The sequence below is a fragment of the Prionailurus viverrinus genome, chromosome B3, assembly GCF_022837055.1.
Source record: "Prionailurus viverrinus isolate Anna chromosome B3, UM_Priviv_1.0, whole genome shotgun sequence".
Classification (NCBI taxonomy): domain Eukaryota; kingdom Metazoa; phylum Chordata; class Mammalia; order Carnivora; family Felidae; genus Prionailurus; species Prionailurus viverrinus.
The window spans coordinates 48,551,879-48,688,205 of record NC_062566.1 but is presented as its reverse complement, the minus strand read 5'-3'; the positions used below and the strand labels follow the sequence as shown (position 1 = coordinate 48,688,205).

Genomic DNA, 136,327 nt, shown 5'->3' with positions numbered 1-136,327 from the left:
CTACCCGGGTGCCCCCCCCTTTTTTTTTTTTGAATTTTTTTTTTCAAAATAAAAGTTTTTAAAAAGGAAGCTGAAGAAATGCAGAAGAAAAATTTTTATTACCCCTTCAAAAAACAAAAAACCACCACATTTATTACTCTTTCACACATCTCCATATATTTCCAGGTGAGATAGTCCTGCTTGGAAAGTTTGTGGTGGGGCTGCTGATATTCTTGTGAGGCATAAGCTAGTTTGCCCCACTGCAGTCTTAGGACCACTGTACCTCCTTAAAATGTACTGAGTCACCCACCTCTCGGCCCTATTTTCAGCTCAATGACAGCCACCTTCCTCCCTGACTAAAAGGAGAGACAGAGGAAATCCAGTTCTAGAGGGTTTAATTTAACAGGTTCGGTCCCTGTCATTCTGAGTGAAATTACCTGGGACAGAGGTAGAGATAGGAAAAGGAGAAAGAGCCCATATTTACAGAAAAAATGGACAGTCTAAAATTACATGTTTAAAAGAGAACATCCATACCCCTTTCATTTCATGGCAGGACTTGGAGCCAGGGTCTCAGAGTAGGAAGCCACAGGCGACCTCTTCACTGTGAATGCCATGAAAGTATGGGGAACATGCTCCAAGCTCAAAGTCCGTATTTAGGGCTGCAATTTCAGTTCTACCTCTAGGGTTGTGTGACTTTGGCCAAGTGGCTTCCACAGCCTAAGTATCAGTATCCTTTTCTGTAATATTAGGTGATTGGATGTGTGGATGACATCCAAAGTTTCTTCCAATTCCCACATCATATAATTCTAAATCTTAAGTCCTGCTATATACTTCTACAGCTTTTCCTAACAGGAATTCCACTTCCAGGCTTTTGATGTTTGTTTCTCACCTCTGTTGTAAATTTTTAGCTTTTCAAGGTGGAACCTAGAGAAGGAATGGTAGGAATTGGTGGGGATTCAATGATCTTTGTGCCTGGGTCACACACTGGGTAGAAAGCTCTGGAAGTTGCTCCAGCAACGTTTCCTTCAGAATCCGGTCAGTAGGAGATAATTTTGCCTTTTTATCAAATTTTTCTCTTTTCTAAGGATTCTTCTGTCTTCTTCTCTTACAATCATTCATCCTACCCCTAAACTCTTTTGCTGTTCATTGGCCTACACTCCTATATCAATTGATGTGACTGAATAATAAATATAATAATTACTTCAGAATAATTGAGTACCTACTGTGTACTAGGGAGTTTTCAAAATTTTTTATCTTAGGACCTCTTAACATGCTTGAAAGTTGTCAAGGACCTCCAAAGGCTTTTGTTTATATGGGTTATATCTATAGATATTTACCAAATTAAAAGGTAAAACAAAATTTTAAGCTATTAGTTTTAGCAAAAAATGGACCCATTATATGTTAAAAACATTTTTTAAGAATGACAAACATCTATATATTCAAAACAACAACAACAACAACAACAAAAATTAGTGACAGGAGTGGCACTGTTTCACAGTTTTGCAAATCTGTTTACTGTCAGGCTTAACATAAAACAGCTGGATTCTCATGCCGGGCTCTTTATTTAATCTGTTGTTTCAGGGTTTGTATTCATTTCCTGGGGCTGTTCTAATAAATTACCACAAATCCAGCTGCTCAAAACAACAGAAATGTAATTCTTTTACAGTTCTGGAGCCAGAAGTTCAACATCAGTTTCACTGGACCGAAATCAAGGTGTGGGCAGGGAAGTGCTCCCTCTGGAGGCTCTAGAGGAAAATTCTCTCCTTGCCTCTGGCAGATGCTGGTGGTTGCTAGCATTCCTTAATTTAAGGCTGCTTCTTTCCAATCTCTTCCCCTATCTTTGCTTCAACTGCTCTTTTGTATGTGCTGGAATTATAATCTCCCTGTGCTCCTCTCTGATAAGACATTTGTGAAGGCATTTAGGCCTCACTGGGATAATCCAGGGTAATCTCTTTATCTCAAGATCTTTAACCTAATCATGCCTGCACACGTTTCACTATATAACATTTACCAGTTCTGAGGATTAGGATGTGGATGTATTCTTGGGAGCGACTGTCAGCCTACAACAGGCTGTTATTTTGTTTGATGTTTATGAAGAAAATCTGGTCTCACACAAATATGCGGCTTGGGGAAAAAAGAGTATTAAATTTGTTTTTTAATTTTAATTTTATTTTAGACAGAGTACATGAGAGGGGGAGAGAAACAAAAGGGGGGGGAGAGAGAAAGGGAGAGAGAGAGAGAGAGGGAGAGAGAAAGAGAGAGAGAGAGAGAGAGAGAGAGAGAGAGACTCTCAAGTAGGCTCCACGCTCAGTGTGGAGCCCAACACAGGGCTTGATCCTACAACTCTGTCATTGTGACCTGAGCCGAAATCAAGAGCCAGATGCTCAACCGACTGAGCCACCCAGGTGCCCCAAAAGAGAGTTTTTAAATAGCCTTTTCAAATAATTGTGGATATTATTCTTTAGCACAACACCGAAACTCAACAAGAAGTAGTTTCTTAAAGGTTTGTTACAATTGTGGAATTTGAAAACATATCAGTGAACTTTTCTCACTGGGCTACATTAAAATCATTGGGATATATGCACTTTAAATAGATTCATAATTTTATAACATCACGCATTGATCATTTGGAAGATATTGGTTAAGTTAAACAGATCTTCCAAATCTTAACACATTTAATTATACATGATCAAAAAATAACATTCATTAATATCACCACCAATCTTATCAGAACAGTTCTTGCATATTGGGAAATTAACAAACTCCTGGTACAGAAACACAGTTTTCAAAATTCTAATTTTCAGGTGAAAGCTTGAATTTTATCAGTGGCAACAAATTCTGTTATTTTCTTTGAACTTACAGACTTGCTGTTCATTTGCAAGAAAACCATTGTCAGTACGTGAGGAAAAGTGGCTGGTTCAGCTTTCAAGTCAAATAAGTGCGCAAGTGCTTTTCCTTGAGAAACTGTGGCTGTGCATCAGAACTGTTTTATGTGCACTTCTAATTTTGTCACACACACTACACACACACACACACACACACACACATATATTTTAGAGAGAGAGAGAGAGAGGATGCAAGTGAGTGAGGGGCAGAGAGGGAAGGAGAGAGAGAATTGGGACTCCCCCGAGGCTCCTGTTTTTACCTGAAGCGGGGCTGGAGCTCACGAGAAGTGGGGCATGAGCTCACCCAAATGTCACATACAATATTTAAAAGAAATGTACTAAAAGGTCGAGCTTTAATAAAATAAGAACTCTTAGTCTGAGGTAAACCGGCTGCCCCTCGTCCCCCATTGTGAGCATGTGGTGGTGAAGAGGACAGTTTGGAGCCTCTGCCTTGATTTGCACCAAGGCGCCAGCAGTTTTGCCCAGTACTATTTTTATACTATTAGTGTAAATATCAGCACAGTTGTTCCAGGATAAACTATGAGATTTTAAAAATGAGTCAATGCTCTATTTTAGCACCACTTCTGTTTGCTGCTAAGCATTCATATAAAAGATCTTCAAGTGTTAGTTGGTGCTGACACTGGATATATACACGCAAAGCAACAAGTCTAGCTACATCTATAATTCTATAATTTTTGCTCATCTGAAAGGCACTACAGTTCTGCAGATGAGATGTTACCTCAGTCTTGATGTTTGCAGCTCAAGTTCTAATTTGGTGAGCTACTGCATTTTTGGAAAGTAGCTTGGCCATGATTTCTTTGACTGATTTTTCACCTAGCAGGCATTTCCTCAGTAATGTACAGGCTTTCTTAGTTTCTCAGTTCCTACATGCACCTTTTCAGCCAATGCAATACAATAATTTAACCTGTAAGATGCGTCAGGGGGTTTTTCATTTCTGGTTTGAAAAGTGGTAACAAAAACTCCTGGGCTTTTAAAGAACCTACCATGTTTGAAATATTCAATTTTGCCTTTTCTTATTTACAGTTTCACCCAGATTCTTCCCTTTACCTGAGTCAGAGAATGCTTTGATATTGATGTCAGTATCATCTTTTTCAGCATCTTTAGGTGTGGGAAGGTTGAAAAAGCAAGTCTTCTAATCTCCCTTTTGTAAGCCAATGAGAGAACCTAAAGTAAAAAAAGGGTATAAACAAAATTTTAATTTAGAATATTAAATTCTCAAAGAATAAGTTTTAAATAAAATTTAAACATTTATTTTTTTTATTTTTATTTTTTTTTTCAACGTTTATTTATTTTTGGGACAGAGAGAGACAGAGCATGAACAGGGGAGGGGCGGAGAGAGAGGGAGACACAGAATCGGAAACAGGCTCCAGGCTCTGAGCCATCAGCCCAGAGCCCGACGCGGGGCTCGAACTCACGGACCGCGAGATCGTGACCTGGCTGAAGTCGGACGCTTAACCGACTGTGCCACCCAGGCGCCCCATAAACATTTATTTTTAAATAAATTAAAAACTATTGCAAAAAAAGTCTCCAAAATGAACTTTTTTTTTTTTGAGATAGAGAGCAGGGAAGAGGGGCAGTGGGAGAGAATCTTAATTAGGCGCCCCACTCAGAGCAGAGCCTGACATGGGGTTTCAACCCACTACCCTGGGATCATGACCTGAGCCAAAAATCAAGAGTCTGGTGCTTAACCAACTGAGCCACCCAGGCTCCCTGACAAAATAAACTTTTTTTCTTGTGTTTCCACATAGGTACAAGGACAATTTAGGGTTTTCAAAAAGCCATTTATAGGACGATTGATGAGGTTACAGAAATTAAGTATAAAGGACGATAGCTTGTAAGAACACACTAGATGCACTAAGGACAAACTGAGTTAATTTCTGAAAACGCACGTATTTATACCCTACACCTTAGAAGATTCTAGAAAACAGAGGAGTACCCAAGCACACATTTCACCAGTCAACAGAGCTTTTAAGTCAACTATCCTCTTGAAAACTTCTCTGTATATCCCTAGAGGATGAGAGCTAAAACAGCAAACAACTTTTAAATAATATTAGGCATACAGTTTGACTTCGTGGATCTCTTGGAAGGGGGTCAGAGACCCTCAGAAGACACCAGAGCACATATTGAGAACCACCGTACTAGATTGTGCTCTAGGTAGAAACTGGGGTAACGTCAATAGCTAAAATACCCGCTCCATGCGGAGATATTTATGTAGTAAGAACCGTGATGAGTTGTCAAATGAAAATGAACGGAAGGTTGTGACAGGGTAGGGCAGGAACACTCATCCTTGTCTGTCCGGCCAGGGGAAGCCGCTCCAGGAGAGAGACCTTCCAGCTGGGACTGCGGAGTCGGACTCGGTCGGAGGCGGGGGTGGCCGCGCGACCACCTGCCCTCCCCGGCTGTCTTCCCACATCCGCGGTGAAGAGGGGTGAAAGGGAAGCGGCAGTGACCGCGAGACCCCGGCGCCGCGGGCGCCCACCCCGGCGGAAGGAATGCGCGGGACAGTGGCCTGTCATTCGACACCACCAGCACTGTCAGGGCCGGGGCCCGCGCCGTCCCGGCGCTCGGGCTGCGGTGCAGGGAGGTGGGCCTACTGCCGGCGGTCCCGCAGAGGGGGACCGCGGGCCGAATGGGGGAAAGGAATGTGCACCTCCCGACGCGGTCTCGCGCGGCGGGGAGGCAGCGAAAGGGAAAAGGGAGACCTTGCAGGATGAAGCGTGAGGGGGACCAGCCCCAGCGGCTACCTCAAGAGGACCCAAGGGTGAGACCCCGGGGTTGCCATCGAAACCGGACCATCCGGTCCTTCAATTCCTCTCCAGGACGTCACCCTCCTCGAGCAAGTTGGGAGAGCCGCTTCTCCCAGCGGACTGTTGCGCCCTCCGGCGGCCTCAGTCGGGAACGACACTGTACTTGTCCATTCTGGACGCGAATAAAGATTTCTTTTTCAAACAAACAGGAAGTGTCTACGGAGGCCGGGCCGGAGGCTGGGCAGGGGCCGGGCATGAAGCCGGGCGGCAACCAGATCGCGGCTGGTGGCGGCGGCGGCGGCGATGAGCGACATAGTGGAGAAGACGCTGACGGCGCTGCCGGGACTCTTCTTGCAGAACCAGTCGGTTGGCGGGCCAGCGGGAGTCAAGGCGTCCTTCTCCTCGCGGCTGGGCAACCTCGTCCGCGGCATCACCGCGCTAACCTCCAAGCACGTACGTACTTGCCGGGCCGGGAGGTCAGGGGAGCCGGGGGAGGCCCCGGCACTGGGAGGCCCTAGTCGGGCGGGAGCCCTCAGGGCTGGCCCTCCGGCGGGGCTTATGGACTGCTTGTATCAGTCCGTCCCTGCGTCTGTCTAGAAGCGTGATTTTCCTTCCGGGACTGACAGCGGGGAGGCCGAGTTTCCACAGTGGATCCTCACACTGAGTCATTATTACCTGGAGCAGATCTTTTTAATCTTTGAGACTCCATGTGTTTCCCGAACGTTGAAGTGGAAAAGTACCAATACGTATTTCATAGGCTGTTTCGAGAATTAAATGAGACATCAAGCGAGTGAAAATACCAAGTACGATGGAAGTGTCAACATTATTTACCTTCTACAAAGTTTCTTTACAGGTTCTTTCCTCCAGTTATTTCAACTGCTGGACGTCACACTCGGGAACAGCCCCTGCCATCTGAACTGGTCGTTGAATATTTTGGGGGAGCTTGAGGTTCTTAGATTAGACCTACGGGGTGGGCAGAGAAAAAGCATAATTCTCTCTCAGTGTCAAATTTATTGTCTCAGCCTCAGTTGGGCTTTGAAAATGAGCAGTTATAATAGAAGGTATTAAGTTTCCACAGACTTTTGGTAGTCGAACGGATTGTGTTAGATACGGATTGCAAGTTTCAAGGAATTTATATATTTAAAAAAGATTGTGTATTATGCCGTAATTTGTTCAAAAGATATTTGTGGGAGAGGTTATGTGTTAGACATTGAGGAAAAAGAATAAAACAGATTTTCTTTTCCCCAAGGAATTGATCATTCATTTGGGGCTTAAGATAAATAGAAATAAGGGGTGCCTGGGTGGCTCAGTTGGTTAAGCATCAGACAGCCTGGAGCCTGCTTGGGATTCTCTCTCTCCCTCTCTCTCTGCCCCTCCCTCACCCTTGCGCACCCTTGTGTGCTTGCGTGTGCGTGGTCTCGCTCTCTCAAAATAAATTTAAAAAATTAAAAAAAAGACAAGTATAAGCAATATACAATGACATATAAGTGCTGGGGGAGAGGAAATGACGAAGACAGACAGAAAGATTTTCTTCAAAGCGCTCTGAGGATTTAAAACATTCTGTTTAAACCGAACTAGATGATACTCTACTGGATGCTGTATTTCTGCTTCACATTCAGAAATCATTATTTATGGACTTATTATTGTTTTAACATTTTGTCTTTTACTAATTTCTGTGAGATTCTAAGTGAAATCTAAAAAAATATTTTTGGTCTTTTAAAAAATATTTTATTTTCTAAAGTTTATTTATTTATTTTGAAAGAGAGAGAGCACACGGGTGGGAGAGGGGAGAGAGAGAGAGAGGGAGAAAGAGAATCCCAAGCAGGCTCTGTGCTTTGCATGGAGCCTGACGTGGGGCTTGATTTCATGAACTAACTGAGATCATGACCTGAGGCAAAATCAAGAGTTGGACGCTTAACCAGCTGAGCCACCCAAGCGCCCCTATTTTAGGTCTTAAATTGCAGTTTGAAACTGTTCATAAGCACTAAGGGCAAACTGAGTTAATCTCAAGCTTAAATTAATCTCTTAATGTGGCAGTACTTCACTAGTAGTTCTTGATTAACCATCTAATGGATATCTACTAATTCATTGTGTGATTTAAAGATAGTGGTATATTAGCCAAAAATGGGGCTGATACTCAAGTGTGCTAAGGAGATGAAATACAGTGCAGACAGTAGAAATGATCACATTGGTGCATTTATTGTGTGTGAGAGAGAGATGGGAAGTGAGGGAAAGGATGTGAGGAATAAGGAGAAAAGAATAGGGAAGGATATTTTAGGAGAAAAAGACCAATTTCTGTTTCTGCCTTCTTACCCTATTTCTCGATTCTATGAAGACTGACTTTTATTTATTTACTAAGAGTATTTATTTATTTATTTTAAGCATATAATTTTTTCTTATTTTAGACAGAGAGTGAGTGAGCAGGGGAAAGGGGTAGAGGGAGAGAGAGAGAATCTTAAGCAGGCTCCAAGCTCAGCATGGAGCCTGACATGGGGCTTGATCCCATGACCCTGAGACCATGACCTGAGCTGAAATCAAGAGTTGGACACTCAACTGACTGAGTCACCCAGGTGCCCCAAGATTTTTAATTTTTTTTTTTTAATTTTTTTTTTTCAACGTTTATTTATTTTTGGGACAGAGAGAGACAAAGCATGAATGGGGGAGGGGCAGAGAGGGAGGGAGACACAGAATTGGAAACAGGCTCCAGGCTCTGAGCCATCAGCCCAGAGCCTGATGCGGGGCTCGAACTCACGGACCACGAGATCATGACCTGGCTGAAGTCGGACGCTTAACCGACTGCGCCACCCAGGCGCCCTTCAAGATTTTTAATTTTTAAGTTATCTCTACACTCAGCGTGGGGCTCGAACTCAGAACTCCAAGATCAAGAGTCGCATGCTCCACCGACTGAGCCACCCAGGCACCCCAAGACTTTTTACTTTTAAAGGGAAGGCGTGAGAACCTTATCCTGGGCCAGTACATGAAAATTTTCTTTTATTCTTTCTCTCTAACTTTAATTAAAATCAAACCAAACCAAACTTTTTTTGCTAAACTGTCCTTAAGGAGACAGTAATTAAGTGAAGGAAAGAGAGATGGTGGATTATTCTTTCTAGGAATGATTCCAAGGTTTGGAGAAATGCCTGTAGGCAAATTTTAAGCACATGTAATTGTACTTTAACATAATGTTTATTTTTTATTGCAAGTATTATAAATTATATTTTTCCTTTAAAAAAATATTGTTACAGTTTAAAAAGCCAGTTATTCATGTGTTTAAATACTTTCACTTTTTCAGGAGGAAGAGAAACTAATCCAGCAGGAACTGAGTAATCTGAAAGCAACTGTTTCTGCTCCTACTACAACACTGGTAAGTTTGCATAGTCGGTACCAGCACATTTTATATTTGAAACCTGGTCCACTGTGGACCCTATCGTGGCATCTCATTGGTAAGTTGCTAAAATGTAATTTATCATAGTCACAATCGGTTATGGGATGGTAGCAAGTCAGACATTAGCTTGAACTTTTTATTATTGACTGTCTGCACCTGAGTAAGACTTGCTTGACGGATGCCAGTTCAATGCCAACATGATGGTAATTACATAAATGTGGCAATACTCATGGACCCCAGTGCTGATCTTAATGTGTTAATATTGTACACTGAGAAAAGGTTACCATATATCATTTAAAGTAATATTTTCAGTCCTTAGTTGGTATATTATAGATCTCTCATTTTACTATTATACATCTTGGAATATAGGTGAACAAAGTAGAAAAATGGCTTTCTTGCTATGAAACAGTATATTGCATGACAGCTAAATCAGATTCCAGTCTTTTTTAAAACTTCAGTTCCATATGCTTTGATTTTTCAAACAGCATTCATTCAGCAGCTAGTAATGAGTAGCCCCTATATTCAGGTCTCTGTCCCTACATAGTTAGATTAAGACCTAATAGATTTTGTTTTGTTTTTTTTTCTTTTAACTTTCATGCAGTTTCATATAATGAGAGTTTTTCCAGGTAACATTATTCAGCAAATATTTAGTGAGTGCTTTCTGTGTGTAAGTCACTGTGGGAGTACCCTTCTCTTCTAATAAAAATATTGGGGTGATATTTTTCATGAACACATGATCACGTACATGAATAACACTTTAAAGTGTAAGAGAATGTATGTATTTCCTTTTATGATCATGGTAATATGTGGACAAATGAAACTCAAAGCACATTAATTTGATGTATTTATGTGTGTAAATGTATATATGTGGGTGTATAGATCTTTATGTGTATATATGTAAGAAGTCATTGTGATTTTTATTCGTGATACTTGATAGAAATGTTAAGCAGGAACGGTTTCTCTCCTTTTACTTTGTTTGATTTCCATTTTCTGTAATTGGCACACCTGGTATGCACAGAAATAAGATAAATAGGTAGAAGTTAGGGAGCCAAACTTTTGAAGGAAGATTTTATAGTAATTATGGCCGTCCAGCTCTGGGCATGTTTTGTAGTCTGTCCCTGAGATGCTCTGTGTAGAGAAATTGTAAAAAAAAAAAAAAAAAAAAAAAAAAAAAAATTCTGTATTGAGGAATGGATTTTCTTCTCCAAAACTAAGAGAATAAGAAGGTATGCAATACAATTTTAATTAAATAGAGCTCATGATGACCTTTGAAAGACTGAAATAAAATGTTACAAAACCAGGGATGATACTTAATGGATTAGATGAACACTTCCGCTCCTAATTGATGTGGAAGCCTTTGAAAGGAACTTACAGTATCTTTTAAGCTTATTTTTTCAGTGTTTAGTAGTCTTAATACACTAATAAATTTGACTTTTATTACTTAAACACAAGTGACCTGAATTAAATCTTATTCTCCAAGGATTTTCCCATGGTTTCTTTTAAAACTCTTCATTAGGGGCACCTGGGTGGTCGGTTAAGCGGCCGACTTCGGCTCAAGTCATGATCTCATGGTCCGTGAGTTCGAGCCCCGCGTCGGGCTCTGTGCTGACAGCTCAGAGCCTGGAGCCTGTTTCAGATTCTGTGTCTCCCTCTCTCTGACCCTCCCCTGTTCATGCTCTGTCTCTCTCTGTCTCAAAAATAAATAAACGTTAAAAAAAAAAATTTAAAAACAAAACAAAACAAAACAAAAAAACTAAAACTCTTCATTAAAAATAAAATAAAATAAAATAAAGTAAAATAAAATAAGATAAATAAAGCTCTTCATATTTAAATATATAAATACGATATTCATATATAAAATATGAATGAAATATTGAATATTAATGTCCTTACCTTAAAATATGTTACTGTTTTCTAAGTATTTTGTGATTTAATAACCTTGTAATATACCAACCCTAATAAGATAAATGGGTATTTACCTAATAAGATTTTTAGGTATTAAAATAGTCTGTGAGCTTATTTTGAAACACATTTTATTTCTATTTTTTATTTATGATTAAAATTTGCTATAAATATTGAGAATGCAAAAATTATTATATTATAAAACAGCTTTTTAGCTTGTGTTGTAAATATTGAAAGACCCAGTTAAAAAATTAAATAATTAGAAATGCTATACCATTAATGATATCATACCCTTCAGTTCCTAGTTGAGAATTGTTTAGAAAGAATGCCTTTACGGGCACCTGGGTGACTCAGTTGGTTGAGCGGCTGACTTCAGCTCAGGTCATGATCTCATGGTCCATGGGTTTGAGCCCCACATCGGACTCTGCTGACAGCTGGGAGTCTGGAGCCTGCTTCGGATTCTGTGTCTCCCTCTCTGTCTGTGCTTATCCCGCTTGCTCTCTCTCTCTCTCTCTCTCTCTCTCCCCCTCTCTCAAAAAGTAAACAAACATTAAAAAAAGAAGAAGAAAACAATGCCTATAAAACAAACTGTTGCATATTATGTACAGCAAAACAATTCTGAAAAAGTTCAGGTGCAATTTGGTTTTCAAATATGAAAATTATTTTCTTTATAAATTATTACCAACTTATGGGAATTTTATGGATGTCTTCATTTGACAAAGTGTATTAAAATGATGTGCTCTGTTCTAGAAGCCAAGTCATATTACTATGGGTGAAATTTTGTCTGAGGACCAGGTGTCTCCCATTATAACTAAATTTTTCACAGGTACACCTAGAATTAGAAATAGATACAGTTGATTTATTGTTTGATGTTGCCACTAATAAAATGTTGAAATAATTTTACTAAAATCAGTACTGTTGGTAAGCTAAGTTTTGGAGCAACTTTTATTTATAAAGTTTGACTTCAGGTTATTAATTTATTATATATGTGTATGTTATTTCTTCAGTGCTAGGATTAAAGGATTCCTCTGTGAAATGATTGCAACATAATGAAAAAAACCCAAAACATTCTATTTGTTTATGCGGTTACTGGATATTTGCTTTTCAGAGAATGATGAAGGAGTGTATGGTGAGACTTATATATTGTGAAATGCTTGGATATGATGCTTCCTTTGGCTACATACATGCGATCAAGTTGGCACAACAAGGAAACCTTTTAGAAAAAAGAGTAGGTATGTATGTGTTTAAGATTTTAATACTAAATGTTCTTAAAGTTCCAGCTACTGTGTAAAATGAGTAACGGCAGGTACATAGTGTGTTTTTAGAACATTGCCTTGTAATTTCCAAAACTTTAAAAGGGAACACTTCAAAAACTTAAAGCCTGTAAGTGAAATCAGTCTTACTGATTCTATCCTGTTTTTGTGATAGATGAGCTTCTATACTTGTCAAATTCATTAAACTGTACACTTAAAATGGGCGAATTTTCTTCTGTGTAAATTATACCTCCACAAAGCTGATTTTAAAGTCTAACATCATCAGTTTAATGATCAGAAATGTTTCTTTATAGAATAAAAACTGAAATTGACTTGAATAATTTAAAATATCCTGTTCTCAGTTTCACAAATGTTAGCTGTGAGGATTAGAGGTATCTTTTAAAAATGTTTGTCTCCTTAATCAACCTTTAGGGCTCTTAGGAAATATCCTTTAAATCTTTTATTCATGTAGGTTCAGCTGTGTATCAAAATTCAAGAAGGAAGCACTTTAGAGTCATATAGGAGTATAACATGTTCTGTATTCAAAGGAGTTGATGGTGTCATGTTGTCAAGGACCAGCATTCTTCACAAATATCTGTGCTATCAGATAATGGGATAGGAAAGGGAGATAGTTTGCTAAAGATTCTGAGACTGGCTGTACCCATTATTCTACTTACTGAAACTCACTTCACTCTCCTAGATTTATTGTATTCTTCCCTCCAAGGGAATGTCCTCTGTTGTCTCTCCCTTCTCATATTCCAAATCAAGTTTTAACTCTTCTTTTATCACTCTGGTGGCTTTTACCGTCATCTTTGGGTGGTATCTTTTCATATATTAATGTCTTAGCTCTTGAACTAATTCTAAGATCCCCAAAGGCAGGGAAATTTTGAAAACAATAGTCAATATTAGGTGGTTGGTGCTGTAATTTTGTACGACTGTTGCTATATTGTGCTTCTTAGACTGGCATACCATTTTTTTCATTTTCAATTTAATTTTATTATTAAAAATATATAAAGTTCAAAAGTTAAGACCTTATAAAAAGATATAATCAAACAAGTCTCACTTTTAATTTCTAGTCTCTCTTACCCAGTTTGCTCCTTACTGCCATAAGTAACCATTTTCATTAGTTTGTAATTAATCTTTCCATTGTTTCTTCTTGCAAAACAAGCAAATGCATGGGAACATACTCATAAACTCTCTCTTACACAAATGATAACATGCTATATAGATTATTATACACCTTGTTTTGACATCTTCATACTCTTATACAGTTGCATAATTTTCATTGGATGGATGGATAGGCCATTATTTTTTTCAATCAGGTCCCTATTGGTGGACATGTGGGTTATTATTTTTTTTTCTCTTGTAAATAATGTTGCAGTGAATAACCTTGTACCTGTGTTATTCATAGTTCTGGAGGCTTATTTTAATAGAGACCTCAGAGTCATTTTTATTGAGATTCATGATCTTAGGGAAATATTTTATTGCCAAGTAGAGGAACTTATTCCTGCAGGTATCAGACATTTTTTATGTGTGCTAGTGAGTATAAGTTTTTTTTAAGATATCATTTAAACCTTCTATATGTCTTCACTGTGTTAGTATTGCCTTTTCAACTCTCCTGAGATTTCTAAGATTAGCTTTGGTGCTTTCTCTGATGGAGATGCCTTCTTCTTTTTATTTACTTACTATTTTTTAATTTTTTTAATGTTTATTTTTGAGAGAGAGGGAGAGAGAGAGAGACAGAGCATTGAGTGGGGGAGGGGCAGAGAGAGAGGGAGACATAGAATCCAAAGCAGACTCCAGACTCTGAGCTGTCAGCACAGAGCCTGATGCAGGACTCAAACCCACAGACCACGAGATCATGACCTGAGCTGAAGTCAGATGCTTTAGCTGATTGAGCCACCCAGGTGCCCCTATTATTATTTTTTAAGGTTTGTTTATTTATTTATTTATTTAATTTACTTTTAAATTTTATTTTATTTTTTAATTTACATCCAAGTTAGTTAGCATATAGTGCAACAATGGTTTCAGGAGTAGATTCTTTAATGCCCCTTACCCATTTAGCCCATCCCCCCTCCCACAACCCCACCAGTAACCCTCTGTTTGTTCTCCATAAGAGTCTCTTATATTTTGTCCCCCGCCCCGTTTTTATATTATTTTTGCTTCCCTTCCCTTCTGTTCATCTGTTTTGTATCTTAAAGTCCTCATATGAGTGAAGTCATACGATATTTGTCTTTCTCTGACTAATTTCACTTAGCATAATAGCCTCTACTTCCATCCACGTAGTTGTGAAATGTTTACTTATTTTTGAGGGAAAGAGAGAGGGAGGGGCAGAGAGAGAGAGAGGGAGAGAATCCTAAGCAGGCTTCACGCTGTCAGTGCAGAGCCTGACTCTGAGCTCGGACTCACAAACCATGAGAACATGACCTGAGCCAGAATCAAATGTTGGATGCTTAACTGAGAGAACCACTCAGGTGCCCCCACCTTATTATTTTTATATGTTGTTGAATATATAAATTTCAGCACCCATTAAGTTAGGCATTATGTTAGGTGTTTTATCTTATGAGATAGGTGAAAACTGAAGCTCAGAAAGGTTAAGTCACTTGTCCAAGGTCATATAGCTAGTAGATAGTGGAGCCAGAATGTAAACCCCAAGTTTCTATGAATCAAAGCCTGTATTCTTACTCTATCTGTCACTCTTTCATATCAAGCATGCTCCATAATCTAGTCATTATTCTTTGCTTTCTGGAACCTTTTCATTTTTTGAGTTTACTGAATATTTTTTTCCCTGTTTCCTGACTGTCAACAATAGTTAGGATATTCTTTGTAACAGAATTAAGGTTTCCTTGATATGGTCTTTGAAATTACTCATCTTCTTATACCTTGATTTTGGTGACTTGGGTGTGGGTGATACCTTGGCTGATCATGAGTTTTCAGCAATCAGATAAGAACTTTTTTCTTTAAATGCTTTCTAGGGTTTTCTCCTTTCTTGCCCCTGCTTAGTTGTTTTTTCTCTCTTGCCCTGCTCCTCTGACCTTTAGTGAAGATGTTGCTGTGGGTCATACCCTTTCTTCTTGGTTGTGAAAATAGGTAATTTCTTACAGTTTCCCATGATTCCCAGTAGACACAGACATGATGGGGACAGTTAGCATTAGAATCCCTGGGGCGCCTGGGTGGCGCAGTCGGTTAAGCGTCCGACTTCAGCCAGGTCACGATCTTGCGGTCCGGGAGTTCGAGCCCCGCGTCAGGCTCTGGGCTGATGGCTCAGAGCCTGGAGCCTGTTTCCGATTCTGTGTCTCCCTCTCTCTCCGCCCCTCCCCTGTTCATGCTCTGTCTCTCTCTGTCCCAAAAATAAATAAACGTTGAAAAAAAAAAAAAAATTTAAAAAAAAAAAAAAAAAAAAAAAAAAAAGAATCCCTAATGAAAGAGCCGAAAGAATTGAGAAGAATGAAACACAGTGAGGATGGGTGTCAGGGAATAGGGCCTCAGGATAGACCATGGAGAGACAGGACAGCATAGGGATTAAAATATGAACTAACTCCTGGCTGGGTTTGAGTGCTGGCTTCACCATGTAATAGCTATAGACTGTGGTCATTTACCCTTTTTTGTCCTTATTCTTTTTGGGATAATTATACCTACTTCATACAGTTGTGAGGATTGAATGAGGTAAGGCTTGTAATATACTGATCCACAGTAACTGTCTAACAAATGTTCTCAATCTGAAGAGTGACAAGAAAATGACATGGAGTAGCTAGATTCCATATACATGGCATTTGTCATAGTATTAATGGATTTCCTCAACCCTAAGATGTACTTTTTTATGTTTTAATATTATTGAAATAAAAATGCTTATTTAAATCAAGTACACTTAATGTGGTAGACAGTGTTTCTTTCCTCAACAACTGTTATTCCTTCAATAGTGTATCTCCAAATGAGAAAATAGATATTGTGTATGGCTTAATATGTGATTTACATCATACGGGTTGGTATTAGGTAGCTCATTCAATAATAAGAAATAGCCAGTAACTCACTAGTAACTATAGTAACTATTTTTATATAGTTATCTTTGGCTGTAAGATAGAAAATGTAGTGTTTTAATTGATTGTGTAGAGATATGCACAGAAGATAGAAGGCATATATTTCTAATGTCATTTATAAGACTTTAAGTTGGTACCTATAGCCTCTTTTCCATTTTGGTGACAATCCTGTGAAATACAGAATTCTGAAAGATTTCAGGATAAAGAACATCTGAAATCTTCCTGAAGTTTTTGAACTTCATATTTTCCAATCTGTTTTTATAGTTACCTGTAGTTGTTATCTTTGACACTTAAATTTTGGAATATATTATTGCTTTGTTTAACTTTTCCTGGGAAAAGTCATTTTTGGCAGGTAATAATGAGACTTTTCCCCTCAAATTTTATAGGTTATTTGGCTGTTTCTTTATTTCTACATGAAAGTCATGAGCTGTTGCTTCTCCTTGTGAATACAGTTGTAAAGGTACTGTACTATATGTTGGTTAGTATGAAGTCTTAAGTTAGTCCTGCGGGCTTCTGACATTTCACCTCTATCATATTGAGTTAGATATTTTTGGAAGAAGCCAGGCTTACAGAATGGGCTTAGAAAGATCTTTTAGATCAGTTTCTGAGTTTGTAAAATGAAGTTTATAATAGAACTTAGCCAAGTTGTAAGGGTTAAATGGAACACTGTGTTAAAGTAGGAAGTAGTTGCTCCTGCCGCTCGCTCTTATTGTTTCATTTAAAAGCAGATCTCCAGGGGCACCTGGGTGGCTCAGTGGATTAAGCATCTGACTCTTGATCTCAACTCAGGTCTTGATCTCAGGATTGTGAGTTGAAGCCCTGTGTTGGGCTCCACACTAGGCGTGGCGCCTAGTTAAAAAAAAAAGCAAGACAGCAATCATACAGCTCTGCAGACCTTTAGTCAGATCCACTTTTCTGACTGTCTTTTTCTTCAGGATCTCTTCTAAAAGGATATAGATATAAACTGAATAATTGAAGTCTTTCAAATTCTAAAAGTCATTTTTAAGGAGAATAGAGTATAATTGGGTAACTGAAATTTATAGATAATAAAAATATAGTGTAATCCACACAGTGTTTTTTCCTGTTAAACTTTGGATCAAAATTAGTAATGAAACGTAATCAAACTGTTGAGCTCTTCCATGTTTTTCTGGATGTATGACTCTGTGTATGTGAATGTGTATAGGGTACTTTCTGAATTTTAAGTTACATACTCTTTTAAGGTTACTAGTAGCTTAAATTTTTCAGGATTTTCCAAAATAAATTTATGTTTCCAAAATAAATCTGTTTGAATGATTTATAAACTTTGTGCATATAGAAGTATATAAACACACGCATTGTATACAATCTAGAATTACTTCCTTTTAAACATCTACTCAATTAACAAGAAAAAAATTCAAAGATTGGTTTTGTTATTAGTTTAGAAAAGTTTTAAACGCTGTAGTAAAGGAGACTACTATGGGTCAGTGTCAGAACAGAAATACAGTTTCCTTTTGGATCAGTTGCTTTTTGGCTATATGTATCTTAATTAACTCTATTAAGGGAAATGAAACAGTAGGATATTCCTACACAATATGAGGTAAACCTGAATGTACAAATTGATTATAAAGTTAGTAGAAAACCATAAAGTATGTAGGGCCATTGCAGTATTGAACTCAACCTAGTTTCAGAATGTGCACTGAATGTTTGTTTGCTCACTGATTATGTCAGGACTTGCAGAGCACTAACCTGGTAGAAGTATGCATGGCACTTACTGTCGTCAGCCAGATATTCCCTCGAGAAATGATTCCAGCTGTTCTTCCATTAATTGAAGATAAACTTCAACATTCTAAGTAAGTAAATTCTTTTTGGGTATGTGTCTATACTATATATTTCAAAATAAAAATTTATACTAAAAAACTTACTCTAACTTTAACTTAATGCTGCTAGGGTAGAGGATAGACTTAGACTGCCTGATACAATGCAGAAATCTCTGATAGCATTGTCCCTTATTTTATGTGGGTTTGGGAAAATGTTAGGCAGCTTTCTAAAGTTAAACCAAGAGGCAGTGAGGTTTGGTGTCAGGAATCTGTGGCTTTCCTCCCAGTTCTACCACTAACCAGTAGTGGTCCTGTTTTTCCTTTGACTGTGGGATTGGTTGAAACATGTTAGTTTTCACAAAGTTGTTTTGAGGATAAAGTGGAATAATGGAAAAAAATTGGCAGTGAGTGGTTCAAGTGCTGTGAATGCAGAGCTTCAGTGTACGGGGGATGCTTTGATGGCAAAACTGTAACATTCAGATTCTGTTTTATAGCAAAATATATCCAAATAAACCTTAACTTGTAGTATTTTGCTAATCTTACCTTGTAAGATTCCTTAACTTGTTCCTTATCAGCTTAAATTTTTTTTTCCTTCAAAGATTTTATTTTAATTCAAGTTAGTTAACATATAGTGTAGTATTGGTTTCAGAAGTAGAACTCAGTGATTAATCACTTACGTATAACACCCGGTGCTCATCACAAGTGCCCTCCTTAGTACCCGTTACCCATTTAATGCCCAGCACCCTTTAGCCCATCTCCCTACCGACCTTCCTTCCAGCATCCCTCAGTTTGAGCTTGACTTACCTTTTCACTAATTATTTTGTTTTATTGTTGTTTTTTTTTTTTTTTTTTTTGACAAGCCCCTTAACTTTATAACCTTTAGAACTAGGAACAGTTTGCAATCATTTTCTTTTTTCTTTTTTCTTTCTTTTCTTTTGTTTTCTTTTCTTTTGTTTTCTTCTTCTATTTCTTTCTGTTTTTTTTGTATTACAATATTTTAGTTATACTTATATTCTTTTTTTTTTAATTAAAAATTTTTTAGTGTTTATTTTTGAGAGGGTGGGGTGGAGCTGAGAGAGAGGGAGACAGAATCCAAAGCAGTCTCTGCACTGTCAGCACAAAGCCTGACATGGGGCTCAAACCCACGAACCGTGAGATCATGACCTGTGCCAAAGTTGGATGCTCAACCAACTGAGCTACCCAGGTACCCCAATATACATACATTCTTAATAAAAATATTTTGTTGCTCATAACAAGATTTCTTTATTTTGTATGTTTTTTTAAGCTAGTAATTTTAGTGTTCTAAGATTAAAAAATGTTGTCTTATGGTTTGTATTCTTTAAGAAATTTTGGACCATGAAACTTCTGGCTAAAATGATAGCTTTTACTAAGAATTATGGAATAACTTCATAAGTTTTTCATACTTGTTTTAATGCTTTGTTTATGTCAAATCTGTCTTCAGAACAAATGATGGATGTAAACGATTAATTATTGGAAATAAAATACTAGTTTTTCTTAGATAATTAGAGGTTGATCTGATGATAGCAGAGCATCATTTTTGTGTAATTTTTCCATACCCACACTGTTTTGTGATAATGGTACTTACTGATCCTTTGTTTGAAATCCTTCTGAGAACTGAATTTTTTCCTTATTGCTTTCCATGTGCTCTAATTTCAAATATTGGTATCTCCTGTCTTCTACCAGTTAGACTTTTTGAAATTCTGCTTCTGTAGTTATGGCCATAACTAACTCCATGCAGAAAAATATGGGTCAGAGCTATAGGTATGCTAGTGGATGTCACAAAGAAGATGTGGCTTGGACTTGACTTTTGAGTTTCACTAAGCCAGACCTAGAGCCCCAATCTAGGTCTCTTGATGTCTTTTGTTAGTACCACCACATAGGGCCAGGCCTAGGGATTCCTGAGCCTGTTCAGTATTTGTATTCTTTTATCTCACCTCATTTACCTACTCTCTCAGAACTGATATTGGTTAACACTCAATAGCAATATATTGAGATGTAGTTTACAGTCACCATAGTATTAATACTACTGGCAAATCTGTTGTTAACCTACTTTTTCTTTCCATATCAAAATAATTTTCCATCATGGCATAGTTTGCCTAGGAAAGTAGTGAGTTGCTTGTTAATGGAATTTAGCAGAAGCTGGAGGACATTTTTTAGGAATCTTATAAAAGATACTCTTTTTTTTTTTTTTTAACGTTTATTTATTTATTCTGAGAAAGCCAGAGAGAACAGAAGTCAGGGAGGGGCAGAGAGAGAGGGAGACAGAGTCCCAAGCAGTCTCTGTATTGTCAGCATGGAGCCTGATGCGGGGCTCAAATTCACAAAACCATATCATGACCTGAGCCAAAACCAAGAGTCGGATGCTTAACCGACTAAGCCACCCAGGCGTCCTATAGAAAGTATTCTTGATTGGAACACAGAAGATTGCATTGAGTAATCTCAGTTTGGAGATTCTGTGATTTTAGGTAAAAGAAATATGTATTAAGGAACCCTAATAGTAAATACTTTAGTTTTGTGACATTTGCTGCTGTTATGAACACTGCCAGCATAGCCTGCCTGCAAATATATTTAGAAATAGGCGTGAGTGAGAATTAACAAGGAAATGTACTAACTTGGAAATTACATTATGAACATAAGATAGTGACTTGTTATTTTGCTTCTTGTGTGCTAGACATTATCTGTTAAAATTAAGTGTAAGACTAGCATATACTTTCCTCTTTGTTGTAATGACATTTCTGAAACATGAGCTGGAAAAGGGGAGGAGTGACATTTTTAATGTGAGTCTTCCTATTGCCCTGGCTCCCTAAAGTATTTCAAGTATGCTTGCCCATGGTACAAAAGAAGAAATCTTTAAAGGTATAATGTTAATGAGATTTTATTAATTTTTAAATAAAATAATAAATATTAATAAAATAATAAAATAATGTTATAATAAAATATAATACATATTAATTTATTGATATCAACATTGATAAATATACTGTGTAATATTACTAGCCAGAGTTACTTCTTACAGATTTGAACTGTTGATTCTTTTCCCAATTTCTAGAGAGATGGCTTTCAAAAATGGAATTAGGGAATTAAGGAATTTATTTATCTTTCTTGTTTGTTCTGGTTTCAAAACTAATATTTGCTTGTTACCAAAAATTCTGAACCTAAAGAAATATATAATATGAGCAGTTAAAATCTTTTGAGGTCTTACCTCCGAGAGATAACTACTTTTTATAGTTTGATGGATTAGAATATAGAAATTAACAATAAGTGTGTAATTCTTTCTTTCTTTTTGTATTAAGGTAATAGTTGATATTGTGAAATCATCTTGTGTACAGTATTTTCAAACTAAATGCCTGTGGATTCAGACAGTTTGTTTAGATTTTATTTTTTCTCTTTAGGGAGATTATACGAAGAAAAGCTGTTCTGGCATTATATAAATTCCATCTCATTGCTCCTAATCAAGTACAGCATATCCATATTAAGTTTCGGAAAGCACTTTGTGACAGAGATGTTGGGGTCATGGCTGCTTCTTTGCACATATACTTTAGGATGATTAAGGTAAGTTGGAAATTTCAGGAAGTACTGAGTAGTTGCCATTAGGAAAATGTAATTATGGAATAAAAAGAACTCACATTTTTCAGTAAAATTCTTAATGAACATGTTAAGTTTTTATTATTGACTTTTTGATAGTAATTTTTATAAGTTGTTGATAGCATGAGTTGTAGGCACATTACAGAATTAGTCTTTTTTTTAAATGCCTAAGTTTTTTGTGTTACTAAAGATGCATGGAAAAATGGTAGCTATGGAAGGTGATTGAAATTTGCAGATTTGTGGTTTTTAAAAAAAAATTTTTTTTATTAGTTTTCTTTATTTTTGAGAGGCAGAGTGAGACAGAGCACGCGTGAGGGAGGGGCAGAGAGGGAGGAAGACACAGAATTGGAGGCAGGCTCCAGGCTCTGAGCTGTCAGCATAGAGCCCGATGTGGGGCCTGAACTCATGAACCATGAGATCATGACTTGAGCCGAAGTCGGACGCTCAACCGACTGAGCCACCCAGGTGCCCCCAGATTTGTGGTTTTTTAAGCAGTGACTTTTATACGACTTCATAAGATGCATTAGAGCTTATTGAAATGAGGAGAGCTGGTGGAGGGTATGTAAACTATAGATTATGCTGCTGACTCCTTAAATTGATACTGTGTCAGATGAAGAAGGAAGGTCGAATGGTATGGTAACATTTTCTAAATGGTGATATGAGTTTATACTAATTCAGCCCCAGTGCATTGCCTGAAACCCTTTGTATTCCATGTGAGATATTCCATGATGAGTACTGTAAAACAAAATGGAATATGTCACTGAATTAAATTTACAGTTACAGAACTGAAAGTTGTGTTCATTTTTATTCATTATGCTCCAAAATAGATTTGGTATAAATAGATACTTGATATTAAATCTTGTTTTTCCTCTAACGTTTACTAAACTTTGAAAGAGCTATTATTTCCCTTCCAAAAATGTGTCGTTGATAGTGAAATAAAAATTATGATGAGGAATCTAATGTTTATTCTGAGGAATATGTATTTAAATTCCCCAGTCCAAGAGATTAGTCAGATAGATAATCAAAACACACTCATTCGGAACACAGGTATGTTTAAATACAATAGGGTTAATTAATTTTTAAAAGGCAGATGCACTGATTTTGGGAGGTTTGAGTAGACTTGACTGTGCCCTGTGCTCTTCCACCCAGAACACATTTATTTATTATTGTTATTATTTAATGTTTGTTTATTTGAGAGAGACAGAGAAAGTGCATGTGGGAGAGGGGCAGAGAGAGAGAGAGGGAGAGAAAGAATCCCTCTGCACTGACAGTGCAGCGTGACACAGGACTCGATCTCACAAACCATGAGATCATGACCTGAACCAAAATCAGGAGTCCCACACTTAACCAATGGCGCCACCCAGGCGCCCCTATTTTTGGTCTTAAATTGCAGTTTGAAACTGTTCATAAGCACTAAGGGCAAACTGAGTTAATCTCAAACTTAAGTTAATCTCTTAATGTGGCAGTACTTCACTAGTAGTTCTTGATTAACCACCTAATGGACATCTGCTAATTCAATGTGTGACTTAAAGATAGTGTTATATTAGCCAAAAATGGGGTCAATGTTCAAGTGTGCTAAGGAGATGAAATACAGTGGAGACAGTATAAATGATCACATTGATGTATTTATTGTGTGTATGAGAGAGAGAGAGAGAGAGAGAGAGAGAGAGAGAGAGAGAGAGATGGGAAGTGAGGGAAAGGATGTGAGAAATAAGGAGAATAGAATAGGAAAGAATATAGTTTAAGGGAAAAAAACTGATTTCTGTTTTTGCCTTCTTACCCTATTTCTCTATATTATGAAGACTTTTTAAAAACTATTTTATTTATTTATTAAGACTTTTATTTATTTTTTAAAAAAGATACCTTTTTATATTTTAAAAAAAGATATATATTTTTTCTTTTAGAGAGAGAGAGAGAGAGTGAGTGAGCAGGGAAGAGGGGCAGAGGGAGAGAGAGAGAATCCCCAGCAGGCTCCATCCCCAGCAGTCCATCCCCAGGCTGACATGGGGCTTGATCCCACGACCCTGAGATCATGACCTGAGCTGAAATCAAGAGTTGGATGCTTAACTGACTGAGCCACCCAGGCGCCCTTTTTTTCACTTTTTGATTTAATTGCTGGTATTGGCTAACAAAAGTTCAATATAAGATATAATTATAAGAACTTATGAAATGTGATTAAGACTCTGTGTGGAGACAAGTAGTGAATGGTGGAAGCCTTTTGGGGGATGATTCAGCTCTGGATCAGGTAGTCAGAGTAGTTTCATCATGGAAGACATTAAACACATTAGAGTATGGTTTTATTTTTATTAAAAAAATTTTTTTTAATGTTTTTATTTATTTTGAGAGAGAGAGACTGAGCGCGAGCTGGGGAAGGGCAGAGAGAGTGGGAGACACAGAATCCAACGCAGGCCCCAGGCTCTGAGCTGTCAGCACAGAGCCTGACGTGGGACTTGAACTCGTGAACCACGAGATCATGACCTGAGCTGAAGTTGGATGCTTAACCATTGAGCCACCCAGGTGCCCCTAGAGTACTGTTTTATTAAATGTGAACATGCAGCTTCTAAATTAACATACCCTAAGTTAGATTTTGTATGGCATTTAAACCAGGTCTATTTTATATTTGATAAGAGATTATTATTAATAGAAAGTTTTTTGTTTTGTTTTTTGGGTATAGGAGAATTCATCTGGATATAAAGACTTGACGGGGAGTTTTGTAACAATTTTGAAGCAAGTAGTTGGAGGAAAGCTCCCAGTAGATTTCAATTACCATAGTGTACCAGCACCATGGTTACAAATCCAGCTCTTGAGAATACTAGGACTTCTAGGAAAAGACGATCAAAGGTAAACTATTCTAAGCAAACTTGATACCCTGATAGCCTGTCACCTAGAAGTTTCATAAGTCAGATTCTCCCAATGTTTAATTGGCTTAATAATGATAAATAAATCACTGTAAGAAGTATATAATAGGTTGCTGGGATAATCCTGGCTCTCTGCTTATCTAATCCTGCTCATAGGGAAAGGTACCTCTGAAGCTCCATATCTTTCCTGAAGCCTTCTTAAACATTCTAGTTTAGGGATTTGGAAACTTTCTTTACTGTAAAGGGCCAGATAATAAATATTTGATGCTTTGTGGGCTGTATGTTGTCTGTTGAAGCCCGCTGTTGTATAACTTAAAAACAATCATAGATAATACGTAAGGAATGAGCACTACTGTATTCCAGAAAAACTTTTTATGGACATTAAAACTTGAATTTCGTATAATCTTTATGTATCATGAGATATTATTCTTTTTATTTTTTTCCTCATTTAAAAATGTAAGAACCATTCTTAGCCTGTAGCCATACAAATACAAACATCCAGCCAGGATAGTCCTGGAGACAGTAGTTTGCTGACTCTTCCTCTGGTTGGATGTGAGTGTTTCATTTAATTCATTTGTCTGAATTACTCTTTTAGCCAATACTTTATATTAAAATTTTTACGGTGTCTTTTCAATTATGCATATTGTTTGTAACTTTTTATTTTCTCATAGTTTTTCTTTTTTTTTTTTAATGTTTATTTTTTGAAAGAGAGAGAGAGTACGAGTGGGGGAGAGGCAGAGAGAGAGAGGGAGACACAGAACCCAAAGAAGGCTCCAGGTCTGAGCTGTCAGCACAGAACCTGACACAGGGCTTGAACTTATGAACAATGAGATCATGACCTGAGCTGAAGTCAGATGCTTAACTGACTGAGTCACCCAGGTGCCCTTATTTTGTCATAGTTTTTCAGACTTACCAGAAAGTTCCAACAACAGATCAAGAAGCTTCCTTATACCTTTTACCTAGAGTCATCAATTATTTTCATATGTCTTATCATTCTTTCTCTTTCTATATATATGTGCATGTGTGCACACATATTAAATTTTTTTTTCCTGAACCATTCAAGGACAAGTCTTTTAGTTCCCTTGAAAGCAAGTACCATGGCTGGAGTCCTTGATGTGTTTCTGTCTTAAGAAAATATTTGCTAGTCAGTGTTCTGACTTTATAAGATCTGGTTTTCCTTTATGCAGTACAGTACCTTCTAATTCTTTAGCCTAGCTTTACAAAGGGATTGTATTCTAGGCTGTTGCTCCTAGTAATGCCTTGTCAGTGTCATGCCAGTGTCCATCTGCCTATGAGCTCCTGGTGAGAGCTAGCTGGACTGTATCACTCTTGATATTGCTATGTCATTTTTTCTGTGTTTCTGACTCTAAATTCCTAGGTAAAAAACTGGAGGTGATGGGAGTAGATACACACGTTAGAAATGTTTGCTGTAATTTTATTTTATGTAATCCAGCCTATCCTACGGCATAGCTCTAGTTGGGAGTCCACTGGAATTCTGTTTTAAAATCACGAATTTCATAGTAGTGCATTCAGACTTCACTAGTCTAAAAAGGTCTGTTGACAATATATTGTCATAAAGTAACTTTGGAGGCTTTTAGTGTATTTACTAAATTCATTAACTCATTATCTTCCTTCTTTCCTTTATAAATGAATTTGGGGAATACATACAAAGTTACAAAGAACGTACAAAGAGAGAGGTTACCTCCAGAGAGCTCAGTTGAATAGAATTAGGCTCAAGAAAATGAACAAAGAGTTAAACTCTTTTATGATGTTATGGAACATTAGAATATTTTTTCCTTTGTTGTCCCAACTCTGAGATTTTATGTTAACACAAATCTTGTAGTTCTTAAGACATGATTAGTCCAGTGTGGCAAAGTAAAAATGGTATTTTATAGTAGGATTCTAATGTATTTAATTGAAAGAGTTAATTTAGTGGAAAAGTCTTCTTATATTTATGTTCTTTTATATCGCTTGTTTAGATAGTTTCTTTTGTTTTATAGCAGTCTTCTTCTTAGGTTATTCCTGTTTGGCTTGATCATGTCTGCACATGTTTCTATATTTCTATGTGGTTAATTATGACTCTTATGCCAGACATCAGCTTTTAAAATTGAGAAACTAGACTGTAATCTAGCTGTCGTATTACCAAATTTGGGGGGTGAATTGTAATGTCTGCTATGTGGTATTGTCTGGAAAAAGTGCTTACACAATAAAATGAGGGATTTTAGAATATGGTTCTGGATTTCACAGAATAGTTACACTTCAGTCAAGACAGAATAAAAGTCCATCCACTTCAAATTAAATTTTTATAGCTGCGTATTTAGAAAAACATTTTCTGAAAAAGATGTAACATACATCATATGTCATTTGTATGGCCCCAGGTTATTTTGATCTTTTTGTTTAATTTACAGTGTAGTTTCTCTGCAAGACTACTGTGTGTATTCTGTGTTGATGGTAGTTTTTTTTCTATTGGTGCTTTTTGAATTTGTAAAACAGAGACAAATGCCGGTTGAGAAGTCATCGTTTCACACTAGCCTCTTGCAGAGAACTTTTCTAGATTTTGAGATAGAGTGCTCTACAAAGCACTATATTTTCTCTTTCTTTCTTTTCTTCTTTTCTTCTTTCTTTCTTTCTTTCTTTATTTCTTTCTTTCTTCACTGCGTTTTCTTACAGTATCTACCTCAACCCAGTTACCAGAACTGTAATCAGTGACCATAAAGACATAGGAGTGGTATAAACCTGTTTCACAAAATACAATTTCTTTATAGTTAACATAAATGAAAGTTAAACTTTTTCCCCAGAAAACCTAGTGCTGCTCAAAGAAAGACTAGTATTTGAATACTTTAAAAAAACTATTTGGTTAAAATACTGTCTGGAATAATCTGGATGTGGGAGATATTACTATAATAACTTGAAACAGGCAGAAATATTTTATTGCAAATAAAATTATGAAAGGTAGTATGTTCAAACAAAAACCTGATTTGTACACTAAGTACAGGTAAAGAGCTGGTTGACTTACGTATATCTCTCCATTGACTAGTCATCTTTGATAAAACAGGAAATTAAACTCATGAAAAAGAGCAAATGGAATCTTGAAGAAGTGAAATTTCCATAACTTCATAAAATAAATTTTTTTCACTTCTTTTCTGTAGATCCTCAGTTTTAAAGAGAGAGAAGTTTGAAAAACTGTTTTATTGAGTTATAATACTATAATTCTACTGCAAATAAAATATCTTTTAAACAGGACAAGTGAATTAATGTATGATGTTCTTGATGAATCCTTACGAAGAGCCGAGTTAAATCACAATGTCACATATGGTAGGTAACATATATAAATGCTATTTGAAAAAATTACAGTGTTTTTCAGCATCATAGCAAAATGTGTGTTAGAATCTATAAATTCCAATAGAATCTTATATGTTAAATTTTAAGGTGGTTCTCTGGGTTATTCTTTTTCAGTGCAGGCATTAGATAACTAATAGAAATAATGGCAGTATTTTAAATGTTGATCTAAATTCATTATTAAAATTATCTCTCTTTTTAAAATATTCTTTAAGAGAAATTATCTTTATATTGAAAATATTCATTAAGCATCTAATTGACTGTGAAGATAACCTGTATAAGTAATACAGCTGTGAATAAAATAGTTATAATTGATTATATTATCATTGATCTCACAGATAGATAGATCATACATGGAAAGGGACAGGTGGAGTAAATGTTACAAAGGAGAGTTACTCCTTTGTATGGGAAAATATAGCAGCTAGTCTTAGATGAGAGGGAGAACAAGGAAGGTTTTATTGACATTTAAGAAGAGAACTGAAGGAAGGATAAGATATAGACAAAAACATATAGGATATATATATGGAATAACAGTATACTGTTCTGTGAGGAGACAGTAGTCATATGTTACATACAATTTAAAAAAGTAATTTAGTGATAGGAGATGAGTAATTTGGGGGAGAGGGTAGAGGACTGAGAAAAGTAACCAAAAAACTTTCAATCTTAATAGAGGGAGGAACTATTGGTTCTTTATTGATTAGTTTGAAAAAGCTCAGTAAAGAAATTGAGGTATTTGGAAATATTCAGAAGCAAAGTAAAACAGTTTGAATTTTGCATGCTATAGAGAAAAATAGAAGAAGCATTGAGAGATTAACTCAAATGAGAAGTTATTTCTTTTTCTGGTAAAATACTGTGAAGTAGGGTTTGAAGACCATCCTGTTTTTTCAGACAGTGGTAAATGGTGAATCTTTAAGAACAATGATTGTAGAAATGTGGGATGGACTAGAGGGCAGAAATTATACTAGTTTAACTGTAAGAAAAGTGTTTGACAAAGATGGAGTTAGGAATAAGGAGAAGGAATTGCATGTATGAGACTCATACAGGATTGATAATGCACATGACAGTGAATTGAGATGGTAAATTTTGGAAGATAGATTTATGTTTTGCATGGAAAAATGGTAATTAAGACATTGAAAGTGGTTTATTCATTTGTTCAACCAGTATTTATTGAAGGGTTACAAAACAAAAACTTGATTTGTAAACTAGGTACAGATTGAGAGAAGAGTTGATTGATTTATGTATTTCTCCATGATAAGTACAGGAGATTAAAGGGAGAGTAAGATAGACACAGTCCCTGCCCTTATGAGGGTATAGTGTAATGAACGGTTGATATTATGTAGGATCTTGCTGTGTAATGAGAAGAGTCAGGCCAGTGATAAGGATCATCCTTATTGACATGGGTGGTTTGTTTAGGAGCTGTCAGAAGATCCAGACAAGTGTCAGAGTCTTTGCAGGCAGCGAAGCTAAAAAGTTTTGCTTGAGATATAATTAGTGTGTAGGATAAGAGTTTGAAAGACTCTCAAGAAGTCTGTTTAGAATCAGTTAAGGATCTGATTTTCTTTTTCTTGCACAATTTTTTTTTTTTTTTGGTAATTGACATTTCAGCTTTAATTTTTTTATTTTTTTGAATAGGTAATATATGCACATGGTTCAAAATTCAAAAGGTACAAAAAGGTATACAGTGAACAGTAAGTGTCCCTTTGACCCTTACCACCCACCACCCAGTTCCCCTTCTTGGAGATAACCACTGTTATCTGTTCCTTTTGATTTGGAGAGTACTGTATACCTGAGGAAATACTTTTTTTAATGTTCTCCCCTAGGGTACCTTTCCCTTATTAACATTTCTGGGACCAACACCGATAATTCATTTCTTTGTAGGCTGTCAGTGCAATGTTTTACCTTGCCATGGAAACCTTATAGTCTCTGTTGTTTTATTTATTTCTTTTATTAGTCTTTCCATTGTTAGGCTTCCCCTCCATATTTGTATTGATACAGTTTATAACTTTGAGTGATTTTATCAATGATAGAATGTTCTCTAGTAACGCTGACACGAATATTTTATTGCTTAAGAATGTGAATTTTAAATCATGAACTTCATAAGGGAAGAGACTGTGTCTATCCCACTGTCTGGCACTAGGCTAATCAATGAGTAACACGTTTTAGTTGAATTAAAGGAAGAGAAAAACTACTTTACTTTTATCAGTTATCTATATATAACTGATAACTTTTATCAGTTACCTGATTGGGTTTTAGCTTTTATACTTGCTAAATCATATTTTTTTGAAAATTCCATTATTTTAACCTACCTAAGTGTTAAGTCAAGACATAAATCCCATCAGAGATGTTTATTGAGTACTGTTATGTGCCAGGCATTGTGCAAAGTGATATAGAGGATGTGAAGGAGTGTAAAATGTAATCTTTGCCTTCAAGAAATTTACTATATAATGGTAGAACTAGCTTATTTATGAAAGAATAATATCAGTATAAGGCAGAATGCTAAGGGGTGATACAGAGAATAAATATTACAGGAGTCCAGTGGTAGAGATCACTGTGGGCCTGAGGACACACATAAGAGTTCATTGATATAATGGGGCCCTGACAGATAGTAAGGATACAGATAGCCAGAAGAGAGATCAGGGGGGTCTAGGTGAAGGGAACATGAGAAAAGGTACAGAAGTGGGGATATTTAAAACAGTTTCAGAGAATATCAACTTATCAGTCTACATGGACAGTTCATATTGGGAGCAGTGGAAAGGCCTTGGTGCAGAGGTTCTCTTGTGGCAGTCAAAGGAGTTTGGGCTTTATACCGTATAAATCCAGAGATATGGAAGACTTCTGGGCAAGGTACTGATAAGATGAGAGTAACATTTTTTAGTAAATTGGGAGAATTATAGAAAAGGGAGTACAAGGCACAGAACCATCAAAAGTAGACAGAAGTGCATTTCCCTGTTTTTCCCACTTAATAGACATTATATATAAAATTAACATAAGACTCTGTAAGGTAGAGAAATGAAGGTGGACTGGTTAGGAACCTTGGGATGCAAGGAACAATATCACGGTGAGTGCCGTGGGTTTTCTTTTTGCCTCATATTTCTCAGACTGGGTACTGGAGAGCCAGCAACATGGAAACACCAACTGTTCCAAACAAAAATGCCTTAAGAAAAGCCTGCTGTCTAGCCAAAGGACCAACAAGAAAAGGGCAAACTAGCAAGGTAGAAAACTTTTAGATGGTAGCCTCTTTTCCAGCCAAGCATCACACAGAATAAATTATGGACCCACCCATGTCAGAAAAGACTGAGTGGAGAGCCAAGATTTCCACCCTCACCAGGTGTAAGCAGATTCCCAATGCTTCTACTGGGCTCATTGTGGAGAAGCCCAAGAGGAGAGCCAGAATTTCATCCCTGCCAGGTGTCGGGAGTGGGGCGTATCTCGCTTGCAACTGTCAGTGGAGATGATGTGGGAAGCCTGGATTTCACATATCTAGGAATAGGGAGTTAATGAAGCACCTCTCCCCTCTTTGCTGAGGTGGTGTTAGGGGAAGCCTAGAAAGAGTTGGAGCTTTCACCACTGGTCAGGGATATTCAGGCCATCCCATCAATGTCAGTGGAGGCCATTGGAGTGGTAATGAGGTGCCCCTTCCTTTCTGAGGCAGGATAGTATCAGTAGACACTCCCATCCCCCACCCAGAAGGAATAAGTGTCCCCTCCTTCTCCAGGTGTCAAAGCAGGCAGAGTGGAGAACCCGGACTTTCATCCCCATAGGGTGGTACCCGCGTCTCCCTGTCAGAGTAGCATCAATAGATACTTTCCTTATTTAATATGAAAGTAAAGTCTAGTCTGAAGGATAAGGTGTCAGTGGAATGTCTTCAAATTTTGTGCATAATCCAACTCCAAAAACCTATGATAAAACCACAGTATCACAAATGTTAGGATATTACTAATTTTTTATTTGCTAATTTTTACTTGATATTTTGGTTAGGACCTGGCTTGCTCTTGAGGAGAAAACAAAACTTCACATTGTGTTTTTATGTTTAGAATCCTCAGAAGCACTTTTTTTTAACTGCTGCAGAGGGGAGACAGCAGAGCAGGGTGGCTGCTGTTTCATTTATGGACTTATACTCAGATTTTTGTAGAGTTGGGGAATAAAGGGATTTAGCTATAGTGGAAAAGTGATTTAGAAATCTATTAAATTCATTTTTAGCTCATTTGTGCACTAAGTTCATAAGTATAATTTTTGAACTATTAATTTTACCTATACTAGCTTTCCAGAAATCTTATGAGCATCTAAATAAAAGTTTGGATTTTGGATGGGTAATGAGAAGCTTTTGTAGTAACACAGTTTGATAGCAGGAGAGTTCCGAATGGCAGCAATCTGTAAAGGAAACCGTGTCAGTTATAACAGAAAATGGGTCATCATTATTTTTAATGTTACTTAGGACTGGCCTAATAGTTCAGGGTTTGGCAAACTTTTTCTGAAAAGGGGGCCAGGTAGTAAATATTTTAAGCTTTGTAGGTAACATAGGTTTCTGTCATAAATTCTCCTGTGTTTATTTTGTTTTTCCACGACCTTTGAAACATGTAATTGTACACCTGAGACTCATATAATGTTATATGTCAATTGTATCTCAAAAAGTATGTAAAAATTGTTCTTAGTTTACAGGCTTGCAAAAGTAGGCCAAGGGCTAGATTTAGTGGTAGTTCATCTATTCCTGCCTTAGTTGGTCACTCACTTGACCAAGCCTCTCTTTGTTTAGTTCATAAAGTCATAAAGTTTACTTTTTCCATGGCACAGAATGAGGACATTTTACAGCACAACATCTGAATATACAGAGGAGTATCTTGTTAGGTTCAGTTAACTCACTTTGTAGATTTTCCTTTAAAGTCAGTCCCCTTCTTAAAGAGAAATTTGTATTTCTGATTTATTTTCTCTTTCTCCTTCTATAGAAAGGGTTTGTATAAAGCTTTTTATACAAAGTTTATGTGTGAATCAGTCGATAGGCAACCTAACAGTGGAAAATATAGCTGGTTGAATACTCAAGTTTTATGTTGTATACAACAGAGTATCAGATTGTTTTGTTTAAAGCTTTTAGAAATAGAGAAGAAAGGATTCTATCAAGGACACTTGATATGCTTCAACTTGTGGTAGAACTGTTAAGTCGACTGAGTCTGTGTCTCACTTACACTGTGATTCCATAGCACATGCAGGACTTGATACCACGCTGGTTCTTCTTTATTTACCATGACAAAGCTCAGGCTCCTTGACTTAGGCTCTTCAAAAGAGTTTGAAAAAGATTTTAGTGTACACTTTGATCATTATCGTAGTTATCCAATCTTTGACTGTATTAGAAAATCAAATTTGAACACTATCAAGATGTTCAATAGATAGTTCTATGTTCTTCGAGGTTTGTTTTAAAGAACTGACTTGAGGATTTTTATGAAATGGCCCTACTTTGAAATGAATGCTAGAGTATCCTAAAATGATTACATTGAAATAAACTACATATATAGTTTTTGTGTATAAATGGTAGAAACTGCCAGAGAACAAATTATTTTAAAGCATGCAAGCAGTGTTGGAAATACCTGTTTATATAGGAACAGTGAATATGTTACTTATGTGCCCTTTAGAATGTGAGCTCCTTAAGGGCAGGGGTTTTTGTCTTTTTTGTTCACTGCTGTATCCATGCTATTAGAACAATGCCTGGCACATAGGAGGTGTTCAGTAAATACTTGTTGCATGTGTGAATGCATCATTTCTATCTATTAATATACATAATATATTATATTGTGGTAATATAATCCTAATAGTTGTGTAAGCCTGAAAACAGCAAAGTTCCTATCTTTGAAAATTTTCCATAAATAAGTTTTTACTAAAACTGACCTTCTACTTAGTTTGTTTTGTTCTGAGTTCTACACATGTTCTTTTATTATGCCTTAACATGATCCCTGACATTTTTATATTTTCTTTCTCTAGCTATTCTGTTTGAATGTGTACATACAGTTTATTCTATTTATCCTAAATCAGAATTACTTGAGAAGGCTGCCAAGTGCATTGGAAGATTTGTTCTGTCACCTAAAATAAATCTCAAGTATTTAGGTAAGATGATTAGATAATTTTGACAGAAATTACAAAGACAGCTCTTGAAATTTGCTGGATATTTGTTTCCAGTCACTTTGTATAACGTAATCTTTGTTTCTAGGGCTGAAGGCTCTTACCTATGTTATCCAGCAGGATCCCACTCTGGCTCTTCAGCACCAGATGACAATAATTGAATGCTTAGACCATCCTGATCCCATTATTAAAAGAGAGGTAAACTGGTACTTTGAATAGTGTACGTGAAGTGTTATAACTTTTAAACTTCTTTTTTGGTATTATGGAGAGAGGAAAGTAGTAGTGTGTGTGTGTGTGTGTGTGTGTACACACATGTGTATTTTAACTTCTGAGTGTATTTTATTCTTTCTAGTAAAGTTTAAGGAACTTTTCTAAAAAGTCCTTGTGTCAGTATCTTCACAAATGTTTTTAAACTATGAGTTAGAGGAGTTAGGTTCAATTACCTGTATGGATTCATTAATATCTTTTTTGGTCTAAGAAGAGACCTGAATTCTATTTCAAGTTCTTTCTGTTAATGTAATTTAAGATGTAATTTATGATGATTAATATTTTTTTCATATTCTTAACATCTGTGAAGTGGGCTAATGCATTCCTTATTAAATATGTAGGAATATTGAAAGAATTAATAAAGATAACCCCTAAACGATTTGAACTTCTTGGAAGGAATTGCTTCAGTGTCCATTTGGGTGCCTATATAAGTGTTTCTGTTAATTTTCATGTAAACAAATCACTCTGTGCCCTCATATTAAAATGGTATATGGGACCTAGTTAAGAAGAATGGATATTTTTATTTTTTATTTTAAAAATAAAGATAATTTATTGAACATCTAAATTACTTAATAGCAATGAGTTAAAAGTAGTTTATGCAAAGAATACTATTTCATTAAACAATTGTAATTTTAAAAGATAAGATTATAAATTTTCAATTTTAAAAGGTACTGTTTTTGAAATAAGTGTTTTTGAGAAATTGTCATCTACATATATATTTTTTCTTTTTGCATTTATATTTTTAATCTTCTGAAAATTGTTACTTGCCTCAAATCTGGGAAGTTTGTAGATGGACTAATTTCTCTGTGTAGGCATGATAGAAGAGTGAGAAGGCACCAAAGGACAATAACAATAATTATTTGGCTCTTCCACTTTGAACAAATACAGAGCATGTGTTTTCTTTGTGTGGTTGGCTACTCAATTGAACAGAGTTGACTTAGGTACAGTTTTCTTAGTGCTATATTTAATTATTGGGCCCCAATTTAAAAATGAGAGTCAAAGAGAAAATAAATTTCTTTTAAAATTATCGAGTCTGATCTGTTTTGTCTATTACCTGCTGTGAGAAAAGTAGTTTGAATTCTTTTAGTATCAATAGTGCTCCAAGAAGGCACCTCAGGACTATCTGTTCGAATGCCACTATCATGTATAACCTCTGTAAGTAATTACATAGAAGAACTTTGGTCCTTGGGAATGGAGTGACCTGTTGTTTAAGACTGGGCTTCCCATTTGTCTGGTTTTATTACCTTTCTTTCTCATAGGGAGAAAGAAGGCAAGAAGGAACAAACATAAAAGACCTCTCTTGAGCAATGCAATTCCTAACGCCCTGTCTCATGCAATCCTGGAAATGCTAAATTGCATAGTCTTAGAGTAGGAAATAAATTTGGTATAATTATCTAAAAATATGTAATGATGTAGTTTAAAATCTACAGGGAGCATGTCTGAGACAGCTATATAAGTTGAACGCTATTAATGGAGGACCTGTGTATTTATGGATTTTAAAATGGAGTTAAGAATTAACTTAAACAGTTATCTTTTGTACTTGATATCCTGGCAATGAAGATTGAAAAATTACAAAGAACCCTTAAGATATTTTGAACAAGTTTGACAAGTAGAATATATGGAAATCTCTTGCAGCTAATGTTGTTGATCCTAAAATACCAGTAAATGATAATTTCTCAGTACTGCCCTTGGTCTCATATTGATTTCTGGGAGTTAACGATATTTTTAGAACCTTAATGTAGGGCCTCAGAAAGTGTAGCCAAATGGGAGCTTACTCTCGTACTGGTCTTCCTTTAAGAGGAAGCAAGAGGTATATTCCTGAGCATTGAGAAAGTGACTATAACGTGGTTTTTCCTTGCCTGAGATTCTGAACAGAGGCCTTGCTAAGGCTTTGAAGCACTTGAGCCCCCAGCCTTTGTCCATCTGTTGGAGGCCATTTGCTCTCAGCTGATGAACCCACTCAAGGTCTATTTTCTATTGTTTACGTAGTGTGGAAAATATAGTTTGTAAGACTGGATTTTCATGTGTGTATATATACATGCACAGACAGGCATAAATGATATAGGTTTAAGAAGCTGTTATATTTTTAGAAAACAGATTATAAACCTTTTAAGTTTTTAGACTTTACATGGCCTCTCATTTAGAAGTAGTCAGATTATAATTTTTATCGGTATCAAAAAGCTTTTAGACTTTGGAATTGATCATAATTCATTTTTTTTGACAGTAAATTCTACCTTTCTTAATTAAGTTCTGTTTTAGCAAAAATGTGCATTTCTTCAGCACCTATTAACTGCCCAGTTGGTCTATGTAAAAATGGCAGAATCAACTGTATTATAAACCTATAAATTGCTGTATTTACTGGAATTACCATGTATAGTTTTATAATGCTGTTTTTATTTCTTTCTTAAATAGACTCTGGAACTTCTTTACAGAATTACTAATGCACAGAATATAACAGTGATTGTCCAGAAAATGCTTGAATATTTACAACAGAGCAAAGAAGAGTATATTATCGTCAATTTGGTTGGCAAAATAGCTGAACTCGCTGAGAAATATCCTTTGTTTGGACCATAAGTCATAAAATACCTGTAGTTACATAGTGACTCAAAAAAATTTTTTTACTGTTTATTCATTTTTGAGAGACAGAGTGCAAGTGGAGAAAGTTCAGAGAGAGGGAGACACAGAATCTGAAGTAGGTTCCAGGCTCTGATCTGTCAGCACAGAGCCCGGTGCAGGGCTCGAACTCATGAGCTGTGAGATCATGACCTGAGCCAAAGTTGGGCACTTAACCTAAGACTGAGCCACCCAAGCACCCCAGTTACATAGTGACTTTAGAATGATTGGTTTAGTTGTGGTCACTTGCAAATTGAGTTCAGAGACACACAATAACTTTTCCCATACCTGATATACAGGCCTTTTTTGTCAAAAACAGGAATATTTGTAGGCTTCTTAGTGGATGGCTTTTTTTTCCCTGATTCTTTCATTCAGTTGATCAGTATTATGAGCAGAAAGATACAGGAACCTCTGCCTGATTCCTCTTTCATTGCCTTCTTATCTTTGACTTTATTTCATAATTAGTTTCTTTTCTGGTAAATGTTCTTGTTGTTTTGCAGGGTCCTTGGGAGTAGGGATCAGCATGCTAAAATTTATCCTTTACGCTATTGTTTATACTGGAAATTGTCCCAGTAAGGTACTTGGGAACGCCATTCACATGTCACTTTTCTTCATATTTGCTTTTTTTTTTATTATTTTTTTTAACATTTATTTAGTTTTGAGAGAGAGAGAGAGAGCACACAAGCAGGGGAGACACAGAGAGAGGGAGACGCAGAATCCCAAGCAGGCTCCAGGCTCTGAGCTGGCAGCACAGAGCCTGACGTGGGGCTCGAACTCACAAATCACAAGATCATGACCTGAACTGAAGTTGAACACTCAACCAACCAAGCCACCCAGGTGCCCCCACATTTGCTTTTTAAAAGTCAGAGAAACTTTACAGGTGACAAAGATATTTCATTCTTTTTAAGATGTCTGTTATTTAAATCAAAGGAAGAATAAATGTACAATGTTACTGCAGTCAGTCATCTTGGAAATTGCTTAAATATAGTTTTCTGTGCCACGTATCTAGTGCCATACGTAACTCCAGGCAGCAGAATGATGGAATTTTAGAACTGAAGAAGAACAGGTTAGAAAAGAGATTAAATAGCTTGAGTAGACATACCACATTGAGTAGACATACCACATTTAGTCTCTTTGAAGTGTATGTCATTTTCCATTATTTGTCCTTAGGTACCTGGAATATCTCTTTAAATTTTTTTCACACTTGGGGTGCCTGGGTAGCTCAGTAGGTTAAGTGACCGACTTCAGCTCAGGTCATGATCTCATGGTTTGTGGGTTCGAGCCCTGTGTCAGGCTCTGTGCTGAACGCTTGCTTGGAGCCTGGAGCTTGCTTCAGATTCTGTGTCTCCTTCTCTCTCTGCCCCTCCCCAGCTTGTGATCTGTCTCACTCTGTCTCTCAAAAATAAATAAATGTAAAAACAAAAGTTAAAAAAAATTTTTTTTCACGCTTATTTATTGGATGCTTAGTATGTACAAGGCATGGTGCTAGATGAAGCAACAAGAATTTAGTTTATTAAGTCTATTAAATAAGCTTTTACTGAGCACCTATTTCACATAAATCTGGAGTATAGAACAATTTATTGGCAGAGGTTAAAAGTAAAAATACCTAAGTAGGATAGGTTGGGGGTTATTCTTTAAAAGGTTGATGCAGAGAAGGTAATTTTAATAAGTGGTATTTGGAAGTGTACTTGGTCTTAACACTGTGGACACATATGCCCCAGATAATGCATGGTTTATTCAGACGATGAATGCTGTATTTTCAGTGGGAGGAGATGTTATGCATCCTGATATTCCCAATAACTTTCTGAGACTGCTAGCAGAAGGTTAGTAAATTACTGCATTCTGGAAAGATTTCAAAATTAAATGTTTTTATTACCGAGTCATTAAGAGTTTTTAGTGAAAGTTAAAATGATGTATCAATTTCTTTGTAGGTTTTGATGATGAAACAGAAAATCAACAATTAAGGCTTTATGCAGTTCAGTCTTATCTCACTTTACTAGATGCGGAAAATGTGTTCTATCCACAGAAATTTCTTCAAGTTATGAGTTGGGTGAGCAAAGTACATTAGAGCATAAGTATTTATAACATTGTTTTTTATAAAGCGCAATACTAGCAATATATTTCCTTCAGAAATCATTTAATTCTACCCTGCTAACCCCTTTAGCTATCCATTTTCTTTCCCATTGGCTAGTTTGTCACTTAAATATCTACTTGTCTATTCATTATCCCATTCATCTCACTTGTCTGCTGTGTGTATTATAGACAGTTGGTTAGGTATCTGTGTCTACAATACATTTGCTGTATTTTCTCTGTGAATCTGTGTTAGAATATGTGAATACTCATGCGTCTGTGTTATGTTAGTTTTTCATTGCTGTATGTTACCACAAACTTAGTGCTTCAAACAACATAAATTTATTATTTCACAGTTTCTGTGGGTCAGGAGTTGAGACCTGGTTTAGCCACGTCCTCTGCTTAGGGTCTCTGAGGGTTGCAGTCAGCTGGGGCTGCTGTCTCATCTGAAACTTGACTGGTGAAGGATCCACTTCCAAACTGGTGTGGTTGTTAGAAGAAACCTGTTTCTTGTGGTTGTAGGACTGAGGGTTTGAAGTTCAGACTGTTGACTGTAGGCTACCCTTAGTTCCTGGAGCTTCCCTCAGTTTCTTGCATGTGGGCCTCCCAACATTCCTCCTTGCTTCATCAAAGCCAGCAAAGGAGATTATCTCTTGCAAGATGAAGGCCAAATTTTATGTCATGTAATCATATGCAATTGCATACATACCATCACCTCTGTGTATCTTTGTTGTGCATGTGGGTGAGTGTTTCCTTAGGGGAAGCTTTGGTGGAGTACAACTGCAGGATCATAGCGTATGCCTCTTTTAATATTTTATAGTTTTGCCAAATGTTAGCATGTTAACTTGAATTTTACCCAGACTTTTATTTAAGAATTTTTTTTCTCATACACAGGAAAGTTGAAAGACTAGTATAATAAATATCTCTATACTTTTCATTTAGATTCCCTGTTAGTATTTTTAACCACCTTTGCTTTACTATATCTACATCTAGATCTACATATAAGTTGCAGACATCATGACCCTCCAAAAAAAATTCAACATGAGTCTTCTAAGAATGACATTGTTCTGTCATAGAACCATTATTATAGTTAAGAAATGTAACATTAATTCATTAATATCATTTAATATACAGTCCATGTTCACATTTATCCAGTTGTCCAAAAAATGTTTCTTGTGGCTATTTTTCTACTACTACTAATCCTGGATCCCATCAGGGATCACAAATTGCATTTAGTTGTCTGTTTAGCCTCTTTTATTTTATATTGTTCCTCACTTTCTTTTTGTTTTCATGATATTGATTTTTTTGGATGAATACTGTTGATGTGCAGAATGTCCAACTTTCTGAATTTGTCTTATTATTTCTGGTTTGGTTAAACATTTTTAGGAAGAATACTATATCAACAATGTTATGTACTTCCCACTGTATCATCAGGACACATACCATATCAGTTCCCCAGTTACTAGTGATTTTAAGTTTCTTTGTTTGGTTAAGATAACCTTCAGATCTCTCCATTGTGAAGATGCATTTTCTCCTTAGTAATTTGTAGCTAATCTGTGAGGTGATTCTAAGGGGCTGTGTGTCAACATCTTTTCCTTAACTATATTTCACCAGTGGTTTTAGTATTGATAATCCTTGCCTAAATGGGCTATTGTATTTGGCAGCTATTCACTTTTTTCCCTCCAAGAACATGGCATGTCACTCCATATATTTATATTGCTTTTATTTCTTTCTGCAACATACAGATTCTGTGCAGGTTTTGTTAGATTTATGCTTAAGCATTTCAGTTTCTTTAGAGCAGTAGTAGATATATTTTGTTTTTAATTTTGGTTCCCACATGTTTGTTGCTAGTTTATTCAAATACAATAGATTTTTTGTAGTTTGATCTTACACGCTGCCATCTTGCTGAACTCACTAATCTAGGATTTTTTCAATAGATTTCTTGAGACCTCGTTAAGAATTTTTTGCATCTCTGTTCATGAGATTTTTTTTCTACCCTGTTGTTTTGGTTTTGGTATCAAACTAATACTAGTGTCATAAAATGAGATAGGAGTAGTCTTTCCTCTTCTGTTTTCTGGAAAAGTTGTGTTGAAGAGTATTGTTTAGTTTTTAAGTGTTTGGAAAATTTTCTGTTATCTTTCCTGTTACTGATTTATAGTTTGCCATTGTCACCAGAGGAAATACTCTGTGAATTCAGTTTTGTTAAGTTTTTTGATGTTTGTTTTATGGCCTAAGATACGTCTTATTATATGTTCTGTGAGTGCTTGAAAGGAGTGGGTATTCTGTTATTGTTGGATGGTGTGTTTGGTAAATGTTGATTAGAGTCTTTTGGTAATGGCATTGTGACACAGGTGTTGAGATCTCTGTGTGGCCTCCACTGACATTGTGGATGGGTGGCCTTGTAATGACTGAGCAGTGGTGAAAGCCCTGACTCTCCACAGGGCTTCTGACATCATCCCAGTGAAGGGGCGGAGGAATCCCTCTTTATACCTGGGTAGAGGGTATAAAATGCAGGCTTCCATATGTGATCTTCATGGACACTGCAGAGGAGTGGCCTCTTGACAACTTGGTGGGGATGAAAGTCCTAGCTCCCTACTGAGTCTTCTCCCTTTTGAGGGAATTGGAGCGCCTCTTACAGCCTGATAGGGGTGGAAGTCTTGGTTCTCTACTCAGCCTTTGGTGGTGTGGGTGGGTCTGTGGGTTTTTTTCTATGTGGTACTTGGCTAGAGTAGAGGGTTATTGTCTAAAAGTTTTCTGTCTTCCTGGGGTGCCTGGGTGGCCCAGTCAGTTAAGTGTCTGATTGTTGATTTTGGCTCTGGTGATGATCCCAGGATTATGGGATTGAGCCCTGCATCAGGCTCTGTGCTGAGCTCTCTCTCTCTCTCTCTCTTTCTCTCCGTCCCTTCCCTGCTTGCACTCTCTCTTCCCCAAAATAAATACATAAACATTTAAAAAATAAAAATAAATAAGTTTTCAGTCCTGGCTCTTTGGCTAGAGGGCAGGCTTTTCTTGGGGTCATTTTGTCTGTGCCCATTGCTGTTTCCAGGTTGCTGGCTCTCTAATACCCAGTCTGGGGTGTATGAGGCAGCAGATAACCCACCGTACTATCACAAAGTCGTTAGCAATTGGCCTTCTTTTCTCCACCTATCTGTGTCTTTTTATGTGTGTTTTATATATAACACCAAGGATTTTAGATGTACTTAATGGGAGGAATAGGGGAAAATGCATCTACTCTGTCTTCCCATTGTTATTATTTTTATTTTTATTTTAGAAAGAAAGAGAGAGAATGGGGGAGGGGCAGAGGGAGAGAGAGAATCCTAGACAGGCTCCACATTAGCGCAGAGCCTGACACAGGCCTTGATCTCCTGACCCTGTGATCATGACCTGAACTGAGGTCAAGAATCTGATGCTCAACCAACTGAACCACCCAGGCATCAGCCTCCCACCACCCAGTAATTTTTGAACTGGCTGTTAGATTACCAGCTTTTCTAGAGATACCTTTCATCTTCTTAAACCACTCAAAAAATTATCTTGCTACTTTAAGGATTGGATTTATTTATTTCTATTAATTTTTCCTCCTTTTCTTGTTACTAGCTGTAAATTTTCCCTTGCCTATCACTTTACCTCCCCTCCCGTTTTTTCCTGCTGGTGCCAGTGTTACACTAAAGACATGAAAATATTCCATAAATAGCACTTAGGAAAGATCTCACACTATATGAGTTATCAGTTTATTAATAATTTTTGAGACCAGTAGGATTATGTATCACCTAAATAAGTTGTAAGAAAAAGGATATGTAACATAGGTCAGCCTTCCTCAGAGTTTCTTCTGTGGATCATGTACATCAGAATCAGCTGATGCTGGTTCCAAATGTGCACTGTGGATCCCGACCACAGACATACTCACTCAGAATATCTGGGGGTAGAACCTAGAAATGAAACACCTTAGGTGACTCTCATGCACACTAGCATGTGAGAACCACTGGTTTCAATGCTAATTGCAAAATAAGTAACAGAATGTGGAGGTGTTGATAAAAGGCAACAACTGAACTGGAAGTTCAGAAGAAAGCTCACTTGTAAAGTATGCTGCTTTATATTTTGTGGATGATAAAGATGTGGAAAATCTTTTGGTATTGAGTTCTAATTCTTGGTATAATTTTGACACTAAAATATACAATTTTATCTTTAAGAATTTCTTCACCATGAGAATATATTTACTCTAGATTAAATTCACTCCAGCAGCAGCTACTTTGTTTGGATTTCCCAGTACAATTTGCTGTGTACAGATGTGCCCAGTACAATTTGCTTGATATTTCTATATGAACAGTCTCTTTGTTTTACTCATAGGTGTTAGGGGAGTATTCCTATCTCTTAGATGAGGAAACGCCAGAGGAAGTTATAACCAAACTCTACAAGTTACTTATGAATGACTCGGTTTCTTCAGAAACAAAAGCCTGGTTACTTGCTGCTGTTACCAAGTTGACACCCCAAGCACACTCTTCTAACATAGTTGAGAGATTAATCCAGGAATTCACCGTATCTTTGGATACTTGTATGAGACAGCATGCGTTTGAATTAAAACGCTTACGTGAGAATGTGGAACTTATGAAGAGCTTGCTTCCAGTTGATAAGAGCTGTGAAGACATGGTGGTAAGGCATCTGTATTTTATCTTTGTAAAAATTGCATCGTCTCCAAACAGAATAATTCTTACCTTTGTGATGTATCTGGAATATATCAAAATATACTTTCTGTAACACTTCAGATAAAGGTTGGAGTTTTTCTCACATCATATGAGAGAATTTGAGAGCTTCAATTCAGTAGAGCTCTTAAAGAGTTGGGAATAGATCAGTATCTCTTCCGGAGAACTGCACTGAAGCAGTTTAATATCCAGTGGCAGTCTCTTTTAATATATGGTAGTTCAAGTACTAAATTTTGGGGGGAGCCTGGGCGACTCGGTTGAGCATCTGACTCTTGGTTTTGGCTCAGGTCATGATCTTGCGGTTTCGTGGGTTCAAGCCCTGCGTCAGGCTCTGTGCTGGCAGTGTGGAGCCTGCATGGGATATTCTCAATGTCTCTCTCTCTCTCCCTCTCTCTCTCTCTCTCTCTGTCTCCCTCTCCCTCCCTCCCTCTCTCTCTCTCTCTCTCTCTCTCTCTCTCTCTCTGCCCCCCTAAACCCTGCACTGTCTCTGTCTCTAAATAAACATAAAAAAATTAAATTTTTAAAATCTCCTTTGAACTTCTCTAATATGCAATTTTATTATTACTTTGGTATCTTTGAGAATGTAAAAAATAGTTCTCTGTTGCATTTTGTCCACCTAGTGTCTAACTTCTTTACCACTTTGGAACCTGATCAACCACCTTCCTTGTCCTACCTAACTTTAAGCCACTACTCTTTCTAACCTAATGGGCTCAGTTACTACTCACCCTCTGAATATGTACTGATCTCTTCTCCAGACTGGTGTAAATTAGGAAATTGCCAAAAGGAAGCCAGATTTGTACAAATTTTTATTTGTTAGATGTCATATAGTTGAGAAAGAGGAGAGGAGGGGCAGCATTCCTACTAATTCTGACTCAGATTTTCATGACTTATATTCATTTTGAACCTCTTTGTTCATTAGTTCTTTCAAAAGCTCCTCAGGGGTAGACACCTTTCTTTCACCTTTGGTAGGAGGCCCAAAGACATTCATTGAAAAGGTGAATAAATATGCTATACATAATATTTTTTTTAAGTTTATTTATTTATTTTGAGAGAGAGAGAGAGAGAGAAGGAAAGAGAGAGAGTGGTGGAGGGGCAGAGAAAGAGGGAGAGATAATCCCAAGCCGCCCCTGGGCTCTCATTGCTGTGCCCGATGCAGGGCTCAGACCCACAAACTGAGATCATGACCTGACCTAAACCAAGAGTCGGACACTTAACCAACTGAGCCACTCAGGCTCCCCTAAATATGCTATACATAGTACAAAACTAGGAAATAACTCTTTTTCCTCTTTCCTCCAATGAAAGATTGAAATGATGACATGTCTTCATTTTGTAAGAACCTTTCCAGATTCAGAGTGTGTCATGCCACTTAAATATTTGAGATCTGTCTGTTCTTCTAATTATTGGAGCTGTTTGCATACAGTTGGCTAAACCAGGAGAGGCAGATCTGTGGCTTCTGAGGCCACCACTGCTATATCCTTTTGTGTATATCTCATTCTTCTTTCCTCACTTTTTCTTTTATCCTTTCCCCTCACTCTTTCTTCATCTCTTATTTATTTTCACTTATTCATTCTTTTGTACCTTTTTATTCCTGCTGAAATTAGGTAATTTTCCATAGATTTGTGAAAAGGTATTTTTAGGTAGAAAAGAATAGGATAGTTAAAGGCACTGCCAGGGTCTGAATAGTAGCCTTCCCCAAGATGTGCATACTTCATTCTCTGCAGCCTGTGTATTTGTTATCTTACATGGTAATAAGGACTTTGTAGATATGCTTAAATTAAGGAATTTTTGAGGGGGAGATTATTTTGGATTGTCCAAGAAGGCATGATCACAAGAGTTCTTATAAAAGTAAGCAAAGAGTCAGTAGAAAGCCAACTAACAGTAGAAGTAGAGATCAGAGTGATGGGGCCACAAGCCAGGGAATGGTGGCGCCTTTAGAAGCTAGAAGGGAGAAGGAACTTATTCTCCCTTGGAGCCTCCCAGAGGAACTAGCCTTGCCAACACTTTGTTTTTAGTCCCTAGCAGCAAACTAATACAGACACTAGCTCAGAGTGTAGATGTCTTCTCTAGTAGGTTAAAGTCTCATGAGGGCAGGAGAAATGTCTTTCTTTGTCTTCATCATAGCACCTTACATGATGCTGTAACATACTGGATGCTCAAAAGTTTATTCTGCAGTACAATGAAATTAATAATAACTGCAGATGACTTTCATTGTTACATACTTAGCTGAGTGATTTGAATATAGGTGTTTTAGAGAGCTAGAGAGTTGGGTAACACTAGTAGCATTTTTAGAACTGAAGTTCTTTTTTTTCACTTAAAAATTATTTTTAGGACATATGGATTGAAATTAGTTATGTGAATGTACAGTCTAGGTTTAGGGTAAAGTTTTGTAATTTCTGATTTTTGCTTCACTTTTATACAGGTAGATGCTTCCTTATCTTTTCTGGATGGTTTTGTGGCTGAAGAACTCAGTCAGGGGGCAGCACCTTACAAACCTCACCACCAACGTCAGGAGGAGAAGCTTTCTCAGGAAAAAGGTAATTTTCTATGGGTCTGTAAGGGACATCATTTTTTTTTTTTAATGCAATTCGTATTATAGTCATGTAATGTAGATAACTGAGGATACTTATTTTTGTTATCTCTCTTTAAATCTGCTTGTGACTTATTTACTCTGCCTAGGTCTTTGGATACCCAGAAAAAAAAGTTAGCCTAGAGGTATTCCCAAAGTCATAGGCTCCATATATTTAAATGCCTAAGATAGTCATTCTGGAACTTTGAAAGAACTTGAAGATGGAATTATCATGTTGGGTCACTGTGCTAGATGGAGGGCTGATAGATAATCACATGAGCATATCTACAGAGAAATTTGAGAAAAGAAGTCTGGTTACTGTGGACTAGTGAGTTTCATTTTCATTCTGAGCAGTGTTATATATCTTAAGTGTGTTTGAATGCTTCCTGTAACAAAATATCTGATCAGTGAAGTGAGAAACAGCTAAGAAAGGAAAGATTAACTTCAGATTTTAGAAATGTAGTCTGTCAGTGGAAGATGCCTGTCATGATTTTGGTAAAGAGGAAATCATTGAGGTGTTTGGATGGTGGATGGGAAGTATTTATATGAATAAAGGGAGACCATTGAGTATTATCTTTGTAGGAGTTCAGAATGTTAATACTGAAAAGTTCAATCTGAAAGCTCTTTTTCTCCCCACTCATCATCTAATGATTTTGTCAAGTACTTTCCAGGTTCTGTGGTAGGTATAACTAAATGATTGATCTTAAAATGATACCAGAAAAGTCTAAGTTGCAATTCATCCATCTACTTCCTTCTCCTGACTCTTCCTGCATGCTGTGATTCTCCTCCTGATTCCCATATGCACATGAGCTCTTGTACATCTAGTTAACTTTTAAAAATCTTTGGCCCTTCTTGTTATTCACCTCTATAAAGACTTGGGAAATTTTCACTAAAGAATGAAAAGAATGTGGCTTGAAGTTCATTCTCAACCTCGATCCTTTCCAGGCCTTCCTTAGATGACAGTGTTTAATTTTGTTGTCTCAGGTTTGGAATTTTATCTCTTTTCCATATGCTGTCCCCTTCTATGTCTAGTTTTTTTCTCTTTACTCTTAAACTATACCTCTGCTTTTGAATTCTTTCTGCTCTTGTGTTTAAACTCTATCTTTACTTGATCTTTGGCTTAAACTCTTTGTTTTTACTTATGCATAGGAAACATTGCTTGAGTTCTTCACTTATTTTGTTAATGCAGAGGCTGGGTAACTGGCTGTCACAGATGCTATTAAAGAGTTAAAAGTGGGACAGAAAGTTAAACTCGGTGATAGAAAAGCTTAGATTTTTTTTTTTCAATCTATGAAATTTATTGTCAAATTGGTTTCCATACAACACCTAGTGCTCATCCCAAAAGGTGCCCTCCTCAATACCCATCACCCACCCTCCCCTCCCTCCCACCCCCCATCAACCCTCAGTTTGTTCTCAGTTTTTAAGAGTCTCTTATGCTTTGGTTCTCTCCCACTCTAACCATCAAAACCCTAGAGGAGAAAGCAGGAAAAGACCTCTCTGACCTCAGCCGTAGCAATCTCTTACTCGACACATTCCCAAAGGCAAGGGAATTAAAAGCAAAAATGAATTACTGGGACCTTATGAAGATAAAAAGCTTCTGCACAGCAAAGGAAACAACTAACAAAACTAAAAGGCAACCAACGGAATGGGAAAAGATATTTGCAAATGACATATCGGACAAAGGGCTAGTATCCAAAATCTATACAGAGCTCACCAAACTCCACACCCAAAAAACAAATAACCCAGTGAAGAAATGGGCAGAAAACATGAATAGACACTTCTCTAAAGAAGACATCCGGATGGCCAACAGGCACATGAAAAGATGCTCAACGTCGCTCCTTATCAGGGAAATACAAATCAAAACCACACTCAGATATCACCTCACGCCAGTCAGAGTGGCCAAAATGAACAAATCAGGAGACTATAGATGCTGGAGAGGATGTGGAGAAACGGGAACCCTCTTGCACTGTTGGTGGGAATGCAAACTGGTGCAGCCACTCTGGAAAACAGTGTGGAGGTTCCTCAGAAAATTAAAAATAGACCTACCCTATGACCCAGCAATAGCACTGCTAGGAATTTACCCAAGGGATACAGGAGTACTGATGCATAGGGGCACTTGTACCCCAATGTTTATAGCAGCACTCTCAACAATAGCCAAATTATGGAAAGAGCCTAAATGTCCATCAACTGATGAATGGATAAAGAAATTGTGGTTTATATACACAATGGAGTACTACATGGCAATGAGAAAGAACGAAATATGGCCCTTTGTAGCAACGTGGATGGAACTGGAGAGTGTGATGCTAAGTGAAATAAGCCATACAGAGAAAGACAGATACCATATGTTTTCACTCTTATGTGGATCCTGAGAAACTTAACAGAAACCCACGGGGGAGGGGAAGGAAAAAAGAAAAAAAGAGCTTAGTTTTTTTTAAGCTTATTGGTTTTGAGAGAGACAGAGAGAGTCACTGGGGGAGGGACAGAGAGAGAGAGGGAGAGAGAGAATCCCAAGCAGGCTCTGCACTGTTAGCACAGAGCCTGATGTGGGGCTTGAACTCACAAAACGTGAGATCATGACCTGAGCTGAAACCAAGAGTTGGACACTTAACCAGCTGAGCCACCTAGGTGCCCCTGAAAAGCTTAAAATGAGAGGATTTTCTAGCTGAAAATGACCTTGGAATGTTTAGACAAGTGGTTTCCAAACATGGTTATGAATCAGAATCAAAAAGAGTTTTAAAAAATGATACAGATTTTTGTGCCATACTCCTGTATCTTTTGTATCTGAATCTGTAAAAGCTTGGCTGTATGTACAAAAAGGTCTGTGGGAGATTCTACACAGTCAGCTTGATCCTGGTTATCAAATCAGCATTTGGAAACTGCTGATCAAGCCTGAACCCTTCACTTTACAGACAAAGAAATTAAGGTCAAGTTCATGCACCCATTTAATACCCGATGCATGTCAAGAACTCAGTTCTTCTGATTACTAATTAGCCCATTATTTTTTTCTATTGCACATTGATTTCTCTTCTATATCATTCATTTGGGTAACAACAAAAATTTATGTAGTTCTCTTTGGATTAAATGCTGTTTCCTTTGCAGGAGACAGTGGAGAGTGAGCTCTAGAACCAGAGTATCCGATTTCTTATCTGGCTCTATCATTTTTCCTGTTTTTGTAATCTTGGTTAAGTTCATGGCAAACTTTGCTACAGTTTCTGTATTTGTAAGATGAAAATAATAATTACAGAAGCTCACATTTATTTTTTATACGGCACTTTTTTATGATTTAAGGAGGTCCTTTATGTTATAATCCAGACAGTCCATAAAGATAAATAATGCCAGTTAGGATTAGGTATAGCTGCATAGCATATTAGAAAACAAAAGAACAATATAGGGTCTTATACAAGACAGAAGATTACTGCTCTTTCCCTTAAAGGAATTCCAGAAGTAGGCAGCCTGGGATTGATAATGGCTTCATGAATGTAAAGGAGGAAAGGGAGAGAAGAAAGATTTTTTTTTTTTTTCCAGGAAGATTCCTCCCAGAAGTTGTGCTCAGAATGTGTGCATAATTTCATTGGTCAGGACTCAAATTCATGGCAAAGGAGTCTGGAAATGTCATTTCTTTCTGGGTTGCCATGAATCCAGGGTTCTATTACTTAGAATCCAGGGTTCTATTACTTGGAAAGAAGAGGAGAATGGATATTGGCATCTGCTCCACCACAATATCAGTATGAATTTTTATGGCTCTGATTGAATTCATTTGGGTATACAGAGTCAAAGGAATCTGAATCTGAATAAACCTTGTTCTTTGTCAGTAAGGGATATTTCACTTTGAAGGGTCCATTAGTCTATTTGGCATAGGAATGTGCTTAAGAACATTTTGTTAAGGAAAAACACTATCTCTTCATTCATAGCTCATTAAACATTTTTGTCTGGGAGCAGCAATTTTCAGTAGACCTGGTTTATCAGTTGTCTTTCCTAATTGGATCCTAGTTTAGCTTCTCAGGGAGGTGAAAAGATAAAAATGAAGTACTGTTTGTCTTTTCTCAACTAATAGTGTGAAGACTGTAGTAGACCTTCAATAAATCATAGCTACTTTATTATTATTTGATTAAATCATCTTCAGTGCCCCTTCCAGTTTAAAAAGTGTCATTGGATTCTAGTCTTCCATTATTTTATTTCAGTAGTGACTGGTAATTTTGATAACATCTGCTTTTTCCCCCCTAACTTTTGCTTTGTTTTAAATATGAACTTCTGTTATTGTTTTAAAATTCTAGTTCTCAATTTTGAACCATATGGACTTTCATTTTCTTCATCTGGCTTCACTGGACGACAGTCTCCTGCTGGCATTTCTCTTGGTTCAGATATATCTGGGAATAGTGCAGAGACTGGGCTGAAAGAGTAAGTTCTTTCTTGATAAAACTGAGAACATAGAGGAGTATTTAAATATTTTTAAATGTAGAAGGATTCCTGAAAGCTAAATTCTGCATAGCCTCTTGTTTCAGTTTTTCCTATTTATTGCTTTCAAGGTGTTGATGTTGTACAAGAGAACTTTTATTTTATTTATTTATTTTTTAATGTTTTTTATTTATTTTTGAGAGAGCACAAGCGGGGTAGGGGCAGAGAGCGAGGGAGACACAGAATCTGAAGCAAGCACTGTCGGCACAGAGCCTGATACAGGGCTCAAACTCTTGAACCGTGAGATTGTGACCTGAGCCGGAGTCAGACTCTCAACTGACTGAGCCACCCAAGTGCCCCTGTACAAGAGAACTTTTAAGAGAGCTTGCTTACCTTCAACACAGAATAGTGTACATAGGCTTTATACACAGTAATGACGTGTGTTATTACTGCATATTGTATGTGTATGTATGTATGTATGTTTGTATGTGTATTATACACACACATATATATATGCACACATGTATACACATACATTTGTTAAAGAAATATGTGAGAACTTACATACACAGGTGAATATGAGCATATTACTCTACATTCCTCATAATCTTCTTATAAACTGTTTCATTGGAAGATTGACAGAGAGATGAACATAAAATAAGATGACTGACTTCATTTAAGTAAATGTATACTTTGCTCAAAATGCTTTCAGAGCTTCTTTCCAGCTACCTGGAGAATTGGTGAAGACATTTATCTAAATGTCTTATGTGGAGCCAAATCTTCAACCATTTTAAGTAGATTTTGGTTTTCGAAATATAATAAATTACTTTTAGAAACATGACTAAGTTAAAAAAGTGAGATAATATATATAAGGTGCCTCATAAAATGTAGTGCATGGTAAATGATAACTGCTATTATTAATAGTGATTGTCATTGCCATAGTTGTCATTATCCAAAAGCTGAGTTAACCAAATGAAATTAGTGATCTATCTGGATAACTGGTCAATATATTGATGTGACATAAAGTAATGAAAATGGCTTCCTTGTTTGTTTAGGAGCTTCTAAAAGATTTAAAAAATCTTTTTTTAAATTTTATTCCAGTGTAGTTAATATACAGTGTTGTATTCGTTTCTGGTGTACAGTATAGTGATTCAACACTCCATATACTATTCTGTGCTTATTAAAAAATGTTTTGAGTAATGGCAGCTTTGTTGGAATAAATGTAATAAAATTTCAGAAGTGACAACTTTAAAAGATGAAATTTGAATTTTGAGTCCTCATATGTTCATTATGGAGTCAGTCAGCTTATTATATGTCCATTTTTGCATTTGTCAGTCTTCCAGCATGATGGTTATGAGAAGTACTTATCAGAAAAATGACACATAGATTATGAGGAATGTAGGGTGATATGCTGAATGAAATTCTCTTTCTTAGCCTCTTTTTCATTCTCTGTTGACACCCTTTTCTTTCCCAGACATTTAATTTTGGTATTCCAAGCATGGGGAACAGATATGATTTGTGAGCATTTGATGGTAGTGGTGACAGCAGTTAAGTGCCCTGAACAGAGAATTGCGGGATAAGGGAAGGAGAGGATAGAAACCCTCCAAACCCAGGGAGGAAACAGTCTCTTTTACCTGCACAACAGGTGACAGCGTCTGTTTGTTTAGTACTGAACTAAGATCTGGGAGACTTGACAGGGCCTTGTAAATCCTGTATATTTACATGTACTTCTCAGAAAAATGACATTTGGCAGAGCTGCTAAGGAATTATACACTTGCTGTTTTATCATGAAATGGGACATGAGGGATGAATTTTAAATTTCTTTCCCAGGAGGACTACAGCTCACACATCATTTCAGATTGGGAACCTGTATGGTAATTGACAAGGCTTTAGGAGGAGACAGTCACTCTTGTCCAACCTCTGGCAAGCTGAGAATAAAGTAGTAGAAAGCCCAGTTTATAATTTCTTACCTTAAGCCCTATTTGGGACTATCTCAGATGGGGATTTCTAGAGCTGAGTTAAAGTGTATCCCTAATCTTTTGAAGGTTGCTTGGCCAGAATTTACATCTTTGTTTGAACGATCTGATTAAAAACAATACGAAAGTATATATGCCACATAATATCATGAATTATATTATTATTGTTAAAATCCAGGCAAAGATAATGCATGTTTAAAACAATTCTTTTTCAGTAGGTTTCATATAAAGAATCATATTTTGTGCTTTTATTCATTTTTCCTACTTTTTAGACTTTCGATATGTAATGCATGACAAAATTTATGTTGATAATAGGCATGTATGCAGATGAAATATGCAAGAAATCTTTAAAGTAGTTTGAGGCTCCTTTTAGGCTTATTTTTCCTCTTCTATTTTGTCTGTTGTTGTGGATTGGATTCCCTGGCAAGTGCATTCCGTGATGGAGTTTCGCATGCAGAATATTAAGGCAGTGCCCTTGTGATCAACACCTGTGGAAGGAAGGAGAAAGAAGCAGGTTTGAGCAGAGGAGGAAGTTAAGATGCAACGCGGTGCCAACAGCAGCCTCTGCTGATCCCATGAGGAGCTCTGAAGTTAGAGTGGCCCTTCTTCAGAGTTGACCTGAGTTGGACCCAAATGGGTGGCCAGGACTGTGGCCAGGACTTCTGTCCCACAGTCACTGGGTTTGGGCTTCCCTGGGAAGGGGTGTGATCTCAGGCGAGGTGACTCTTTGCATTTGAGGCAATCCTAGAGAGGACTGTACTCCCAACAGTTGGGGCAACAAGTCCTTTATTGAAGGATGATCTGGATGGAGCATCCCAGGGTCTACCATACTTGCTTTTTTTTGTTGTTGTTGTTAAACTGATATTTAAATCATTTATTTGTAAAACTTGGAGAGTTGCCCTTTTTCCTTATTAATTAAAGGATATTTTTTAATAAATAGGGTTACAGAAACACTAGGAATTTATGAATCCCTTTGAGTTCCTGTTGTTGAGCATCCTAGAGATGCTAGGGGTCATTTTAGTGGTTCCCATGACCACTTTTGGATCCGCTCTTACAAAGACAGCCAGTTTTCTTCTAAGAGGTCTGGTGGATAAATAATAGCTTTATTTTTAAAAAAACTTTTTAGGGGCGCCTGGGTGGCGCAGTCGGTTAAGCGTCCGACTTCAGCCAGGTCATGATCTCGCGGTCCGGGAGTTCGAGCCCCGTGTCGGGCTCTGGGCTGATGGCTCAGAGCCTGGAGCCTGTTTCCGATTCTTTGTCTGCCTCTCTCTCTGCCCCTCCCCCGTTCATGCTCTGTCTCTCTCTGTCCCAAAAAAAATAAATAAACGTTGAAAAAAAAAACAAAAAAAAAAAAACTTTTTAGAAGGCTTTTTTGGTACATGAAAGAAAGGGAGAAATGAAGGTATTCATAAAAGGAAAATTTAGCAGTAAAATTCATTCTGAAGGATTGGACTAATTCCCCATAGGGCATTCTTTATTAACACTCAAATTTTCTTTCAGCCAATTACTATTTAATAGTATTAGTTCTTCACTCAGTATGAAGTGTGACCACCTATGTTTTTTGCATATATAGAAAATCAAATTGATCATGAGTCCAACAAATTAGAAAGGAATAATAACTTGTACAGATAATTCTGAGTTTTTCTTTTAGATTCATTTTATGATCTGTTTTGTAGTACAAATGTTAAAATGCTATTTTGGGCCATGACAGGGATGCTTAAATGATCCAAGAGCAAAGGAGACATGGTTCTTAAACAAAAACAATAGAGGTTAACTTTGGCTGTTTCAGCCTGTACTTGGTGATTATCTTAGTCAGTATAGAGTCACAGATGTAATAACTTTTGGGACAGCAGTAGGTGAGTCCAAACTCTAATCATGACTTTAAGTTCTTCCATCTCCAGTAAAAAGGCTCATAATCTTCATGCTTTTTCAAAAAAATCTTTTTTCTCTTACAGATCAAACCTCATTTCATTAAAAAAATTTTTTGGGGGGGTGGGGCGCCTGGGTGGCGCAGTCGGTTAGGCGTCCGACTTCAGCCAGATCACGATCTCGCGGTCCGGGAGTTCGAGCCCCGCGTCGGGCTCTGGGCTGATGGCTCAGAGCCTGGAGCCTGTTTCCGATTCTGTGTCTCCCTCCCTCTCTGCCCCTCCACTGCTCATGCTCTCTCTCTGTCTCAAAAATAAAAAAATTAAAAAAAATTTTTTTTAAATGTTTATTTATTTTTGAGACAGAGTGCGCAAGCAGGGGAGGGGCAGAGAGAGAAGGAGACACAGAATCCGAAGCAGGCTCCAGGCTCTGAGCTGTTAGCACAGAGTCCAGTGCCGGGCTCAAACCCACGAACCCGTGAGGTCATGACCTGAGCTGAAGTCGGACGCTTAACCAACTGAGCCACCCAGGGCGCCCCAAACCTCATTCATTTTAATAAAATTACATTTATAATAGTTGACTATGTAGCTAGAGTTCACATTAAGAAAACTTTTTGGATTAAATCAAAGGAGTGGATTTGAATGATTTGTTGGGGTTTTTTTTGCTTTCAACAGGATTTTATTTAATGAATTTATTGGGTGGTTATAGCCAAGAAACTTACTAAGAGTCATTTCTGATCTTTAACTCATCAGAATTAAAGGTATTTTTGAAAAGTCAGTGGAGGAAAGGAGCTAATTTATAGTAGTTTTGATTTGGACAACTTATTCAAGCAATTAAGTGATCTGAAATTTTTAACTAAGTCTAGGGTTCTAGTGCCTTAAATCCTTTAGCTGAAGGGTGTGGGGACATTGGATGAAACTAAAATAACATCATGGGATCTAGGTTTTACTTCCTGACATAGAGTATAGAATATGAAAGCTGTTTTTAAGAGGTCATGGCAATGATGTGTTTTTAAAAATGCCTCAAAAAAGTAAGTTATTTAAGCAGCAGTTATTTAAGTTGACTTGATTTCATTATTAATCTCCTTAGGACAAATAGCTTGAAGCTGGAAGGTATAAAGAAATTATGGGGGAAAGAGGGCTATCTTCCCAAGAAAGAAGGCAAAACTGGGGATGAAACTGAAGTTCCGCCTGTTCCTCAAGAGAGTATAATAATGGAGAATGTAGACCAAACTGTAATTAAAAAGGATCAGTCTCAAGTCCTTACCCAATCTAAAGAGGAGAAAGAAAAGCAGCTGCTGGCGTCATCATTATTTGTTGGGCTAGGAACAGAAAGTACAATCAATTTGGTAAGTAGTCTGTTATAGTCCTCTGAGAATCTTTGTCCCTGTCTTGTACAAAAAAACCGGGCTCTACGAAAGCTCTTGGCTGTCATCTATACACACAGTGGAAAATGGATTCCCTAGCTCCAGAGCCACCAGTGATACACTTTTTATATTTCTGAAAGAGAAATTCTAATTGGCTTAGCTTGAGTCAGGTGTTCTCTGTAGTCCAGTCAGCTGGGGCAAGGGTCAGGGTCCAAATAAAGTTACAAATATGACCATAGGTATTACTCCCATGGGTGGATAGGACAGTTCTCAGTGGGAAGTATTTTCGGTAGTAATAGTTCAATAATATTGATATGTCTTTGGGAAAAGTACTTCTCAAAATGGTATTTTCAATAGTAAAAGATAGGAATCAATTTAGATGTCTAACAGTAGGAGAGTAGGTACATAAATTATATTAGCTCAGAATATTACTCAGCCATTAAAAATGATAAATACTTCATTATAAAATAAAGAATACATGTGACATATTAAGCAAAAAAACAGAATATAAAGTTTTATTTATATTTTGTTTATAACTGTTAAGGAGATAAAAATGTATTGAGACTGAAAGGAATTACCCCAAAATGAAAATAATACTCAGGCATTATGATTATGATGGTTTTCAAAACTTTTTATGCTGATATATTACTATCATAGGAAAAGAATGAAAACTCAGAGTGAAGGACAGGTGCTATTTTTGAGCATCTGAGAATTCCATGTAATTGCCAGTTTGGTGGACTGATGGACCTACCTGGTACAAAATAGTGATTAGAGCTACCTTTTCTTCAGTTTTACATCATTACAGTGCTTTCATCCTCCCTCTCTCCTGGTGGAATTTTCCTTCCATCCCTGTAATACTCTTTGCTTGTTTTCTCTCTCTTTTTAGACCCCATTTCTATCAGACTTGAGATCCCCTCCTAAGGAAAAAAAAATTTCAATCTAAAAGTTATAAATAAGTAATGTATCTTAATGCTGTCTCAGTCAGCATTTGCACTTCAGCAAAGTGACTTATCTTGGGTCTCTAAGATGTTCCAGCTGGCTGTGGTAAGGGTATCAGTGAATGCCTGGCACTGAAGGGGCAAGTTCTCTGTGGTCACAGTGCGCCCAGGCTTATAGAACCCTGATTTGTGAACCCCATAGCTGATGTCGAAGGATTTCTGCCCTTTCAACAACATGCAAAGCTTTCAACTAAACAGTCTTTCTCAAGAGAACATTCATTGTGACAAATTCATTATCAGGCTTTTTTTTTGTGGTGCACTTGAAATCAGAAATGTAAGGAGGGTGTTTTTCCTTTTAAGGTATGCTAAATCCTTTCTGGGTTAGTTTTTTTACATAATCCATTCTGAGTATCAAGGCTTTTTGTTTTTCCTCATCTTTGCCTTTTATTTTGTATTCATTTTTGTTACTTTTTTAAGTTTTTATTTAAATTCTAGTTAGTTAACATAGTGTAATATTAGTTTCAGGTGTAGAATTTAGTGACTCGACATTTGCGTACAACACCTGGTGCTCATCACAACAAGAGCCCTCCTTAATGCCCATCACCTATTTAACCCATTCCCCCCTCTCCACCTCCCCTCAGCAACCCTTAGTTTGTTCTCTATAGCCAAGAGTCTGTTTCTTGATTTTATTCTTTTACCTTCATTTTTTTTTTTAATTTTTTTTTTTAACGTTTTATTTATTTTTGAGACAGAGACAGAGCATGAACGGGGGAGGGGCAGAGAGAGAGGGAGACACAGAATCGGAAGCAGGCTCCAGGCTCTGAGCCATCAGCCCAGAGCCCGATGCGGGGCTCGAACTCATGGACCGCGAGATCGTGACCTGAGCCGAAGTTGGACGTTTAACCGACTGAGCCACCCAGGCGCCCCTTTACCTTCATTTTTTAAACGTTTATTTATTTTTGGGAGAGAGAGAGCATGAGTATGGGAGGGACAGAGAGAGAGAGAAAGAGAATCCCAAGCAGGCCCCGAGCTGCCAGTGCAGAGCCTGATGTGGGGCTTGAACCGACAAGTTGTGAGGTCGTGATCTGAGCTGAAACCAGGAGTTGGACACTTAACCAACTGAGCCACCCAGGCGCCCCTCTTTTACCTTCATTTTTAAAAGTAATTTTCTCTGGGGTAACAAATTCTAGGTTAACTGTTTGTTTTCTTTAAATGTTAACATTAACCAAGATGTCACTCTAGTGTACTGTGGCTTGTGTAGCTTCTGATTAACAGCAGGATAGAAACTATAGAAAAAAAATTATTAAGCATGCAGACAAAGTAGTAGAAACAACACAAAATGAAGCACAGAAAAGAGAAAAAACAAATGAAAAAACTCAGAACATCAGTGACCTGAGTAACAATATTGAACAGTGTAATACACATCTAATTCGAGTCCCTTGGTTACTTGGAAATGGAAGTCCTTCACCCACCCACTTGTTTTCATTTTTGTGTTAGTAGAATTTTAGTTCTTGTTTGATGACTTCTGAATTGAACTATAGGAGACATCTGCTGAAAGCTGGAAGAGGTGTTGGGACTTGAGGGAGTGAGAGGGTATGGAAGAGGAACTAGAATTCTGCTTAGCTGGAATCACGTGAAGGGTGGCCACACCATGTTGAAGCCCCTAGGAGGATGGAGATGTGGATTTAGAGTAGTGCCAGACTGCTGCCCTGATTCTAGGCAACTTTGGGAGGCAAGGGGAATTGTGAGCTACCACTCCATTCTTACATAGATTTGCAGACCCCTCCCCAGGAGTGTTGGCTTAAGGATGGCAAATTTGCCATTCCCATCACCGGAGTCAGTAGCAAACATCACTAGTCAATTACAAAATTCTTGCCTGCTGTATGTGTGTCAGTCATTGCCAGTTGGTTCTTGAGGTAAAATCAGTTTTTCTTCTCTGTTTATTGACTTGTGGGCCATGAAATCACGATTATCATAGACAACTGAACCAGAGTTTGAGCCATCCATGTATTTGAGGGTATCTTCTCTTCTACAGGACAACTCTGGAAACTCAAATAACGGCTGGGTTTCTCACTGTTCTTAATTTGTGCAATTCTGTACTCTAACATTCTGAAATTGATCAAGTTTTTAGAATTGTTCACCAATGACTTTTTGACTTTCTTTTTTTGATGTTATGTATATTTAATGAGAAATAAGATTTAGCTAATAGTTCAAAGTGAGGTAACTGTCATAATTTTAGGGTTTAACATTTTATTCATCTCTGATTCTTTTGTTAATCTATGCTTTATACATAGACTCTTAACAAATTAGTAAATTGTTCATTTGAAATTATAGAAAGATGTTTAAAACTCATGACTGGTAGAATGGGTTTTTTAGATATTGTTATATTTTATTTTTGCAGCTAGGAAAAGCAGATACCGTATCTCACAAGTTCAGAAGGAAATCAAAAGTCAAGGAAACCAAAAGTGGAGAAACAACCAGTGCTCAGAATATGCCCTGTTCTTACTTTAGTTCTTCGTCAGATGTGACTTATGAAGATGATTATTATTTGGATAATTTGCAGGATAGAGGAGACAAAGAATTAAATAAGTTTTCTCTCAACTCAGAACTTCTGGATTCTGAGTCACTCACAGAACTTCCCTCCGTTGAGAAACTCTCCAGTTGCACACTGTCTACACCTTCTTTGTTCACTGATGATATGGAAGGTCTTCACTCTCCTTCGTCCACTGCAGCCTCAGTTACTAATGAAATCTCTTTAGCTTCTTCTCTGTTGGAAGAAACTTCTGAACACATGCATTCAGATCTTGTGGAGCTCTGTAATAATGAAACCATATCAGTGTCTTCTTACAAAATTTGGAAAGATGACTGTTTACTGGTGGTCTGGTCAGTTTCTAATAAGAGTGGTTTGGAATTGCAAAGTGCTGACTTAGAAATTTCTTCTGCAGAAAATTTCAAGGTAAGACAATGAATGGTTCCTTATTTCTTTCTTAAAGGGGTAATGCTTACTTAGTGTTTCTGCTCTTGACTCTTCTGATGATTTATAAATTTCATCCACATCCTTTCCTCTTTAGCAAAAAGACCCAAAGGTGTGACAGGTTTTTTATTATTTTGAGTAAGGACGAATTATTCAAAAGAGACAAGGAAACATAATAAAGATTTTCCAGCTATATTGGGGAAGGCCATAAATATAAATGTATAAAGTGAGTTTGGACAGAGCACAGTAGTTAGGAATGTAGGCTCTTGGGACACCTGGGTGGCTCAGTCGGTTGGACGTCTGACTTTGGCTCAGGTCATGTTCTCAGGGTTCATGGTTTGAGCCCCGCGTCGGGCTCTGTGCTGACAGCTCAGAGCCTGGAGCCTGCTTCCTATTCTGTGTCTCCCTGTCTCTGGCCCTCCTTTGCTCACGCTCTGTCTCACTCTCTCTCTTTCAAAAATAAATAAACATTACAAAAAAAATAATAAAAGAATGTAGACTCTTGACTCTGAATGCTTGGCTTTGAATCTTTCTTTTGCTACTTACTAGCTGTGTTACATGGTCAGGTTATGTAACTGCTTTGTGGCTTTCAGTTTCCTCACATTTAAAATGAAGATATTAATAGTGTCTGCCTTTACTGTGAGGAGTAAATGAGTTAATATCTGTAAAATGCTTACAGCAGTACCTAGCACTTGGTAGGTGTTAGTGTGTTATTATTTTCAGTGTGAATTTTGTGTTTTTTTGCTCCCTTTAAATGTCTCACAGAACTGCCATGTTCATTCATTCTTCATTCTTGCCATAAACACTGAAACAGAGTTCTCAATTTAGCAAAGCAGAACATCAAGGAGTAAGAATATTGAAGGATAATATTGTATACTGTCTGCTGTCTTTTTCTTTCATTGATTTATGTTGAGTGCTTGGGCATCAATTCTATTTCTTCCCTAGAGAATTGCTTTTTTGATATTACATTATTGTATGGATGTCCTTGCTGGAGTTATGAGACTTGACCAGTAGATAGTTATTTCACAAGACTGACCAATTTCTTCTGTGAGCTAAAATGTGTTGAATGGGATATTACCTGAGCCACTGACCAGGGCAGAAGTTCTGACTGTAGGTGTTCATTAGGACCACCTATGGAACTTAAAGAAACAAAACAAAACAAAACAAAATCTAATTCAGTTGCTTGGGCTCGACTCCCCATAGGTTGAGTAAGGGTGTACTGTAGCTTGAGAAAAGAAGACGTGTGTGTGTGTGTGTGTGTGTGTGTGTGTGTGTGTTGGTTGTGGTGTTTTTGGGTTTTGTTTTGTTTTGTTTTTTAACTCTCCTGTTTTAAACATCTAGTGCTAGTCAGGATTGAGAACCAAATAATCTTTTTGTTGTTGTTACTAAATTATACAGAGGTTTTCACTGCAATTTGTCACATAACTTTTACCTGTATACTATATTAATTATCTGTGCTAGTAAATTTTTCTCAAGTGAAGTTGTTAGTCATTTTTATACTGTAGTTTGTTATTAACATCTCACAATAGTATGCTTTTAAATTCAATTGAATAGAAAATTGGTATTCATATAATAGTCTGTATTGATCCTTTCTTCAATACTTTTATTACTTTTGTTTACAGATCACTGAGCAACCTGGATGCTGCTTGCCTGTAATAGAAACAGAAAGCATCAAAACCTTTCAATATAGTGTACAGATGGAGAAACCTTTTACAGAAGGGAATCTTTTTGGTTTTATAAATTATCAGATGATGGATACTCATTCTGTTCAGCTTGAATTTTCTGTAAACTTATCACTATTAGATTTCATTAGGTAAATATTTTCTGGAATGTTAATTCAAGTTACTCATTCAGCAAATATTTATTAGGCCTTTTCTCTGGACAGAAGCACTGCACTAGGCGCTGCAGAGTAAAATAATTCAAAGCTAGATACAGTCCCTACCTTTAGGGAGAGTCCAGTCTAGGGAAGAGACATTGAACAATCACATAAATGCATAAATAATTTTGAATTGTGCTTTGAAGAGGAAGTAAATGGTACAATGAGTGATTATAGTATGGGACCTGATTTACGTTGGGGTTGATTAGTAATTTTGGAAAACTTCTGAGAGAAAGTAATATTAAAGTAATGTTTAAATTGAAATAACTTCAAAGATTCCAGGTGGCTTCTTTTTAAAGCTTTTAAAGTTTCTCTCATTATATTTCATTTATTTGATTAATTCTTTCATAAAATCTGTTTATTAAGGTTTAGAGATCTGCAAGAAAATTACTCAAGGTTATTAAACTTTAATTAGAGATATAGTAAGTATTTAGCATTATACAAGGCACTAAGCCGTGTTACCAAAATAATTGAAAACAAATTCTTCATTTTTCTGTTCTCATTTGGTTTTATGGATATATTTTACTGTATTCAAATATTTTTTTAAATGAAGGCTGCCTGAACCAAAAATGCAGAATGCCAATAAATATCTGTAAAAATTTTTAACCTTCACACATTAACTTGTGTTACACTGCTGTAATTTTTGCCTATTCTTTACAATCTTTTAGTAAGAATGTGTCTCTCAGTCTGTCAAAGAGTTTTCATGGCCTTGGTGCTGTATGAGATAGAATCCAGCCTTCCAAAAACTTATACTCTCTGACTAAAAAGGTATATCCCATGGTGAGCATTAGTAACCTGAAGCAGCACAGTATATATAATTAACAGTTCTTCTGTGTGTATTAATAAAATCCTATGTATGTTTTAAAAATATTTTCCCCATTATAAAATCAGTGCATAATTATTACAAAAATTCAAATGCTATGGAAAAGTATAAGTAAAATATAAAAGTTCCTTGTAATTCTACCCCCAGAGACCCAGTGTTAACTATTTGATCTTCAGTCTCATGAACCATTTTCAAAAATACATTTGTTAAAATCCTTTCCTTAGTCTGAGTTATGTAAGGTGCTAGATCTTCATATTTATACTCTGTACATGATGTTGATAGTGTCTTATTGTCCCCAAATTCAAAGTATATTTATATTTGAATGATTCATCAAATTACTTGGTAAAAATTTTTTTAACTTGGTAAAATTTTGCCGAAATGACTAATGCTCAGAAAAAGAACTGAGTGATTTATTGGAAAGACATTGACACTTTAATAAAATCTTCTTTTAGTATTTCCTAAGTTTGGAGGTTGATGGTAAGCATTCTAATTCGAATCATAGTTAGTTTAAAAACATAAATTTTGTGGGGCCCAGATTTACAATGATTATGTTTTATTCCCATGAGTCATTTGAAATGTATTTGTTTAGAATTAATTTCATTCTTTTGGACATATCTAATTTTAAAAATTATTTTCAGACCGTTGAAAATCTCAACTGAAAACTTTGGCAAACTCTGGTTATCCTTCGCAAATGATGTGAAGCAAAATGTAAAAATGTCAGAATCTCAAGCTGCTCTGCCTTCTGCCCTGAAGACCCTGCAACAGAAACTAAGACTTCATGTTGTTGAAATTATAGGTTCGTAGAGTTATGAAAAGGCAATTTTGTGTTTATGGGGGCTTTCTCACAGAACACAAATCAACTTTTACAAGTATCAGATTTCTTAGAGCTATTATTTCCTGTTATGAATACCTTTCAAATGAGTGTGTTGTTCAGACTTTATTAAAGAATTTTTTGTGTGGTAAAGTATAACAGGATTTACCATTTTAACCCAGTTTTAACTGTATAGTTTATTGGCATTAAGTGCATTCATGTTGTGCAACCATTGCCACCATCACTTCCATAACTCTTTCCTCTTGCCTGACTAAAACTCTGTGCCCTTTAAACACTAACTCCTCATTCCCCCTTCCTCTCCAGCTCCTGACCACCACCATTCTTATTTCTGTCTCTCTGAATTCAACTACTGTAGGGATCTCGTATAAGCAGAATCATGCAATACTTGTCCTTTTGTGACTGGCATATTTCACTTAGCATAATGTCTTCAAGGTTCATTCGTGTGTAGCATATGTCAAAATTTCCTTCCTTTTTAAGCCTGAATACTATTCCTTATATGAATATACCACATTTTATTCATCTATTCATCTGTCGATGGACACTTGGATTGCTTCCACCTTTTGGCTATTATGAAAAATGATGCTCTGAGTGTGGGTGTGTACACATACCTGTGTTTGAGTCCCTGCTTTCAGTTCTTTTGGTTATATATGCAGAAGTAGAATTTCTGGATTATATGGTAATTTTTGTTCAATTTTTGGGGAAACTGCCATATTATTTTCCACAGCATCTGTACCATTTATATTCCTACCAGCAGTGCACAAAGGTTCCAGTTTCTCCACATCCTTACCAACAGTTGTTATATGTATATGAGTGTGTGTGTGTGTGTGTGTGTGTGTGTGTGTCTTATAGGATTAGTAGCTCCTTGTGATTTTAATTTGCAGTTCCTTACTGATCAGTGATGTTGAATATCTTTTCACGTGCTTCTTGGTCATTTGTGTATCTTGGAGAAATGTCTGAGTCCTTTTGTCTTAAAGAATTTTCAATTTATGTTTTCTTGTAGGCAATGAAGGGCTTTTGGCCTGTCAGCTGCTCCCATCCATCCCCTGCTTGCTGCATTTTCGAGTAAATGGTGACGTATTAGCCCTGTGGTTCAGATCCTCCTGCTCTACTCTTCCTGACTATTTACTGTATCAGTGTCAAAAGGTAGTGGAGGGATCCTAGCAGAAGCTCTGCTTTTATTTTACTCCATCAAAATAAATGGTTTACATAGATAATCTTATTTACCAAAGTAAAAAGAACTCCTGGTTCTTCTAATGAAAACGGGGATTATTACAAGCTGTGGTTTTATGTGTTTTCTTTATGAATCCTGATCAAGAAAGATCCCTAAGAAACTGTATCCTTAACCTTTTACTCAGGATTGTACAGTATGTTTGGGTCTCACAAAAGTGACCTGAACTAATGTTATAAACTGCTAATGATTTATATGTCACTTAGTGTAGAGGGACTGAAAATATTTATTTTGTTATAAATAATTTTATAGCAAATTTACTCTAGTGCTAGCTGATTTGTAGTAAAGCCAAGTCTCCGTTCTCTGCATTAATGGTGGGGGAGTCGGGGGGAGACATGGCATTGATCATCCCAAACCTAATTTGTATTTGGCTTTGGAATGCAGTGTAAGCTTTTCGATAGGGAAGTCATTACTTTCAATTATGTTTTGCTTGGATAAGTGTTGAAATAAATTGGCACAGCACACACTAACAGTTTAGGAGATCCATGAGCATGCTGGATATCGGGGGGATTCAATCTGTGATATAGTTTTTATTGTAGATAACTTGTTACACATAATTGCAGATAATTCAGCTACAGAATTTGTCCATTTTCCACTTGAACTTATTTTTAAAATTCAAAATGAATCCTTATTTTAAATGTATTCTTATTTTAAAAACCCAGAGCCATTTACAAAATATTGTCATATAAAAACATAACCCATAAGAGGACAGAATACTAAAACAGATATAAAAGGACTTTGTAGTTATGGCAACTATCTTAGTTACCATTTAGGTCCATTTAGGTCCTTTTGACAAACTAAATTTTGTGAGTATAAATGGTAAAACCATCTTTCCTGGCTTTTGAATCTGCTAATACTCAATGGATACAACCACAACAGTGACTACTTACGTATACTGTACAGATTCTTCAGTAAGATACATCATTTTCATGTTGTAATTGTGCCTTTATGGCCTATGTCAGAATTCTTGTCAGTGAAAGAAGAAGTTAGGCCTACTATGAACAATGGACCACAATCTTGAGATTGTACATTAAAGTTAAAAACTGAAATGGTAAGTATTTTATAAAATCTTATGGTGCTGTGGAAAATATTTATTATTTCACTTTTTCTGACACTTCACCATGGAGACTGTTCAGGTAATACAGTTTTAAGTCATTGCAGTTAATACTCTGGTTAATTGGTACTGTTTATCACCCATGTGTGGAATTCTGGTTTAAATTATCTCATTAATCATAACTGATAAAGATACTAAAGGGATTCCCTAGAGCTGTTAGGTTTTATTAGTTTTTTGTGTCTAGCATTTTTCTCCCTAAAAACAAAAGCACTGTTTTTAAAAATTAATTTTAAAGTTACTCATTTTTAAAAATGTCACTTCTTGTTAATTTCATGTTTTTAAAAACATACAGTAAAACCTTGCTATGAAAGTAATGATAAGTGACTAGAATTTCCTGAGTAGCTTTCTCTTTTGAATAGAAGGTCAGATTCATCTTTATGCTCCCAGCAGCGTCATGTGAAGAGAATGAGCTCTCTTGGATGTGGTGGACACTGGTAGCTAGACTTACCAGCTTCCTCTTTATTTCTGCCTCTGTCAACAGCACCCCTCTCCCCCAACCCCCGATTCTGCTGTTACTCTGACAAAAAATTAGGAAGTACCCTCTCACTTTGTAGAGGAATACAGTATGTGGCAAAGGAGGTGCTCCAATTTTTTGTGTATCCTTACTCCTGTGTGTGTGCATGATCACCAAGGCTAGGTTGAGTATAGAGCAGTGTGTGTAAGGTGCCCAGCAAGCAGATGGACGACTATCTAGGAGAGATTACAATGGGCTACTCTGCTGCTTTGTTAAAAGGTTGGTCATGAATAGCAACTGACAGTTGTCAGTAACATTGCTTGGCCAACAGAGCTGTCTGATTGTGGGAGATGTGTAATGGTAGGTTAGGGCCGGGAGCATCATTTTAGCTTGTCAAAGGGAACATAGTGTCACTTTTGTTCTTTCTGAATCCACTAAATAAAAAGTAGAGTAATGGAGTTTCCACTGAAACATTTAGTAGAATGTTTACAATTTTTATATTTTTATGGCTTTAAAACAACAGTAGGAAAGAGTGAATTTTAAAGAACTTCGGAGCAGTGTGTATCTGCCTAAATTAATTCAGTGTTTTAAGTTCCAAATCAGGCATCACCAACCTTTTTTGCATTGCAGGAAGACGTGACTGTAAAGTAGGGAGCATGATTTTTGTGGGCAGATAATCCTCTTTACCTTACAGTCATGGTTTAAAGTGAAGGGGCAGCATCTGGAGTAGAGCTGTGGTGGGGATGCTCAGCGTGTGAGTTCTGTGCCAGGCACCTTGACTGAGAGTGCAGGCGGCGGCAGGTGTGACTCTGGGGGAGAATAAAGGGCAGACGGCAAAACCTTAAGAGCAGGTGAATGAAGAAGGATCAGGCTCCCGCCAGAGTAGTCCCTGTGGAGGCGGGCGGATCAGGCTCAAGGGAAAGTGGGGCCCTGAGTAAGGGTACTTCTGAAGAGAGGGCAGATAGAAGGTGAGCAGTTACCAAGTGCTAATGTGCCAAGTGTGTCCGCATGTTCTTTGCAGGGGGGCACTATTTAAATAGTAACCTGCTATCCTCTACCAAAAAACAGTTGTGCTGAAAATGCAGTATTGTATTTTTTCCTTTATTTTGTTTCATGTCAGTAATATTGTAAAATATTGAGTTCTTTGTCTTCTTTTTTATGGATGAATGTGATCTTTGTCTCATGATTGTGAGCCACTGCAAGTGCACTGAACCTATTCACAAGTCTTTAAGGTGTTTTGCTGTGTTAAAATTTTAGAGGGAAAAATGCGAGTGAGAATAACAACCTAATAGGCATTAATGACTTTATTTTGGAGTTGAATTCTGTAATTTGAAAAACAATTCGGCTAAATATGTAATAAATACAAAGTGATCTATATTGTTCTTTGGTCTGTATATTTTTTATTATCTAAATAGCTAATAAGTAATCCTATTCAGTAATTTGATAGGGTTGGTGAAAAGGAGCAGAAGCAACTGGAATGGGATGAAAAGAGTGATTTACTCATTGCAGTCCCTCAAAGAATCTGGCCTAATTGGTTAAAAGTAAAGATACTGCTGTTTCTGTGTGATGTTCAAAGAGAACTTTGTGGGCTTCAGGCATGGATTCGTTCTCAGGTGTGTGCCCATATCCCCTAGGTCAGCTTATCCTAGCCTGACCAGAGCATTCAGAGCAGTGCTTTCTTTCCATGATGCCCTCTCCGTACAGCCGCCTTAAGATGCAAGAAACACAGTAAGTCAAAAGGTGATTTAGTGAGTCTCTGTCTCTACATGTGTATCCTGAAACACAAAGCTAGATCAGAAATGGCATTTAAATCTCACTGACTTATGCCTACTATTGGCTATAATGTGTGGCAGGCAAGAAGTTCTGAGACTTGAAGCCCCATCTTTGGGACACTGAAGGTAAAGGAGGTTTAAATGCACCACACCCACTGCAGTAATTGACAAGAAGGGACTCTTAAAGGGAGGGATGGCCTGCTGCCAAACCTGGTAGTCAAAGTTAATGATTGTATGAAAGTTACTTGTTTATGTGTGTGCATAATGAACGACTATGAGCTTTTTATGGTTAAGAACCATGCATATATTCTATTCTGTGTTCCTTTGCCTGATGCATAATATAGGCATTCAGTAATAGGGACTCAGCTTACTGAATGAATGACTAAAAAGACTTGTCCCATCAAAGTAAATAATCTGAGACCAGGTAATATCTAGGGATTGACTTTAGCAATCCTGTGGCTCTTCTAGAAGTAAAGAAAAGTGATCAGATTTAGTTTATAGATATAAGTTAGCAGAAAGGGGTTTTGGTGAAAATAGCTTGTGCCAGTTTCCACCTGGTGGAAGAGAGGAAGCATGACTGCTTGATGAGACCTTTACCAGCCTGAAGGTTAAGTCCTGTGAGAAGTTGCCATGCCATTTAAGAGATCTCTCTGCAGATACAGTGTGATTACAGATAGATACTATGACTTGGAGGAGGAGGATGTTTCTGCGTTATGGCAGATATTCATGAAGTTTTAGTGATCTAAAAGAACTGGTTTTAGGACAGAAAGCAGTGGACATTTGATCAGTGAAGTTAATGATAGCTAATGAATGTGATAAGGCAGATTTACTAGCTAAGCTAGCATTACATGTTTCTTCAGAAGAGTGAGCACTGTGATAGTGGGAGGGACAGCTATAAATTAATAAGGCCAACAGCATCAGGAAAGTTGGGAAAGAACAGTTCTGAATAAAGTAGCAGGAAGCAGAATTACTTAAAAGGAAATGTGTTTCCTATGCATCATGTGGGAAACTTTATGGTAGGTGCATGGATCCAAGACAGGATGGTACCCAAAAGATGGGTCCATAGACCCCGAGAACTTAAAGATTGTGAGTTGGATACAGGGAGGATGAGCTTGGGCATGGGGGAGAGACAGATGATGTCAAACACCGTGAGTTTTCTGGAGCATCTGTAATCCTGCAAATGTAGTGAGTTCTTCTAAGTGGTTGCAACTAGATTGTGGGCTTCTTTCCAAGAGAAGAGTCAATTTTCTTTAGTTATTTTATTTTATTTTATTTTATTTTATTTTATTTTATTTTATTTTATTTTATTTTATTTTATTTATTTTTTTATGAAATTTATTGACAAATTGGTTTCCATACAACCCCCAGTGCTCATCCCAAAAGGTGCCCTCCTCAATACCCATCACCCACCCTCTCCTCCCTCCCACCCCCCATCAACCCTCAGTTTGTTCTCAGTTTTTAACAGTCTCTTATGCTTTGGCTCTCTCCCATTCTAACCTCTTTTTTTTTTTTTTTCCTTCCCCTCCCCCATGGGTTCCTGTGAAGTTTCTCAGGATCCACATAAGAGTGAAACCATATGGTATCTGTCTTTCTCTGTATGGCTTATTTCACTTAGCATCACACTCTCCAGTTCCATCCACGTTGCTACAAAAGGCCATATTTCATTTTTTCTCATTGCCACGTAATATTCCATTGTGTATATAAACCACAATTTCTTTATCCATTCATCAGTTGATGGACATTTAGGCTCTTTCCATAATTTGGCTATTGTTGAGAGTGCTGCTATGAACATTGGGGTACAAGTGGCCCTATGCATCAGTACTCCTATATCCCTTGGATAAATTCCTAGCAGTGCTATTGCTGGGTCATAGGGTAGGTCTATTTTTAATTTTCTGAGGAACCTCCACACTGCTTTCCAGAGTGGCTGCACCAGTTTGCATTCCCACCAACAGTGCAAGAGGGTTCCCGTTTCTCCACATCCTCGCCAGCATCTATAGTCTCCTGATTTGTTCATTTTAGCCACTCTGACTGGCGTGAGGTGATATCTGAGTGTGGTTTTGATTTGTATTTCCCTGATAAGGAGCGACGTTGAGCATCTTTTCATGTGCCTGTTGGCCATCCGGATGTCTTCTTTAGAGAAGTGTCTATTCATGTTTTCTGCCCATTTCTTCACTGGGTTATTTGTTTTTCGGGTGTGGAGTTTGGTGAGCTCTTTATAGATTTTGGATACTAGCCCTTTGTCCGATATATCATTTGCGAATATCTTTTCCCATTCCGTTGGTTGCCTTTTAGTTTTGTTGGTTGTTTCCTTTGCTGTGCAGAAGCTTTTTATCTTCATAAGGTCCCAGTAATTCACTTTTGCTTTTAATTCCCTTGCCTTTGGGAATGTGTCGAGTAAGAGATTGGTACGGCTGAGGTCAGAGAGGTCTTTTCCTGCTTTCTCCTCTAAGGTTTTGATGGTTTCCTGTCTCACATTTAGGTCCTTTATCCATTTTGAGTTTATTTTTGTGAATGGTGTGAGAAAGTGGTCTAGTTTCAACCTTCTGCATGTTGCTGTCCAGTTCTCCCAGCACCATTTGTTAAAGAGGCTGTCTTTTTTCCATTGGATGTTCTTTCCTGCTTTGTCAAAGATGAGTTGGCCATACATTTGTGGGTCTAGTTCTGGGGTTTCTATTCTATTCCATTGGTCTATGTGTCTGTTTTGGTGCCAATACCATGCTGTCTTGATGATGACAGCTTTGTAGTAGAGGCTAAAGTCTGGGATTGTGATGCCTCCTGCTTTGGTCTTCTTCTTCAAAATTCCTTTGGCTATTCGGGGCCTTTTGTGGTTCCATATGAATTTTAGGATTGCTTGTTCTAGTTTCGAGAAGAATGCTGGTGCAATTTTGATTGGGATTTCATTGAATGTGTAGATAGCTTTGGGTAGTATTGACATTTTGACAATATTTATTTTTCCAATCCATGAGCAGGGAATGTCTTTCCATTTCTTTAAATCTTCTTCAATTTCCTTCATAAGCTTTCTATAGTTTTCAGCATACAGATCCTTTACATCTTTGGTTAGATTTATTCCTAGGTATTTTATGCTTCTTGGTGCAATTGTGAATGGGATCAGTTTCTTTATTTGTCTTTCTGTTGCTTCATTGTTAGTGTATAAGAATGCAACTGATTTCTGTACATTGATTTTGTATCCTACAACTTTGCTGAATTCATGTATCAGTTCTATCAGACTTTTGGTGGAGTCTATCGGATTTTCCATGTATAATATCATGTCATCTGCAAAAAGCGAAAGCTTGACTTTATCTTTGCCAATTTTGATGCCTTTGATTTCCTTTTGTTGTCTGATTGCTGATGCTAAAACTTCCAGCACTATGTTAAACAGCAGTGGTGAGAGTGGGCATCCTTGTCGTGTTCCTGATCTCAGGGAAAAAGATCTCAGTTTTTCCCCGTTGAGGATGATGTTAGCTGTGGGCTTTTCATAAATGGCTTTTATGATCTTTAAGTATGTTCCTTCTATCCCGACTTTCTCGAGGGTTTTTATTAAGAAAGGGTGCTGGATTTTGTCGAAGGCCTTTTCTGCATCGATTGACAGGATCATATGGTTCTTCTCTTTTTTTTTTGTTAATGTGATGTATCACGTTGATTGATTTGCGAATGTTGAACCAGCCCTGCATCCCAGGAATGAATCCCACTTGATCATGATGAATAATTCTTTTTATATGCCATTGAATTCGATTTGCTAGTATCTTATTGAGAATTTTTGCATCCATATTCATCAGGGATATTGGCCTGTAGTTCTCTTTTTTGACTGGGTCTCTGTCTGGTTTAGGAATCAAAGTAATACTGGCTTCATAGAATGAGTCTGGAAGTTTTCCTTCCCTTTCTATTTCTTGGAATAGCTTGAGAAGGATAGGTATTCTCTCTGCTTTAAACGTCTGGTAGAACTCCCCTGGGAAGCCATCTGGTCCTGGACTCTTATTTGTTGGGAGATTTTTGATAACCGATTCAATTTCTTCGCTGGTTATGGGTCTGTTCAAGCTTTCTATTTCCTCCTGATTGAGTTTTGGAAGAGTGTGGGTGTTCAGGAATTTGTCCATTTCTTCCAGGTTGTCCAATTTGTTGGCATATAATTTTTCATAGTATTCCCTGATAATTGTTTGTATCTCTGAGGGATTGGTTGTAATAATTCCATTTTCATTCATGATTTTATCTATTTGGGTCATCTCCCTTTTCTTTTTGAGAAGCCTGGCTAGAGGTTTGTCAATTTTGTTTATTTTTTCAAAAAACCAACTCTTGGTTTCGTTGATCTGCTCTACAGTTTTTTTAGATTCTATATTGTTTATTTATGCTCTGATCTTTATTATTTCTCTTCTTCTGCTGGGTTTAGGCTGCCTTTGCTGTTCTGCTTCTAGTTCCTTTAGGTGTGCTGTTAGATTTTGTATTTGGGATTTTTCTTGTTTCTTGAGATAGGCCTGGATTGCAATGTATTTTCCTCTCAGGACTGCCTTTGCTGCATCCCAAAGCGTTTGGATTGTTGTATTTTCATTTTCGTTTGTTTCCATATATTTTTTAATTTCTTCTCGAATTGCCTGGTTGACCCACTCATTCGTTAGTAGGGTGTTCTTTAACCTCTATGCTTTTGGAGGTTTTCCAGACTTTTTTCTGTGGTTGATTTCAAGCTTCATAGCATTGTGGTCTGAAAGTAAGCATGGTATAATTTCAATTCTTGTAAACTTATGAAGGGCTGTTTTGTGACCCAGTCTATGATCTATCTTGGAGAATGTTCCATGTGCACTCGAGAAGAAAGTATATTCTGTTGCTTTGGGATGCAGAGTTCTAAATATATCTGTCAAGTCCATCTGATCCAATGTCTCAGGGCCCTTGTTTCTTTATTGACCGTGTGTCTAGATGATCTATCCATTGTTGTAAGTGGGGTATTAAAGTCCCCTGCAATTACCACATTCTTCTCAATAAGGTTGTTTATGTTTATGAGTAATTGTTTTATATATTTGGGGGCTCCGGTATTCAGCGCATAGACATTTATAATTGTTAGCTCTTCCTGATGGATAGATCCTGTAACTATTATATAATGTCCTTCTTCATCTCTTGTTACAGCCTTTAATTTAAAGTCTAGTTTGTCTGATATAAGTATGGCTACTCCAGCTTTCTTTTGGCTTCCAGTCGCATGATAAATAGTTCTCCATCCCCTCACTCTCAATCTAAAGGTGTCCTCAGGTCTAAAACGAGTCTCTTGTAGACAGCAAATAGATGGGTCTTGTTTTTTTATCCATTCTGATACCCTATGTCTTTTGGTTGGCGCATTTAATCCATTTACATTCAGTGTTATTATAGAAAGATACGGGTTTAGAGTCATTGTGATGTCTGTATGTTTTATGCTTGTAGTGATGTCTCTGGGACTTTGTCTCACAGGGTCCCCCTTAGGATCTCTTGTAGGGCTGGTTTAGTGGTGACAAATCCCTTCAGTTTTTGTTTGTTTGGGAAGACCTTTATCTCTCCTTCTATTCTAAATGACAGACTTGCTGGATAAAGGATTCTTGGCTGCATATTTTTTCTGTCTAGCACCCTGAAAATCTCGTGCCAATTCTTTCTGGCCTGCCAAGTTTCAAAAGAGAGATCAGTCACGAGTCTTATAGGTCTCCCTTTATATGTGAGGGCACGTTTACCCCTTGCTGCTTTCAGAATTTTCTCTTTATCCTTGTATTTTGCCAGTTTCACTATGAGATGTCGTGCAGAAGATCGATTCAAGTTACGTCTGAAGGGAGTTCTCTGTGCCTCTTGGATTTCAATGCCTTTTTCCTTCCCCAGTTCAGGGAAGTTCTCAGCTATTATTTCTTCAAGTACCCCTTCAGCACCTTTCCCTCTCTCTTCCTCCTCTGGGATACCAATTATGCGTATATTATTTCTTTTTAGTGTATCACTTAGTTCTCTAATTTTCCCCTCATACTCCTGGATTTTTTAATCTCTCTTTTTCTCAGCTTCCTCTTTTTCCATAACTTTATCTTCTAGTTCACCTATTCACTCCTCTGCCTCTTCAAGCCGAGCTGTGGTGGTTTCCATTTTGTTATGCATTTCGTTTAAAGCGTTTTTCAGCTCCTCGTGACTGTTCCTGAGTCCCTTGATCTCTGTAGCAAGAGATTCTCTGCTGTCCTGTATACTGTGTTCAAGCCCAGCGATTAATTTTATGACTATTATTCTAAATTCACTTTCTGTTATATTATTTAAATCCTTTTTGATCAGCTCATTAGCTGTTGTTATTTCCTGGAGATTCTTCTGAGGGGAATTCTTCCGTTTGGTCATTTTGGATAGTCCCTGGCGTGGTGAGGACCTGCAGGGCACTTCCCCTGTGCTGTGGTGTATAACTGGAGTTGGTGGGCGGGGCCGCAGTCAGACCTGATGTCTGCCCTCAGCCCACCGCTGGGGCCACAGTCAGACTGGTGTGTGCCTTCTCTTCCCTTCTCCTAGGGGTGGGATTCACTGTGGGGTGGTGTGGCTCGTCTGGGCTACTTGCACCCTGCCAGGCTTGTGATGCTGGGGATCTGGCGTATTAGCTGGGGTGGGTAGGCAAGGTGCTCGGGGGCAGGAGGGGCAGGCTTAGATCGCTTCTCCTTAGGTGATCCACTTCAGGAGGGGCCCTGTGGCAGCAGGAGGGAGTCAGATCCGCTGCCGGAGGTTTGGCTCCGCCAAAGCGCAGAGTTGGGTGTTTGCGCGGAGCGAGCAAGTTCCCTGGCAGGAACTGGTTCTCTTTGGGATTTTGGCTGGGGGATGGGCGGGGGAGATGGCGCTGGCGAGCGCCTTTGTTCCTCACCAAACTGAGCTCTGTTGTCAGGGGGCTCAGCAGCTCTCCCTCCCTTTGTCCTCCAGCCTTCCCGCTTTCCGAGCAGAGCTGTTACCTTATGACCTCCCAGACGCTAAGTCGCGCTTGTTGTGGGAACACAGTCCTTCAGGCCCCTCCGCTTTTGCAAGCCAGGCTCGGGGGCTCTGCTTGGCCGGCGAGCCGCCCCTCCGCCCCGGCTCCCTCCCGCCAGTCCGTGGAGCGCGCACCGCCTCGCCGCCCTTCCTACCCTCTTCCGTGGGCCTCTCGTCTGCGTTTGGCTCCGGCGACTCCGTTCTGCTAATCCTCTGGCGGTTTTCTGGGTTATTTAGGCAGGTGTAGATGGAATCTAAGTGATCAGCAGGACGTGCGGTGAGCCCAGCGTCCTCCTAAGCCGCCATCTTGCCTTTTTCCCTCTTTAGTTATTTTAAACTATTTTTATAAGTGGATGAGTACTTTTCCTTCCCCAAAACATATTGCAGATACCACTAAATAGCTGGCCTTAGGAAGTTTTTCCCTAATGAGGTCTGGCAGGACATGTGCTAAATGGATGGAGACTAGAGCCCAGAGATTATTTTTTGTATTTCAGTGAGAGAAAAGTACTTGGAAATCTGTTTAATTGTACAACTCCATCCTTTATGTTGTGTGACAAGTAGGAAGTAACAGAAGCAAGGTGTGATATATTCTTAGGGAGAGGTGTTTGGTCTGAATTGCTACTGTATAATTTAATGAAGTTGAGGGCAAAACCAGTGACTGGAACAAGCTGGTCTCCAATGATGATCAAGGTATAAGACCTGATAGATCAAGGTTAAGAATTTATTTTTTCATCTTAGTTGACTGATTAATAGTTGCTGGGGTTAAACAGAAGAGTTACGGTGAGCTGTGGGAAAAACGAAATGATTTGGACCCAAATATTGGACCAGTCTTCATCCACAGAAGTGATGTGTCTTTTGTTATTCATAAAAAGCCTTTTTTTAAAAAAAAATTTTTTTTTCAACGTTTATTTATTTTTGGGACAGAGAGAGACAGAGCATGAACAGGGGAGGGGCAGAGAGAGAGGGAGACACAGAATTGGAAACAGGCTCCAGGCTCTGAGCCATCAGCCTAGAGCCTGATGCGGGGCTCGAACTCACGGACCGCGAGATCGTGACCCGGCTGAAGTCAGACGCTTAACCGACTGTGCCACCCAGGCGCCCCATAAAAAGCCTTTTTAAGCACATCCGAGTTCATGCTCATCAAGTGACTTACAGTGGCATTGCTACAGAGCCTCAGGACGGGGTCGGTCACCAGAAAGACCCAAGTTGGAACTTTCAGCCCCACTCACCTACCTCTGGGAAGGGAAAAGGGAGGGGTAGGGTGGCTGGAGATTAAGTTCTAGAAAAACTCTTGAGTAGGTTTCATGAACTTCCATGTGGGTGAGGCATCCCATTTCCATGGGGACAGAAGTTCCTGTGCTCAGGACCCTTTCAGACTTTGCCTGATGTACCTCTTCATCTGGATGTTCTTGAAGTGTGGCCAGTCAGAATTGAGATGTGTTTTCAGTATAGAATTGAAATGTGTTTTAAGTATAAATATTGGATTTCAAAGACTTCATGCAAAAGTAAAATACTACTATATATTAAGAATATTGAAATTGTATTTTAGATATATTAAACCAAATAAAGTGGATTATCAAAATTAATTTTACTTGTTTCTTTTTAATATGGCTACTAGAAAATTTAAACTTCATATGTGATTACATTATGCTTCTATTGGATAGTGCTGTCATAGATCCAACTTTCAACTAAGATCTCAATTTATAGTCCTATAAAGGCCAAATCTAGAAAAAACAATCAGTGATTATTCTATCCCTTGCTTGCTGCTAATTCTGATATTAAATCCATTATTCTTAAACTTTAATGGCAATTCAGAGAGAATTATATCTTCTTAAAATGGAGAATTTTCTTCCATTTCTGGAAGAATTTGATTATTCTTGTCTTTGTCTCCTTCCTATGTCTAATTCATCTTTGTCTAAACTGCTATTAATGTGTTCAATTCATACATAATATTTTTTAATCTCCAGAAGTTCCATTGGATCTTTTTTTATATCTTTAATTTCTTTCTTCACCATGGTCATGTTTTGTTTTTTTTTTTCCAACATGGAGTATATATTTTAATAGCTGTTGTCATGTCCTTGGTGGTTTATTCTGGCATCTTTGTTATTTCTCTCTTTCTCTAAAATAAAAAAGATAGAGTGTGAACGGAGGTGTGGGGAAATAGGTTCTACTTACATAAATGGGTTAGAAAAAAGCTTAGGGCAGAAAGCTGCCACCATGGGGCAAAAGTGCCTGAGGTTAGCTATTGAGATGTTGTAATGAGATCAGGAGTAACTTGTTATATCACCTGTAGGAAATTACTTCCCATCTGACGCCAATATCACAAAGTCCACTTGCCCCCCCCCCCCCGACCTTTTGCTTCTTACACACACAAGTTAATGATTAATATATGATTGTTTTCTTCATGTTCAGCACGTGTGTAAGATCTTGTTTTCTTCACGTTCACCAGGTGGGTAATATCTCGTGAGCTCAATAAATACAGAGACAAAGAGCCTGTTTGGGGCTCTTGTCTTCTCCCGGACATCAGCCTCTCTTGTATTCAATTCTGTGTCTACTGTCTTGCTGGACAAGAGAGAACTCCAGATTCAGAGTCTGCGACACGAGGTAGAGGGGCAGAGGGGGCTAGAGCTAGAATCTTAAGTAGCCTCCATGCTTGGCGTGGAGTCTGACATAGGGCTCAATCCCACAATTCTGGGATCATGACCTGAGCTGAAATAAGAGTCAGATGCTCAGCTGACTGAGCCACCCAGGCTCCCCTCTTTGTTTGTTTCTACTGATTGCATTTTCTCTGGTTATTGGTCATATTTTGCTGCCTTTTTGTGTGCTTGGTAATGTTTTACTAGAGTTTTACCTTATTGGGTGCCAGATTTTACTTTATTTTCTAAATAGTGTTGGAGTTTCTTCTGGTGCATAGTAAAGTTGCTTGGTATCAGATTGATCCTTTCAACACTGTGTTTAAGATTTCTTTTTCAATTTTTACTTTAGAAGGGGAGAGAAGGGCAGAGGGAAAGAGACTCTTAAGCAGGGTCCATGCTCAGCATGGAGCCCCATGTGGGCTTTATCCCAGGACCCTGGAATCATGACGTGAGCTGAAATAAAGAATCAGTCACTCAATCGACTGAGTCATCCAGCCACCCCTTCACTTGCCTTTAAGTTATATTAGGCTGAGTACAGAGCTGTCTCTTTAGGGTTAATTTATCCCGATTAAGGCAACACCCTTCCGAGGATACTACCTCTATCTCATGAGGGCACTTTGGTAAAAACAAACTATTTCCATCTCTAATTCTAGACATGTTGGCCTTCTTGATCTCTTAGGGCTTCTTCTTCCTTATCCTGTGCCTTGGAAACTGCCTTCAGGCAGTAAGCTGGGACAATCCCAGGGCTTGCCTTATTCTTTTCCCTTCTCTCGGGGAAATCAGTCTTGTGCTGGTTGTTTTTCTATTTCTAAAAATCATGATTTCATATAATCTCCCCAGTTTCCTAATTATTTAAGGCAGGAGGCTAAATGTCGTCCTTGTTGCTTTTGGTCAGAAGAGGTAGTACCTTAATTAGGTTTTAATTTCATGAAGGACATGTTCCTACCCTATTCTAAGAATTCCTGAGGCATTTGATCAAATTTAGTATAGAATTTGGAAGGAAGAAGCATGTTTCATTCTGTGTAGACACGGAACCAGAACACTCCTCTGTATGTTTTAGGTTTGGCCAGGTTATTAAAGATAGTGTACCTACAATTAGGGGATGTGATTAGCATTAAGAGGAAGAGCCCCTTATTGTGGCCACTAAATGCTGGTCAAGAAGGTAGAGTGGAGTAGAAGAGGATCTTAAATCTTGCCATCATTGTGAAGCCTCTGAAGACTTGTCAACAGACCTAGCCAGACAGGTCAGGAGGGCACCAGCCTTGACCTCTGCCTGGAGCAGCCCCAGGCAGAGAGCTCGGTGGTAGGCCAGCCTGAGCTGAACTCGCCCCATCCGTGGGAGTGGTATTTGGGAATGTTCTTTGTGGGAGAATACTGTAGACTTGGAACTGCTAGTTTGTGCATAATAGTAGGGTTTTTTTGGGGAGGGTGGGTAGAGGAGATGGTTGTTTCTGTGGACATTGAACTTATAAATGAAAATGTCAGTTCATGGGCTCTCCAACAGTCGCCTTTCCCAATCTCTTCCTTGGATTTCAGGGGCCTCAGTCAGTGAAGTAGGACATCCCTCAAGAGTTGCCCCTGTAATGCCATGTATCTTATCAGTACTGGCATTTTTCTTTGTTAGACATACTTTTTTTTTTTTTTTTAACGAAGTGATTCTCAACTAAATTATTTCTTGGTTTAAGAAGTACTATTACTTGTCTGAGTGTCTTTTGTTGAAGTTAGCTACAGAGTCATTGAAAGTGGGTCCTTTGTGCACAGAAGATCAGGAATGGTACTTGCCATCACTTTTCTAAGATCAGGACAGATGTTGCAATCTGTCACATCACTCCTGCCTCTGGACTCAAGACTTAGCTTCAGAATCCTTCCTACATAGCACTTCAGGCATCTACTACTAGTTAATCTGAGTTGCTACTCAAAATTAAGTCTATTTGTCCTCTCTATCTTAAGTAGTATGTAGTTTACAATAACCTCCTTTACATTAGGGGATTCCTAGCTTGTAGACTACAAGTACCTCTCAGCTTTACCTCATCATATGATTTATCTCCTATCCATAGTGACTGTCTACTCCCAATTTAAACCCAAAAGGCCTCCAAGGAAAAGTAATTTGCCATCACAACAGCAAGGCAACCTTTATTGAGCACCACTGGGTCAGATTCCAAACAATATTATAGTCTCCCAAACCCCTGTTTGTGTTTTCCTATTTTCTGATGACGAAACTGAGGCTCAGAGAGCTGAAGTGACTTGCCTGAGGTCCCAAAGATACCTAGCAGTAGATCTAGGACTTGAGGGATTTTATGATTGCCCTTGAATGTCCTCTGCCTATTTTATTTCCTTTTTCCTTTTTTCTTCCACACCTTGTGGCTTTGGTGAGGAGCAGCTGGCCCCTTGGGAGTTCTGCCAATTAGAGGATGCCAGAACTTCTGTGAGCAGATTGACAAGTCTTCACAGGGAGGGATTTTATCTTACTGGAGAGAGACCTATTTTGCTTTTTCTTTTCTTGATTACTTATAGATTTGAAGCCATTCTGAATGTTGGAAGTCCACCTAGTCGAAAGAAAATGGAGAAATTACAGTAATTTTTTTGTAATTTGGCAATTAGGTCGGTAAATTAAATAATGTTGTGATTATTTTCTTTAATTGAAGCAGGTAACTATAAAGCCGAAGGAACACTGTTTTCAACAAGTCAACCATTGATGACTGGTACTGTTTTTATAGTTTTGTATTGGAAAACACTCATCACAGAAGATAAGTGATAAGCAGATTAATCCAGCATACACATACAGATACAGAGGTACATATATCATTTTTTAATTAAATAAACATGTTTGAAATTAACAATTTTATTTATATATGAAAGATCTTTTTAAAAATTATTTCAGCCACACTAACTTTTGAGGAGAACCCCCTGAGTATAGTTTCTCAGCCGATGTGCCCTGGTTACTCCCAGCATGGCATGGTGTAGAATCATCACACCGCCAGCTCCTGTCTGCAGTGCTGGGAGCAAGCCTAGGGTTGCAGGCCCAGAGTTCAGGCGGTGCGAGTCTAGGGACACAGGGGATGGACCAGCTGACTGAAGCCTAATGTGAGGCTTTACTAGCTGGTCCAGGAGGGCGCAGCTGCCAGTCCTGAAGCACAGAGAGGAGAGGGGGCAAGGCCGATCATCATGCCAGGCTTCCCATGGTTCTCCCCACACCCCACATTCTCTAGCAACACTATCCCTGAAGGACTGGGGCTGCAGAACAGAGAATAGCGTTGACCAAAAGTGGTGCTCTTTCCTCCTTCGATTTTTTTCCTTCCTTTCTTTTATAGGTCAGTCATGGTGCTAGGTCCTGGAAAATGAGATCGGGTCCTTGCCCTTGGGGAGTTCTCGATTTGGGGAACGATCTGGAAGGCAGAGTGCAGTGAGGGTGTGGACACGGGTATCTTCAGGAGCCTGCAAGGTGTTCAGAAGGGACCTTCTCCCAGTTAGAGTGTGTAGTGTTGGTCCTCAGGGTACCAAGGAGCTATTGCCTGTTAATCTGGATTATTATTGTTTTAGTTTATTTTTGAGAGAGAGAGAGAGAGAGAACACGAACAGAGGAGGGGCAGAGAGAATGGAGAGAGAGAATCCCAAGCAGGTTCCATGCTGTCAGCACAGAGCCAGATGCAGGGTTCGGAATTGCTGGGTCATGTGGTGACTCCATGTTGAACTTTTTGAGGAACTACCACACTGTTTCCCACAGTGGTCGCACCATTTTACATTCCCACCAGCAATGTGTGAGTCAAGGCAGCCCAGGATGGGACATGTGACAACCTAAGAAACCACTGTTTACCCGGGCAAGTGACAGTGACTGCACCCCTTTATATATGTAGCCCTGGCGGCCTCCCTCCAGGGTCAGCCTCCTCTTAAACAGCCATCCAGAAATTCCCCAGAGGGAAGAATAATGTTAAACAAAATGACTACAGTGAGGGACTCTTCTAAAGCCCTAAAAGCTGCCATTACCCAAAATAGGCATCCAACACGTTCTTTTATGACTGCCATAAATACCAGCACTAGCAATATTATCTTCATATGAGTTGATTTCATAGCACTTTAGAAAGTTACACCATCATAAATAATCTATGAATATGTTATTTCATCTGCTCTCAGAATTTGCTCCAACAGAGCTCTGGCCAATTTTAGAAGTTTCCATGTAAATATATAAATATAACGGTAAGAAGAACATGAAAATTGAACAAAACGAGGCCAAGTATCACATTTAATCCACAAATATTATGAAAGAATATGAAATTGTTTTATGGGTGGCTAAAGTAAGCCTGTTTGGTGGGGAGGAGATGATGTATGTTGCCACCAGTCCAAAAAGGAAGGATGCCTACTAAGGAAGCAAGCCTCTTTAGAGCCTCTTTTTCTCTGGTTAATGCTGTACCTCATCATAAATGATTTGGTGCTGTCCTGAAATACTAGACGCAGCACACTTATGTATGTATAAACTTATACTGACACTTTAAGAATAACAAAGGGGCACCTGGTTGGCTCAGTTGGTTAAGCGTCTGACTCTTGATTTTGGCTCAGGTCATGATCTCACAGTTCATGGGTTTGAGCCCTGCGTCAGGCTATGCGCTGGCAGTGTGGACTCTGCTTGGGGTTCTCTCTCTCCCTGTCTCTCTGCCCCTCCCTCTCAAATAAATAAACAGAAAAAATAGTTCATAAAATAACAGACACTATTTTACAACACTTAATGCCCTGTGACACATCTGGAAGTATGCCTTAAGAGAAAATTAATTCCAAAATGGAGTTGATTACCATCAATTGTCACTAAAAGTTACTCAGGTGAAAATTAAGTTTGGGCCTGACTCAATGAAGGTGTTAATTAAGAGCACCTTAATTACATGGATTATGGAAATGGGTTAACAATTACTGATCACTCCAATTTTCTGAAAACATATGATCTGTGTATTTTTCCTTCCTTGAGTCTGGAATTCTCTCCTGCTCTCCTTTCCCAGCTACTTGAGATGCTCTGGGGGAACTTGATACCGTTGATTCCCGGATATTCTACAGGTTTGGTGCAGGCAGATTTCAGGCTGAGGAGGTTCAAGCCTAGTTCAGGACACACTAGGGAGCGTTTGGCTGCTGTTTGAATGTCCATGTTGTGTAGGTAGATTGGGGATAGAAGTTAAAACATCACTGCTTAGTGGTTTGCTGGCAGATCCTTTCTTCCAGACTTCCTGTCAAAGGCTCCAAGTGGACTCCATTTTATTTCCAGGAAGGTATGGAAGTGGACGTAGTAAGGGTATTGATTTGGAGAACACACGGGCTAAGAGGAATGCCTAGGTCTGGAAAACTTGGTTCTCCCTCCTCCTGTGACTTCTGTTTATAAGGGCATGAGATTTGGCTTTGGAGGGTGGGTATCTGCCATATTATCTACTGCAGAAGTAAGCAGCAACTAGGGGGGTTGAAAAAACAATCTAATATACACTTTGGCATAAAAGAAACACAGTGCATTGCATATGTCACCAATTCTTTAAATTTCTTTCTTTTTTTTTTTTTAACAGTGTAGTTCCAGGACCACTTTGGATAGTGAATACCAGGTGGCCAATCAATACCGTTTGTTTATTTTTTTATTATTTATTTTTTTCAATCAATACCGTTTAAATGCCTCCAGCTACCGTTTAAATGCCTCCTGCTGGAGAGTTTTTCTCTTGTCTGGTTTTCAGTGGAAATTCAGCAATGTCTGGGCTCTTTTACAAAGCACAACTGGAGGTTACACAGAAAGAGGATGGAATTAGGAATAGTCACAAGTAAACACACCCAACAGGTAAGGGGTAGAGGGAAACACACCAAATATTCAGGAAGGTTTGAAGAAAAGTGAGGCACAGTGAGCTTTCTATAGAACCTGGTGGAACTCAAGGAACCATCTCTGAGATAAACACCCTTATTCAAATGCCACAGACACACTGTTTCCCTAAACAGAGAGACTTGAGGCCTAGCAGTTTTTATGTTGCAGCAAAAGATTTGGGTCAGAACCAAAGTTTTAAAGACTTTATTGAAGAAGTTCAAAGATTCATTGGCCAGCAGCCAAGTGTGGTCTGATTTGTTTGCATTTCCTCTGGGAACTTGCAGGCAAGTGAGGAATTGGCCAGCCACAACCGTGAGGGTCACCCACTCCCCTGTGGGTCTTTTCTTCCTGGCATTTATGATGTGGGGGAGGGGAGTTAGGAGGAAGCTATTCCCTACAAAGGCCCAGTTTCAGCAGCCCAGTCAAACTGCAGTCTCCCCTCACATCAATCTGGCAATAATTAGTCCGCCAATGAGACCTGTATCGTTCAGGGCAAGAGGCAACGGGATGAAGGGTGGGAAGTGAAATGTCACCATTCTTCTCCCAACTGGTAATGGGCAGAAGACCTGCTCCAGCCTCAGAAGCACCAAGCACGTGTGTTCACGGGCCGGTTTTCCTTGTTCAGGCTCTTGGAAAGCTCAGCATCTACCAAGAATCTTTCAAGTGTTCTTGTTGTTTGTGGCTTAGAGAGTTTTGGGACATTTGTCAACTGGATTGGACTTTGAAAAAAAAAATGTTTTTTTCTGTGGTTTTGGGAACTTGAAAAGAAGGTGCTTGTGTCCCCCACATGGGTATACATATACGTACAGCATGAAGATCCCTCTCCTTTTCTTGGGATTTTGATCACATTGATAGAAAGTTGTGCAAAAATGTGAAAACGTGGGGCACCTGGGTGGCTGAGTTGGTTGAGTGACTGACTCTTGATATCAGGTCAGGTCATGATCTCACGGTGGTGAGACAGAGCCCTGTGTTGGGCTCTGTACTGAGCATGGAGCCTGCTTAAGATTCTCTCTCCCTCTGCCCCTCCTCCACACTCTCTCTTTCTCTCTTAAAAAAAAAAAAAAAAAAAAAGTGAAAAGATTCCTGATTGCAAAAAGGTGAGGAGGAAGAGAAGTTAGTTTGGAAGAGCAGGGTCTTTGGTTGTCCTGGACTGATTTATACAGGAGATTCATTGCTCAGCAGAATTCACAGCCTCATCAGTGGTCTTAACATCTATGCAGGTGGCGAAGCCTGAGAGCTGGAGGTCATACATATATAGGCATGATAGGGCACGGGGTGAATAAGCAGGAGACTCAAGAGTGAATGTGCCATTGAGGATGCTGGGAAGGTGGTGGACCAGGAAGCACCAGCAAACCATCTCCCCAGCTAGACAAAAATTGTGCTGGAAGAATCTGTCTGATCTATTTTAGAATCCTGGAGTCTATTGAATAAGCACAGCTTGCAATTCCAGGGGAAGGTTTGGATGGTTAATTTGTTAATTTCAGCTCTTAGTAGAATAGCAGCTACTCTAAAGATACTACAACACACATACAAACAAAAAACAAAACAAAACAAAACACCTGTTAGAACTTATAGATGAATTCAGCAAAGTAGCTGGATACAAAGTCAACACACAAAAGTCAGTTGCCTTTTCTTCTTTCTTTTTCTTTTCTCTTCTCTTCTCTTCTCTTCTCTACTCTTCTCTTTTCTTTTCTTTTCCTTTTGATTTCAAGTTTTTAGTTTAAATTCTAGTTAGTTAATATATATGGCCAAAATTGGTTTCAGGTAGAATCAGGTAGATTCATCGCTTACATATAACACCCAGTGCTCGTCATAACAAGTGCCCTCTTTAATACCCATCACCTATTTAACCCATCCTCTCCCACCTCCCCTCCAGCAACCTCATCAAACTCAGTTTGCTCTCTATACTTAAGAGTATCTTGGGGAACCTGAGTGGCTCAGTCAGTTAAGCATCCCTTCGTTTCTGCTTAGGTCATGATCTCATGGTTCGTGAATTTGAGCCCCACATTCGGCTCTGTGCTGACAGGGCGGAACCTGCTTGGGATTCTCTCTCTTTCTCTCCCTCTGTCTTTGCCCTTCTCCTGCTCGTGCTCTCTCTCTCTCTCAATAAACAAACAAACAAACATAAAAGAAAAAAAAAGTATCTTAATGGTTTGTCTCACTCTTTTTTTTTTCCTTCCCCTATGTTCGTCTGTTTGTTTCTTAAATTCTACATGTGGGTGAAATCATAGTTGCATTTCTGTACTCTAACAATGAACAATCTGAAAAGGAAGTTATGGAAACAACTCCGTTTACAGTAGCATCAAAAAAGAATAGGAATTAACGAGGTGAAAGACTGAACAAAGACTACAATAAAGTGCTAATAAAATGAACTCAAAATGGTTAAAAGACCTAAATGTAAGACCTAAAACTATAAAATTCTTGGAAGATACATAGGGCAAAAACTTCAAGATATTGGATTTGGCAATGATGCATGGTATATGACATCAAAGGCATAGGCAACAAAAGAAGAAATAGACAACTAGATTTCATGAAAATTACAAAAAAATTGTGCATCAGAAACACTGTCAACAGGGTAAAAAGGCAACCCACAGACTGGGAGAAAATAATCACAAATCATTTGATAAGAGATTAATACCCAGAATATGGAAAGAATTCCTAAAAACAACAATAGCAAGGTCAACCCAGTTCAAAAATGTGCAAAGGGCTTGAACAGACATTTCTTCAAAGATAAACAAATGGTCAATAAGCACATGAAAGATGCTCATCACTAATCACTAAGAAAATGCAGGCCAAGGGGCACCTGGGTGGCTCAGTTGGTTGAATGTCCAACTTCAGGTCATGATCTCACTGTTCGTGAGTTTGAGCCCTGCATCGGGGTCTGTGCTGACAGCTCAGAGCCTGGAGCCTGCTTCAGATTCTGTGTCTCCCTCTCTCTCTGTTCCTCCCCTGTCCGTGCTCTCTCTTTCAAAAATAAATAAACATTTAAAAAAATTAAAAGAAAGAAAATGCAAGTCAAAACCATCTCACACCCATTAAAATGGCTACTGTCAATACCTGCGCACCCCCCCCCCCCCGAAAATAACAAATGTTAGTGAGGATATGGAGAAACTGTAACCCTTGTGCACTGTTGGTGGGCATGTAAAATGATACAGCGGCTGTGGAAAACAGAATAGTAGTTCTTCAAAAAATAAAAAATAGAATTACCATAAGATCCAGCAATTCCACTTTTGGGTGTAAATCCAAAATAATTGAAAGCAGGTCTCAAAGAGGTATTTGTACCCATGTTCACAATATTATTCACAATAGCTAAAATGTGGAAGCAACCAAGTGTCCATGGATGAATGAACAGATAAGCAAAATGTGGTATATAGATACATGATGGAATATTATTCAGCCTTAAAAGGGAAGAAAATTCTAATACATGCTACAACATAGATACATCTTGAGGACACTATGCTAACTGAAAGAAGTCACAAAAAACCAAATACTATGTGATTCCATTTATTTGAGATACTTAGTCAACATCAAAGAGACAGAAAGTAGAATGGTGCTTGCCAAGGACCGGGGGAGGGGGAATGGGGAGCTATTGTTTAATGGGTATAAAGTTTCAGCTTTACAAGGTGAAAAGTGTTCTGTAGATGGATTGGGGTGATGGTTGTACAACAATGTGAATATACTTAATATCACTGAGATGTACACTTAAAAATGGTAAAGATGGTAAATTTTATGTTATGTGTATTTTATAACAGTAAAAACATTGAGGAAAAAAGTGAATTTAGCTGCCGTGGTGTGGAGAAGCAAGAGGGAAACATACTTTGAATTCTCTGCCCCTGACAGATAATGATGAGGGAAGTGGCCTCCATCTATGTAAGATGGAGGGAAGCAGCCCATTGATTTCAATGAAATCAGTTTCATTAATTGAATTTGGGGAATAATCAGGGTATGGCCTCATAATCTGAACCAACACCTGGTTTGGTCTCTCCAAAAATGAGTTGCCATTGTCAGATCAGAGGCAAGAAGTCTGGGGTGAGCCCTCGCTTTTGTAGGGCCTTACTCAACCCCAGCTAGGAAGTGCCTGGTACACCAGCACCTTAGTCCTGCCCTGTGCTAGTGGCCCCAGAGTGTGGGGTACGTGGATCTTTGGGGAGGTCTGTCAGTGCCACCCCCACAACACAGCTGGAGACCCTTCATTCCTTTTTTGTTTCATTGGCTATAGGCTCCATCTTTCTTCCTCTGGCAAAAAGCCAGCTCCCCTTTGGTGCAAGAGAACCTGGATAGAGAACACTGAAGGTGTTGGGTAGCCCTGATCAGCTTGCAATCACGTGGGTCCAAACCCCCATGTGCCTGGGAGCCTCTTCCCTGTGTCTCTGTGTGCCCTGGCTCCTTTATTCCTTCCTCTGGGAGTCTCATGCATGGCTGGTCTGAGCCCATGTTTGACTTTAAGATCATTTATTTCTCCACTAGCTGAGAGAAAGGCAGGTCTTTCTGCTCCCTTTAGGTCCTGGTTCCAGGAGTAGCCCTGCCCCTCAATGGTGTTTCCAGGCCATCCTACATTGCTGGAGAGGGGTCCTCAGAAAGAAAAGGGGCTGAAGAGGGGCCTAGCAGAGGATGCATCTTTAACATGCCCCCGAGGGACTCTTATTCTTCCTGAAGCAACTGGACCAAATATAATTCTGAAAATTCTATTTCCAGACTAGCGTCCCAGGTCATTTTCCTTAGGAGGAAATTTTCAGACAGCCACCTTAGAAGGTACTTCATTAATTGAGAGATGAGGAGTAGAAAAAACATGGCAAATGTGAAACTCACGGCATGGCCAGGACAGCATGGCCATCTCATGCCACCTTCCCCATGGTTCCCATGGCTCTCGGCACTGGAGATAATGGACGGTGTCCACTGCAGTGAAGACAGCTGTCCTTCGGGCAGCCTGTGAGGATAGGCCTTGTGATAGCCCCAGGGTGATGGAATATGTGAGAAGAACAGCAAGTATCAGGGGGGACTCACGGACACAAAGGGAGAATGTGATGGACTCAGTTTCAAAGCCAGAAGAGGTGGGAGGTAAAAACAATTACATCCTCTGAGAAGCATAGAGATGGAATGGATTTCAAGTCAAGCTCTTTACACTGGGGTCAGCAAACTTTATGTGTCTAAAAATCACCAGGGAGTTTGTTCATCATGCAGATTCCCAAGTCCCATCTCCAGAGATTTGGCTCCGGGAGTTTGCGGGGGGGGGGGTGGGGGGGTGGGGGGGGTGGGGGGGTGGATCCCAGGACTGTGCATTTTTAAAGGAACCATTTCCTGTCCTTGGGAATTCTGATGCAGATAGTTCATGGTCTACACTTCAAGGCCCTCTGTCCCACATGGTACCTGAGTTCCTTCTGTGGCACCCCAGCACATGGCCACTGCCTCTGTGTCCAGTGATGGGGCAGCAAAATGATGAGGGAGCTGCCAACTTCAGGTGTCTCTCACAGTCTGCCTGCCATCCTCACGCTTAGCCAGACCCACCTCCCCACAGAGGCCACCCGTCAAAAGGCTGCTGAGGCTTGTTCTAATGGGAGCAACACCCATGATGATTGAGGAACAACCTGGTTCAGCGTGAGTCTTAGTCATGATGCCATTGGGATGTGCTTGCTCTGACTCTATGACTGTAGTGCAATTGAGAAATCGTTATTGTGATATTTGGGCAGGGGAAGTGCAACTTTTATATTGCTAGTAAGGCCTGAGTAGGAGAGGGAGGTAATAGCTAAAGAGCACCAGGTTTCTTTCTGAGGGGGTGAAAATGTTCTAAGACTGAGTGTGGGTATGGTTGTACATATCTGTGAATATGCCCCAATCCACAAATTGTGCACTCTGAATGGGTGAATAGTATGTTTTATGAATTATATCTCAATAAAGCTGTCTAAAGAAGAAGTTTGTTACACTGTGGTGCATGAAATATATTCTCTAAAGCCACATGTTAAAGATGTTTCAAAGAATGCTATTTGTATATACAAATAAAGATAGTGTTATTTCAGTGACACAATGTGTTTTCCATATAAATGGAGGGAAAAAAGGTCTGAGAACTCCAGAGTCTCATTTGTTGGGGAATGGCTTTACTGATATACTTTAAAATTAAAATACTGATTTTAATCTTAATTTAATATACTGATAATTTCCTATGATATTTGACTCAAATCAGTAATGCCTTATTCACAACTTTGCTTATTACCCTGTTATCTCTACAGAGATACACTGCTGAGTCTGACACATCTCAATTTGCAATGTGTGTCTCAGAAGAGGGTTGGTCCTGACATTGCATCCCAGTGGGCTTTAGCTAAGCTGGTGACTGACTGGCTTTCTACCCAGGCCCACATGGTTCTGTTCTCTGTTCCTTACAGAGTCTTCCTTTTACCCTGCATTTTCTAGCCTAAAGCTTTTCCCTCTGAAATCATGAACTTAGATGTATGATCAAAAGTCCTGAAGGGGATCATCAAGAAGTTATTTCTCAGTCATTTAACTAGTGAATAGTCTCCCTTCTAAGAACCCTACAAGGATGAAATGCCCAGTTTCTCTCCTGTGATGCTCAGAACACAACTATGGCACTAGAAGGATTCTTGGAGATTTTATTTTATTTTTTTTAACGTTTATTTATTTTTGAGACAGAGAGAGACAGAGCATGAACGGGGGGACAGTCAGAGAGAGAGAGAGACACAGAATCCAAAACAGGCTCCAGGCTCTGAGCTGTCAGCACAGAGCCCAACGCGGGGCTCGAACCCACGAACCGTGAGATCATGACCCGAGCTGAAGTCGGACACTTAACCAACTGAGCCACCCGGGTGCCCCTTGATTCTTGGAGATCTTGTGCAACTCTGTCTGCATTTACGGCCCGAGAGAGGTGAAGTGCAAGGAAGTTACCAAGTAAGCTTGTGAACTGAGACTAAACCTTCTGACTCATGGCTTATCCCATATTCTGCACTTTGCACTATGAAAGCCACAGAAAACCCCCAAAATACCTGTCTCCCCAAAACCAAACCCACCATCTAGTTCTAAAATCGAGTTGTAGTTGTTTCTGAACCACAAAGTGGGGGCAGCCCCATCCCACCACTTCCTTCAGTAAGACCCTCTCCTCAGGGAAACGCAGCTCCAGGAGGTGGAAGGATCCCAGTCACACAGAGGGGACCAGCCCACAGGCTCCTCCCAAAAGAGCCTGAAGAGTGCTTTTCTCCCTCCACAACATAACGAATTGCCGCTCCCCGGCTAGCGTCCAGCATTTGCTCTGTGCCAACCTCTGGCGTCCATCCAGCCTCTTCTTGGGAGCCAAACCCCAGACTCTCTTGTCCTAGGAACTGGTCCAGAAGGGCTTTGGCAGTCGGCAAGGAGGAGCTTTATACCACGGCCTGGGGGGCCCGGCTGCCCAAACTCTGGCTGCCTGGGTGGGTGGCCGGGACCCTGCTCTGTAGAGACCTGCCCCAGCTCTGCAAAGGAAGGACAAGGAAGGCAAATGATAGCACCGAGGGGCTTGCTGGGGTGGAGTGTGAGAGAATGCTTACTCTGGCTGGTTCTTCCTTCTTCTGGGTGGGGAGGAATTCGATGCCACCAGTACCTGAGTGCCATGTGCCTTGTTCTTAAGCTCAGCCAAGGAATTAGCTCCTGGGATCCCAGAACCACAGATACTCTTGATGCCTGGGAGTCTGCACTCTAGTAAATCTGGAACTGAGATAGCGTGTGAGTGGGCACAAGTGACTTCTCTTCTCTGCAAGGCTTTCCCTCTGTTCCCTTCCTTGGAAGGAGCAGTGCCTGGTGTGTCTAGTGATGGCCTCTCTTGTACCTCTGAGTTTCATTATTAGGATTGCCAGGATGGGCTGGTCAGTTCTTTGGTTTATGTGTGGTAGACTGTGCTGGCCAGTTCCAAAGGGCAGGCAGGGCATGTGGGAGTCCGCCTCTTTCTGCAGCAGGCCTGTGTGTCCCCCAGACACTGGCTCATCCCGCACCTGTTGTGAGTCACCATCAAGGGCAATGTGACATTCGTTCTCTGCAAGCCTACACTCTCACATGTTGTCTAATGATTCTCAAAATTGAGAACCCATGGACCCTGAAGACTTACAGATCCACCTAGTTGCAGAAATATATTCAGTTAGGGGCGCCAGGGTGGCTCAGTCAGTTAAGCATCTGATTTTGGCTCAGATCACGATCTCGCAGTTTGTGAGTTTGAGCCCCACGTCGGGCTCTCTGCTGTCAACACAGAGCCTGCTTTAGATCCTCTGCCCCCCTCTCTCTGTTCCTCCCCCACTCGCGCTCTCTCTCTCAAAAATAAATAAATATTTTTAAAAAATAATAAAAAAGAAATACATTCAGTTAGATTATTTCACTTGAGTTGATCATTCAGCATGAAAGTGTAAATACAGGAAATCTCAGACCCTGAGGCTAGGTGGCGTCACCCACAAGATTCAGAAGGTACTTAGATCGATTTTGATTTTTTTTTTTTTTAAAGTCGTCAGAATGAAGGGGCACCTGAGTGGCTCAGTCGGTTAAGCATCTGACTTCGGCTCAGGTCATGATATCGCAGTTTGTGAGTTCGAGCTCCGCCTGGGGCTCTGTGCTGACAGCTCAGAGCCTGGAACCTGCTCTGGATTCTGTCTCCCTTTCTCTCTGCCCTCCCCTGCTCACATTCTGTCTCTGTCTGTCTCAAAAATAAAGTCGTCAGAATGAAACAGAAATCCCAAACTCCCTTTAGAACTCATGGGAGAGTTCTTCTCTCTCCCTGGCTACCAATCCTCCTTCCCGCCCCCACCCCCCCCAAGACCAGAACTCTCAGTGATTCCTAGATGCCATTTTGGGGAACAGGGTTGTAGAAGAGTCTTCCCCCTAACAAAAAAGACCTCCCTCTAAGAATGAGCAGGGGGTGGGCCTGGCTGGTGACCCCCACAGTACAGTTAGACTAAACAAGGGAAAGTGGCTACACAATTCTGAGTTGGGAGGGCCTTGGGGACCCTCTCCTTCAAGGCCATCTGATTTATGACTCTGCTGTCAACCTCCCAGTCCATTGACGGACAGCTCCTGCTAATGCAATGTCTTCACAGCCAAAGCTGGCTGATCTAGAATTTTCACCGATCAGTTTTGCTCTTGACACCTGAGACCACGTTGAATTAAAAAAACAAAACAAAACAAAAAACCCAAAGATAATGGGCAGAGGGCATGTAGGCCTGATTTGTGCTCTCTCTTTTTAAAATGTAAATGGATGTAAGAAGTTCATTGAGCAGCCAGCAAATGTACTGATCTGCTTCTGAAAAATGTACAGATGGGGGAGATGGGAGTTTGGAGAAGAAGCACAGATGGAGAAGTCTTTTCATTTTGATTTGTCACTGAGCAGAGACCTGGAGTTGCTGAGGGTGTCAAGACTCACAGATGCAAACACAGGGAGGAAGGGCAACACAGACACACGGCAGGCGCAGCCGGCAGGAAATGTGTTTCTGCAGGGCTCAGATGCATGAGGAGGGACACGTAACCAGGCGTGGGCTGGGGATTTCAGTGTAAGTCTGCCGTCCTCCCAGGGGACAGAGCTGAGTGCTCACAGATGGCTGAAGACCTAGCGATGTTTCCAGATAACTGAGACAGGCTGCTCCTGTGCCCCTCCCCTCTTAAAGAATGAGTGCTGTCTCTGCCCTTCATTTGCTGAGCCAGGCTTTGCTCTCTGAACTTCGTGTGGGGCTTGATCAATTGAGTGATTTTATATTATTGCTTCTCTTGAAATCCTTTTTCTTTTAGGTGCCACCTAAATGTAGATATCCTCACTTTGCCTTTGTGGGTTCTCATTATTGCAAATTTTATAGAGTTCTGAGCACAAATGCACATGTGCAGGGTCCTGTTTTTGAAAGCATCTAGCATCTGCTGGTCTCCTTCGTATTTTCTTTTCAGCCAAAATAGCCTTTCAGGGCCACAGAGTGATGTGAGTAGAGTCCTCAGGATAAACTAATAATGTGATTCTTTTTTTGGTCACTAGATTGTTATGTAAAGTATCTGAAATTTGTAAGCCTTCAGCTGGTTGATGAAACTCGAGAATCACTTGAGTTTATATGCCAGTGGTATATTTAAAATGTACACATGGGATTGGTTTTGGCTATTTTTAGAGGCCTGTGGGTTACTTTTGCCTGGGTAGCCCAGCCCCCCACCCCCCTACTGTGCTACTGTTGATAACTTTGAGATACACCCAGCTGGTCCTGCAGTAGAGAGCCCCTTGGCTGCCTCAGTGGGGAGGTTTAGGCCAGTAGAACATGTTTTGGTCTACACTCTGCTTTTGCACTTGCTGAGACGTGCTGGTGGAAGTGCTGATCCTTCTCTGATGAGAACAAGGAGGACTCGGTTTCCTTAGGGACTCGTGGACTGTCAGAAACTAATGTGTGCTAATGACTGGCCAAGTGAGGAGAACCTGATTCTGCCTTCTTCCCTGCTGTGTCTCAGATGAACAGAAGATAGTTCCATGCATTCCTTGTGGGTCTGAATTCTCTGGGTGGGTCCACCTACTTAGTGAAAAAAGAACTTGCTTCTGGAGCCATCCCTCAAACTAGAAAGCAGTCCTTAATCAGACGAGTGCACCAAGGCAGGCATTGAAGACTCTGCATGTGAAAATTCAGCTATCGCTGAGCTGCTTGCTGCCTAGTGGGTAGGTGGGAAGGAAGGAGCCTGCCACTGGTGGCTTCCATTGCCAGAATGGCCAATGACCTCCCCAGCCTGCATGTGCACAGGGCATCATCGTTCAGTCCTCAGGTCTGTGAGGAGGGGCTGGGGGCTGACTTAACTGTTCCCTTTTCCCTACTAAACACCCTTCCTATGAGCTAATTTTGAGTGCTGGCAGCTGAAGAACTTAACTGATGGTTTGCATTGATGTTGACACAGGAGCCAGTTGAGGCTGAGTGGCCACTGTAGGTTCACAGGATGCCATTTCACATCCTCAAACCATCTCTGGATGGGCTGAGCCATGGGCTGAGCTAATGTCTTTTTATAATATCATCAGGTATAAGAAGCAGAGCAGCATGGGAGGTGATGCAGGAAGACCAAGTCTCCTAAAGTGGTGTCCTGCAGACAACATGAGAAGGCAGTAAATACACTGTCCTGAGATTTGTTAACAATTGATGAAAATGTCAGAAGCCACAGTGTGAAAGTGAGGCTGGGAGACGCTCAGAGAAGGTGGTTGGTCACATGTCCATGAGCAGCTGCCTGCACCCTCACCCTTCCTGCCTCCCACACTGCCCCTTAGGGTCTGAGTGCAGAGTTCTTGCTCTTTGTTGTCTGCCTTTAAATCCCATTCTTTTTAAAGAGAGAGAGAGAGAGAGAGAGGGAATGTGTGCAAGAATGCGAGTGAGTGCACACAGGGGAGGGGCAGAGAGAGAATCTTAAGCAGGCTGCATGCCCAGCATGGACCCCAACATGGAGCACGATCCCAGCACCCTGGGATCATGACCTGAGCCAAAATCAAGAGTCCGACACTTAACTGACTGAACCACCCAGGTGCCCCTCAATCCCATTATTCTTAACACTGCATCTAATTCCAAGGTATTTTATTTTTGAATCACAACTCCAAAACCTCTTGTTTGAAGGGTTTCAATTTATTAACGAACCAAAGAAAATAGCACAATGTGTCTGTGAAAGGCCAAGAGAGATGGATAGGGGTTCGTGCTGCCCAGCTCTCCTGTGCTGCTGGGATAAACCCTCCCACACCTCACAGTGGCCCCTGGGAGGGAGAGGCCTCTCCCACAGGGAGCACACTTCCCTGCTCCTGCATTATGAGTGAGAAACTCTTCATACCCCCACCCTGCTGGAAAGATTCCCTCTGCAGGATCATAAACCTACATCTAAGACCTAAAAAACACAACTCTTGGAAAACATTTTTCCAATTTGCAGCTACACTTTTTCACACCTGTGTATTCATCTGTGTTTGAAACAGCACATCTAGAGACAGACTGTAAACCCGGCCCACTAGATACCATTATTCTTTTCTTCTCTTCTGCTTAGTAGTCTAGATCCAGGTTGATCCCTCTCACACTCCAGAGAGAAAATAATAAGAGCTTACGTTAGAGTTTTTAAAAGCGGGAACATACATTGTCTCATTTGAACCTCACAGCAGTCCTGGGAGGTAGGCAGGAGGGCATTGTGGTTCCAGGATCCCGAGGATGGTTGTACTGGTGAAGCTGGGAACCAAATCCACGTCCTCCAACTCCTGGTCCAGGGCTCCTTCCACTCCACCAAGATGCACTGAGCTCACCTTGAGGAGCATAGCAGCCTTCTGCCTAGAACAAATGAAATGTCCTTTGGGTTGGCGAACAAGGTGATTTGAAGAACAGACCTCGTCAGTGAGCTCAGGGGATAAACACACCTGAGTGCAATCTGGCATCAATATCAGATGGGCGAATAGGACAGAACATGGGCATCTTCGACAAGGGTTTCCAGGTTTCTTTTTTCTAACCTGGACCACATTGGGTACTAGAACTGGAACTCAGCAAAGTCCAGGAGGAGAGAAGGCATTCAGAGGACTTTCTCATCTAGCAGTTTATTGATTCCTTCACAAATTCTCTTGAGGTTGGGCCTACAGTCTCCATCCAGACTATAAAGGGTAGAGAGGAACTCCACGTCGGCAAAGTGGTTGAAGACATGGTTGATGCGCCCATGGGTCCTGGGTGTCAGGTGTCGCTGCACCAGTTCATGCACCAGGTCCTTGCACTCATGCAGAAGCTTGGAGAGCACGTTCCTATCAAAGGTGTACTCCACCTCATAGAAGCTGACGATCGTCATGGCCGTCTGGTTCAGCTTCTTCCTGAGCTTCTCCACGATAACAACCTCCTCCTGGCTGAACTGGTTGTGCCGGTAGAGGATTCCAATTTTGATTGCCACCTTGATCAAGTCTTTCATGATCTTGTGGGCTTCCTTCTTGCTGTGGGTGTGCTCTTTAGTGACTTTGTAGAGCTCATCAAAGATCTCACTGCTGGTGTCATCGATCAACATGTTTGCCATAGTTTTGCTGGCTATTTTGCTCAGGATCTTCTTCTGAGCTTGAAGGGCAAGGCTCTTTGCACTAAAAACATCAGGACCTATAGTAAGGAAAGAAAGAAAAGTTATAGAAATATGAGAACCATCAGTGTCTTCTACAAGTGAAACACACGAATATGTTCCTAGGGCAAAGACTCATGCCTTTTATACCCCACAACTCCCTAATCAAACCCCACCAAAGGCTGGGATCCCTCCACCGTCCTCTCCACATGACACGCTTATTTACCCTCTCAAGCCTTCTATCTTGCACTCTTCCCTCTCTGGAAGTGGTTTCCTTTTGTCCAGGCCAAATAGCACATTAAAAAAAATTTTTTTTAATATTCATTTTTGAGAGTGAGAGAGACAGAGTGTGAGTGGGGGAGGGGCAGAGAGCGAGGGAGACACAGAATCTGAAGCACAGAGCCTGACGTGGGGCTTGAACTCATGGACCATGAGATCAGGACCTGAGCTGAAGTTGGACTCTTAACTTACTGAGCCACCCAGGCACCCGAAATCACACCTTTTTAGACCTACTTCATGCATAACGCCTTCCTGACCCTATTAGCTCACAGAGAACTAACCAGTTGTGCAAATTACTGTTTAATGACAAGAATGTAGCACTGATGCCAACACCATTCCCAGGGAAGACATGGGCAGTTGATCATGGCAGTCTTTTTGACTGAGTCTCAGAATCTATTTTTTGAGTCTATGGTGTATTTTTTTCATGTTTGGTATCTTGGAAATTGGTATGTGTCTTACAGTCACTGTTGCCAGGTGGCACTTGTGCTGTGGTTGTCATTATATGCGCATCAATTTGCACAGTAGGAGCCAGAGATTTGGGAGAAGTCAAGAGTACTCAAAGGAATATTGCCTCTCCAACGCTCTCCGTTGGCATAGGGAACAGAAGGGCGCTGCGTGAGAAACACATGCACTGACCACAGCAGGTCAAAGATACTTCAGATGAGCAGTACCCTGAATGTGAAGCAGCTTAGAAAAACCAAAGCCAATTTATTTCTCTCTTATGTTCTACTTCATGAGTGAACAAGAGTAATATATGTTAAAAATAACACTAGTCTAAGCAAGTCCAAAAAGAATCTTTCAAGAAGTATAAAATTTCTGAATAAAAAGAAAGCAGTCATTCACAATTTATTGGCAGCATATTTTTCTTTCCTAAGAGCACATAAAACAACATCTTACAATTCACAGTGTCTTAGATTTGATAAAATACTCCATGAAGTCACCTATTAGCTAGAGCTGACGTTTGAAACCCGCTGGCCATTACTCTGCAGTATGTATGCCTGTCTTCCCAAGGAGATTCAAGTTGCCTAAGGACTAAGACAGTGTCTCCCACAGCACCTAGTTCAGTTCTGGGCACAGGGATGAAATGGTGTCTGCTAAGTAAAATACAGAGAAACACTGCAGAAGAATAAGGAAGCAGTAAAATACAGTGCAAATTTATACTTAAAAAAACAGTTTTCCTTTGAGAATTGAGGACCTTTATAGGATCCAGAGAGATTTTATCCAGCATTCTGTGGCCACATGTAAGTGACAGATACGATAGGCAGAGCGGACAGACAGATGGCCACACATGCCATGTTCTGAAATCTTTGCCTGTCCGCCCCATCTCATATTCCACACCCTCTGCCCACCCTGGACTCGTTTTCTCAGTGGACAGTGATTAATACCTGTGATTAATGCTCAGGTCTCACAGACACTCAATAAACACTCCAACACAATTCAGACAAGGCTTGTGTGCACTTCCTGCACCCACATGGCCCCCTCACAACTGGCCCAGCCTTGCTCCCTCGGTCCTGGGTCCTTCCGAGACAGCTATGTCTGCTCTCAGGCTTCTAGATGCGGGCCCTGAGGGGCATGGCCTGGAGTGGGGTTGCTGTGGCAGGATCATCAGCAGTAAGGTAGTAGGTACAATGGGCTTCCTACAGCTCAGGAAGCTCTCTCCCTAAAGTTTGAAACTGTAGAGTCTTCAAGCAACTTCACAGTCAAGTGACCCTGACGTGGGTGGGCTTTTCCCTTTAGTCTAAGTACAAAGGGAACAAACAGCTTCTCTTTTTTTTTTTTTTTAATGTTTATTTATTTTTGAGACAGAGGGAGACAGAACATGAGTTGGGGAGGGGCATAGAGAGAGGGAGACACAGAATCTGAAACAGGCTCTGGGCTCTGAGCTGTCAGCACAGAGCCCGATGTGGGGCTCAAACCCACGAACCGTGAGATCATGACCTGAGCTGAAGTCAGATGCTTAACCGACTGAGCCACCCAGGCGCCCCCAAACAGCATCTCTTGACTATTCTTTACCATGAGAAAGCCCAGACTGCCTGATTTATGCCCTCCTAGAGTTTGTCATAAAAAATATTCCTACCCAGTCTGACCACCTACTAGGGTCACCAGACCTTTGTGTGAATAGTTCAGTGAATAGTTCACTATTCACTTTGTGTGAATAGTGTGAATAACCTGTTCCCCAAAACACCAATTTGTATTCCAAGGACAAATATATGTTTTTAAATTTTATTTACTTTGTGAGGGTGGGAAGGGCAGAGGGAGAGAGAGAGAGAATCCCAAGCAGGCTCTACACTCAGCATGGAGCCCAACTTGGGTCTCAATCCCATGACCATGAGATCATGACCCGAGCTGAAACCAAGAGTCAAGGCACTCACCGACCAAGCCACCCAGGCGCCACCCCCCAAAGACAAACATTTACAAGTATTAAGAATGTTCAGGAGATTGTGCTGTATGCTTTGAAGTCAATCCCACAGCAGAGGCTTAAAGACTTTTGAGTAGTGGCCCTGTCACTAAAATAAGTGTATGCCTCCTCAGGTGATTATTCTGAAGGGAACAATGGAATTTAGAAGGACCTCTTCTAGAATATAAAAAAATGAGTCATTTCTTTATAGATACAGCTCCTAAAAGCTGCCTGAGAATAAGAGTAGCAAGAGACTCTTTAGAAATGCAGCAAACTTGGGCGCTTGGGTGGCTCACTTGGTTCAGTGTCCAACTCTTGATTTCGGCTCAGGTCATGATCTCATGGGTGTGGGACTGAGCCCTGAGTCGGGCTCTGTGCTTGCAGCTTGGAGTCTGCTTGGGATTCTCTCTCTCTCTCTCTCTCTCTCTCTCTCTGCCCCTCCTCCCCTCTCAAAATAAATAAACATTAAAAATAAGAAAAGAAAAGAAATGCAGCAAGCATGTACCCACACAGAAGCGGCAGATCAAATACATGCATGTCCACCAGAATGTGAGCCCTGTGCGAGCGGGGACGGGTGTTGAAGCCCTACTGTATGCCTAGTGCCTCACACACTGATGGCACCTGGCAGGTCCTGGTGGCAGGAAGGGAGCACTGGTTGGCTCTGTGCCAGACGCTTCATGGTTTTAACTCTGTTGGGTGAAGCTGGCATTTTAACCAAGGCTCCTCTGCGAGCCTGATTCCAAACACTGCTCTTTCCCCTGCCAGCATTCCCAACATTTTTCTCTAGACCAGTAGCTGCCACCGTTTTTGCTCATATATTCCCTTAAGGGTTTTGAAAAACTACGTACCTCCTTGCATATTTAACTTGGCAGCCATATTTTTCACCTTCAGTTTAAATAGTTATAATTTGTTAATAGACATGATTTCTATATAAGAGTGATATTTAAAATTAGCCTGCTATATCATTCTTTTAAATATGTCCAACATAACATAAACACTGGCAGTGATAGGACATTATTGTCCATTTTAGTGTGACAGGAGCAAGCTCTTCTTTAGAAATGTTACATTGTTCTTTTTTTTCCCTTTGAAACTATCTCTTTTCCATGACACCCAGAGAACTTTAACTTAATATGTTTTAATGCTTGAAAGTGTTTTATTTGATCAATTCATCATAATTCTCTACAGTCAAAGGATGCATACAAATTGAAATTTTAAATTAAAAGATGATTCTGGTAACCATAAATCTCCAAGCCTCAAAGCATTTCCTATGGAGTGAGTTATTTCATTTTAGCATACAATATGAAATATTAAAATGTTGACAAATACTAAATGTAAAAGGAAATTTTTTATTGGAAATGCAGCTTCAAATGAGATGGGTAGGGGGCAGGTTATGGCGTCTTGCTTCAAAGAGGCATCGCCAACCCCAGAGTTTCACATCATCCCTGTGTCTGACCAGGGAGGTTTTGCACCCAGGGCAATATACTGTCCTGATATGATTCTTAATGGCTGTGGCCTCTGATGAAAACAGCGGAAAGAAGACAGGTTCACCCTGCCTTGACCTCATGTTGTTTGTCAGGCAGGTAAGTGTAGAAAAGAGTATGTACTGAAATGAGGAAGAGGAATTGGATCTATAAATCAATTTCCTCAAAACTGTCCTCATCTGCATATCACATGGAAAGTCTCTGGACTCTCGGCGGTATGCACAACCAGATTGAATTCTCCCCTTCTGTGACAGCAGCTGCATTCCATGAGATGATAAGTGCTCTTTGGGGGTAAAGAGCTTCTTTCTTGATCAAGTAAGTGTGGACAGGACTGGGTCAGGCAATGCTAAAAGATTCTTTTCCTGTGAGACTTAACAATATTCCTTTAACATATGAAGGTGTTTTCAACTCTCTGAGAACGCTGGGTGTGGTAGGCAGAACAATGACCCTCCAGCTGCCAAAGGTGTCCACATCTCAGTCCCTGGAACCTGAGAATATGTTACCTTACCCAGCAAGAGAGACTGTGCAGATGTGTTGAAGTTAAGGATTTGGGGATGGAGAAATTACACTGGATCATCCAGTGAGCCTGATATAATCACAAGGGTCTTTTCTTTTTAAAAAGTGTTTGTTTATTTTTGAGAGAGAGAGACAGACAGAGCACAAGTGGGGGAGGGGCAGAGAAAGAGAGGGAGACACAGAATCTGAAGCAGGCTCCAGGCTCTGAGCTGTCAGCACAGAGCCCAATGTGGGGCTTGAACCCACGAACCATTAGATCATGACCTGAGCTGAAGTCAGACGATTAACTGATTGAGCCACCCAGGCGCCCATAATCACAAGGGTCTTTCAAAGTGAAAGAGGGAGGCAGGACAGAGTGGGCCAGAGAACGGGATTTGATGATGGAAGTAGAGGGTCAGAGTGACGTGATCGCTTGCTTTTAAGATGAAGGAGGGAGCCACCAGCCGAGGAATGTGGCTGGCTTCTAGAGTCTGGAAAAGAAAAGGGAACAGAATCTCCCCTCGAGCCTCTAGGAAAAAAAAAATGCAGCTCTGCTGATACACTGATTTTTAGTCCTGTAAAACCTACTTAGAGATTTCTGATCTCTAGATATGGAAGATGATAAATTTGTGTTGCTTTAAGCCACTGTTTGTGGTAGTTTGTTTTGTTACTGCGGCAGTGACTCAGGTGGATAAAAGTGATGTAGCCATTCCCAGTTTTATTTGGTCAGAATTTATTTGGTCAGAATTCTTTCTGTCTTTTGAGTAGAGGGACCAACTGCTCTGACTTGTCAGGATTGAGGGGTTTCCCTTACAGCTGATTTTCAGGCTAGAACGAGAAAAGTGCCAGGCACATTGGGACAAGTTGGTCACCCTATTCCGTTTTTTGTTTTTGTTTTTTAATTTTTAAATGTTTATTTATTTTTGAGAGAGAGAGAGAGCACGAGCAGGGAAGGGGCAGAGAGAGAGAGAGAGGGAGACACAGAATCTGAAGCAGGCTCCAGACTCTGAACTGTCAGCACAGAGCTTGACATGGGGCTCAAACTCACAGACTGCGAGATCATGATCTGAGCTGGAGTTGGACACTCAACCAACTGAGCCACCCAGGCGCCTTAGTCACCCTAGTCCTAAACCACTAGTGATGCATATATCATGGAGTTAAAAATTGAACAAAGAAGTAACAAAGAAAAACTGCAGAGGGTGGCAGAATATGAGACCTACCTACCATTTAAAATGCTATAAATTTTGTGTACAGGTAAATTGTACACATTCATGTTGCCACATTGACCGATTTACTGTGCCTCTCTACTTGCTTTTTAATTCTGTAGTCAACCTTAACCCTTTTTTGTTCATTCTGGGCAAAGTCCCTTTTGTCCTTTGGTTTCTCTGCAGTTATTGAGTGCTTACTCTTAGTTCGTCTGTATATGAAATCCCCCCAAAATATGGTCCTGCAGGGATGTGAGATGTAGACAAATGAAACAAAATATGAAAACATGTGAAATAGCCCAAAATGGCATGAGTGAGGAGAAAGCTAAAGGTGGACTTGAATGTGGCTGGATGGGGATGGCTACAATGTTACAAAGTGGTTTCTAAAGTCATAGATACAGGCCAGCAATTTCCCCCAAATCATAAAGTCTTTGGGTGTTTTTCCTGGTAAGTTTTCAGCCATCTCTATTGTATAAGAATGTGTTATTTACCTACAAGGGGATTTAGTGTAGAAGCTTCCATGGGGAGGGCTCAGGAGGGTCAGAGGTATAGCATCTCTGAAGCCTTAAATATCAAGAGTCTACAGCAGGGGAACCCAAGGGCTATGGATCATCAATATAACCAGGAAAGCTTTAAGAAAAAACAACAATAAGTAGATTCTCACACTCTAGCCCAGACTGTCAGTATGAAGATCTTTAGGAGACGGCTGGTAATCACAAGCTCCTTAAGTGACTCTGACATGCTGCCTCTAAGACCCACGGAACACAACATGCCCCAGCATGTATCCTACAGAACACTAGTCCTGAGAAGCGCTCTGGTAAAGAAGGGTCTGTGGCCAGTTACAATGAGTTCGTGGATGACCATATATCATGGCTGGCTCTTAAAGATTTGCCATACCAAGTAGCTTATTAAAGGCTTTGAGAAGTCCCACAGTAAAGACACCTGTGTAGTTTTATTTAGTCCACCACTTCTCAAACTTACTGAACCTTACGAAATTTGTGTACACACACACACACACACACACAATCTTGTGGCATATATTATGAGAAATGCTGGGGTAGTATTGAGAGAAAAAAAAATAAGACACTCTGGTCAACTTTTACATCTCCCAGGGGATCTGCCTGGCAGGGGTGAGGAGACCCCACTGTTTCCATCATGTGTGCCTGATTAAAGGGAGGGTGTGTGCACTAGGGAAACCTGGGGGAGGCGGTCTTATTCAGAAGACTTCTGCACATAGAAATGTTGGGGTTGCTTCCTTCCATCCATCCTTCTGTCTCAACCTTCAGCAGGCGGACTGTGTTGGTGATGTATCAGGGAGGAACGCTGTAGGCTGAGAGGAAGCGTGTGAGTTTTGGAAGTCAAGGTCAGGAAGGCACTTGGATATCTGGGGAAACAGTCCTGATCAGTGGACACATATTTACTTTGGGGCAACACTAAGAGATCTAGATTAGGTCTTGGCTAAAACCGTCCTCTTATTGCTGTGTACAAGCCTTTGGAAGGCTCTTTTGGCCAGGGGTAATTCTCTTAACAATGTTTGTAAAAACGTTCCCATTCCCCAGTCATGAAGGGTAATGACTTGTTTACAACACCTCAGGATCTCTGAGAATGGAGACAAAAATGTGATTATGCAGCTACTATATATAGTAGCTATATATATATATATATATATATATATATATATATATATATATAATAGCTATAGCTTACTTGACTGGCACAATGAGACAAGACTGAGGAAGCTGCAAAATTGATCCCTGTAGAATAGACAGGGGCTTCCTTCCCCTGATGGGGAAGCTCAGGTAAAAGCAATGTGAAGTCAGTGCTCTGAGAGTAAGCACCCTTAGAATATTTACAAGGAAAGGAAAAGTATCAGAACTATGTGGGGAGAGTGGTGTGACAATGGTAGTTAGCGAACAGTTTGGAGAGAGTAAGCAAAAGATAATTTAAGTGGGTCCTTCACTAAATGGAAAAGTGCTGGGGCTGGTGTCCATTGATGCTTCTATAAATGATGTTCTGCCATAGTACAAGTGATGTTTCCACATTTCTAGACAATGCTAAGCTCTCCCAGATGGTGAAATGCCGAACTGGTGGTGATAAACAGCAGGAAGATCTTACCAAGTTGGGTGAGTGGGCAGAAAGGAGGCAGATGAACTTCAGCATAGGAAGAGCAGGTAGTACATTTTGGGAAAAATAAAATAAATGATGGTTATGAGGGATGAAGTGCTCTGAGCATCCTCAACCCAGCACGTGGTGAGGTACAGAGGGGCTGGGAGCAGACTCATCTCTTCTCTCCTTACTCTCGGGACTCTGACTCCTCTACTTCCACTTAAGGAGTGTGTGGAAAACTTGGATTCGAGTATGGATAGTTGTATCAACTTTGTAAGATTAGAAATTCTCTGCCATAGCCAGTGCACACAGTATCACTTCACTTCTGTAAACAGCCTAAGATGATGGCCAGTAGGACAGGTAGCTAGAGTAGAAGAGTGGAGATGGTGCCCAGAGCAAAACAATCTGTGGTGCTTAATAAGTACCATCTGTCAAGGCAGGAGACCCAGAGTGCAAGGAAAGTGGGAGGGGTCTTCAGGGTATGTGGAAGGGTAAGCAGAGGGTGAGGAGTGGTAATCCAAATTCCTGGCAATCACTTATACTTAACTGTTGGGAAAGAAGTTCAAGCAAGCCTCCTTGAGATGGAGCTGCCTCGCAAACTACTTGAACTTTTGTGATGAGCACCTGTCTTTCTGCTCACCTGCATACACGCCCGGAAAGGCTGATTGGACTGGTCGTGTCCTTCAGTATTGATAAAGGGCCAGGAGCCAGGGGGGAAGTGATACCCTCGCCTCTCCCTACTTGCTTCTTTGTTCTCTGTGTGAATGATGAGGAGGGGGCTGGCTGTGGGGGTGAGGTGGTCTGAAGGATGGGATATCCATGATGATGACAAAACACCTACTAGGGAAGACGCTGCCTCTGCTTTAGTTCTTGCTTGTCCCTATGTTGCTATGGGGACAAAACTATTAAGCAACCTTAAGTAGAGTTTTGAAATGTGAACCTAACAGAGTTACGGTTTCCAGGAAGATTAATTGAGTTGTTGCATCTCCAGTGGAGTCAACCTAGAAAACATTTTCCTTCCCTTGTATAAAACTGTGGCTTGTATACTGCTGGAATATTAAAAACATGACACTGGAGAAGGTACAATGAAATGCGATTATTGAATGATGGTGGGGCCTTTGAGTTAGAGACAAGCAAAAACCTCGATCCTCCCATCTCTCCACAGAGAAATGATCAAAGCTTAGAAGCTCGTGAAAAAATGCCTTTGTTGGTCTGATCCCTTTCATACTTCAGTGAGGTAGCATTCTTGAGGCTTAAAGAAGATATTTTGGGATATTTTAAAAGGCATCACAGTAAAACTTGGATGGCCTGGGAGGGTCAGGAATGCAGTTTTTCTGACTGCAGTTCAGTCTAGCACACTCTTGAGCCTTCTTCAGGACTGGGTCTCCCCAACCCCCCAAGAGAGCCACCACGCCTTGAGCACATGTCTCCTGGGCTCACCTCTGTGGCTGAGACATGAGGTCCCCCAATTTCCACCACCTGCAGTAAGAAGCAAGCAGCTCGTGGGTCCTACAGGGGGGGTCACCATGACACAGACAGCAGCAGGGTCTGCCAGGCAACACTCCAGGGTGTGCAAAATGAAGCCATTAGAAGCTCTATTTCTGTCTCCTTTTTTTAAAAGCTTATTTATTTATTTTGAGAGAGAGAGAGAGAGAGAAAGAGAGAGAGAGAGAGAGAGAGAGAGAGAGACAGTGCAAATGTGGGAGGGGCAGAGAGAAAGAGAGGAGAGAAAGAGAATCCTAACCAGGTTCTGCACTGCCAGCCCAGGGCCTGATGCAGGGCTCAAACCCTTCAACTGCAAGATCGTGACCTGAGCTGAAGTTGGATGCTGAGCTGACTGAGCCACCCAGGCGTCCCTGTCTCCTGTTTCCTTAGAAGTTAAGCTTTACTAAAACTTAACATATAGGCTGACCGTGCAACCCACCGGTGTGTGGCATTCTAAGGGAAGTGGGAAAAGTCCCCCATCCAGGGTTTGGGGGTATTTAGTGCATCTCTCACTTGTTTATTCCCTTTCAAAAGTTTTGATTTATTTCAGCATTTGTTTATGTGTGCTTTAAACAGACTCAGTGATTATATTATTTAGTTCTAACTAAACCCTCACAAAATGGACCAGTGATTTCAAAAGATTCCTGTGAGAAACAAAACTGAGGACTGAAGACAATACGCTAATCATTGCCAGCATAAGTGAATGGCAAGGAAATGGCGGGGCTGACGATTATCCTCATCGTAAGAGCTTTCCCATAGCCAAATTAAGGTAAAAGTAATGATCTAATCAGATCTGAAAAGAAATGAGCCATAAAAATTTCACAAATTTTAATAAGATGATTTGAAATATGGATTTCAAACACTTTTACTTGTGTTGAGATATTCCCCAAGGTAGTAGGAAGCCATGGCAATTAGCAAGACAGTTAAATGCACTGTAATTTTGATTTTAGCTTGTCCTTTGTGATGGCAGGGGGGGCAATAAGGAACAGCATGGATGACTGCCGGGGGGCAGGGATGAGTCAAGGATGACGCTGAGTGCTTCTTCTAGCTTAGGAAACCAGGTGGGGGAGGTGGCATTAAGGCACCACCAACTGCAACAGGCATCTAGGAGCTGGTGGGGAGGATTAATTCAGCATGCTGTTCCAGGTGCCCAAGGGGCCTCTGTCTGGGTGGAGATGGTCACAGGAGCCTACCCAGTGGGCACCTCACACCAACCTGTCCTACCCTGAACTTCCCATCTTCCCACCCAAACTTTACCCCTTTCTATAGAGCAAGAGATGGTAATAAGACTCATCTTCCCTAAAGAATTTGCCAATTAGAGATCCTCAGAGATAAACAGGTTCTTCCTCGAAAATGCAGGTACCTCGAATTAGCTGGTTAAAGCATAGTCTCTATTCACAGCTTGCTGGGAATCACTCTAGTCAGAGCCACACTGCCTCCCTCCTAGGGATTCTCTCTCTCCTCTTTGGACCCACTACCACACTGCCCCTCCTCTTAAATGAAAAATGAGGGTAGGAAGTGAGGGGCAGGTTCGGGCATTGCAGGACTGGGATGGAGGGTGGAAGGGAGAAGGATGGAGTTGCCAGAGAAGGGCGTGCAGAGGAGGGGGTATTGCTTTAGCCAGGTGTTCTGCCTCCGGCTCAGGCTTGGTGGCCTCGGAAATCTTCCCTTTGGCTCAGGCCTGGGAGCGGGCACAGAATTTTGGCTTTGCCCTTAGTGGCTGCTCATTCCTAGAAATTCATTCCTCCAGTGGTTAGAAATGACTTGAGTGTTTTGGGGGGACCAGGCATGATGAATCTTCCCAACTGGACTGGATATTCCAGGATGCTGTGCAAGGACATACAAAAGCAGTGGCAGTCAGAACAGGACACTCCTTATAGGAAAGCCGATCCTGATTGCTGCAATACCTTGCATTGAATAATTACTCTTTAAAAGCAGCATTTGATCATCTTTAAGAAGACCAGGTTTTCTTCATTTTGAAAAATTCCTGGGCTTTGAAATAAGTTACTGTTCCAAGTAAGGTGAAGAGCGATTGGCAGGGTCAGCTGTAAGGCTCAACGGCTCATGATCTCATTTTGTCTTAGACCCTTACGATCTCCCATTCATCAGCACCGAGCACGTACTAGGTCCTCACAAGAGTTCTGCAAGAGAAGGACTGTGAGTCCCATCTTGTAGATGAGAATCTGAGCCACAGCAGGTTTAAGTAATTCACTCAAGGCTATGGGGCTAGTAAGTAGCAGAATTGCAGCTGGACCCAAGTTCAAGTCAACTCCAGACAAATCCTGCAATCTTTCCCTTCTGGTATCTGCTTTCAGAAAATCATCCTTGACTCCCTAACATCTGTGATTTCTTCTCAGTTGAGACATTAAATAGGCTTCAATTTAAATCCCCATCTAGTGAGGAGATTTACATTTCATCATTGTTTTTAAATACAAAAAAGAGGGGCGCCTGGGTGGCGCAGTCGGTTAAGCGTCCGACTTCAGCCAGGTCACGATCTCGCGGTCTGTGAGTTCGAGCCCCGCATCGGGCTCTGGGCTGATGGCTCAGAGCCTGGAGCCTGTTTCCGATTCTGTGTCTCCCTCTCTCTCTGCCCCTCCCCCGTTCATGCTCTGTCTCTCTCTGTCCCAAAAAAAATAAATAAACGTTGAAAAAAAAAATTAGGAAAAAAAAAATTTAAATACAAAAAAGCCATTCTTATTCCATGATACAACACCATATATCCATCAAAACTTGAAGATAGATGTAGCTTTCATTTTTAGAGGGGATTCTATATATTTCACCAGTTACATATTGATTTTGTTTTTCATATTGATTTTTCAGCCAGCTCTGAAAAGTGAATGAGTGATGATTTTACTTACCAGAGCTAACTGAAGCAGATACGTGTGAAGTCACTGGGGGCTGAATCATCTCCAACTCCACAGGTTAATTTTGGAGATCTGAGAGATATTTTTGTCTTACTGCAGTTAGAAGAGCAACCATCACTAAAAACATCTACTTACACGGTTTCTTTCAACAAAGCTTATTCATCCCCTCCCCCACTCTCCCCTGCATCTAATAAGTAACTAGTGTTTCTCCGAATGGTAGATCGTATTCGGGCACAATAATAGAGTCCACTTCTGTAGTGCTTTATGCACACTAACTCATCATATCCTCGTGACAGCTCTATGAGCACGCACTAATCATCATCATCATCATCATCATCATCATCATCATCATCGGTGGCAGCATTTTATATCCAAGGAATCCACAGCAGAGAGAAATTAAACAGCTTCCTAAATACCATTTAGGAAGAAGCAAAGCAGGATTCGAACCTGGAAGGCTGCCCCAGAGTCCTGTGCTTCAACCCACCACACTAAACTGCCAGTCACGAGTGACAAATATCAATTAGTTTAAATGTTTTTTGAATTATTACCCACTTGAAAATGGAAATTAAGGGTTTTTTCCCCTCAGAATTTTTAAAAAAGCCATGACACATTTCAAGTATATAGACAAAATAGAATATAACAAACTCTACTCATGTGGCCACTACCCAGATGGAACAAATCTCAGTATTTTGTCCTAGGAGACAGAGCAAGGTAAAAAGCCCTCTTTGTTTTCAGCTCCCTCTTTCCCACTTCTATCTCCACAGACCTAATTGCACTTGAGAAGCTGATGTGTCTTTGTCTCAACCCCGTTTTTATAGTTTTGCCTCACGAGTATGCACGTATCACTGGGATATTGTTTAGAGTGTTATTTATTTATTTTTTTAATGTTTATTTTAAGAAAGAGTGTGCATGGGGCGAGCAGAGGGAAAGAGAGAGAAAGAGGGAGGGAGAGAGGATCCCAACCAGGCTCCTTGCTGTCAGCACACAGCCTGACGTGGGGCTCGAACTCACCAACTGTGAGATCACGACTGGAGCCCAAATCAAGAGTCAGACGCTGAACTGCTTAACTGACTGAGCCACCCAGTGCCCCTGTTTAGAATGTTTTTAAACTTCAGATAAAGGTGTCATACCACACACATTTTTCTGCAATTCTTCCTTTAACAACATGCTTTCAAAATCATTCGAATTTAGTTATTTAGTTGCTTATTATGTAAATATACTATGCATCCACGTTTCCTGATCATGAACATTTAAGTTCTTTCCACTTTCTGCAAAGCAAGAAAGGTCCACAGACCTGTCTCTGCACACAGACAATAGTCTCCTGGGTCCTACATCTAGAACATGGCTGCCAGCTCCTGTGCCAGAGGCCGCGGGTGCTACCCAGCAAGACTGCACTAATTTTCACTCTCAGCAGCAGCGTCTGATTTCCCGTGGTTCCATTTCCTCATCAACACTTCAAATAGCCCACCTTTTAATTTTCTGCCAACCTGATAGGTTCAAAATAGTATCTTGTTTTAACATATATTTCTCTGAGTGCCAGTGAAATTCAATGTATTTGTGTGTGTGTGTACTGAGCATTCAGATCTTTCCTCTGTAATTGCGTATTCATAGAATTTGCTAACTTTGCCCCCTCCCCCAGTTGGATTGTATGGTTTTTTTCTAGCTAATCTGTAGGAGCTTTTACTGTGCTACACATTCTAATCTTCTGCTGATCGCATGAGTTGCAGCTATCTCCTTCCAGTCTGTAGTATTATGTTTTAACTTTATTTGTGGTGTCTTTAGTCATACAGAAGTTAAAATTTTTAACATAGTCAAATCTACGAATGTCTTCCTTTATTGTTAGTGGTTTTCAAATCTCATTTTAAGAAATCCTTTTCTGCCATGAGGTGGGAAGTGAGTCTCATATATTTTCCAGGAGTTTTAAGGTTTTGCTTTCCACATTTAGATCTTTCATCCATTTAGAATTTATTGTGTATACTGCATGAGGTACTTTTTCTCCTCACAATTTATTTAATTTATTGAATACTTTATCCTTGTCCTACTGATCTGTTAGGCCACCTCTTCCTTATCAACTTTGCATGGGTCTGTGTCTTTTACTCTGTTCTACTGATCTATTTCAGTACTGGCACCACACCATATTAATTATTGAAACTCATAATAAGCCTTTTAAAAAATGTTTATTTATTTTGAGAGTGGTGGGGAGGGGAGGAGAGAGAGAGAGAATCCCCAAGCAGGCTCTGCACTGTCAGCACAGAGCCCACCCAAGGGCTTGATCTCACAAATAGTGAGATCTCATTTTATTCTTCTTGGAAATTGTCTTGACTGTTCTTGGGATCATTTGACCAAATGCCTTGAACACCCTGTATTAATCTAGGGCAAATTGGTATCTTTATGGTATCAAACCTCCCATCGATTAACATGGTATATAACATGATATATCTCACCATTCAGTCAGATCTTCTGTGTCCTTCAATAATGGCTTAGAGTCATTTCCATAAGGCCCTTGCATATAGTTTTGGTTGCTACTGTAAGTATAATTTTTTTCTATTATAGTTTCTAAACGGTTATTAGTGATATATAGGAACCCAACTGATTCCTGTATATTTATCTCCAAATTGAGAAATTTTGCTGAGTTCTATAATTAGTTCTAATAGATTTTGTAGCAGATCAGCTTTTTTTCTATGAACAACTACATTGCCTGCACAAAATGATCATTTTCTTCTACTTCCCATTTCTTTTTCTTGCCTTGTTGCACTGGTGGGAGCCTCCAGGGCAATGCTATGTGGCATCCCTCGCTTGTTCCTGACTAACACAACTGACTCTAAAATTTTCCCACCACATAATATCTCTGCTGTGGGTTTTTGATGGATACCACTTACCGAATTAAGGAATCTTCCTTCTGTTCCTGTTTTGCTAAGGCTTTGTCTGAAGGTAGAAACATGCATCTAATTTAATCAAACACTTTCTTTGTCCCTGTTGTGAAGGGGTGGCTCACTCCTTCACATGTATGGCTCTGCCTTAGCCCAACTGGCTGAAGACAGGCAGGTGAGAGCCTAACAGTACCAGAAATTAAGTTGGCTCTCCCTGGGGTGGTGCCCTGACCCCAGCTGCCCTGGTCCTCTGTGCCCACAGCCGAGGCCAATGGATCTGTGCCCAGGTGGAAGAGGCACAGCGACAGTTTGTTCCTGCTGAAGGTCTCCTCTCACCCAGAGTCCCAGGCCAACACTCACATCCTTCCAGGAAGGGGGGTCCTCGTACCCAATTCCAGTGTCATCTTTTCCCAGGGCTGCATTAGGATTGGCACCGTGTGATTCCACAACTGATGCTCAGAGGACCTGGATATCCTTACAACCAGGGCAGCATCTGCCATGTAGAAATTGCTCAGTAAGTCTGTAGATGAATAGCTGAATGCATGATTCAGCGGGCTCTTTCTCATCCTTTGAGGCCCAGATTCTATCTGTTCAGGATACATACAAGGTGCAGATTCAGGAAGTACACGCTGAACCGAATGCACTCAAGCACCTCCCGAACTCAGCACGAGGTCAATGCCTTGCATTTCACATGGAGTTGCTGCCTGGCCCCCTGGGTTCTGCCTGTCTGCACCCCTCCATGCAGCAGTATCTCCTGGAGTCCCAGATGTGCCACCACCACCACCCCCACGCCCTTAGTGTTCAATTCCAGCAGGAACCCTCTCTCCACAGCAGCAGCACCCATCCCTGCCACCACCCCCGGAGCCTCCCCATTCATGTCCCTTCACGCTCACCAGCTATTTTAATGCTTTGGGAGCTGTTGGGGATCAGAATAGCATAGGCCACGTCTGTCTCTCTGGGTGATCCTCTCTCTGTCTCTGCTGGCAGCTCCCAAACTGTTCACCGCAGCAGGCGCTTAAAACCCAGGCTCAGGCCAGCACACTGCCAACAAGGACACCGGCAGGGTGCCGCATTCAGAGCCCTGGGAGGATGCCAACTTGGTAATATGTGAAATTAGTAAACAGACTGATGCAATAAAAATGTCTGCCTTTGGAATTCTTCAATTTTTGGAGTGCAGATACAAAACCTAAAACGTCAAAAAAAAATATATCAGGCAATAAAATGGAACAAACTCCAGCCAATACTGGAAAAAAATAAACAAAATATGTCCTGAGACAGTGGGCATGTAAGCCTAAAGGGAAGAGACTCTTCGAAGGTGCTATAATTAGATTAATACAGCAACACATGAACCCTCAGCTTAGTGAGTTTATAGTAAGTAAGTAAGTAAATAAATAAATAAATAAATAAACAAATAAATAAATAGATGGTTAGCTGTATTAGAGAGGTTGGAACATATGAGAGAGAAGAAACCAGAAGGTACTTCTGGATGGGAGATGATTTGGTAGATAGCACTATGCCTTGCTCAGTGTTCTACTTAATTTTTTTTTTAGTGAAATATAAATTTTGTACAATGACATTTTTGGATTTCAGTCAATTTGGAAGTGGAACAATAGGAAAGGGGCACATATAGCACTTATAGTACCCCTTACACATACTCTGTAGTAACTGTGGTTTTTATTTTGTTGTTGTTGTTGTTCATGGATTTGAGATCTGACACCTGAGTCAGGCCACATTTTGGATATCCACTGGTGCCATGGCCATCTCTGGCCAAGGGGAATGACAGTGTTGGGGAATGTAGTTGGGAGATGGGAGGGGAGATGGCAGATGTCTCACTCACCCGCAAGGACCCTGAGGTTGGACTCCCGAGCTCTGCTGGGACCCCTACTCAGATGGAATCACTGTGAGCTGAGAGAGTCCCACTCACATCGCTCAAGAATAGAACTAGCTGTGGAGACTGTGTTCCTGGAAGTTACACATAAATATATCTTTCTCTGAGACTTCCTGTTTTTATTTTTAAAGATTTTTAAAAATGTTTTTTATTTATTTTGAGAGAGGAAGGGAGAGAGAGTAGGGGAGGAGCAGAGAGAGGGGGAGAGAGAGAATCCCAAGCGGGCTGTGTTCCAGTCAGCGCAGAGCCTGATGTAGGGGCTCCATCTCACAAACCGTGAGATCATAACCTGAGCCAAAATCAAAAGCTGGACGCTTAACTGATTGGGTACCCAGGCTGAGACTTCCTTTCTAAATTACACTTTCCCTGTACTTGTCTCAAAGGCAGTAAATGTCTCCAAATTTCATGACAACAGAAGACAGCACCACCAAAAGGTGTAAACCTTTTCAAATCAAGTCACCTGGTGCAGGCACTCCAAGATGCTGACAATGGCTGACCCGTGGAGTCAGGTTGCCAGAGCTGTGGCCATGGGGTCCCTCCCCAAATACAGGGAAAACTTCCTGTCCCCAGCCACTGTGGGGGCAGCAGGGTGTGGAGGAGACAGCCAGGCTCCCAGGCTGCCTGCTGTCCCTAATGTACTCTCTGTGTCCATGGGCTCAAGTGTTTACCCTCCTGGTTTCTTGATGTGTTAAGTGGGGGAGCTGGACTAGATGATTCTGCTAATTTGTTTTATATTCTCAATTTAATAGTATCTTCTTCAGAATCAGAAACTGAGTTTTTAAATCCATAAAAGAACAGCACTGGGCGTATATGAGATACCCATAGGATGGATTATCAGCCTTCCTTCTCTCACACTGATTCCCCTCCACCCACAGAGCTCTCTCCCAGCTCTGTAACTGTCTGCTTCAGCAGTGGAACACCTCCTGCTCTTCCCTCCTTGAAAAAACCTGGGGCACTGACTTTCAGAGCCTCCAGTTTCCTTTTTGGTGGCTTCCCTCCAAAATGCCCCCTCCACCAGTTTCCTGGGGCCCTTGCCTCCTCTGTCAGAACCTCAGCCTGAGCTCACCACAGAGCAGGCGGTCAGCAGACTCGCCCCAGGGCCTCTCCCCATGCTGGCCTCAGCGCCCACAAACCGAGCTGCAGACTGCCAGCCCCAGCAGGCCGCCCTGTGCTGACACAGCTGTATGTGGGAGCTGTGCCCAAAACCCCAGGGCCAGTTTTTCCCGTGAGGCCTCACATCCCTGTCATCCACCTCTCTGTCCCAAAGAGAAAGTGGCTCATCCTTGCCCCAGTCCCACACATGCTCTCTGCTTCTTCTACTCAGATGCAAACACAGCCTGCTGCTCTCCCTATTACCCCCCCAACACTGAACATCCCTTCTATCCAGAACAACCCTGCCCCCCTGCCCCGCAAACAGGGCCTATTCAAGGGCCTCCCACCTGCTTCACTTGTCTGTTCACTGCAAATCCCAGGACAGGGGACCTGGACTCCTGTATACGCGGTGGTGTCCCTGGCACATAGTAGGAGCTCAATGATAAATTTAAACCTCAAAAAACCCATAGAGACCAGTCAGTCCAGGAAGTGATGTCACGGGGGAAGGCAAAGGACAGACTCTTTACCATGGCATGCCTGCTTGCTTAGCGGAGGGTCTATCTTCTATTCACCTCTCCAGCTTCTTCCTCTAAAAACTCTGAGTTCCTGACTCCAGGCCACACACGTCTCAGCTGTAACAAGCTCTATCATTCCTGGGTCCTCTCTGTGCCTCTGCACGTTTCGTTCCCTGGTGCTTGGACATCTGCTCCTGCCTCACCCCATCTCCGCTGATTCCTAGTCAACCTCCCGGGCTCCCCAAAGGACTTCTTTTTTTAATTTATTTTTTTAAATTTATATTCAAGTTATTTAGCATATGGTGCAACAATGATTTCAGGAGTAGATTCCTTAAGGCCCCTTAGCCATTTAGACCATCCCCCCTCCCACAACCCCTCCAGTAACCCTCTGTTTGTTCTCCATATTTAAGAGTCTCTTACGTTCCCCGTTCCCCGAAGGACTTCTGACCTCTGAGCACCTGTCCCTGCAATCATGTATCCTTCTAGTATATTATTGCTGTGTAGAGCAATCATACACCAGCTGGATGAATGACTTTATTTATCACCAGTGTGTGAACTGCTGAGGGCAGGAATCATGATGTATTCATCCCAACAGCTCCAGCCAGGGATTGAAATGCAGAGAGTGTTCATTGCATGAATCAATGGCTATCAGTCTTGACATTTTATTGAAATGTACTCACCCTAATGTCAGGAACAATAATGATAATCAGAACTAGCATGGCCCCAGGACACTGAAGCCTACTTCCTCCAGCCAGGGGCTTGAGGTTACCCCCACTGTGCCTTTTTCCCACCTGGGCATGGTTGCCAGGACATCACTCCTTGGGCTGACCAAGTCACTTTTTCTTTTTATTATTTTAAAAATCTATTTTCAAAGTGATTATAGGTACATTATTTTACTTTTTTAAGTTTATTTATTTGAGAGACAGAGTACACTCAAACAGGGGAAGGGCAGAGAAAGAGGGAGGGGGAGAGAGGGAAAGAAGGACAGAGGGAGGGAGAGAGAATCCCAAGCAGGCTCTGCACTATCAGTGCAAAGCCTGACATGGGGCTCCATCTCATGAACTGTGAGATCATGACCTGAGCCAAAATCAAGAGCCAGATGCTCAACCGACTGAGTCACCCAGGCACCCCTTGGGTACACTACTTTATTTTATTTTTTTTTAATTTTTTAATGCTTTATTTATTTTTTAAGGAGAGAGAGAGAGAGAGACAGAGCATGAGCGGGGGAGGAGCAGAGAGAGAGGAGACAGTATTCGTAGCAGGCTCCAGGCTCTAAGCTGTCAGCACAGAGCCCAATGCGGGGCTCAGACTCACGAACCGCGAGATCATGACCTGAGCTGAAGTTAGACACTTAACTGACTGAGCCACCCAGGCACCCCTGGGTACACTATTTTAAAAGTCAGGTCATTCTACGGCTTCTACAAAATGCAGCATCCTCTGGCCCACCTCTGATGCTGGCTCTTTAGACCCCAAATACTTCAAACTATTTTAGCTGTTCCAACTAATAATTACGTCTTTATATTTAAATTACATGCTTATCCTGTTAGCCCTTAACTTTATTTGCTTTTAAATTCCTATTTTGGAAAGTGATAAATTAACTCTCTTCTCCATTCATTTCTCCTTCCACTTTCCCATTTAGTTCTATTATAATATTTGGCTAACTCTAACTTCAGTGATTTACATTACCATGCTCATGGTGAAAAAACCATTCATAGCTGAGTCATGTATGTTCTATCACTTCCATGACTGTATTTCCTTTCTTATTCATCTTGTTTCCTCAGAAGTTAAAAACTGCCTTGTTCTTCTTTGGTTAGTTTTCTATCTGCCTAGCCCTAATTCACTCCCAAAGTTCCTAACAGAATACAGAGTTCTCAGTAGGTTCTGACACCTCAACCAAACTTTCACTTTAATTTTCCTTCTTGGAGACTCTTCTGGGAGCTTTCTGTGCCCTGGCTCAACTCTGGGCACATTTCCCTCTAAGCCTGCTCCAGGCTGTCACCCGGTACTCCCTCCAATCCTTCATTCCTTCTCTCCTGTGTCCATCTCCTGTTTTTGGATCTCATGGCTTCTTCTTTCTTACTCCCATTTCAGTGGAATACTTTGTCTAATACAGGCACTAGCAAACTACCTGAAAGGGCCAGAGAATAAAGGGCCAAAAGGCAAAGCAGATCTTGACACTTATATAACCATTTAAATGCAACCATTAAAAAAGATAAAAATGCTCATGGGCCACTCAAAATCAGCTGGCAGGTGGACTTGGCCTGGGGGCCTCAGTGGGCTGACTCCTGATCCAGCAGCAACCTAAAGAAGGGAACACAGTAAGGTAATTGTCTGGAAACATGTCTTATGGTGACTTTATTCCACCCAACACACTTGACTGATGGTTGCAGTTCAGAACTCTACCTGGAAAATCATTTGCCTTGAGAATTCAAAGTCACTGTACTACTGTTGTTCAGCTCTTAGTGTTACTACTCAGGAAACTAGTCCATTGGCAAAAGCCTGGCTTTTCTCTCTGGAAGCTGTTAAGATCTGGAAGCTGCTTTATGACCAGTCATGGCCACAGGTCTCAGAGTTTCCACTGCCTTAGTCCCTCCAATGCCCAGGACGACTTGTGAGGTGAGTGGGAGAGAAGCACCTGGGTGGGAGAGGCTTCAGGGAAGGGAAGCATCAAGGATGAGGCAGAAATCTGGGGCCGGGGAGAGGTCAGAAGGAGGACTTGCTTCTGGGCAGGAGGTAAGAGGTCAGGATGCCCCTGCTAGGGAGCCAGCTTTTCTCAAAGTTTTGGACTCTTTAAGTGGGGCTCCCCTCCAGGTGAAGAGGCCCAAGCAGGCTGGGGCGGCCATGACTGGCAGACTTGTTGCAGGCCAAGTGACTCAAGAGACAGGCCATTTTTTTGTGGCCCCTGCCACATGTCCTGACTTCCTGATGACCTGACCAGCTGCTCTTAGTCCTTGCCAGCCTCCATCCTGCCTTAAGACAGTCTGGGCCCTAATTATCACCAACCTTTATCCCCTTCAGACTTTGCTCAGACTCCAGTCACTCTCGTTGGGTTATGACAACTTGGCAGAGCTATTTTTATGTGAAAAAAAACTTTTTTTTTTAACAAAAATGAAACACACAAAAGCAAGGATGGCTGGAACTAGACATCTTCATCTCACCATGACCTTCAGCCCATCACTGACCTCCCTCTGGGGGTGAATGGAAAGCCCAGTGTGAGGCTGTTTTCTCTAAAATGCCTGTTTTCTCATAAATGCCTGTTTTTTTCTAAGAATTCATTTCCTATCTTGATTATTCTGCCTTTTTTCAAGATTTTTTAAATTTATTTTTGAGAGAGAAATTGAGCATGTGCACACGTGCACACACACACATACACACGAGGGGGAGGGGCAGAGAGACAGAGGACAGAGGATCCCAAGAGAGCTCCGCTGACAGGCTGACAGCAGCCAGCCCCATGCAGGGCTTGAACTCATGAGCCATGAGATCACGACCTGAGCTGAAGTCTGACGATCAACTGACTGAGCCACCCAGGCGCCCTGTTATTCTGCCTTTCATATTCTCTGATCTCTCTTTCAAAAATCATGGTGGTCATATTCATTCACTTGCAAATGATAAGAAGGAGGTATGGTTGCACACACTGCTGGTCAGCAAGCAATGGTGAGGCCGTGTTTAGGAGCCAAAATGGCTGAGTGAGCAAGCTCATCCAGCATGTCCATTTGGTCTGAGAGGCTCTGGTGCCCTGGGGCAGACTGCAGGCCTCAAATCTGTGAGCTCATTACCCACTCTGGTGGTCTACATTTCCTCTTCATGGCATGAGGGCTCACAAGGCCCAGGCTGGGTGGGCTCAGAGGGGACAGTGTGATGTGGGACAGGCACCAGGGAGAGGGGAAAGCCAAAGACGGGGCAATAGGTGAGCAGGAAGAGGGCTGAGGAAAGAAGCCTAGAACGTACCCCCATCAGGAGGAGCCATGAGAAGGACTCATGGAGGACTGGTCTGAGGAAGAAAGAGGATCACAGGAAGGAAGAGAAGGAAGAAGAGGGAATGACCTGAGACAAAACTGCAAGAAAGCCCAAAGGATGAGCAGTGGACTAGCCACTGGATCTCACTTAAAAGCAACAATCAAGTGAGATCAAACTTCCCTCTGAAAGTTATGCATATTCACGGCAGAAATATCTGGAAGAAGAGTACAAGGGAGGAAATTATAATTACCTAGAAACTCATTATATAGAATGGTTAATTCTATTCCAGCCTTAAAATGTTAAAATAAAGTTTATGTGTATGACTGAATGTAAGGGAGTCCCCTCCCCTTCTCTCTATAAAAAGGGTGTGTGTGTGTATGCATATGTATGTATAGGGGTGTGTGTGTATATGTGTATGTATACATGTATGTAGCACAATTGAGATAATAGATTGAGATAATAGATTACCAAGCTTTCTTTATACATTATAATGCAAACTATTTATTATATGCTGTCCAAATTAATTTTTAACAGCTGAATAATATCCCACTGTGTGGAAATGTGATCATGTATTTAATCGTTCAATAGCTATTTGAATAGTTTGTTTAGGTTGAATATGTAGGTTTGTTGCTGCCCCTTTTTTGGGGGTTGGTAGTTTGCAATAGTGAAAATTCACCACTCAGTGTAATCTGAGAACAATACCTGCTTTATCCATGTCCTGGTTTTGCCATGGGATCATGTGTACAGGATATTTAATTGTTCTTATGACTTTACAGTTGTTTTACTCTGATCGACTTGGTGGCTGAGGAGGCCACAGAAGAGCTGGGAAAAGCTGAGGGGGGTAAAGTACTGGTCTGGGTGTGGAGGTGCTGAGCCAAAAGGTCTGCTGGCCTCTCCAGAAGCCCTGAAAGGTGGGATTCTTGCTTGGGAGAGAGGACTGGGCTAGAAGGCAGCTTTGGGAATATTTGGCTTTGTGCTGGAAGAGTGGGTGTTCTCTCTCATATGAAAGTGTATTGTCAGGAGAGACCAGGCCAAGGCCTCAGCCTGAGGGGACACAGGTAGGAAAAGAGCATTAATGAGGGAAGCAGGAGGACCAGTGGAGGAAGGGTGCAGGAAACAGGTTTATATACAGTCAGAGAAGTCAAAAGGAAAGAGAAAGTCAAGAAATTGTTGTTGAATTCCCATTGGACACTCCTCTGGGCTCTCTAAAAGTTGACTCTGTGTTGACTGAGCTCTGCCCACCTTGTTTCACTGAGACTAAATTATGAAGTTAAATCCTAACGGTAGAGAAGCTAACACAGATGAACTAATTTCTGTTTCCTTAAAAAAACAATCAATGTAAACAAAGATGAAAAACAATTGGAGAACTAGAGGTCAATAAATCTATCCCTGAAGCTGACAGCTGTTAAACTCAGGGTAAATTAACCTTTGCAATTATCACTGTGCATCTATAAAACCTGCTAAATATCTTTTGGGTATTAAGGAATATAAAAATCTTCTGAGGGCTCTGTGGAGGGCTCTCTGGATGTGGGGCAGTGGTGGGCCAGAAAGAAGGGCAGGGCCTGGTATGGGCCCGTGGTGGCCGGTGGGCAGATGTGCTTCTTGGGGAGAAGTCTCTGAAGAGGGAAAGGAGGGGAGAGGGTGGCAAGAACACGGTGGAAGGTGTCAGAAGGAAATAGAGCAGGGGTCCTTTGATATCCCACCATCCAGAGTAACTCTGGTCCTATTTTAAACTTACGTATGTTTTGGGGGAAGGACAAAGAAGCCAGAGGATCTGGCTTCCAGTTCTGGTTCTGACAGTTTTTAGCCAGATGTTTTTAGTATTCCTGAGTAAACACTGCAGAAGGGGGACTTTTATTCTCTTATAAAGCCCCCTCTTTCTCCAAATAAAGCTCCCTTGCATCTCTTCAGGATTGCTTTCTGGCTCTGGAAAAGCACATCTATTCTTAGGGCTCAATCTAATTTTCTTCTTTGTACCGTTTTCACATATTCTGCCATGAGCTATGGCTTGCCTTTGATCAGAAACCAATGTTACTAAAAGGCGGTAAGAGACAGTGCTGGACACCCATACCCCAGTCATCTAGCTCTGAATCTCAACTTCTCTTCACTGTGGGGCAGGCTCATCCTTGAGTTTTCTCTCATCCTCAAATCCAACTGGTTCCCATTCTTGATCTGAAATGACTCAATGCTGGAGTGAAAAAAAATTTCTTAGGACTCAGCTTAAGCACTCTGATGAAGGGGATGTCTGTCTGTCTTCAGCACCTCCCTTGGCTCTGCTTTCTAATCCTTCCTCCTCTCATGTTTGCTGCATTCACCACCCACCAGGTCCCGTGACTTTGGAGATGTGCACGGCTACAGGGTCCTTCCAAGACCTTCTCTCCCTGGCAGGAGCTTTGTGCCCCTCTTCCCGTCTTCCCTCCTGAGCCACCCTTCACCAGTTCTCGTTCTGGAGCCTGTGCCAGCCAATCCTTGCCCATGTGTCATTGGGCTAATGCAGGTAATGTCTGCTGCTTAAAACAGGGCCTTCTGAAGATACAATGTCCTAACAGAAGGAGCCTCATGAAGGAACCTAATGGTCAGTGTTCTAGGCCCCGTGGGAGGTGGTGGGGGATACAAAGGAACCTGGTGCCATCTGCCAACTTAACTTACCTAATCTACCTGGTACAAGAGTACTATTATTGTTGTTAGACTGTCTTCATATACCCTGACAAGCTGCATATCCCTGAGCAAGTTACTTAACCTCCCTCTGTGCCTCAGTTTTCTGGTCTATAAAATGGGGCTATTTATAGTATCTATCCCAGAAGGCTGGTCTAAGGGTTAAATATCATATAAACAATCAGTTCAGTCTCAAGTGCCTTGTATGTGCTTAATTAACATGGAACAAATAAGTAAAATTCAAAACATCACTATTATTTTGCATTCAGTACTAGCCCTCTGGGGCTGGACTCTGGCTGGCACATCCTCACAGCTTCTCATGTTGTTTGATATTTGCCACACCTTCTTAAACCCTACTTCCTCTCCTATAACCCCAACCCCAGTCTTCTCTCCCTGTCTCAGCGTTATCCTGAGGAAACCAAGGAACCAGACTTGAATGTGGTAGGACAGAGCTGCTACAGAGGCTTGCCCTGCAGACGGCCCCATTACCTCCCTCCCATATTCTACGCCGAAATATGTGTACCTTCCCAGCATAACCCACAGGCCCCAAATCAGGCATGCTGGATGTGCTCACCAGAACAGCCCTTGACAGAAATTCCCTCCCAGGCATGAAATTGGATGCCTGTACCATAAAAATATCAACTGGGAACCTCCATAAAGCTACATGTCACCAAAATGTTTCTTTTCAGGGTTAGAACGGTTTCACAGAAAGCATATTTTACTTTTGAGAGGAGAACCTAGAAGCTAGTGGCTGCTCCTGTGGTTTTTCAATAGTTTAAACCAATATTTGGACCCCACCAAAATGTCTCTCTCTTTTTTTATTTCTGGAGAACTGAGTTATAAAATACTGGTTTCTATTAGGGTGTGTCTAGCACTTTCTGTGCCGCCAAGCCTTCCATTTTTATAGTCTGCACACTAGTAGATTTTCCATGAACAGACTCAAGTTTATTCACAGGCAATGATGTTTAGAAAACCCAATATGAACATGAAGACTGTTCTAAAGCAGCATCAGAATTTGGACCATGCAACTGCCTAAACAAAAATTTCTGATATATAAAAAGGTAATATATTTTTTGGCATGCCTTAATATATGTGAAGGACACAGATACTCATCCTCCTTATATGTTTTCTTGGATTAGGTTGGTACGGGAAACTTGTTTTTTAAATGCTTTTCTATCCTTTATTTCTATACTTGCACAGAATACAGCCCAAACACCCACCTACACAGACATTTTACATAAAGAGTTGGAAGCCAAGTGACCGAAAAAAAACAAAATCAGATTATGTATACAGTGTCTTTATAGAGATTTGCATGTGAATTCAAGTGAGAGCCAATGATAACTCTGGAAGAAAAGCAACCAGTTAGAGGATGGTGCTAATGGAAAGTGTGACTATAATTTGGTTTTGTTGACAAATAAAAAAGCAGGTACCATATTCTTAAAAAGAAAAATAATGTAGGAAATAAGGCTTTCTATTTGCACACTCACACACATTCTTGTCCCATCTCTAGAAACTTACATGTTGGATACAACCACCATCATGACACCCAATTTTACTTTCTAAGTATGACAACCCTCTTCTCACGAGTCCTCCAAGGGGATCCCCATTGAGTCAGGCCAGGCTCCTCACAGGTTCCTTTCTTCCCTTCCCTCTCTCCTCCCCCCATCTAAATCCTTCACTCTTTCAAGGCTACCCTCAATGCCCATCTCCTCCATGAAGCCTCCCCATCGGAACTCCAAACCACAATGCTCTGTGCTCCAAACTCTATACCATTTATTGTTGATGCCACCCAGTCATGCAGATTCAGTTATGGATGGCTGCAAATTTCTAGAGGGTAGGGTTACTTCTAATTCCATTTATGTATGCTACCATAGCACCCTGCACCACTCAACATAACACAGATGATCAGTCAATATCTATTGGATTGAGTGGATTGAATAACTGTGTGCAGAGCTATGAGGTCTAGAATGGCTAATTTTGTCTGGCAATCTAAATTGTCCTAATGAGGTCTAGATAAAATTTACAGCTCGGGGTGCCTGGGTGGCTCAGTCGGTTAAGCGTCCGACTTCAGTTCAGATCACGATCTTGCGGTCCGTGAGTTCAAGCCCCGCGTCGGGCTCTGGGATGATGGCTCAAAGCCTGGAGCCTGCTTCCCATTCTGTGTCTCCCTCTCTCTCTGCCCCTCCCCCATTCATGCTCTGTCTCTGTCTCAAAAATAAATAAACATTAAAAAAAAATTAAAAAAAAATTTACAGCTCAATGACTATCCCCTGAGCTTTGCTGGTAGACAGGGCTGCCATCCCTAATGAAACATTCTTGAAGAATTTGGGGGACCACCCGTGGTGGATGCTGCAACATACTGCCCAGGTTCCTCCTCAAGAATGGAGAACCAAGAACTTCACAAGCTGCTGGGGGCATGGCCTGCAGACAGCCCTCAGTTGATGGGAACAGCTTCACCCCAGGTCACACCCTGTTCCTTGGGATGGCCTGCATCTAATGACTCATCACTGTTTAAGGGGATATGAAGTCCTGGCCCCTCACCCCAACTCAGAATGGTTCTGAAGGGCTACTGCAGTTTCAGAGCTGGAGGCTATTGTTGGGCATGCATTGCAGCTCAGTTTCTCACTCTGCCTAGTCCAGTGTTCCTCCCTTGCCCTCTTCTCCCCCAAATAAACTCACTGCATGCTTCCTGGGGAACCAACCTACAACATCATCCATCCATCTGTCTATCCATATACAGGCACACCTCATTTTGTTGCACTTTGCTTAATTCACCTTGCAGATTTTTAAAAATATTTATTTATTTTTGAGAGACAGAGACAGAGAGCAAGTGGGGGAGGGGCAGAGAGAGAGGGAGACACAGAATTCAAAGCAGGCTCCAGGCTCTGAGTTATTAGCACAGAGTCTGACATGGGGCTCGAACCCACAAACTGGGAGATCATTACCTGAGCTGAAGTCAGATGCTCAACTGACTGAGCCACTCAGGCATCCCCTTTGCAATTTTTTTTTTTTTGTACAAACTGAAGGTCTGTGCCAACGCTGGTGGAGCAAGTCTATCAGTACCACTTTCCCAACAGCATTTACTCACTTCATGTCTCTGTATTACATTTTGGTAATTTTTGAAGTATTTCAAACTTTTCATTTTTTATTACATTTGTTATGGTGATCTGTGATCAGTGATTACAGCTCACTGAAAGCTCAGATGATGGTTAGCATTTTTTTATCAATAAAGTATTTTTATTTTTGTTAAAGTTTATTTTGAGAGAGCACATGCACACACATGCACGATGAGTGGGGGAGGGCCAGAGAGAAACAATCCCATGTGGGGCTCAAACTCATGAACCGTGAGATCATGACCTGAGCCGAAGCCAGGAGCCGAATACTTAACTGACTGAACCACCCAGGCACCCCTACCAAAGTATTTTTGCTACCCTAAATTGATTTTTAAGTTAAGGTATGTACATTTTTTTAAAGATATGATGCAATTGCACACTTCAGAGACTACAATATAGTGTAAACATGACTTTTATATGCATTGGGAAACCTAAAAATTCATTTGACTATTGCAGCATTTGCTTTACTGCCAGGATCTAGAACCAAACCTGCACTATCTCTGAGTTATGCCTCTATCCATCTATTGATGTATGCATGAATTCAGCCAGCCAGCAACCTACCAGCCTGTTTAGGGTCCCTGGGTGGTGCTGGTAGGAAGTGATACAGGTGAAAAAGACCCAATCCTTACCATTAGGGAGTTAACAATCCAGTACAAGAGATGAGAGATGTACAAGAATAACCATAAAGCAGACAATGGAAAGTGGCTATTACCAAGACAGAATGTATAAATAAAAGTTTGGCTGGCGTGTTATCCTAGGGCAAGGGGTCAAGAGTCTTCAGGTACTGGTGTAGGCTGTGGCCATCACTATAGATGTCCTATCTCCCCACCAGATCTCAAACCCTGGAAGACAGGATGGACCCTGCCATTATCTCTCTGCATCTCCCATACTTCCCAACACAGGGTCCCAGACAGTGCAAGAAATCTTAAAACACAGAAGGAAAACAAAGCACTGGAGGAAAGCTTTGGCAGTTCCACCTTATAGGAAAGGTTTCTGGCTGTTTGGCCTTTCAGTGCAGACTTCCCAGGAGGCTCCTCTAGAGGCTCTTCCACTTATTTTGTCCATAAAATCTCAGGAACATGAAGGCACAAGACAGGGTACCGACCCTTAAAGCAGTTACAGTCCAGAGTGTAGATGAGGCAGAGGCTCCTGAAAAGGTCCACAAACAGGAACAAGATGTGGGACTATGACTAACAGGCAAGTGATACCTCATCCTCAGGTGGTCCCTGTGCCAGGTCGGCCAGCCCATCAGTGGTCAATCTGTCAGTCACCAAAGGTTACTCAACAGTCTCCTTGAGGAACCTAACACTGAGAATCAACAAACTCCAGAACCTCAAGATCCCCTGAAACCAAGCATGATTTACTGTCTGCAGGGGAAAAGTGCCTTTAAGGAAAGCACCACTGCTATGTGCCTGATGGAAGGACAGGGGCTTGGAAGCCTGGGCTGGGGAGTCCATCTCCTGGATTTCCCTGCCTCACCCAAGTTGACACGCTAGTCTCCTTTCACTCTCCCTCTCCTTTCACTGCTTTTGTACAGTCTGTCAGCAGTGTCTGTTGTTTGTTTCTCTGATGTGGCACTGGCCTCCTTCCTCTTCTGCCTTGCCTTAGAGCCACAACCTCCTCCAATACTGTGGCCACCCCTGCTAGCTGAGGCTTCAAGCCTAGGCAGTCCTTATACTTTAGGTCTATCAAATGTGGCTCCTGAAAACCCAACTTTCAGTCAGTCATATCTCTGCACAACAATCAGCTCAATGGGGGCTCCTCTGGCACCATCAGGACCAAGTTATTAAGACCCTCTTCCATGAGGCCCTCCCCTCACTCATATAACTTTATTTCCCAGTACTCCCTAGTATATGCCCTTCACTCCAGTTACCTCCCTGTTTGTGCCTTTGCTCAAGTGGTGTGTGACTTCTGGAATGCCTTTTCTCCTTTTGGCCACCTATTGAAGCCTACCCACTCCTTGCCACTTTATTCACAAAGACCAAGCTTAGGACCTAGGCAATGAGAAGGATGGCAAATACAAAGTTGGGGGCCTGTTTTCCCATTTCTTTTACTGTCTTGATGCTCTTCTACCACATCCTGACTCCACTGCATGGACATGTTTTTTGTAGCACCTACCCAGCTGCGAGGAATCCCCATAAGCTTGATTGCCCTGGACCATCTAGCTGCAGGTAGAAGGAGCTGGTCTGTCCTCAGCTGGGTAGACTATCTTGGTCTTACAAGCCAGAAAGGGAAAAAGCTGACACCACTAATGTTTACTCACTTGTTGCTTCTTAGGAAAGACTCTTAATCACTGCTGAGTTAATATACCAAGTGCTAGAATTTCTGAGAGATGGATGGTGGGTTTGCCAAACCACAGACTGCCAAGTTGGGTCTCTGGAATGAATCCAGTGTTCCATAAACCCTGCCTCTTTCCCAATCATAGAAAGAACCCAAAATCAAAGAAAAGTGGGGTAGAGTTTCAGGCATAGAAGTATCATCCTGTGCTTCCTGAAAAACAGAAAATGCAGTTGGAGACAAATCTCATCTCCCCCCTTCACCCTCTTATGTAGGGCACTGCATTGCTCGATGAGAAATCTGCACAGCAGGCCCGGGGAGAGCTTTAGACAAGTCTCTGGAAAGGGGTGCAGTAAAGAGTAGGTGGTCCTCAGAGATTTTCTCACTCTTCTGCCAATTTGTATCTTGGAAGGTGACTTTCCAAAAATGGAAAGGAGAATGGCAAGGACCTCCTGTGCCTCTTGCTACCCTGAAGGAAAAAGGTTCACTGGTTGGAAGGGTTATCTCTTCTTCTATTTGAAGTGGCATGAAAGTGGCTAATCTCCACATTAGCCAGTGGATTGGGTAAAGCATTCTCTGCTTCGTACAACTTTACGTAGAGCTGGAGGAAAAGGGGTGTGAAAGTAGTATTTTGAATGTCCCCATCTTCATTCCTTGAGCTGGAAGATGAAGAGGATAAGAAGAGGTAAATCAAAGATAACCTCCCCCCGAAACCAATAAGCATGCGCGCGCGCACACACACACACACATACCAGAGAGAATGAGAGAGTGAAAAGGAGAAAATTCAAAACAAATCTGCTCAATTATATTAATGTAATAATAATGCCAACAATTGTTTTACACATGCCTACTGATTTACATTTTACAAAGCACCAAGGTACATTATTTAGCAGTATTCTTACAACAAATAATCCAATCAAATGATAATCAAAATAGTGGCTACCATTTACTGAATGATTACCAGGAACACTTTTCATGTGGTATTTTTTAAAATTTATTTATTTATTTTGAGAGAGTGTGTGTGCGCAGAGCCCTACATGAGGATCTATCTCACACACCAAACCATGAGATCATGACCTGAGCCAAAATCAATAGTCGGACACTGAGCCACCCAGGTGCCCCTTCATGTGATATTTTATTTAATCCTCCTTGTGGTACTAAATGTCATCCCCATTTTGCAGAGGGGGAAACAGGCTTGGAGAGGTTAAATAGCTTGCCCAAAGGTAGAGAAGGGAATCTAGGTCTTTCTCATCCCAGAGTCCAGGCTCTTGACTTTAATAAGGTACCTCTCACAGGGATTTTTCACAAGTTCGAGAAGGGAAGGCCACTGAGGAGGAAGCAGCCCTTATCATCTCAACACAAGGAGACACACACATGAATACTCCAAGAAGTCCCACTTCCTCTGCTGTCCTCTGTTACAAACTCATCCAGCTTGCAGAGATACAGGTCCACAGATGAACGCCTCATTCCTTGTAGAGACAAAGGTCAACCCCTGTGGATAACATACCTGTCATTTAACCTGTATCTGAAGCTGCAGCAAGGGTTTCCATTTGACAGGATGCAGCGACAACAAGGCAATGAATTAGCATCTAGTTTTGAAGCTTGTTCACGAAGAATACTTTAAGACTGAGAATAATGAGATGGAATGCCATTTAGCAGAATGGCTTGTGATATTCAAATAAATGTTCAACTTGGGAGATTCAAGCACACACAAAAAAAGAAAAAGTGACTGTAGAAAACAGCAAGGTGCAAATGAATGGTGACAGCTCAGAGTTGGCTGTCCTCTTATTCATGGGACCCATCTGACCTCCATGGTAGGGTTTGCTGTTAGCAGTGCAGAGACCTGACACAATGCATACATCTGGGATACTCTGTGCTGGGTAGGCTTGGGGAAGAAGCAACAGGACCCTTAAGAATTTCTTTCCTCCCCTTACACTCAAGCACCAACTCTTCTGGAGTGTGTCTCCTCCCTCCTCTTCTCCCTCTTCTTTCTCTAAGCTTCCTTCTCCTTCCCTTCAACATCAACGTGCACAAGAGATCTGAGGGTGGGGTGGGGAGAGCATGTTAATTCCTGGGATTTTGAGACAGTGAAGTGTCAAGGTCAGTACCCCCTACCCCTCAGCTTTCCAGATATAGTTAGATACATACAAACACACTGAAACTTTAAAATGATGTAAGGAGATCCACAAGCCCCCCAAGCGAAACAAAATCTTGGTGCTTCATTGCCACAGAAGCATAGAGGCAGCAGAAGGCTCATGTTTATTGGTTATATCCACATATGCCTACACAAAGGAGGTGGCCCTTGCGCGCGCGCGCGCACACACACACACACACACACACACACACACACACACAGGAATCCTCATACACAGGCATCTTGGTAACGCGGCCTTTCCTCTTTGCCTGCCTCATCTCTTCCCCACCCAAAGGCGTTGACCACAGCTGCCCTGTGAAAGGCTGAGGGGTACCACGCAGTGGGAAGGGAATCACTCTGCCCTTGGCTACTCCCTGCTGTGAGGCGTGGGCAAGGCACTTAGCCTCTCTGGACTTCTGTAAAATGGAGATAATAACCACCTGGCTAGATGCTGTGAAGATGAAGGGGAATAATATATGTAGGGCCTTTGGCACAGCGCCTGGCCCTGTGCTGCCTGGTTCCTGAGCCTGCCTTTCCTACACCCACGCCTGGGCTCATAGTGCCTCCTGGCACTTGGTCCCCACTCTCAGGATGCTGGTCTGATACAGGGAAGAGTGGGGACTAGTCTAGGACTTCAGGTGTGTAACAGGAGAGTCTCAGCTCACAGGTCGGCCGGTCAGGGTGGCTTTCAGGGCTCCACGGGTGCCGCGAGCCACGGACAGGTGGGGAGGGTGATCAGGTCTCCGGTGCGCGGACCCGTGGGCGGCGGGGCGGAGCCGGCGGTGGAGGTGGGCAGAGCCCAGCGGTAAGTCGACCCAAGGCTGTGGGTGGCTTCCTCCTGTTGCTCAGTATCAGGGAGAGGCGGGGGAGGACATTCATTTTTTCCAAAGTAAGCATCCACCCATTGCTTCGATAACTATCGATTGTGAAAAGCCGGCGGCGCCTCTTAATGGCGAAGCCCTGCTCCCGCGCGCCCCCGCGGCTGTGTTCCCGGACCCCCTCCGCCGGAACCCCGTCTGCCGGTGCGGGACAGCAATGGGCAAACCCTTCTGCACCGCTAGTGCAGGCTCGGGAACTGCAGCCACTAGCTGTGGTCTGACTCCTGCCAGTCCACCCGCGGGTCCTTTCCTTTCCGGAGTCCCCTGTCGCGCCCTCGGACCGTGTCACCTGTTCCGCAGCGTCCCTGGCGCCCCGGGTTCGAGGACGGGGTGGGCGCTCGGAAAGTTCTTTCAAAGGGCAGATGTGTTGCGACCCTCGCTGCAGCAAACTACGGGACGCAGATTTCCCGAACCTTTCCCCACCCCCACGCAGCCCGGGCGACCCGAGCCCGCAGCGGGACGCAGCTGCGCGGAGAGCCACCCGCAGAAGCACCTCTTCTTCCTCCCGCGCGCCCAAGTGCAGTGAGGGAGAAAGCCTCACAGCAAACTCATAGCGCGAAGCAATCCCCAGTCCTGGCCTGGAAGAGATCGGCCTCCCGTCCGGCAGCTCGGTGACATACTCGCGATTTCCTGCCCCGGCCTCCCCTCCTCCCGGTCCCGGCCCTCCGGGCTGGGCTGCCGCGTCCCCTCGGTACCTGCGGCGGTCACGGGCTCGCCCTCGCTCTGCTCGCCGGAATCCGAATCCATGCTGCGAGCTGCCGGCCGGGCGTCCGCAGCCGCCCGCCCTCCCGTCTGCGGGACGCTCGGGGTCGGCGTCCGGGCTCCGGCTGCCGCGGCGCACTCGGTGCGGGCAGCCGGGCGGCGGCAGCCCTGGCGGCGCTGGCTGGGCAATGCGCGGCGGCCACGGCCGGGGGTCGACTCCCCAGAGGCGAGCGCCGCCCGCGTCCCGTTCCCCGCGGCCGCCGGCCGGTGCCTGCGCGCGAAGCAAGCGCGGGGCGGAGGGTGGGAGCGCGCGGGGAAGAGAGCGGGAGGGGGAGGGGAGGCGCGAGCAGGGAGGAACGGGAGCGTCCGGCCCCGCGGGTTCCAGACCGGGCTTAAATACCCCGGGGGCGGTGCCGCTCCTCCTACCCGCGCCCCGCGCCCTGGACCTAAGGAGCGCGGCGAGGTCGTGCAGGTCGGCGAGGCCGAGCGGTCTCTTGCTGGGGGCCAACTTGGGACGATTTTGAGGCGAGAAAGCGCCTCTACCGAGTAAGGAGAAAGAGAGGTTCCGTGTGGGAGTCCTGGGGTTGCCCGGGTTCGAGTCCACCAGCCCGGAGACCTTAGACGAGAGACTCAACCTCTCTGAGCTGTTTCCTCACTTGGCAAATGGGGAAATGACAGTTGCTTTTTGTTGGGAATGTTGTGGGGGCGTAAATAAGATCATGCACGTGAGGAGCCGAGAACGGGGCCTGGCGCTTGGCGAGGAAGCGAACAGCACCGGGCAGGTACGCTGGCTCCGGCTGCGCGTCTCCCCCGCGTGGGCGGGGCGGGCGGGGCGGTCGCGGCGCGAGGCCGGCGCTGGGAGCCGCGCGTGTGGACACGCCCTGCCGGCTCCGGTCCGCCGCTTCGCGCCGCCGACTCGTGCCAAGACCGGGTTTGAAACCTTGTCTTTCTCCTTAACACGGAGTGCTCCACATCCTCAATATCCCCTGCCCTTTCACTTTCTAAAGAGGTATTTGCGCATTTACTTCGTCATTAAGAGAGGAAACTACCATACTAGGGAAAACGCCCAGAGCAGGAGCAGTAAGGCCTCAGGAGATCCTTGGTTGTTAATTCTCAACCATCCGTGCAGTCTTACTGTCTCCCTGAATTATCGGCTCCAACACTTATGTAACCTCAGGCCAGCTTCCCTGTATATTAAGTTCCACAGAGAATGAAAACTAACTTTATTGACCTGAGCAAAATGAGATGAGGAAGAGAAAGTCTACTAAAGCCATTTAATTGTTTTCTATGTGCATTTGTTTAATCTGCACAGTGACCCAGTGGAGAGTTGAACTATCTGCAAATGCTTTTTTGGAGATTCAAATACAGTCGAAAGTTGGCCATTTCGTAGAATTCGACCTATATTATTATCCTCATTTTATAGATATGGAAACTGAATTTCAGGGAGAGTAGATAACTTTCTTGTGGTCTCAGGTCCAGTAAGCGGGTGGGCTGGGACTTGAAATCAGGCTTATCTGATGTCCAGATGGGCTCCTAACTGGTAGGGTATAGGGTCACACATGAGTTTGGCCTGTTGGCTACCTGAGGGCTTCCTCCTTTAGTGACGGTATGGGCTTCACAGAGTACAAATAACAGTTCTTCTACTTTGTGTCCTCAGAAAACATTTTCTAGACAGCCAAACTCAGGACTTTAGTTGACAAAAGTTGGATGGGTTTCCATAGAACAGTCAAAAGAGTCTCATACTAGATGTGTGATCTTGGGGAAATGGCTTAACCTTCAGTTTTCTCATGTGCTGGCATCTCCTTCATAGGGTGGTTGTAAGGGAGTAAATGAAATAATGTGTGTGGAGGCTATTACTCAATGCCTGGCACACAGCTAATGTTTGGTAAATGGAAAGTACATTACTTCTTAGATCTAATGGATCCCATTTAGAAAAAAACAATATTTTAAAATCACATTTTTAAGTGAAAAGAAAAAAGTACCAGCAACATTTGGATAAAAGTTGATATTCAAAAATAAATAGCTGGGATCATTTAAAAAGTTTGCTATCATAGCTTTGCATTCTTAAGGAAAAACAATGATGGTAGCATCAGAGAACAGAGCATATTGGATTGGAAAGACCTCCAGCTTCCTCTGAAAGCCAAACCTTGATCCAACAATAGGAAATGTGAAACTTTCTTCCCTTAGATCTTCTTTCCTGGCATTTGGTAGGGGATTTTTTGGTTTTTGTTTGTTTGTTTTAGTGGACAGGTGGTCTGGGTTGAAGGGTGAGATAGACAGAATCCTACTCAGGTAATAAAGGAAATAGGGAAGCTCACTACTGGAACTTGATTAACAGTAAACCAAGTATGGGGAGCACACATTTATGACACATAGAGGCCCATCAGCCATTGGATCTTTACTGAATAATAAGTACATTTCTACTCAGAGGTAAATTGCTGGGGGTGGGGGATGCTGGTCAAAGTGCTTTTGGAAAGTCTATGATGTGAGTCTTCAGAAAAACAACACCTATTCATTTATCTGTTCCTATGTTCAGTCATAGTATATTTCTGCAAAAAAAAAAAAAAAAAAAAAAAACGGCAGACATAGAATGAAAAATTGAAAGTGGAATTAAACAATGGAGAAGAGAGATCCAAACTAAATAAGGTCTCCATTCCAATTTCCTATGATATACAGGCTGTTGTCATGGGATAGCAAGACAAAGGGAAATGACTGCTGGCATGCATATGTGTTTAATGAGGAACATTAGTGGAACATACCTTATCTGTCCTCCCAGTGTGGAAAAATCTGTATAAGAGAAGGAAGTCCTTAAAATAGCATCTCATGGCCATCACCCCCACAAAAACAGTGAAATCTGAGGTGCTGAATCTCCTTTACAAACCAATCCTAGTATATTTCTTTAAAAAAAAAAAAAAAAGAAGGAAAGAAAAAGCTCTTAGAAAAGAGGAAAGGATTTCCGTAGTTCCTCTGTGTATTTTTAGACGAATGGCATCACTTTGCAGACTTGAATCTAGAGTCTGAGGGTTATAAACCACTTTCCTCAGTGTTTCCACTACATCTTTGCAGTCTGGCTGCTTTTCAGACACACAAGTTTCTAACTCTTAGTGGTCATTCCTTAGCTTCAGCTAACGAAGTCTTTTGGCTTTTTAAGGAACTTGTCTGTTTGGTGGGAAAAGCCTATCTACTTGTAAGGTGTCAAGAAACAGATAATAAAATAGATCCATTTCTGCTAACACAATAATACTCTTTAATCTAAGCCAGTGCTGTGACTCATCTGCCTGTCTCCTTTTGTGGGATGGAAAGGGAGCTGTCTGTAAACCTTCAGGCAAGCAGCCTGGAGAGGGGAGGAGGTTCCTCTCACACGCTAGGGCTGCTGTTCTGCTTCAAAACCCTACAGAGCTCTGGAACTGCCTTTTTTCCTGGGCTGAAGCAGCCCTTGGTATTTCGAGATGAGAGGTTGGCCAGGACAGCCCCAGTTTAAATAACTTGTCTCAAAGTGGATGCTGGCACCAAGGAAGCTTCTGCACAGAGCAAGGGGGGCCTTCATGGCTCTCTCGGCAAGCTGTACAGTGAGGTCTGAACTGGCTTTATATCCATCTGGTAGAATGAGGTGCCAGAAGACAGCCTTGAAAGAAGGGGCTTTTCCTTTTTTTTTTTTTTTTTTTTTTGGCTAGCAAAAATAAAGTTTTATTGTTCTGCATTCCTTATTTCAAAAGTATCACTGTGGAAAAATTAAAAATTAAAAAAATAATATTTCCACCAGTTGCATAACTGTTAACACATCTTTTGAGTAATTTCTCTCCTTGTGTATGGCATTCTCCTTTTTTAACTTGCTTTTTCCTTTTAATAATATGTTGTGAACATCATTCCATCTACTTTTTGAAAACATGATTTGCACAGTATTCTGTTGTATGGGTGTATCATAATGTAGTGAAATAGTGCTCTAGGATTGGGCATTTAAGTTGTTTCCAAATTTCTGCTATAATTGACAGCTCAGTAAACATCTTCATGTCTAAATCTTTGCATACATCTTTAATCAATGTCTAAACCTTCAGCAGCCTCATTTGTTCTTCTTGGGAGAGAGAAACAAGACAGAAAATTGTAGCTAACAAAATAATTGCTGTATGTATCTCAAGACTTTATGATTATCAAGATTTTTTGTGGGCATGATCCCCTCTCAGCACCATGGGTGAGTTATTTGAGTTCATTCTTGTATTTATCAAGCATTGATTGAGCCCAGAGGGGATCCCTATCGGTTGAGGACAGGAGTGGAGAGTTCCCTTTCACGTTGTCTTTGTGGGCAATGTGTCCTCTGCACAGCTCTATCCAAGTCTGGACACCTCGTGGGAGGCAGACTGTTGGGCATCAGGCCGTTCTACGTTCTTAGCTTTTGCCCTCATGAGCTGCCTACAGGATAGCTTCTGGAGCAGCTAATGCAGTTATAGTGACTCTAAAGCACTGTTTCAGAGGAAGAAGGTAATTGAGAAAGAGGGGAAGAGGAAGAGAAAGAAAGAAGAAAGCTTTATGGGCCCAATCTCTGTTGTGCTCTGGCCCAGCTTTCTATGGGCTTATTTGCAAGTCTTTTAAACAGCAAGACCAGGATCATAGGGGTCAGCCCTTCTGGGACTCTCCCTGATCACATATGGTGTCTGGTCCCACTTGTGGCATTCACAGTGGGGGCTGCAGGATGTGACTGTGCTGTACTGGAGCTGTTCTTACAAGGATCCACAGGGCTCCTATGTGGGCACCCTAAGTGGACCACTTCACCTGTGCCCAGTGCCTTCCCATCATCATGTGGCATGGAAAGGGTCAAAATTGTTCCCACTGAGGGGAAGACAGTTAAGACCCACACGGCTTAAGCAGTGACAGAGTCCTTACAGTTTTCAGGAAGATAGAAGAGTACTCAGAGACTGCAAAGGGGCAGTATTGCCCAGTTTTCAAAAGGAAAAAGGAACAGGTTCCAGGAATAACAGATTGGTGACATTTTTGGTGCCCTCTAGCAAAAGTCTGGAACAAACAGGGTTATACACACTTAAGAAAATGATGATCACCAGTAGCCAACATGGGTACATTATCCGTCTCATCAAAATAACCTTGTTAACTTTCTTTAAACAGGGTCACTAGATGTCTAGTGACATCAAGATAATTTTATTCAACTTCAAAGTAGCAAATATTAGTTGAGTACCCTTTTTGTGCTTCAGGTGCAAAGTGAAGGGAACTGGCTGCCACACATACCATATATTGTTATTTAAGTAAAGACTTTGATGAAATCTTGCATAATTCCCTTGTTGTTAGGTGGGTCTAGAGCTGGTTGAATGATCCTACCCAGTGAGTCTTGATTCATGATCCTGAGTTAATTTGGACAAAAGTCTCCAGTGTAAATGACACAGTGCTCTGTCCTTGGCTCTGGTCTATTCTACTTTGTTATTTTATTTTATTTTTTATTTTTTTATTTTTTAAATGTTTATTTTGAGAGAGAGAGAGAGAGAGAGAGAGAGAGAGAGAGAGAGAGAGAGAGAGATTATGAGCAGGGGAGGAGCAGAGAGAGAGAGGGAGAGAGAGAATCCCAAGCAGGTTCTGCACTGTCAGTGCAGAGCCCGACACAGGGCTTGAACTCACAAACCACGAGATCGGGACCTAAGCTGAAATCAAGAGATGCTTAATTGACTGAGCCACCCAGGTATCCCTACTTGTTTCTTTTTTTAAATCAGTGATTTAAAAGATGAATTAGGTTCTGCTTATCAGATATGTACCCTTCTAGGACAAGTCAGGGAAGACATGGAATCACATGGAAA

General features: G+C 40.8%; 2 protein-coding genes across 4 annotated transcripts; one reads left to right on the top strand and one right to left on the bottom strand.

The window, feature by feature from the left end:
• The first annotated feature begins 5,868 nt into the window (after window positions 1-5,868).
• On the top strand, window positions 5,869-67,343 carry AP4E1 (adaptor related protein complex 4 subunit epsilon 1). 2 transcript variants are annotated; one of them, XM_047863506.1, is made up of 21 exons: window positions 5,869-6,085; window positions 8,922-8,993; window positions 12,025-12,148; window positions 16,593-16,666; window positions 17,914-18,035; window positions 21,416-21,575; window positions 24,283-24,449; window positions 27,708-27,781; window positions 33,776-33,898; window positions 34,002-34,111; window positions 36,593-36,732; window positions 38,504-38,616; window positions 38,725-38,843; window positions 43,208-43,510; window positions 45,980-46,094; window positions 50,401-50,524; window positions 55,453-55,711; window positions 59,069-59,623; window positions 61,264-61,454; window positions 62,979-63,136; window positions 64,173-67,343. In XM_047863506.1, the coding sequence occupies exons 1-21, from the start codon at window positions 5,936-5,938 to the stop codon at window positions 64,331-64,333; spliced, it is 3,414 nt and encodes a 1,137-aa protein (XP_047719462.1). In that variant the 5' UTR covers window positions 5,869-5,935; the 3' UTR covers window positions 64,334-67,343. The 2 variants fall into 2 exon arrangements, with proteins under 2 accessions (XP_047719462.1, XP_047719463.1); XM_047863507.1 differs by lacking the exons at window positions 5,869-6,085; window positions 8,922-8,993; window positions 16,593-16,666.
• A 10,038-nt stretch (window positions 67,344-77,381) lies between these two features.
• TNFAIP8L3 (TNF alpha induced protein 8 like 3) lies at window positions 77,382-130,650 on the bottom strand. Of its 2 annotated transcripts, XR_007153344.1 has the most exons (5): window positions 130,526-130,650; window positions 95,438-96,179; window positions 83,251-83,257; window positions 79,362-79,367; window positions 77,382-77,392 (listed from the first exon to the last, which is right to left on the bottom strand). XR_007153344.1 is itself a non-coding variant. In XM_047864400.1 (2 exons), the coding sequence occupies exons 1-2, from the start codon at window positions 130,575-130,577 to the stop codon at window positions 95,617-95,619; spliced, it is 615 nt and encodes a 204-aa protein (XP_047720356.1). In that variant the 5' UTR covers window positions 130,578-130,650; the 3' UTR covers window positions 94,710-95,616. The 2 variants fall into 2 exon arrangements, 1 of the variants encoding a protein (XP_047720356.1); XM_047864400.1 differs by lacking the exons at window positions 77,382-77,392; window positions 79,362-79,367; window positions 83,251-83,257 and having other exon boundaries at window positions 94,710-96,179.
• Window positions 130,651-136,327: the final 5,677 nt, after the last annotated feature.

Coding starts and splice junctions, on each gene's coding strand:
- AP4E1 (XM_047863506.1), top strand. CDS start 5,936: ATGAGCGACATAGTGGAGAAGACGCTGACGGCGCTGCCGGGACTCTTC. Junction 24,450..27,707: donor CTAGGAAAAGACGATCAAAG/GTAAACTATTCT, acceptor TCTTTTAAACAG/GACAAGTGAATTAATGTATG. Junction 38,617..38,724: donor TCTGAGACTGCTAGCAGAAG/GTTAGTAAATTA, acceptor ATTTCTTTGTAG/GTTTTGATGATGAAACAGAA.
- TNFAIP8L3 (XM_047864400.1), bottom strand. CDS start 130,577: ATGGATTCGGATTCCGGCGAGCAGAGCGAGGGCGAGCCCGTGACCGCC. Junction 96,180..130,525: donor CGAGCCCGTGACCGCCGCAG/GTACCGAGGGGA, acceptor TCCTTACTATAG/GTCCTGATGTTTTTAGTGCA.